General features: G+C 45.9%; 3 protein-coding genes across 3 annotated transcripts; 2 read left to right on the plus strand and 1 right to left on the minus strand.

Annotated features, from left to right (window-relative positions):
* Positions 1-13,377: 13,377 nt before the first annotated feature.
* On the minus strand, positions 13,378-48,086 carry LOC141047187 (uncharacterized). Its single transcript, XM_073542143.1, has 3 exons — positions 48,036-48,086; positions 31,996-32,086; positions 13,378-16,244 (listed from the first exon to the last, which is right to left on the minus strand). Exons 1-3 carry the CDS (start codon positions 48,084-48,086, stop codon positions 14,719-14,721), a joined length of 1,668 nt encoding a protein of 555 aa, XP_073398244.1. The 3' UTR covers positions 13,378-14,718.
* Positions 48,087-49,523: 1,437 nt separating this feature from the next.
* On the plus strand, positions 49,524-90,277 carry LOC141047188 (uncharacterized). Its single transcript, XM_073542144.1, has 6 exons — positions 49,524-49,760; positions 82,002-82,181; positions 82,264-82,387; positions 82,471-82,568; positions 82,767-82,857; positions 89,290-90,277. The coding sequence occupies exons 1-6, from the start codon at positions 49,524-49,526 to the stop codon at positions 90,222-90,224; spliced, it is 1,665 nt and encodes a 554-aa protein (XP_073398245.1). The 3' UTR covers positions 90,225-90,277.
* Positions 90,278-95,585: 5,308 nt separating this feature from the next.
* Positions 95,586-101,112, plus strand: LOC141047189 (oocyte zinc finger protein XlCOF8.4-like). Its single transcript, XM_073542145.1, has 3 exons — positions 95,586-95,600; positions 100,464-100,643; positions 100,727-101,112. The coding sequence occupies exons 1-3, from the start codon at positions 95,586-95,588 to the stop codon at positions 100,991-100,993; spliced, it is 462 nt and encodes a 153-aa protein (XP_073398246.1). The 3' UTR covers positions 100,994-101,112.
* Positions 101,113-144,179: the final 43,067 nt, after the last annotated feature.

Genomic DNA, 144,179 nt, shown 5'->3' on the forward strand with positions numbered 1-144,179 from the left:
AACGGGCAAAATTTTAGCCAACAAAATCACAGCCAAAATGACCAAAGATTGTCCCACGTACAGGGCGACCAAAAAATATATATAACCCTAAATTGCTAAAATCTTCTCAGAATACTATTCCTCCCTCTGTAATCTGCAGGAAAATACCGCAATACCACAACCCACCCCCCAACTAATAAATGAGTTCTTAAAGAGCGTAAAACTTATTAAATACCGGAAGACTTATTACACATGTTGAATCAACCAATATCCCAAACAGAAATACAGCAAACAATTAGAGGAATGAAAAATAATAAGTCCCCTGGCCCCGACGGTCTAACGAGCGCATACTTCAAAATATTCCAAGATATGACATCAATTTTCCAAAATTTTATCCTTATTTAACTCCCCAAAAAAGATCAATTGATGGCGCATCGTATCCATTGACTGACACCTGAGTATAAGGTTTGCATGGAGGTAGTGAACATATTGTGGCATAGGGCAGCACGGTGGCTCAGTGGTTAGCTGGGGTCCTGGGTTCGAATCCCACCAAGGACAACATCTGCAAGGAGTTTGTATGTTCTCCCCGTGTTTGCGTGGGTTTCCTCCGGGTACTCCGGTTTCCTCCCACACTCTAAAGACATACTGATAGGGAATTTAGATTGTGAGCCTCATCGGGGACAGTGATGAAAATGTGTGCAAACTGTAAAGTGCTGCAGAATATGTTAGCGCTATATAAAAATAAAGATTATTTATTAAAGATTATATTGTAAGAACATCGGGCTGAGATTTTCCCTATCCAGGACTCTGTATAGAAGAGGCCATGACACTTTGTCAAAGGCCTTTTTGGCATCGAGACTCATCAGCATTGCAGGTGGCCTCAATTCATCTTGAGCCAGGACCGTGGCTGCGACCGCCATGTGAATATTTGCCACACTGCTCTGTCCCTGGCTAAATCCTGTTTGAGCCTCACATAGGAGGCCAGGTAGCAGCATCTGCAGTCATTTCACCAGGATCCTCACCAAGAGTTTATAGTCGTGGTTGAGGAGTGAGAGTTGGCGATAAGATTGTGGCAATAGTGCGTCTCCTGAAGAAAAATCACATCTGGTCGGAATCATTTTATATGTATTAGAACTGCATTTAAGGGTGGTGTTAAGGCCTGCAACGTTCCACGGCAAGAATCATAAGTGTGGTGAGGTGTAAATGGTGTCAGAATCTGATGTGTGGGGTATACTTATCCTGGGTCCTAGGGTGAGGTCAGCGCGGTGTGTAGTAGTACGGTGTGTCCATCCCTTTCGGTCCCAAGAAGCCGCAGGCATGAACAGGTATTAAAGGAGGTAACAGAGAACAATAAAAAAATAAACATAGTTAACTTTACAAATCGGTGGTGGGAGCTCGCCGGGAATATACCAGGAGAGCCGTGCCACCACCAAAGAGAACACTCTACAACAGAAACAACAGTCCTCCTAGAGTGAGAAATAACATATAGAGCAGGTTTCATACATCATCCCACTGTGACGTCTCCATGGCGTTGGAATCTTCTGTATGCCATTGTAGGGAGATGGGCCGGGCCAGTAACATTCCTAATAATACATCCGGTACTACCCCCCCATGGCCAGCTAGGGTTGGTAAATGTTACAATGACATTTCCCAGTGAATGCATTTGTATTGGTTGAAAGCAATGTTAAAGTTGAAAAACGCATCAAAAACGCTGCGTCTGAACATAGCCCAAGTGGCGGAGGAAGATTTTGGTCTGGGGTTAATTATTTTGCCTTATATAAAAGTCATTAACCTGGAAAGGATGTACCTTAACATATTTCCCAGCAAAATCCACTTTGAATTCGTTTTTGTATTGTTTTTTGTTGCACCGGTAAAAATGGCAAGAAACTCTGACAACATTGTTTACAACTGTGACCTAGGAGTGACAAATGCTTCCAGGGGTCTTCCCCATGATGTTCCCGTGTCATTTGAGCAGTGTTTCTATCATTTTCAGATGTTTTTAGACCTTAAAAAGACCCCCGGGGGGATCGTGGTAAAAATGCTCGGGTCTCCCATAGACTTACATTGGGCTCGTTGTTCTGTCCGAGTACCCGAGTATTCCAATTTGCTCGACCTGAGCAACGAGCTCCCGAGCATTTTAGTGCTCGCCCATCACTAGCCATAACCAATGTGGACATGTCCAGTTCAATAATGTTGCAATGCTTACCCATAGTAAGGGAGGATAGGATGAACCTACCACGCTCCCCCGACGCACGTTTAGCGTATCAGCTTTCTCAAGAGGAATTGCCATTGGAGTCCTGTCCCATTAGCTATTTATATGATAATCTCATCTGCCAATTACAGTGGAGCATGGTTACTGTTGCCCGCGTCATTATGATTTGCTTCTACCCACCACCATCATAGTGGTGTGCGTGTCGGGTAAATCAAACCCAGTGACACCATAGACACGCATGAGTCACATAACAGATGACCTGACAGTGCAGAAAGACACAGGAGCGCAGCACGCATGCACACATTTCGGTCATTTTTAAGAATTCAGCTGGTAACAGCCATGTATAAGGACAATGTTCTGGTATAAAAGGCATGGAATCACATCGTAAGAAAAAACAGACTTGAAGGAATGGGGAGGGAACAGAAAGAAAGCTGCTACCAGGCGCCAATCAATAGGATTATATGTAACAAAAATTGTACAAAGTGCTGAGTGCCAGAGTCGGTGAATAAAAGTTATTAATGTGCACATACATTATGGTAAGGACTTGTGGAAATATTTGCAAATAATATCTAAATGAACAAATACCGACACTGTGTGAAAGGGTGTCAGGACAAAGGGAGAAATAATGAGAAGAAAAAATTAAAGTATGTGAAAAAGCGAAAATGAATGAAAAATAAGAATAAAATAAAAAGTGAAAATACAAGTACAAGTGAGTGTAAGAAGATGAGATACAGTAGGTCTGTCAGTTACTGAGCTCAATTCCCTCAATATCCATGGGTGAATGCCATCTGGGCCGGGGGATTTGCCACTGTTCAGTTTGCTCAGACGCTGGCGACCTTCTCTTGTGTTACACTAGCTACAGTAGTGTCCAATATAACAGCAGTCCAGTATGACTAACCCGATTAATCCCTGTTTTTGGTGTAAATTAAATTACGTGTCACACAATTTACCAGTTGGTGCAGTAGATTCTAAGAAAACCCCCAGCCTCCGCATTCGTGATCTGCGGGTTTTTGAGTCTGTGTATTAGAATAATAGAAAGGCGGTGATCACAATAATAGCGGTGTGGAGGTCAATCAGTGAGGGCAATCATTCTGTGAAGAGACAGGTGGGAATCCGGTGGCCCTTATCTAAGGGTGAGGCCAGGACATGTTGTACATGCATTTCTCCTTGAAACCCTGAGAAATATGGGTCATTCAAGACATTGTTCAGAAGAACAGAGTACTTTGATTAAAAAGTTGATTGCAGAAGATAAAACTTATAAAGAAGAGGAGACAATGATTGGCTGTTCAGCTAAAATGATCTCCAATGCTTTACCATGGAAAGCCAAACCAGAGAGACATGGAAGAAATTGGAAGACGACCATTCAAATGGATGGAAGAATAGCCAGAATGGCAAAGGCTCCGCCAATGATCAGCTCCAGGATGATCACAGACAGTCTCACGCTACCTGTGAGGACTGTGACAGAAGACGCCTGTGTGAAGCTAATCTCTTAGCAAGAAGTCCCCGCAAAATTCCACTGTTAATAAAACACATGTACGGAAGCGGATACAATTTGCCAAAGAAAACATCAACTGGCCTAAAGAGAAATGGAGAAACATTTCATGGACTGATGAAAGTGGAATTGTTCTTTTTGGATCCAAGGGCCGCAGACAGGTAGTCAGACATCTCCAAACTCTGCATTCTAGCCTCGGTACACTCTGAAGACAGTGACGCAAGGTGGTGCCGGCATCATGATATGGGCATGTGTCTCTTACTATGGTGCCGGACCTATTTACCGCACACCAGGGATCATGGACCAGTTTGTATATATTACAATACTTGAAGAGGTCACGTTGCCTAACGCTGAAGAGGATATGTCCTTAAAATGAGTTTCACCAAGACAACGACCCTAAACACACCAGTAAACGAGCAAAATCTTGGATCCCATCCAACAAAATTGAGGTTATGGAGAGGCCAGCCCTAATCCCGGACCTCAGTCCGATAAAACACTTGTGGGGCGACATCAAAAATGCCGTTTCTGAGGCAAAGCCAACAAATGCCAAAAAATTGTGTGGGATGTAGTCCGAGCATCCTGGGCTGGAATAACAGCTGACAGGGGCCAGAAGTTGGTTTACTCTATGCAACATAGATGTGAAGCCGGTCTAAAAATCTGTGGGTAACAACTAGTGATGAGTAAATTTGTCTGAAAAATGATTGCCAAACAGAAATTCGGCACAAATATGGTGCATTCGGATCTGTGATCGGAAACCCAAGAAAAATTAAAAAAAAAAATCAAGAGAAATCGGTAACATTCGGTACAAAGTGCAGGAAAATATTTGCGTTGCCACAAAAATATTTTCAGCACTTTAGTAACGATAATGGTGGTGTATCATGAGCGTTTGGCAGATGTTTGATGAGGGGAGGGGTGTGCAGAGCTCAGAGGCGCGGCGTTCTTGTAAGCACAACAGTCAGCCAATCAGGGTGCAGGAAACACAACGTCCTGACACTACGGCTTGTGTCATTGGCTGCTGAAATCACATGTCGCTCTCCATATAAATAGCGGACATCTTGTTTTAGCGCCATTTGTACATTGTAACAGCGCAGAGAGGCTGTTCCAGACGCTGCCACTGTTTACAGCAAGATTTCAGCTATTTAGTTAGGCGGTTGTATATCAGTCATAGAATCATAGAATCGTAGAGTTGGAAGGGACCTCCTGGGCCATCTGGTCCAACCCCCTGCTCAAAGCAGGATTCGCTAAATCATCCCAGTCAGATGTCTGTCCAGCCTCTGTTTGAAGACTTCCATTGAAGGAGAACTCACCACTTCTCGTGGCAGCTTGTTCCACTCATTGATCACTCTAACTGTCAAAAAGTTTTTTCTAATATCTAATCTGTGTCTCCTCCCATTCAGTTTCATCCCATTGCTTCTAGTCTTTCCTTGTGCAAATGAGAATAAAGTTGATCCTTCTACAATGTGACAGCCCTTTAGATATTTGTAGACAGCTATTAAGTCTCCTCTCAGTCTTCTCTTTTGCAAACTAAACATTCCCAAATCCTGCAACCTTTCCTCATAAGACAGGGTTTGCAGACCGGTCACCATTCTGGTCGCTCTTTTCTGAACTTGCTCCAGTTTGTTGATGTCTTTTTTAAAATGTGGTGCCCAAAACTGGACACAATATTCCAGATGAGGTCTGACCAAAGAGGAGTACAGGGCAATAATGACTTCACGTGATCTAGACTGTATGCTTCTGTTAATACATCCTAGAATTGCATTTGCCTTTTTTGCTGCTGCATCACACTGTTGACTCATATTCAGTCTGTGATCTATTAGTATACCCAAGTCTTTTTCACATGTGCTGTTGCTTAGCCCTATTCCTCCCATTCTGTATATGCTTTTTTCATTTTTATTGCCCAGATGTAGTACTTTGCATTTTTCCCTGTTAAAAACCATTCTGTTAGTTGCTGCCCACTTCTCCAGTTTATTTATATCTTTTTGAATCCTCTCTCTCTCTTCTCTAGTATTAGCTATCCCTCCTAGCTTTGTGTCATCAGCAAATTTAATCAGTTTACCCTCAATTCCTTCATCTAAATCGTTGATATTGATGTTGAACAATACAGCGCCCAGGACAGAGCCCTGTGGTACTCCACTTGAGACATTCTTCCAACTGGATGTGCAGCCATTTACGACCACTCTTTGGGTCCGATCACTAAGCCAGTTATGAATCCACCTAACAGTTGCCTTGTCCATTCCATAATTAGTCATTTTTTCAATAAGGATTGTATGAGATACTTTGTTAAATGCTTTGCTGAATTCATTTAGGTTAGCTAAGTGTTTCCTCACTATCTTTCTGTTTATAGATATCCTGGATTCTTCTATTCCCTTAATAGGACAGTGAAGAACAGTTGATGTTACATTTCCTTTCTGAGAGAAAACAGATGCAAAATAGGAATTTAAAAGTTCGGCCTTCTCAACATCCTGTCTTACCATTTCATCATTTTCATCCTGTAAAAATCCTATAGCATCTTTGACTTTTCTTTTACTTTTGACATATCCCCAAAATCCTTTATTATTGCTTTTGACATCTCTTGCAAGCCTCAATTCATTTTCAGCTTTAGCTAATCTGATTTGTGCCCTGCAGGTTCTGCAGACAGCATTATATTCTTCTTTAGATATGCCTCCCTCTTTCCATTTTATAAACATTTTTTTCTTCCTTTTTAGCATGTGCTTAAGTTCTGTGTTCATCCATCCTGGTTTCCTTAAATGCTTCCTATTCTTCCCTCTTTTCGGAATTGTTAACAATTGTGCTTTGAGAATTTCATTTTTCAAGATTTCCCATCCTTCCTGGACATTTTTGTTTTTAAGGATATCCAGCCATTGGATCTCTCCAATTCTCTTTCTGAATCCCTTAAAATCTGCCTTTCTGAAATCTAACCTTGATGTCTGAGTCTTCACAGGTCTTCCTCCTCTAGTTATCCAAAATTCTAAAATAGCATGGTCGCTACCTCCTAGGGTCCCAGCCACTTTTACCTCCTCAACCATTTCCTCCCTGTTTATAAGGATTAGATCCAAGGTAGCAGTTCCCCTTGTTTTCTCCCCTACCTTTTGGAAGATAAAGTTGTCAGCAAGAGAGGATAAGAATTTCCTTGACCTGTTAGTTTTGCCTGAGAGAGATTCCCAAAAAATGTCTGGATAGTTGAAATCTCCCATGACAACTATGTCATATTTTTTGGAGAACTTGGCCATTTGATGCATAAAGAGTTCATCCATATCTTCAGCTTGCACAGGCGGCCTGTAGTAAATGCCTACAATGGTGTCCTTTCCATTGTTCTGTCCTTGTATTCTTACCCAAACAGTTTCCACAGAACTCCCAGTCTCTGAAGCTTCAATCTCTGTGCAGATATACGCGTTTCTAACATACAATGCGACACCTCCTCCTCGTTTATCAAGTCTGTTTCTTGCAAATAAGTTGTATCCTTCTAGTCTTGTATTCCAATCATGTGTATTGTCCCACCAAGTTTCAGTGATTCCAATGACATCATATTTCTTTTCCTGTGTTAGTAGTTCCAATTCTCCTTGTTTGTTGCCCATGCTTTGTGCATTAGTATAGAAACATTTTAGTTTGTGATTGGTTTCTCCTTCTCCAATATTTTTATTAATTAGATTCTTTTGTCTTTGTTCTTCCTTTCCACTTCTAATAGCAGAGTTCTCAATAGCATTTGTCAGATGTATGGCTTTTTCTGGTCTTTTGCTTCCCTTCCCATGTTGTTTTAGTTTAAAGCTCTCCTTACAAGTGTAGCAAGGCGACTTCCAAATATGTTTTCCAGTCTTCGTAAGGTGCACCCCATCTCAGGCAAGTAGTCCATCGTAAAAGTAATTCACTCCGTGATCCATAAATCCAAATCGTTGCTGACGGCACCATCGACGTAGCCAGTTGTTCACCTGCAGAATCTTATTCCACCTTCTTGTTCCATGGCCATCCACTGGGAGGATGGAAGAGAAGACCACCTGCGCTCCCAGTTCTTTCACTTTCTTGCCTAAGTCTTCAAAGTCTCTGCAGATGGTTTCCAGGTCATTTCTTGCGGTGTCATTTGTCCCCACATGTAGTAGCAGGAATGGGTAGTCATCTGTAGGTCTGAAGAGTCCTGATATCCTGTCAGTCACATCTTTAATTTTTCCACCTGGAAGACAGCACATTTCTCTTGAAGTTATATCCGGTCGGCAGATAGCGGCCTCTGTTCCTCTCAATAGGGAATCCCCCATGACCACCACTCTCCGTTTCTTCTTCACAACATTTTTCTTTCTCCATCCAGGAGGACTCTGAAGGCGTACAAGGTTGCTGTTTGTGGGCAAAGTCTTATCCTGATGTATTTCTTCATCGTTCTCCTGCGTGAGAGCCTGGTACTGGTTCCTGAGCAGTATGGGTGCTGACTGCCTCCTGATCCTCCTGCTTCTTTGGGTCACATGTCTCCATTCCTCTGTTTCTTCAGGTGCACTTCGAATTTCTTCTCTTTCTGTAACATGAAGAGATAATTCTGCTCTGTCCAAGAACTCTTCACCTTCCTTAATGATCTTCAACATAGCTAACCTCTCTTCGAGATTTTGCAACTTTTCCTCCAACAGGGACACAAGCTTGCATTTTTGGCATGTGAAGTTTGACTTTTCCACTTGTAAGTCTGTGAACATGTAGCAAGAAATGCAGCTCACCAAATGGCTCCTGGCCTCTTCCATATTGAAATCGTGTAGCTAGATAGTGTCCAGTGCGGCTGTAAAATTTACATTCCGGAATATTTTATTTTTTGGGGGCCATTACTAGGGTCCACAGACAAAGCCAGGAGCACATGTCCTACAAGTGTGTTGTGCACTGCTTCTATAGTGCTCCATGCACGACTATAGCATTCTAAATAAGATTATATCAGTAGGTAAATGTGATAAAGCCTGCCGTATCCACATTGTAGCTAGTTAGCGAGGTGGTTGTATATCAGTCAGATACTGCAGGTAGCTACTGTCCAGTGCGGCTGTTACATTTACCTTCTCGCATTTCTTTTTCTTTTTTGGACATTACAGAGGTCCACAAACAAATCCAGCCGATCACGTGTTGTGCACGGCTTCTATTGTGCTCCATGCACGAGTATTGTATTCTAATTCACATGTAGCTAGTGACAAAATATTAAACAGCCTGCTGTATCCCACCTTGTCATTCAGTGCTGTGGTGATAAAAAACCTAAGGCACATATAAAAAAAGAAATTTAATTGCAAAAAGTTTGACAGCCCCGCACACATACACACAGCCCCACAGACCACTGCACACAGATACAGCCCCACAGACCACTGCACACAGATACAGCCCCACAGACCACTGCACACAGATACAGCCCCACAGACCACTGCACACAGATACAGCCCCACAGACCGCCGCACACAGATACAGCCCCACAGACCACTGCACACAGACACAGCCCCACAGACCACTGCACACATACACACAGCCCCACAGACCACTGCACACAGATACAGCCCCACAGACCACTGCACACAGATACAGCCCCACAGACCACTGCACACAGATACAGCCCCACAGACCGCCGCACACAGATACAGCCCCACAGACCACTGCACACATACACACAGCCCCACAGACCACTGCACACATACACACAGCCCCACAGACCACTGCACACAGATACAGCCCCACAGACCACTGCACACAGATACAGCCCCACAGACCACTGCACACAGATACAGCCCCACAGACCACTGCACACATACACACAGCCCCACAGACCACTGCACACAGATACAGCCCCACAGACCACTGCACACAGATACAGCCCCACAGACCACTGCACAGAGATACATCCCCACAGACCACTGCACACAGATACAGCCCCACAGACCACTGCACACAGATACAGCCCCACAGACCACTGCACACAGATACAGCCCCACAGACCACTGCACAGAGATACAGCCCCACAGACCACCGCACACAGATACAGCCCCACAGACCACCGCACACAGATACAGCCCCACAGACCACCGCACACAGATACAGCCCCACAGACCACTGCACACAGATACAGCCCCACAGACCACTGCACACAGATACAGCCCCACAGACCACCTCCGTCACACACATTCTCTGCCCATTAGACTTACATTGGACACTACGAGTACCCGAGTATTAGGAGCTACTCACTAATCCCTATCCCTGATCTGTGTGAATACCTCTCTAAGGCTGATGTCTGAATTCCTGGGTGAATGTGGACACCTCTGTCAGCAATGCCTGCATTTATGGGTAAGTAGGGAGCTGCTGTAATTAAAATCACCACCTGGTGGAGGGCGGAGTGCTCGGTCAGTAAGCCAACATACAAAAGACAAAAAAACTGACTGGCACATCCAGACTAGTGTGAATAGGTGTATACCAAGAGGAGCTACCCTCATATACAATATACAAAGAAAGGTTGCACTCTAGCATGCTAAAGCATGTCAATGTGGAATATATGACATTTGACATATTCCACATTGACATGCTTTAGCATGATAGAGTGCAACCTTTCTTTGCATACTTTGCCTGCTCCAGTCAAGGTGACCGAGATGCTGCCTTCAGCTGTAAAGGAACCGGACAAGCCTGCTTTTTTTGACTGATCAGAGAGAACGATCACACCACAAGTTTCTCAATCCACATTAACATCTCTGCCTGCAACTCTCTCATGGTCCAGCAGTTTGTCCGGTTCAACGTACTTCACCCTCTCTCAGCAGTGCAGGCAGCCCATGGTTCCGCAGTTGTGGTCACGTAAAAGATAGCTTTGTCATGCATAGGAGGAAACAAAGAGGTTGAACCCCACCATCTCCAATTTGTTGGCCACGGAAATGCTACCTTTCTGCCTAATAGATACAGACATTTTCTGAAAGCTGATAGTCGTCACAGTCCCCCAGTACCAATTACCCAGTTGCTATTACTTTTCTAAGAAAGCTGTGCCTGTGCTACACCAGCATATCTCAGACATCACCCGTTCCTTGACAAAATCGCTGCCTGCCAGAATGCATTTCACCACAGACACTTGGACGAGTAAGCATGGCCAAGGGCATTACATCTCGCTGACTGGGCACTGGGTGACTCTGGTGGCTGTGGGAACAGGTGCTGCTCCACAAGTCTTGGAATCCCCAAGGCTTGCAGGACAAACCTCTACATTTAACACTTCCTCCACTGCTTCTGCCTCCTCTATCTCCTCTAGGGCCTCCACCTGTGCCCTCAACCTCTGCCTTAACGAGACACGCATTCCAAATGCGGTGAAAACCCCCACCACCTCTGTACAGCTCAGCCAGGGCTCTCTGCAATCAGGCAGTCTTAAAATGGATGTCTTGGAGTTCGCAGTCATACAGCTGAAGAGTTGTGGACAGTTCTCCAGGCTCAGTTTGATCAATTGCTGTCTCCGCTGACCCTGCATGCCGGGAAGGTGATAACGGTGCAAACCTGGTGGTGGCCCTATGGCAAGGCAAGTCCACACATGTGCCTTGCATGGCTCATGTCCTCAACCTGGTGGTACAGTGTTTTCTCAGCCACTATCCTGGCCTGGGTGAGCTGCTCCAGAAAGCACGCAAGTTGTGTGCTCATTTCCGCCATTCGCACCGCTCTCCTCATCGACTTGCATTGATACACGGTGGAATTCCACCCTGCACATGTTGCGGCGACTGTGGCAGCAGCAACAAGCCCTGATGCAGTATGTCATGTCGTATAGCCTGGGCCAACACAGTATGGACATGGCGCATGTCACATTTACAGGGTGCACACAGATTAAGGACCTCTGCACCCTTCTGCACAGTTTTGAAATGGCTACTGAGATGGTTATCACTGATGCCACCATCATCAGCATCACTATTCTGGTCATCTATATGCTGGAGAAGACTTTGAATAGCCAGCGGGAAGAGATGGTGGTCCCAGAAGAGGAGGAAGCAGTGGAGGATGCAGAAGGGATAATATTGTCTTTAAGTTCAAGACTGTCGCCACACAGGTGGGTGCCAAGGGAGGGTGGAGTAGTGTGATCGACGAAGGCTGGTGATAACAGACAAGTTGTTATTGAAGGGGCAAGATCCAAGGAACAAATGGAGGAGAAAGAGGTGATGGGCGAGTAACTGTCAGATGAAGAGGATAATCCTCCCTTCTCTGTTGTTTGTGGTTGGCGGGATGTGATGGAGGAAACGAGCCTCATTGTTACCCAGCCACCAACACAGCATGGGCTTGGACCTCATGGTAGAGCCCGACATATGAGCGCCTTCTTGCAGTATTATCTGCAACATGATCCCCGTATAGTTATGATTAGGAATAATGCTGACTGCTGGGTTGCCACTTTATTAGATCCACATTATAAAAACAAATTTTGCCAGATGATCCCTGCCCTAGAAAGGGAACAGTGAATGCTGGAGTATCAAAACAAGCTTTTACACAACCTTAAGAGAGCTTTTCCCCAAGACAGCAGTGAAGCACACCGTTCACATCGCAGCTGTAGACTTCCAACCTCCGGACCATCAATTCTTCAACGCCAAAACATTAGCAGCAGCAGCAGTGGTGGAAGTAGAAGAAGCAATTTCTGTGAGTCCTTTGACACTTTTTTAGGCCAATGCATGACGTGGGTTACTTGCTTACGTATTTTACCCAAAATATTAACTAATACCTCTCATATTTTTTATATGTTTTTGCACTTTATTTTTTAGGGTGCAGTTGGGCCCATTCAGTCTTGTAAACTGTGGTGTCTGTTCACATTGGATGCATTTGGATGGCGCTAGGCAGCCCGCCTAATCTAATAGTATGGGCGTAACTAATAGGCTGTTAGCCTGGATGCTGTGCATTACCATTGTGTGAACAGCGCCACATACAAGTCTTCATTGTGCATTAATATACCAAGCAACCGCCCCCTCCACACATTGGTAGGTTGTGAGTGGTTGTCTCATCTGTATTCTTGCACCTGTGTTGCCGCCATCCTAACTATATGGGCCCACTCACCCTGAGTGCGTTTGTTTGGAGGTCTGGGCAGGTCGGCATCTCTGCCTCTTTGCTGTGTTTTTGAACATTTGACATTTGCCTGAATTTTTATATCTACACGATTTACACAAATTATATTTTCTTGTCTTAACTCTATACTATTTAACATTAGAAGCTGTGTATTTTTGTAATTATTTGTACGTATACATGATTAATTACATCTGTCTCTGTAAAAACAATCCCCTTTAACCCCTTTCTGACATCGGGTGTAAATGTACGCTGATGTTGGACTCCCTCCTTTTGATGTGGGCCCCGGCGCTGAGCCCACATCTTTTCTCGCACATGATAGGTCATAAACCCCGCACTTCAGTGACCGTCACGTGATCGCGGGTCACCGATGGGTTGACATGACAACCAGAGGTCTCCAGCAGACCTCTATGGTTGTCACTGCTGGATCCTATGAGTGCTGCCCAGTGGTTGGCGCTCATAGCAAGTGAGCAACTCTGCTACATGCAGGTGATCTGAGCATTGCCTGTATGTAGCAGAGCCGATCGGGTTATAGCAGCTTCTAGCCTCCCATTGAAACTATTGAAGCATGCCTGTGGAGACATTGGGTGGTCAGCGCGTACCCCGATCCGCTGGCCGAAACCACATGGATCAGGGATCATCCCACCGAACGCCGGCTCTCCCTTTAACATGGGCATAACGCTACTCAGACAACACACAGTGAGGGTAAAACAGTGTGGCAATGCTTTATTGAAGGCTTTACCACAAAACAGGCAGATAACACATAGAACAGTCACAGCAAAATACCCAACAGAGTGCACATTACAGAGTCTCACCCTTCCGATGATTCACTCCCATTGTCGCTACCCCACCTGTGGCACGCACAGAGAGGAGGTAACGACAAGTGTAGGAAGATGACAATCCATACAGTCCATACAAGGTAAAAGGCCAGTTGATCCGAGGATCACAACCTGGCTTCTCCAAACATATCCATGGTTCAGCGATGGTCAATGGAGCAGATCTGTATTCTTCCAACCGAGGCTGAAAACCCCTAGGTTGTTTCCTGTAGAATGATAGATCCGTGTCCCTCGTGATGTAAAAACTATATGAAGTATATAGTTTGAAGTCTGGGATCTGCCTATATGTGGCTAGTTTTCTGTTTTGGATAACATGATACATGAGTTTAAGTTTTTTTTGTCTAGTCTCGCTTGAATATAGATCAATATTAAATAGTCACCTGATGACGCCTTTGGTGATCACAATGAAACACGTAGAAATAAGAGGCTTGGAGAGTGAGTGTATATGTCACCTCACCCTATATACTGAGATGCGAGGTATATGTTTTTTTCTATTAGTCACCTACTGACTAACATTCAGGGGGTGAACTATGGGTATAGTTTTACATTTGGAATTAATAAAGTTTAGTTTTATCCTTTTGTCAGCAAACATGAGGAATGACAAGAGACAACCCATTTAAGAAGATTCAATTTTGGTTAAAACTATTCCAACACTATGAAAATAGAAAAAGGCTTCTCCCCTATGTGACGTTTCTGATGTTTATTAACAGCTGATTTCCAAGTAAAATATTTCCCACATTAAGAAGATGAAAAAGGCTTCTTTCATGTTTGACTGCTCTGATGTCTAACAAGAAGCGCTTTCCGGTTAAAATATTTCACACATTCTAAACAGCAAAAAGGCTTCTCCCCTGTGTGAGTTCTATGGTGAGATGGCTCAGTGGTTAGCACTGCAGCCTTGCAGCGCTGTAGTCCTGGGTTCAACTCCCACCAAGGACAACATCTGCAAGGAGTTTTTATGTTCTCCTCATGTTTACGTGGGTTTCCTCACACATTCCAAAGACTAGATAGGTAATTTACATTGTAAGCCCTATTGGGAACAGTGATGATAATGTGTGCAAACTGTAAAGGGCTGCGGTATATGTTAGCCCTATATAAAAATAAATATTATTAGTTAGATTCCATTTCTGGTTAAAATATTTCCCATATTATGAACAGCAAAAAGGCTTCTCCCCTGTGTGGGATCTCTGATGGTGATCAAGATTTATTTAACATTTAAGAGGTTTCTCCCCTCTGTGACTTATTTGGTGTGGAACAAGACTCCCTTTGTGGTTAAAACACTTTCCACATTCTGAACATGAAAAAGGCTTCTCCCCTGTGTGGGTTCTCTGGTGGATAACACAATCTGATTTATATGCAAAACGTTTCCCACATTCTAAACAGGAAAAAGGCTTCTCCCCTGTATGAGTTCTCTGGTGCCTAACACAATCTGATTTATATGCAAAACATTTCCCACATTCTGAACAGGAAAAAGGCTTCTCCCCTGTGTGAGTTCTCTGGTGGGTAACAACATTTTTTTTCAGTGCAAAACATTTCCCACATTCTGAACATGAAAAAGGCTTATCCCCTGTGTGTGTTCTCTGGTGAGTAAGAAGCACTGATTTCTGTTTAAAACATTTCCCACATTCTGAACAGGAAAAAGGCTTCTCCCCTGTGTGAGTTCTCTGGTGATTAACAATATATGATTTCTGTGTAAAACATTTCCCACATGCTGAACAGGAAAAAGGCTTCTCCCCTGTGTGAGTTCTCTTGTGGATAACAAAATGTGATTTATGTGCAAAACATTTCCCACATGCTGAACAGGAAAAAGGCTTTTCCCCTGTGTGAGTTCTCTTGTGGGTAACAAAATGTGATTTATGTGCAAAACATTTCCCACATTCTGAACAGGAAAAAGGCTTCTCCCCTGTGTGAGTTCTATTATGTTTAACCAAATATGATTTCTCGCTAAAACATTTCCCACATTCTGAACAAGAAAAAGGCTTCTCTCCTGTGTGAGTTCTATGGTGAGTAACAAAATGTGATTTCTGGTTAAAGCATTTCCCACATTCTGAACAGGAAAAAGGCTTCTCCCCTGTGTGAGTTCTTTGGTGGGTAACAAAATGTGATTTATGTGCAAAACATTTCCCACATTCTGAACAGGAAAAAGGCTTCTCCCCTGTGTGAGTTCTCTGATGCTTAACACAATCTGATTTATTGTTAAAACATTTTCCACATTCTGAACATGAAAAAGGCTTCTCGCCTGTGTGGATTCTCTGGTGCTTAACACAATCTGATTTATTGTTAAAACATTTCCCACATTCTGAACAGGAAAAAGGCTTCTCCCCTGTGTGAGTTCTCTGGTGAGTAGCAAATTCTGATTTCCAGTTAAAACATTTCCCACATTCTGAACAGGAAAAGGGCTTCTCCCTTGTGTGAGCTCTTTGGTGTCTAACAAAATATGATTTCTCATTAAAACATTTCCCACATTCTGAACATGAAAATGACTTCTTTACTTTAGGAGCAGTTTGTTTTTTATTGCCTCTTTTGTGTCTTTGATTTTCCTTAGTAGTCAGTAAAGAATCAGAAGATGGGACCTGTTTCATAGGATCAGATGACAGATCTTTGCTGTGAATGGATGATGATATATCTGGAGTAATAACAATCACTTCAGTTGTGTCTTGTAGGATCTCAAGATCATCAGATTTAAAAATTGAAGATGTCAGCTGTCCCTCTGATCTCCTGGTACAGTCATCTGCTAAGATAGAAAACAATTATTATTTATTAATAAAATATCCTTGAGTTTTATATTTTTGAACATTTCTATTTAAACTGTCCATAAAAATGGCAAGCTATGTAAAAAAACTTTAATTTTTACCAAGACAAAGACTGTTCACAGTCTAATAGAAAACCTTGTTGGATGATCAGTAGTGTGTGGTGTTCAACTGTTGGTTCATTCTGCCTCCCAAATATCAAATAAAAAGAAACCAATCAATGTTATGTAGGTGAAAATAATACTAATTCTCATCTCACAAAAAACAAGTCCCCACTCAGGTCCATCATCTGTCAGTGGAAAAACAGAGGTTCCCGCACTATTAGTGGCTCAAATGCTGTTGAAAAGCAACAAGGTTTCTATAAACCAATCCAGCAAAATCCGCTCTCACTTCGGAGTCTTGCAGTGTGCGCAAACAACATTTAGGATCCCTGTATTCAGCAATATTATAGTGAGAAGAATCCACTTAATTTGCGGTGTGTGTCTCCTGGAGCACAATCTGGGCACTATGTGCTGGGTAATAACATGGCAAATGTGTAATTTTCACTCTCCAACATCCACTGTGTGTTAATTTCTGGAAAGTGGCTGTGGAGTCACAATATTCACTCCTCCTACACACGTGGTTAAAATTGATGTTACCCTTCATTTGATGACAGAAAAACCCACAATGGTGACAGAAATAACTTGAATCTGACAAAAGTAACAATAAATAAAAAATCTATGAAAATTAATAAATGAAAGTCAGACATTGCTTTCAACCAGGCTTCCACACATGAAATAGGCCTGGACAGAAATGATGGTACCCTGAAAATAATGTGACAAAAGGGACATGTTAAATCGCGATGTGTCCACTAATACAGCGCTGTTCTCCTCTGGTTCACTCCTCTGTGCTCAGCTTGCGGCTTGTGTATTTGTTTCCTGCTGTGACCGTGGCCCGTTTACTGACTACTCTTGTGTCTTCTGATTCTGTATTCTGTCCTTCTGGTTCTGACCCAGCTACCTGACTATTCTTCTTGCCATCTAACTCCACAGAATAGCAGGTAACACCATGGTCCAAGCCTAGGGGTCCCAGTGTAAGTCCAGATCCATGTAAGGGTGTTATAGGGCGATGAGCAAGGCAATCCTTGGGATATGGAAAGCAGAGAAGATAGAGCCAAGCATGTTCATGGTGGACATCTTTTGAGCTGCCAGGTGACCATGAACAGTGCTCCCAATACATTGTGTCTGCAAACTATTCCAGCTAGATCTGCATTCAAAACGCTAAATGGCGCTCCTTCCCTTCTGAACACTGCCATGTGCCCAGACAGTAGTGTACAATTGTATGTAGGGTATAGTGCGAAGCTGGAAAATAATTTGTAAGATCCATTTGTTTCCTATTATCCTTCGTGAATAATTTATCACCACATAAAGTGACACACGTCAGATATTAATAATGGGGCCAGATTAAGAACACAAAACTGGCTGCAGGAAGAGGTTAAATCAGAGGATTTTGGACACTACTGTAGTCAAACACTGTGACTATAGACAATAACATCTACTGAAATGATCAAACTCCACAGTCTCCATCAGTAATAAATGAGCAGCTAGTGGTGAAACCTCTCTGGGGTAATTAGAGTATGGGGCTCGGTGACGTCACAATCTAAACTATCGTAAGATCCAATATTTTCTGTCAGATGAGATTCATGAAGAAATATTACACATTTATAGAGAACTGTGTATAATAGTGCAGAGCTGAGATGTCTTAAAGGGAACCTGTCAGCAGGATTGTGCTCAGTAACCTACAGACACTGTCAGGTCAGCGCCGTTATACTGATTACAGTGATACCTGGTGATGAAATCCGTCTTGTGGTTGTTGTGTAATCTGTATTTGTAGTTTTCAGTTAATGAGATTCTCGTGCTCTGGGGCGGGGCTGTGGGTGGGGCTGTGGGCGGGGCTTTATGTGGTGCTCTGATTCCATATTCATCTGTATTGGCTTATGACAGGTTGCTGACTTCTCACTGACCTGCCCCCATTATTACATAATGCATATAATAGCATTGATATTATTGTTGATAATGCCTATAATATTGTGGCTATTGTGAGGCTTAGAAAAAAATTACATCCAGCAAAATGTCACCGTCGATGGCGGCGCCTGCACAGTAGCATCTATAAGTAAGAGATAAAGGCTACTGGACAGGGGCCGCTGGTGACATTTTGCTGGATGTAATTTTTTTTCTAACCTCACAATAGCCACAATATTATATGCCCCCCCGAGGAAGCGGTATTTTCACCGCGAAACACGTGTTGGGGTGCACAGATCAGCGCTCTCTTTGCACCAGGACATGATGGGTATGTCCATACAATGATATTTCTCTTCCCCTTCGTTTGGGCATCTGTGCAATAGATATAATACACAGTGCTGGTCGTTTTCTGCCTGGATTGTACTGCACTCGCTACTGCGGGGACACTGGTGCGGTGGTGATGTCTTACTGCCCCCCTTATGATATGCTGCATTTTCAGATTATATTGCCCACAGCGAATTAGATATCAGTGGGGGTCATACTCATTGCCACAGCACTAGAGATTCATACTGCCAGGGTCTAGTGCCATAGACTTCTGTGGATTAACTCTTTTCAGTGCAGACTCCCCAGCACTTTTTACCTGCACTAATCCATTTCCCTTACAAAGGGCCTGAGTGCTTTTCACATGATAACAAATTTATTTGTTGCTGATTTGTCTGTCTCAGTGGGCTCCGGGCCTTCATTTATTGCCTTCTTATTATACTATCATGATTGTTCGGTTACTCTATATGTGCCTGTTTTTTGTCAATAAAAGTTTGCACTGCTTTAGATCTGGACTCCAGCATTCTCTTGTTTCTTTCCAATTTAGTGGGAGTCATCTCTGCTGATTGAGACTACATGAGGCACAATTCTTGTACTTACAGTAATGGACTAAAAATGCTTCTTTGGAGAATTTTCTTTATATCAATCATAAAAGGGAAGTTTGGCCAGAAAGACTGGACCTGGTCTTGTAGGGACCATGAGACATTCAGCAGCACAGAAGGGAGAGAAGATTCATCCGATAAGATCTCAGGGATCTAGGAAGCCAACAGCATCATTACCCTCCGCTTTCTCTTACAGGCCCAGCATAATACCTTTCTTCAAGTGATTTTCTATATTCTCAGCACATTCTACGTACGCTGTCATTTGGCTTTATAGTTACAGATCTGGGCAGGTAACGGTCAGCATCTTCTAATACCAAGTGGAACCTCCACGTTGTAAGTTCAATAGAAAAGGGCTTTCAATGCCCAAAGTAAGCTAGTAACATAGTTTTGAAGGCTGAAGGAAGACCTTATGTCCATCTAGTTCAGCCTATTTTTAGTGCAGCTGTTCTGCATTGTTGATCCTGGGGAAGGCAAAAACCCCACAGAGTAGAAGCCAATTTTCTCCATAGGGAAAAAAAATTCCTTCCCCTAAGCTGGGTCAACCATCTACCTATAATATTCTGTTATTCGTAACCTTCTATACTGTTACTCACAAGAAAAGCATCCATTCCTTTCTTACATCCATTCAGTGAGTTGGCCATCACCACTTCCTCAGGAAGAGAATTCCAGAGCCTCACTGCTCTTACCGTGAAGAACCCTCTTCTGTGCTGGTGCAGAAATTGTCTTTCCTCCAAACGAACAGAATGCCCCCTTGCTCTTGTCACAGTCCTTGGTACAAACAGTTCATTGGAGAGATCTCTGTATTGCCCTCTGATATACTTGTACATATGTATTAGGTCTCGCCTAAGTCTTCTCTTTTCTAGAGTAAATATGTGGCGCCCCTGAGGGTTCAGTCGCCACAGAGGTACTGCACCTCCTCCTGAGGTGTGGTACCCCACCATCCAGGTAAGGTGGAGACACCTGACCACACTCCAACACCTGCATCCCACACAACATAGTAGTGTAGCAAAGCACCTTTGGTGGCTCCCTGCTTGGAACACGAAGAGTGCTGGGAGGTGGGTGGAGTTTATGCTGCACCAAAGAGCAGGGAAGATAGGATTCAGGAGCAGTTGGTGAGAGGAGATCCCCTGAGTGGCATGGATTGAAGGAAGTGCTGCAGCAGACCTCAGTGACCTGGGTCTGCTGGCACAGGAAAGAGATATTCAGAAAGCCTAATTCTCCATAAGAAAGATTGTTTTGTATGGAGCGTAAGGAGAAGAGAACTAAGGACTAGGGTTAGAGCAGAGCCCTTCCTCAAGTTCTAAGCGCAAGGCCGGGGTAAGGTCCCCGAGGTTGTATGAATACTAATGGTCCTGCAGCAGACACCGGAGGAATAGAAGTTGTCACCACTTTATTCCCACACAAGACTTGGGGGCACAACAGCAACTTGAGTGAGCTGGGACTTAGTAGCAAGGAGTCCCCGAAGCAGGCTACAGCTGTCTGCCGTACAAGTTGAGTTCAAAGAACATCTAAAAGGAGGAACTCCAGTGTAACTCAGTACTGTGAGTACTTCAAATAGGTGCTAGAAGGGCGACGTTCAGGAAAGGCATATGTTGGCGGAGTGTTGGAACGGAGTGCTTCATCTTGCCTGGAAGTTGGCTGAGCTCCTGACCTGGAGGAAATGGCACGGATGCGGGCACCTGTACGCACAACAGACTGTGAATAAAGCTTTGGAACTACATGCCCTGGTGTCCTCCGCTTATTACTGCGCAAACAAACTCAGCACTGCTACATCTCTGTGCTTAACACTGCACCATCTACGTCTCTTCCCTATCTCTTCATCTACTGTGCCCTGGGACTACAGCCCTACCTGTGGAGGGCCACAACATCATTGCTGCACCACACCATCTGTCCCAGAGGATCTGTCTGCAGCGTCGGCTTAACATCTCCATTGCTGAGCACCACAGGTGGCGTCACGAATCATCCACTCATAAACTTTAAACATTATCCGAACGCACTTGCAATCTTCCTTTTACAATGGACGCCCAGGGCCATGGACCGGGTCACAGCTGCCGTGACAACTCCCATTGAGATCAACGGGCCCGGTACCGAGTACCCTACGGCCCTGCCCTGCCAACAACAGGGGGCGATCCAAACAGACCTAATTTTGATAACCTTTCTGGGTATTGTAGTGAACCAACTCCATTTATCATTTTAGTAGCCCGCCTTTGAACCCTTTCAAGTTCAGTAATGTCTTTCTTGAGCACCGGCATCCAAAATTGCACACAATACTCCAAGTGTGGTCTGACGAGTGATTTGTACAGAGGGAGAATTACGTTTTCATCTCGTGTCCCCAGACCTCTTCTTTTTTTTTTTTTAATCAGATAGTTTTTATTAAAAGTTTTAGAAATGACAGGCATGTACAACTTACAACATGTTGTCAAACATTCCCTTCCCCCTTAACACCCCCCTCCCTTTGTCCGATGGCATATATACTGGTGCATAGCGAATAAACCCAATTCCATCATACAACCATATCATAGGAGAGATGACGATTAGCAACCGACAGGAGACCACCTCCAGGGCCCACCCATTAATCTAGGAGATTTGAGGCAGCCAGGCCGGGAACCTTCAACCATCCCTCCCAAATTTTCCCAAAAATATGCGGCACACCCCTCCTGAGGTACACAAATTTTTCCCTATATAATATTTGGTTCAACCTATTAATGTATTCTTTTCTTGAGGGGATTTTGGCAGAAATCCAGTGATAAGCTATCAGCTTTCGGGCCACAAATAGCATTCTGGCCACAGCAATTTTAAGGTATTGATCCCCTCCCACCTCATCAACATAGCCCAAAACACAAACCGTGGGGTCCCTGGGAATATCCTGTCCCGTGACCAAGTGTATAAGGCTGAGGACCACGATCCAGAATATTTGCAGGCAAGAGCATGTCCACATCGTATGTAAAATGTCCGCATTATCCATCGTGCACCTGGGGCACCTCGAATCCAACCATAACCCTCTACTGAACAACCATTCGGGAGACCTGTATGTCCTATAGAGGATATATAGCTGAGACAGGCGGCCAGGCTCATTAAGAGATAATCTGGGAATCATCTGTAGAATCGAGTCCCACTGTTCCGCTGATATCGTACCCAGCTGTTGTTCCCACTTTGTCAGTGCACCAATAGGATGCCTTGACAGGACCTGTCCAAGTAAGCCACCATACACCATCGAAATCAGTCCCCTGGTGGACCCCTGCATACCAAGCCTATGGAAGATGACGTCACGGTGTACGGTTAGGTCAACTTTTTTGCTCTGCACCATATACGCGTGACGCAGCTGCAAATATTGATAAAACATAGAGCGTTGGAGGGGAAATTCCCGTCCCAATTGCTCAAAAGTTTTAAAGACCCCTCCCTCCACCAGCTGCGACACCCACCATATGCCAATCCGCCTCCAGTGAGCAAAGCCTCTGAGCGTTTTCATGCATGGCAAATGCTGATTGTCCCATATGGGGGAGTACTTTGTAAGACCGCGTATTCCTCTCAGCTGCCTCAGCTTATCCCATACCCTAACCATTAGAAGCACCGTAGGGAACCTGAGTGCAAGGGATCGAAATCTACCCGACTCCAGACTCGACACCAGTGATCCCCGCCCCACTAGAAATTGAAGGATCTTCTGACCTCCCACCAGATCCACCAACTCGCCCTCCATTCCTCCCGCTACATGCTGGCATTGGGAAGACAGAAAATAAAGCCATGGGTTGGGCAACGCAAGTCCCCCCTCTTCTTTAGGTTTTTGCAAGTGTTCAAGTTTAATTCTCGCGCCTTGTTTCAGCCAGATGAGCTCTCTAAAAATCATATTAATTTTATGAAACCTGTTCTGGGGAAGCCAGACAGGGGAGTTATGAAGGACATATAATAGTTGCGGCATAACTACCATCTTCAAAAGATTCACTCTTCCCACAACAGAGAGGTGTAACTTTGCCCAGGCCTTAACCTTCTGTTTGATCCTGTCCAACAGCGGAACAAGATTTAGGCTCTCATAGTCTGTCAGCTTATTGGATATTCTTATGCCCAAATATTGGAGGGACGTTGCAACCGGCACACCTACCACACTGCAGGAGCATGAGTCCAGTGGGAGGAGCGCAGACTTCTCCCAGTTAATAACCAGACCCGAGACCTCCCCAAACGCCCCAAGAAGTGTCATCGTGTTTTGTAATGATCTGTCCGCGTCCGCTAAAAATAACAACAGGTCATCCGCATATAATGCTACCTTCTCCTCATGCTCCCCATACCGGAATCCCTCTATGCCAGCATCCGATCTTATCCTCGAGGCCAATGGCTCCACCGCGAGAGCAAACAGCAGCGGGGATAAAGGGCATCCCTGCCTTGTTCCTCTATGAAGTGAAAAAGGGTCAGACAACTGACCATTAGCCCTCAGCCGAGCACTCGGCTCCGAGTACAAGAGCTTGACCCAGCCAATAAAGCCCGGGCCAAAGCCCATACAGTGAAGCGTCGCCCATAAATAGTCCCACTCCACACTATCAAATGCCTTAGCGGCGTCTAGGGACAGAACCACCCTCTTCCCGGCATTATCAGCCCTCACCTGCATATTCAGGTATAATCTCCTAATATTCATAGCCGTCGATTTGTTGGGCATAAACCCCGTCTGATCGGGGTGTATCAACACAGCTACTACTTTTGAGAGTCGAATGGCCAGGACCTTCGTTAAAAGTTTAATGTCTAGCGTCAAGAGGGAGATGGGCCTATACGACGCGGGCAGAGTTGGATCCTTATCCTTCTTCAACAGCACGGCAATGACAGCTTCTCGCATAGACGGTGGGAGAACACCCCGTTCCAAACTATCATTAAACACTGTCAATAGAGCAGGGAGCAACACCGTTCTATACCGTTTGTACACCTCAGCTGGCAACCCATCTACCCCAGGTGCCTTACCATTGGACATGGTTCCCAGAGCCTCCTCCAATTTGTCCAGACTTAGAGGTCTATCTAGAAAGTGTCTGTCCTCAGGAGTCAGCCTTGGGAGATTGGCAGCCTCCAAAAAGGCAACAACATCCTCTGTCGGGGCTCTAGCATGTGAGGAATATAAGTCAGCATAAAAAGTCTCCAGAATTTTTAAAATCCCCGGTGCGTCAGTGAGTAGTCGCCCATTCACATCCTGAAGACCCGCTATAGTCGCAGACCCTCTCTGTGCCGATGTCACGACAGAAAGCAAATGCCCCACACTTTCCGCACTCTCAAAATATTGAGTAGACTGAAACAGCCGTTTTTGCGCCGCCGCCTCTAATGTCTGTTTGGTCACCTTTGACTGCGCCTCCCCCAACCGCTTCCGAGTGGCAGGTGTGCTCTGTGTTGCAAGGGCCCTTTCCGCATCTTCCAGTTCCTTGAATACAAGTTGTGATTTTGCCCTGGAGGCGGTCTTTATTTTAGAAATCTCTCGTATGTACATTCCCCTTAAGTACGCCTTTAAGGCCTCCCAGACGATCCCACTAGAAGTCGAGCCTCTATTAAAACTAAGATATTCCTGCAACTCAGGGATAAAGCCGTTATTCTTATCGATTAGCTGCAGCCAAAACGGGTTGAGGCGCCAGAGAGGTCTATCACTGCTCCTGTTCCTGCCCCCCCCAAGCATGACTGAAACAGGCGAATGATCAGATACCGTTCGCGCCAGATATTTAACCTCTAAAGTTTTTCCCAGCATAAGATCATCACCCAGGGCCAGATCGATGCGAGACAGGGAGGAGTGAGTAGAGGAGAAGCACGAGAATTGACGGACACCAGGGTTACGGCATCTCCACAAGTCGGTCAAAGCTATCTCCCGCACTAGCACCCCAAATGGCGTAAGATTACCTCCCAGCCTCAAAGGTTCATGGCTACCCCTGTCCCAGTGTGAATCCAGAATATTATTAAAATCTCCCACCACCATATGCGGAACCCCCGGAAAATCTCTCAGAATGGCAAGAACTTCATAGATAACTCTACTGCTATATGGCGGAGGTATATATATAGATATCAACACCAGTGAGGTAGAAAAGATTGTACAAGATAGAAGAACAAATTGCCCCTCTGTGTCCACCACCACCCGGTGACACTTAAATTGAGTCCTGGAGTGAATCAATATACTAACCCCCCTAGAGTATTGGGAATGAGTAGAGTGAAAGCCCGCCTGTACCCATCTCTTATCCAGGATTCCCAGCGTCTCCTGTGTGAGATGCGTCTCCTGCAAACAAACAACCACCGGCTTCTGGTCCGTTATGAAGGAGAATATGGCCTGTCGTTTTACCGGCGACTTTAACCCCCTGATATTCCAACTAAGTATCTTAAAGTCAGCCATTATCGTACCATAGCATATTGCCTACCATCTCCCCCCCGGCCGTACCATAGCCAATATTGAAATGTACAAGTATGCCAAAGGACATTTTGAACCTAATCCCTCCCCCCTCCCCCCAAAGAACACCCTCCAACAATTCCTTGGGCTGAACCAAGGGTGCAACAAGTAAGGGTGCTGTCGAACCCTTCCACCCCATTCAGCAGGCGCTTCAGTTCCTTTTCACTACCCGCATTTGACAGGATATAACCCCACAGCACTTTGCATTTTTCCTTATCCGTATTCAGACCAAGGCCCCATAAGGACCACAAATTCTTAAAAAACAGCATATAACAGAGTAATATAAGAATAAACAAAAATATAACTTCTTAGGCAGTCCATTGCCTCAGGACCGCAGACTTCAACCGCAAGGCTCCATAATAACTGAGCGAGCCAAGATACCATCAGCCACATTCCTGCTCCTTCCCCTCCTTCCTCAACTGTCACTCGTTAAGGTCCAACCAGTCCACGGCTTCCCTGGGGTCCAGAAAAAAGTGGGTTTTATTCCAGGCCTCAACACGCAGTTTAGCCGGGAAAAACATGGAGTACTTGACGCCACAGGCTCTCAGACGCTTCTTGATGTCTGTGAACTTCGCTCTCATCTTCTGAACTTCCGGCGAAAAGTCCGGGTAAAAGGAGACTCTGGATCCTTCTATTGTAAGGTCAGGGTGTTCTCTTGAGTATCTAAGGATAACGTCTCTATCTCTATAATGGAGGATTTTAGCCAGCACAGGTCTTGGTGGATGACCGGGGGGGCCCGAGTCGGGACTCTGTGTGCTCTTTCCACTGCATATAGGTGTGTTAGATTGTCCTCACCTACTTTTTCCTTAAGCCATGTTTCAATGAAGGCAGTAGGATTCTTTCCCTCACAGCGCTCTGGCATGCCCACAATACGAACATTATTCCTTCTGGATCTATTTTCAAGGTTGTCAGTTTTAGCCCAGACAGCTGCCATGTCCTTCTTGAGCTCTGTACAATGCTGTCCTGAGTCAGAGGCCGAATTCTCCACAGCACCCATACGTTTTTCCAGCTGGCTTGTTCTGTCTCTAACACTGTGCAGTTCATGTCGCACAGTCTGCATGGACTCCTGCAGAAAGCCCAGTTGTGTCAGGACATGTGAGATCACAGTCCCACAGTGCACCACTGCCAGCATTACATCTTTGTTGGTGGGCTCGTCTGGAACTTGTAGTTGCAAGGCTGTGAGGTGCTGTTTATTTCTTTCCACCAGATCACTCCAGCTAGGCTCAGCTCCCTTCCCCCCCTGCACTCTGGCATGGGTAGCCTCCTCCTCCTCCCCCATTCCCGGGCTCATGTCCTCTGCCACAGTCTCCTGGTCCATATCAGAATCCTGGAGAGACTCCTGCTCTGCCTCGGCCGTGCGGGCAAAGCGCTGCAGCCTGACCGCCACTGCCCTGTTCCTAGCTGCGCTGTCTTCTGCGGCCTCCTCTAAGGCACGCGCTGCGGCGGCGGCGCCATCTTGGCTCCCCGCTCCGGCCTCTCCTGCCACCCTTCTCTGACCTCTTTTCCCCATATCCTGGGGTGAAGCAGCGATATCCGGTGCCCCGCGGTGTCTACCGTCTCCGGTGCAGCCTCCAGGGGTTATACTAGCCGTGCTGTGGGGACAGAACGGCTGAATTAAGCAGGTATATGCGGGAGCTCAGCGGGCACACGTCTTCCTCACATGCCGCTCAGGCCACGCCCCCCCCAGACCTCTTCTAATGCATCCCATGACCCTATTTTTTCCATGTCTGATTTCCCCAGCAGTTTCCCATTTAGTAAGTAATTGTAGCATCTGTTTCTCCTTTCCATGTGCATAACCTTACACTTATCTGTGTTAAACCTCATTTGCCATTTTTCAGCCCGATTCTCCAATTTACTCAAATCTGTCTGTAGTTGCAAACTGTCCTCCTTTGTGTTAACTACCTTACATAGTTTTGCATCATCTGCAAATACTGATATTTTACCGTGTAAGCCATCCACTAGATCATTAATAAATATATTAAATAGTAGGGGGCCCAATACAGACCCCTATGGTACCCCACTAGTGACCCTGGCCCAATCTGAGTATGCCCCATTAATAACCACTCTTTGTTTTCTATCACTAAGCCAGCAACCTACCCATCTACACACATTTTCCCCTAGCCCAAGATTTCTCATCTTACTTACCAATCTTTTATGTGGGACAGTGTCAAATGCTTTAGAGAAGTCAAGATAAATGACATCCAATGATTCTGCTTGGTCCATTTGAGAGCTTACATCCTCATAGAAGCTGATCAGGTTAGTCTGACAGGAGCGATCCTTCATAAATCCATGTTGATATGGAGTTAAACATTTATTAACATTGAGATATTCCATAATGGTATCCCTTAGAAACCCTTCAAAAATTTTACCCACAACAGATGTTAAGCTTACCAGCCTATAGTTTTCAGGTTCCCTTTTACACCCCTTTTTGAATATTGGTACCACATTTGCTTGCCGCCAATCAAAAGGAACAGACCCTGTTTCTATAGAGTCTTTAAATATAAGGAATAGAGGCCTGTCTATCACATTACTTAACTCCCTTAATCCCCGAGGGTGAATGCCATCAGGGCCTGGTGATTTGACAATTTTAATCTTACTAAGGCGGTTCTGCACTTCTTCCTGGGTTAGGCAGGTAATACTTTCTGGGGAGTTTACATTATCACTCTGCATTTCCTCTGGCAAATCCTTTTCCTGTGTGAACACTGTTGAGAAAAATGTATTTAAAACATTTGCTTTTCCCATATCGCTCTCTATGATTTCACCCTCATTGTTCTTTAAAGGGCCGACACCATCAATTTTAATCATTTTACTGTCTATATAATTAAAGAATAGTTTGGGGTTTGTTTTACTTTCCTTAGCAATGAGTCTCTCAGTTTCCACTTTTGCTAAATGTATTTGTTTTTTACACATTTTATTTTTTTCTCTATAACTTTTTAATGCTTCTTCATGGCCTTCTTGTTTTAGCTTCCTAAATGCCTTGTTCTTGTTATTTATTGCCCTTTTAACATCCTTATTTAGCCACATTGGTGTTCTCCTGTTCCTAGCCCTTTTATTTCTGTACGGTATGGCTAGCTCGCAGTGGGTGTGTAAAACTGATTTAAATATTTCCCATTTATTTTCTGTGCTCCTATTTTTGAGGACATTGTCCCAATCAATTCGGCGAAGGTCCTATCTAAGCTCATCAAACTTTGCTTTCCTGAAATCCAGCGTTTTTGTAACCCCCTTCCAGGGCACCTTACTGAAGGACAAGTGGAATTGTATTATATTGTGCTCACTGTTCCCTAGGTGCCCATTGTGATGTACAATGTCTACAAGATATGATGTTTTCGGTTGGAACTTTCCAGAAAAATCCGGCATTCTATGACATTGAAAACTGCCAGCCTGGCAGTGGGGCTGCAGCCCCCTCTCTTCCCCTTCTGAGTTACATGGTACACTGTAGTAGTTTCCCTTCCCCCCAAGTGCTATAAACCAGGACACTTCCTGTCACACCATTTGGCTTCTCTCAGCCTCAACTGAAAGAAAAAAAAAGTTCGGGAAAAGGGTCTTTGTCTGAAATCAAGGTTAGAAGTAAACCTTTAAGAGCCTGCCCTGCGAAAACCGTACAAAGTAGAGATATGAAAATCATCTTTTGGTAATCTGAGCGGTCCCAGCTCTGCTACAGTGTCACTTCCGCAGTTCTAACATGTCCAGACCCTGAGATATGATTTGCTCCCAAATGGACGGTCATATCGCATAGATGTTTGATGTTTTCTTGATGGGCTCATTACGCTGGGAAACATGATACCACTGATGAGTCCATACCAGCTTCTCCCATAAAGTTATAGCTAATCTAAGTTTTGTAGCCAAATTATAACTTGGATGAGAGAGGTGGGATTAACCCAGAATGCACCTCTCCGTGATGTCACATCGCAGAGTCTATAAGGCATTCCCTTGGCAAAACCAGCAGAGGAGGGCTCCAATCCTCGTGCTGACAAGAACTCCAGATGAGTGGAGATGTGTGGCTCCGCCTTCTTTCTCCGCCGCATGGTTTTGCCTAAAGAGCCATGAACAACCGTGAGTGTACTTTCTATGTTCATCCATCTTTTATTTTATATTTGTAACTGTACATAATTAATGTCTCAACTTTATAGCAACTTATCTGTAATCACTGTCCTCTTTCGGAAAATAAATGATTTGATATTTAGTCTGCCTCCATGCTCTAAGAATCGAACTATACGCCTTTGATAGATAATCGCTACTAATTCAAGGGGTTTGCCACGGACCCTCTTAATTTAACACTGTGAATTAAGTAACTGTGACTGGTGGCAGCACGTTGTGTATGGCTATTGCGGCTTGCTGGCAGTACAGAAGGGTCTTATATTGCTGAATGAGGGGCTGCGGCCACAGCATTGATAATTCCCTTACTGCAGAAGCCTAATTGCCGGTTCACAACAGGCAGCCCGTCCGGCGACCAATTATCCTAGGTGCAGTTCCCTGACTGACCTGAGGGTAAGGGGGGCGCCGGAGAGCTGCGAGTTCCGAATTGGAACTGAGGAAGTGGGATGTACATAAATCCCCGCAGTACTTAGAAGATTGATAGCAGTGGTGGGGCACCCAAAATACTCCCCTGCGGCAAATTGTAGAGCGAGATTAGCTTGCTGGATATTTTTGGTCACATGGTGCCAGTGGTGGGATAACTAAGATAAGCCCCCCCACTGTGCCTGTGATAGCCGTGTGCCGGCAGTGTGTCTCGTCCCTCCGTCCGCTGATACACCCGTGTCAGTGGTGGGACTGTGACATAGTGGTGACACAGGGTCCGCTGTCCGTCGCGTTTTGGTGGCAGCGGGACCCCCGTCAGTCGCCGTATCGGACGAGCAGCAGTGGGCTGTTCGTCACATATTGGTGGCAGCGGTGGGATAAGTACCGCTGTTCATCACATATTGGTGGCAGAGCGGTGGGATAATCCTAGAGCATTAGTGATTTGGTTTGAGCAATCATTCCTCTCACTAAAAACCTACATGGTTCCTGCGGGAATCCTGCATCATAGGTTTTGGAGAACAGACTCAGTGGTTACTAGTCCTGAGACATTAGTGTGTACTTGCAAGTATCCCCTCCCGTTTCTTCGTTTTTCTTTTCTATCTTTTATTTGGCAACCATGGCGCAGATGAGAGTGGAGTGGTATCAGCAGCAGAAAAAGGACACACTTACTGGGTTATGCACGTACTGAGGCATAGACGCCGCAGGCGGAACCAAAGATCAAATGATCGCGGGTCTAGTGCAGCTGGACAACGACCAGAATCCAGCGGGCGCAGACGTTGGCCCAAGTGGCAATGGGGCTGCAGCAGAGGCTCCACTCATGAGCGCTGGCCCCACATTCAATCAGAGCATGCTGGACCCCTACCTGCAAGAGGCCTTGGACGCACTCCCTGCCGAAGACAGTGAGGCACGGGGGAGGCTGATCCAGCAATATCGGCAGGAGGCCCAAGCCGAGCGCCAGGCCCAGGCTGAGAGAGCCGAGCGAGAGGCGGAGAGAGCTGAGCGCCAAGCTGAGGCTCAGAGAGCCCATGAGCTGGAGATGCTCCGACAAGGGGGGCATACCCCCACAGGCCGAAGCGGTGAGCCCAGCAGCGTCCAGACTCCTAAACCCCGGCCAGAGAATTTTCCCGTGATGGAAAAGGACGGGGACTTGGACACGTTTCTGCGAGCCTTTGAGAAAGCCTGCAGACAGTACCGACTGCCCGAAGACCAATGGGCCAGGTACTTGACCCCAGGGCTAAAAGGCAAAGCTCTGGAGGCATTTGCTTCTCTTCCGCAAGCGCATGATGATGACTATCGCGCCATAAAGGAGGCGCTGATCGCCAAATATCGGCTGACACCTGAGGTATACCGAAAGAAGTTCCGACACCTCCAACGTGGCCCACATGATAGCTACAGTGATGTAGTGCAAGGACTCAGGACCCACTTTGACCAGTGGATCCATGGACTGTCGGTTGAATCCTTTGAGCAGCTACGGGACCTGATGATCAAAGACCAGTTCCTGCATCTCTGCCCAACAGTGGGCTGTTCGTCACATATTGGTGGCAGCGGTGGGATAACTACCGCTGTTCATCACATCCATCAACTCGTATTTCTGTTATTCTATCTGGCCTGTTGCTTAAAATTAAGTCCAGAAGGGCCGTCCCTCTAGTTGAGCCCTGCACAAGTGGTGACAGATAATTATCCTTGGACACTGACAGAAATTGGTTTCCTTTCTGAGATACGCAGGTTTCAGTTTCCCAGTCTATGTCATTTGAACAGTTTTGGATGGCGGAGAATGTTGTGGTCTAGAGGCAAAATGGTGATCATGGTAATACGACCGGATTACACCACCGATAAAGCAGCCACAGACGGTGACTGAGAGGAATCTGTGGCTTCTCTGCATTCAGTGGTTACTACTCACCTGGGTAGTCATATGTGGGAATTTCCTCTTTACACCACTCATCATCTCTCACATATGTCTCTGCAGTATTAATATGGGTCAGATCTTCACCCTGAAACAAATATTGTAAAAGTCACCGACAGATGGAGAAGTCCCATCTATGATCAGCTCTAATCCTGCCATCTCCACCGTTCTCATTACACAAGTATAAAACATATAATACTGGTGGATAAAACAAGACTGAGCACAAGACCTTCACAGCCGTCTACACATCATAGGGGAGATCTCCTGACACCTTCTCTCCATCTACCTGATGATCCTGAGGAGCACTGGGATCTTCTTGCTTACAGTCCTGTGGAAGAAGAGGACGGGGACATCTTTCTGGTGTTGTCCTCTTACTGGATAGATCTGGAGGAAACACATACAGGGACTGAATTCATTCTCTACATACAGATAATCATAGGCCATGTGTATTTAGTCCTGTCTATTACCTGGAGATGTGAGGGGCTGGGGAACCTCCATTATGACATTCTTGTACAGATCTCTGTGTCCTTCTAAATACTCCCACTCCTCCATGGAGAAATAGACAGCGACATCCTGACACCTTATAGGAACCTGACACATACAATGATATCGTCATCCCACCCGATCCCTTCATAGTGTTACTGTGTAATGTCCCAGCATTCCCAGCAGTGTCACCTCTCCAGTCAGCAGCTCAATCATCTTGTAGAGGAGTTCTAGGATCTTCTGGTCATTGATGTCCTCATGGGTCAGGGGGTGAGGTGGAGGCCCCGTGATTGGGCTCAGGGGTCTTCCCCATCCCTCAGACACAGGGTCCTGACAGCGGTCACTAGAGGTCTTCTTCACCACTGTGTAATCCTGGTTATGGAGAGACACATTAATAAATCTCACTACAGACATTTCCAGAGTCCTCACCTCTCCAGTTCTGTCCATCTGTTATTCCCATAGATAAGAATGATGGAATGTGACGTCATCAGAATCTCTCACCTCTCCAGTGAGACGGAAGAGGATCTCTAGGGTGAGGTGTAACATCCTCTCCGCCATCTTGACTCTGTCCATATCCATCCTTAATGGGTAAATCAGGAAAATTTTCTTTTGTAGAAGATCTTCACTGAGAGGATCCGATATTGTAGAGACCTGAATGAGAAGAAGATGATCCGATGTAACATCATAAGAATCCTGTGTAATAATACAATTACTGGAGATAATAAGGGAAACATATGAGGAGATTTATTATTTTACAGGGTTTAGTTTTCTTCCCTGACATCTACTAATAAAACCTATATATTTAGGCCACAGACAACAAGCAGTTTCCTCCTCGGAGTCGGCAGCTGAACACGTTCCTCATAGACTCATCTTCCATAACGCTAATTCTCGTCTCATTACCGACACTGGAATCGGCATTAGCAATACTGCAGGAGATATTCATTACACGCGACATGAGAAATAACTCCTTCATGGTGAGGACGACATCTTCATCTTCTACTGCGGCTCTAGAAATAGATTTGGCCAGAGTCGGTCACTGCCTCCATCCCCACCGGCCGTCTATATGAAGGTTTCCCGTCTTCCCCGCACTGGAATCTTCTATCACGTTAGATCTCCGCTCTGAGTCACACACAGAAGTTTGAGGCTTTTAGAAAAGATTTTTAGTTTCCACAATCAACGCGGACAGAAATGATCTGATCCCAAAGTCTCCATGTACAGTGATTTATGGGGTTTATTTCTGGCCTTAGGCTTTCCTATATTACAAGAAAAACTCCAGAAAAAGCCAGAAAAAGCCGATATTAACACCTTTCCTACATTAGACGTACTATTCCGTCCATGTGACCTGGGACCTAAGTCCCAAGGACGGGATAGTACGTCTAGCACGATCAGCTGCGCTCACGGGGGGAATGCAGCTGATCGTGGCCGGGTGTCAGCTGATTATCACAGCTGACACCCGACACTATGTGTCAGGGGCGGTCATGGACCGCCCCCGACACGTTAACTCCTGGCACACTGCGATCAAACACGATCGCAGTGTACCGGGGGTTTAGGGAAGCATCGGCAAGGAGGCTCCCTCCGTGCTTCCCTGAGACCCCCACAGCAGCGCGATGTGCAGCACTGCTGCGGGGGTCTCCTTCCCTGCAGGTCCCCGAATCCAAAATGGTGGCGGGGACCTTCGGGGGCCTACAGGGAGGCAGCTTCCTCATGGCTGCAAAGCGCCAGCATGAGGAAGCCTGCAGCACTGCCTGTGACAGATCGCTGATCTCTCACAGCGATCTGTGATGTGACAGATCAGCGATCTGTCACATGACAGTTATGTCCCCCTGGGACAATGTAATAAAGTTTAAAAAAAAAGTGTAAAAATAATTTATAAAAAAAAAAAAAAAAAAAATCGCTAAATAAATTTAAAATATATATATATTCCCTAATAAATTCATTTTTAAAAAAATAAATAAATAAAAGTACACATATTTGGTATCGCTGCATCCGTAACGATCCGCCCTATAAAACTGTCCCACTAATTAACCCCTTTATTGAACCTCTTAAAAAATAAAAAACGAAGCAAAAAATAATGCTTTATCATCATACTGCCGAACAAAAAGTGAAATAACGCGCGATCAAAAAGACGGATATAAATAACCATGGTACCGCTGAAAACGTCATCTTGTCCCGCAAAAAACGAGCTGCCATACAGCGTCATCAGCGAAAAAATAAAAAAGTTATAGCTCACAGAATAATTATTTTTTATATAAAATTGTTTTCAGTGCATAAAAGCGCCAAAACATAAAAAAAGACATAAATGAGGAATCGCTGTAACCGTACTGACACGAAGAATAAAACTGCTTTATCAATTTTCCGCACGCAGAACAGTGTAAACGCACCCCCCAAAAGAAATTCATGAAACGCTGGTTTTTGTTCATTCTGCGTCCCACAAATCGGAATAAAAAGCGATCAAAAAATGTCACAAGCCCGAAAATGGTACCAATAAAAACGTCAACTCGTCCCGCAAAAAATAAGATCTCACATGACTCGGTGGGTCAAAGTATGGAAAAATTATAGCTCTCAATATGTGGTGATGCAAAAACTATTTTTACAATAAAAAGCATCTTTTAGCATGCGACAGTCGCCAAACATAAAAACCTGCCATAAATAGTAAATCAAACCCCCCGATATCAACCCCTTACTTAGGGAAAAATAATAAAATAAAAAATAAAAATATTTCCATTTTCCCATTAGGGCTAGGGTTAGAGTTAGAATTGTGGGGATTCCACTGTTTTGGCACATCAGGGGCTTTCCAAACGCGACATGGCGTCCGATCTCAATTCCAGCCAAAAAGGTCAAATGGCGCTGCTTCCTTTCTGAGCTCTGCCATGCGCCCAAATAGTGGTTTACCCCCACGTATCGTACTCAAGACGAATTGCACAATAACTATTGGGGTCCTGTTGCTCTTGGGAAAATAACAATTGGGGGTAAAAAGATCATTTTTGTCGAAAAAAAACAGGATTTTTGGGTTGCTTACCGTAAAATCTGTTTCTCGGAGCCTTCATTGGGGGACACAGAGACCATGGGTGTATGCTGCTGCCACTAGGAGGCTGACACTATGCAAAAAAGGTTAGCTCCTCCTCCGCAGTGTACACCCCACCGACCGGCAGGGAATTTCCTCAGTTAGTGAGAAAGCAGTAGGAGAAGTAACAGAACAGATTGAGAACAGAACAAACAACTCAAATGTAACCAATCAACCAAAGTAAGAACAGGAGTTGTAGAACATGGGAGGGTGCTGTGTCCCCCAATAAAGGCTCCGAGAAACAGATTTTACGGTAAGCAACCCAAAAATCCTGTTTTCTCATTCGCCTCATTGGGGGACACAGAGACCATGGGACGTCCCAAAGCAGTCCCTGGGGTGGGAAACAAACTTCCATCAGGCCAGTGGACTCACCACCGCTGCCTGCAGAATCCTCCTACCTAGGCTGGCATCCGCCGAAGCGTAGGTGTGGACCTTGTAGAATTTCACAAACGTGTGAACCGATGACCAGGTTGCAGCTTTGCAAAGCTGCAGCGTGGAGGCTCTGTGTCGTACCGCCCAGGAAGCACCCACTGCCCGGGTAGAGTGCGCTCTGATCCCCGGAGGGGCCACTCGATGCTTAACCCGGTAGGCCTCCAAAATTGCCGATCTGATCCAGCGAGCAATAGTAGCCTTGGAGGCCGGGTGACCTTTCTGCGCCCCATCTGGAATGATGAAAAGAGAGTCTGTCTTCCGCAAGGAAGTCGTCCTAGACAGATAGATTCTCATCGCCCTGACCAGATCCAGCTTGTTCAGGGACCGCTCCCGAGGGTGAGTAGGACTTGGACAGAAGGACCGCAGAACAATATCCTCATTGAGGTGAAAGGAGGATACTACCTTCGGAAGAAAAGAGGGCGGAGGCCGTAGAACTACCTTGTCCTGCTGAAGTACCAAGAAAGGAGAGCGGCAAGAAAGAGCCGCTAATTCCGACACGCGCCGGATGGAAGTGATGGCCACCAGGAAAGCTACCTTCCAAGAAAGGAGAGAAAGGGAAACATCCCTGAGAGGTTCAAAAGGAGAACCTTGCAGAACCTCAAGAACCAAATTAAGATCCCATGGATCCACGGGCGCTTGGTACGGAGGAGCCGTGTGAGCCACGCCCTGAAGAAAGGTTTTGACCTGAGGGCGGGAGGCCAACGTCTTCTGAAACAAAATGGACAGCGCCGAAACTTGACCCTTCAAGGAACTGAGAGCAAGCCCCGCATCCAGCCCTGCCTGAAGAAACGCCAGAACGGAAGGGAGCGAAAAGCACAAGGGCGCGATGTTATTGGCCTCACACCAAGTGAAATAGGCCTCCCAAGTACGGTAGTAAATCTTGGAAGACGATGGCTTCCTGGCTCGGATCATGGTATGAATTACTCGACCGGAGAATCCTGCTCGTTTCAAAACCTCGGTCTCAACAGCCACGCCGTTAAATTGAGCAGCCGAGAATTGGGGTGGCAAATCAGGCCTTGAGACAGCAGATCTGCCCTGTCTGGAAGCTTCCAGGGGGCATCCGCAAGAAGGTTGACAATGTCCGCGAACCAAGACCTTCTGGGCCATTTCGGGGCGATGAGAATGACTGGAATTCCTTCTGCTTTGATCTTCTTCAACAGCTTGGGAAGTGTGACGGACTCAGCTCCTGCTGAGCCCATTTTTTGAGTGGACCCTCTGGGTCGTGGCACCCACCCACCGAGGGCGAGCTGACCTTGTGAGAATCCACCCCCTATACAGGGAGTGTCAGGGGCAAGACCAAGGGGGTGAGCCACCACGACTGCTGGGACCAGACGGCCGGCTCAGGGGACACTAGACGAGTGTCTGACGACAAGGATGAGCAGGAAGCAAGACGAGACTAGACGTAGGTGCAAGGTATCTTCATTAGAATAACACAAGATCACATACAGAGAAAACAAGCAAAACGTGCAAGGTGCGCGCGTGGGCACGCCAAGGTCCATAACATGGTACGTGCCAGATGGCACGCCTAGGCACAGGTAATGGCATGATGGCATCGGACTCCGGACTGCTGGCAAACCGACAGGGTCCAGGGATCAGGCTGCGGACGTCAGCTCCGGACATCAGGCCGCAGTCATCTGGTTCCGGACCTCTGGCAACGGTCGGCAGGTTCCGGGCATCCGGCAGGCAAACCAGGGTTCAGGCAAGGAGGCACGACAGATATCCAAGCAGGGTGCGTGTTTAGGGAACACGCCAAGGTCCAAGGCTAGGTGCGTGTGTAGGGGACACGCCAGGGTTCAAGGCTAGGTGCGTGTGTAGGGGACACGTCAGGGTTCAAAGCGAGGTGCGTGTGTAGGGGACACGCCAAGGTTCACAAACGAGACAGGGTGCGTGTGTAGAGCCACGCCAAAGCATAGGATAAGACAGAGTGCGTGTAGAGACACGCCAAGGCACAAGGTACAAACAGAGTGCGTGTAGAGACACGCCAAGGTACAAGGTACAAGACAGAGTGCGTGTAGAGACACGCCAAGGTACAAGGTACAAGACAGAGTGCGTGTAGAGACACGCCAAGGTACAAGACAGAGTGCGTGTAGAGACACGCCAAGGTACAAGACAGAGTGCGTGTAGAGACACGCCAAGGCACAAGACAGGGTGCGTGTAGAGACACGCCAGGGTTCAGAGCAGGGCTGCGTGCTAGGAGCTACGCAGGGACGCACACCTCACTGGCCAATGCACATGGCTGTAACGCCAGCACGAGGCACGACTAAGGCACAGGAGGGGGCAAAGGAACCTTCGTGCTAGGAGCCACGCCAGGTTCAGGGCAGGGTGCGTGCTAGGAGCCACGCCAGGGTTCAAGGCAGGGTGCGTGCTAGGAGCCACGCCAGGGTTCAAGGCAGGGTGCGTGCTAGGAGCCACGCCAGGGCACAAGGAAGGGCTGCGTGCTAGTAGCCACGCAGGGGGCACGCCACACTGGCCAGTACACACGGCTGTACACAAACACGTGGCACTTACCACGGCACAGGAGACGGCCAAGGGGAACCCACGCCGGGGTTCAATGCAAGGACAAGGCAGGGAACAAGGCAAGGAATACAGGCAGAAACAGAGCCAGGTCAGAGAGAGGACAGAGTCTAGCAGCGGAGCGTAGGCAGAAGCCCAGAGCCGGGCCAAGGGAAGACCTTGGGACTAGACAAAGAAACGAGCACTAAGGAGAGGAGAAATGGTGCGTGTGCCAGGGAGCACTACAGAGCACCATAGGAGAGAGCGAGGCAGAGCAAGCAAAGACTGAGACCATAGGGAGGAACACAAAGCAAGGAATAGCAAGGCAGAGAACACAGGGAGGACTACAAGTCAAAGCATAGCGAAAGCAAGACATGGCAAAACAGGCGAGGCAGAGAACACAGGAAGGACTACAAGTCAAAGCAAAGCTAAGGCGAGACATAGCAAAACAGACTAAGACAAAGAACAGCAGAAGGACTACAAGGCAAAGCAAGGCAAAGACAAACATGGCACGAGAGACAACACAAGACATGGCACAAGACAAGAGGCGGAATACGAGCACGGAGCGTGTGCAGAGACGCACTACAGAGCAAAGTGCAAGGGCACAGAATAGAGGGAGCAACCCCACAGACCCAGAGCCTTGCAGGGAAGCAACACAATAATCAGGCCCTGAGCATAGGAAGAGGCGGCCTGATATAGGGCATAGCACCTCCTCCTCAGGTCAGGACCAGGGGAGCACTTCCGAGATTCTAGACATGACGAGATGATAGCAGAACCAGACAGTGCAGGATCTTAGGAAACGTCACATGATCAGGGTTTCAGACATGACGAGATGATCACCGAACCAACCAGTGCAGGATCCTAGGAAGAACACATGATCCGGGATTCTAGACATGACGAGATGATTGCAGAACCAGACAGTGCAGGATCTTAAGAAATGTCACATGATCAAGGACTCCAGACATGACGAGAAGATCACAGAAGGCAGAGCAGAAACGCAGGCATCCTGTAGCTCAGACATGAGGTGAGTGTGCACACTGCTCTAAGGGACATGCAGGACAGCAGACAAAGCATGCGCATGCACATTGCTCCAGGAGTTCTTGAGACAAACAGACATGGCAGACGTGACAGGAAGAAGGGGCAGGGGAGGGAACAGGTAGGGGAGCTCGAACTGCGACCAAGGAATGGCCAGAGCGTCGGCGCCCACTGCGAGAGGATCTCGAGCCCTGGATACAAACTGTGGGACTTTCCTGTTGAGGTGAGAGGCTAGCAGATCTACATCCGGGGTCCCCCAACGACGGCAAAGCTGAAGAAACACCTCCGGATGTAGGGACCACTCTCCTGCCACGAGACCCTCGCGGCTGACAAAATCGGCGGCCCAGTTGTCCACGCCGGGAATGTGTACCGCGGAGATTGTCGGTACCGAAATCTCTGCCCACTGAAGGATCTTGGACACTTCTGCCAGGGCTGAGGCACTCCGTGTTCCTCCTTGGCGGTTGACATATGCCACCGCTGTGGCATTGTCAGTCTGAATGCGGATAGGCAGGCCCCTGAGGAGCCTCTCCCAGTGGACGAGAGCCAGATAAATTGCTCGTATCTCTAGGACGTTGATCGGCAGGGCTGATTCCCGAGTCGACCAACGACCCTGAACAGTGTGATTGCGGAACACTGCCCCCCATCCGAGGAGGCTGGCATCCGTTGTTACAATCTGCCAGTGAATGGGAAGAAAAGACCGCCCCAAGAGGATGAGAGGTGACGTCAACCACCAGTTGAGAGACCGCTTGATCCGGCATGAAAGACGAACAGGGCGATCCAGGGACAGAGCAGACCTGTTCCTCCACGACAGAATGGCGTGTTGGAGAGGTCTGGCGTGAAATTGGGCAAAGGGAACTGCCTCTATCGCCGCCACCATCTTTCCCAGGACCCTCATGGTTGTTCGGAGGGACGGATATCGTGTGGTCTGCAGCGATCGTACATCAAAAAAAAAACCAGGGGAAGAGTCTTGAGGAGATCATTTGCATATTCCCAGTGCCTTCTGGGATAAGTGAAGAGTCTCCACGAGCTCAACGATCACTGGGTTTTGGCCGTTGCAGCTGAAAAGAGGAAATCGGAAAACCAGGGGAAGAGTCTTGAGGAGATCATTTGCATATTCCCAGTGCCTTCTGGGATAAGTGAAGAGTCTCTGCGAGCTCAGCGATCACTGGGTTTTTCCATTGCAGCTGAAAAGAGGAAATCGGAAAACCAGGGGAAGAGTCTTGAGGAGATCATTTGCATATTCCCAGTGCCTTCTGGGATAAGTGAAGAGTCTCCGCGAGCTCAACGATTACTGGGTTTTGGCCATTGCAGCTGAAAAGAGGAAATCGGAAAACCAGGGGAAGAGTCTTGAGGAGATCATTTGCATATTCCCAGTGCCTTCTGGGATAAGTGAAGAGTCTCCGCGAGCTCAACGATCACTGGGTTTTGGCCGTTGCAGCTGAAAAGAGGAAATCGGAAAAACCGAGCACGAATTTTGGCTCATCTTTCATCGTTTTTAAGAAATCTCAAGATGGAAGAGGCCAGGAGTCATTTGGTGAGCTGCATTTCTTGCTACATGTTTACAGATTTACCAGTGGAAAAGCCAAACTTCACATGCCACAAATGCAAGCTTGTGACCCTGTTGGAGGAAAAGTTGCAAAATCTCGAAGAGAGGTTAGCTACGTTGAAGATCATTAAGGAAGGTGAAGAGTTCTTGGACAGAGCAGAATTCTCTCTTCATGTTACAGAAAGAGAAGAAATTCGAAGTGCACCTGAAGAAACAGAGGAATGGAGACATGTGACCCAAAGAAGCAGGAGGATCAGGAGGCAGTCAGCACCCATACTGCTCAGAAACCAGTACCAGGCTCTCACGCAGGAAAACGATGAAGAAATACATCAGGATAAGACTTTGCCAACAAACAGCAACCTTGTACGCCTTCAGAGTCCTCCTGGATAGAGAAAGAAAAATGTTGTGAAGAAGAAACGGAGAGTGGTGGTCATGGGGGATTCCCTGTTGAGAGGAACAGAGGCCGCTATCTGCAGACCGGATATAACTTCAAGAGAAATGTGCTGTCTTCCAGGTGCAAAAATTAAAGATGTGTCTGACAGGATATCAGGACTCTTCAGACCTACAGATGACTACCCATTCCTGCTACTACATGTGGGGACAAATGACACCGCAAGAAACGACCTGGAAACCATCTGCAGAGACTTTGAAGACTTAGGCAAGAAAGTGAAAGAACTGGGAGCGCAGGTGGTCTTCTCTTCCATCCTCCCAGTGGATGGCCATGGAACAAGGAGGTGGAATAAGATTCTGCAGGTGAACAACTGGCTACGTCGATGGTGCCATCAGCAACGATTTGGATTTCTGGATCACGGAGTGAACTACTTATACGATGGACTACTTGCTAGAGATGGGGTGCACCTTACGAAGACTGGAAAGCAGGTATTTGGAAGTCACCTTGCTACACTTGTAAGGAGAGCTTTAAACTAGAACAACATGGGAAGGGAAGCAAAAGACCAGAAAAAGCCATACACCTGACAAATGCTATTGAGAACTCTGCTATTAGAAGTGGAAAGGAAGAACAAAGACGAAAGAATCTAATTAATAAAAATATTGGAGAAAGAGAAACCAATCACAAACTAAAATGTTTCTATACTAATGCACAAAGCATGGGCAACAAACAAGGAGAATTGGAACTACTAACACAGGAAAAGAAATATGATGTCATTGGAATCACTGAAACTTGGTGGGACAATACACATGATTGGAATACAAGACTAGAAGGATACAACTTATTTGCAAGAAACAGACTTGATAAACGAGGAGGGGGTGTCACATTGTATGTTAGAAACGCGTATATCTGCACAGAGATTGAAGCTTCAGAGACTGGGAGTTCTGTGGAAACTGTTTGGGTAAGAATACAAGGACAGAACAATGGAAAGGACACCATTGTAGGCATTTACTACAGGCCGCCTGTGCAAGCCGAAGATATGGATGAACTCTTTATGCATCAAATGGCCAAGTTCTCCAAAAAATATGACATAGTTGTCATGGGAGATTTCAACTATCCAGACATTTGTTGGGAATCTCACGCAGGCAAAACTAACAGGTCAAGGAAATTCTTATCCTCTCTTGCTGACAACTTTATCTTCCAAAAGGTAAGGGAGAAAACAAGGGGAACTGCTACCTTGGATCTAATCCTTATAAACAGGGAGGAAATGGTTGAGGAGGTAAAAGTGGTTGGGACCCTAGGAGGTAGCGACCATGCTATTTTAGAATTTTGTATAACTAGAGGCGGAAGACCTGTGAAGACTCAGACGTCAAGGTTAGATTTCAGAAAGGCAGATTTTAAGGGATTCAGAAAGAGAATTGGAGGGATCCAATGGCTGGATATCCCTAAAGACAAAAATGTCCAGGAAGAATGGGAAATCTTGAAAAATGAAATTCTCAAAGCACAGTTGTTAACAATTCCGAAAAGAGGGAAGAATAGGAAGCATTTAAGGAAACCAGGATGGATGAACACAGAACTTAAGCACATGCTAAAAAGGAAGAAAAAAATGTTTATAAAATGGAAAGAGGGAGGCATATCTAAAGAAGAATATAATGCTGTCTGCAGAACCTGCAGGGCACAAATCAGATTATCTAAAGCTGAAAATGAATTGAGGCTTGCAAGAGATGTCAAAAGCAATAATAAAGGATTTTGGGGATATGTCAAAAGTAAAAGAAAAGTCAAAGATGCTATAGGATTTTTACAGGATGAAAATGATGAAATGGTAAGACAGGATGTTGAGAAGGCTGAACTTTTAAATTCCTATTTTGCATCTGTTTTCTCTCAGAAAGGAAATGTAACATCAACTGTTATTCACTGTCCTATTAAGGGAATAGAAGAATCCAGGATATCTATAAACAGAAAGATAGTGAGGAAACACTTAGCTAACCTAAATGAATTCAAGTCTCCATGTCCAGATGAATTACACCCCAGAGTACTGAAGGAGATAGCAGAAGAAATTTTTGAACCCCTCTCCATAATCTTTGAAAATTCTTGGAGAACAGGAGAAGTGCCAGAAGACTGGAGAAGAGCAAATGTTGTTCCTATCTTCAAAAAGGGGAAGAAGGTGGACCCAGGCAACTATAGGCCGGTGAGTCTGACTTCTATACCAGGAAAGATCTTTGAACAAATTATTAAACAACATGTATGTCAATACCTGGATAAGAATGAAGTGATTATACAGAGTCAGCATGGGTTTGTAGCTAATAAGTCATGTCAGACTAATTTAATTTCCTTCTATGATGGAATCACTGATTGGGTGGATCAAGGAAATGCTGTAGATATAGTATATCTTGACTTCAGCAAAGCATTTGACAAAGTCTCTCATACAATCCTTATTGAAAAAATGACTAAGTATGGAATGGACAAGGCAACTGTTAGGTGGATTCATAACTGGCTTAGTGATCGGACCCAAAGAGTGGTCGTAAATGGCTGCACATCCAGTTGGAAGAATGTCTCAAGTGGGGTACCACAGGGCTCTGTCCTGGGCCCTGTATTGTTCAACATCTTTATCAATGATTTAGATGAAGGAATTGAGGGTAAACTGATTAAATTTGCTGATAACACAAAGCTAGGAGGGATAGCTAATACTAGAGAAGAGAGAGAGAGGATTCAAAAAGATTTAAATAAACTGGAGAAGTGGGCAGCAACTAACAGAATGGTTTTTAACAGGGAGAAATGCAAAGTACTACATCTGGGCAATAAAAATGAAAAACGCATATATAGAATGGGAGGAATAGGGCTAAGTGACAGCACATGTGAAAAAGACTTGGGTATACTAATAGATCACAGACTGAATATGAGTCAACAGTGTGATGCAGCAGCAAAAAAAGCAAATGCAATTCTAGGATGTATTAACTGAAGCATACAGTCTAGATCACGTGAAGTCATTATTTCCCTCTACTCCTCTTTGGTCAGACCTCATCTGGAATATTGTGTCCAGTTTTGGGCACCACATTTTAAAAAAGACATCAACAAACTGGAGCAAGTTCAGAAAAGAGCGACCAGAATGGTGACCAGTCTGCAAACCCTGTCTTATGAGGAAAGGTTGCAGGATTTGGGAATGTTTAGTTTGCAAAAGAGAAGACTGAGAGGAGACTTAATAGCCATCTACAAATATCTAAAGGGCTGTCACATTGTAGAAGGATCAACTTTATTCTCATTTGCACAAGGAAAGACTAGAAGCAATGGGATGAAACTGAATGGGAGGAGACACAGATTAGATATTAGAAAAAACTTTTTGACAGTTAGAGTGATCAATGAGTGGAACAGGCTGACACGAGAAGTAGTGAGTTCTCCTTCATTGGAAGTCTTCAAACAGAGGCTGGACAGACATCTGACTGGGATGATTTAGCGAATCCTGCTTTGAGCAGGGGGTTGGACCAGATGGCCCAGGAGGTCCCTTCCAACTCTACGATTCTATGATTCTATGATTCTATGATCCTGCTGCAGGGAGAGAATCTTCTCTCGTGGGAGAAAGACCCTTGACCGACGAGTGTCGAACAGTAGGCCCAGAAACACAAGGCGTTGAGAAGGAACCAGACAGGACTTTTTCCTGTTGACGATCCACCCGAAATTGGAAAGAGTGTCTAGGACGATCTTCAAACTTAGGCGCGCCTGGTGAAAAGAGGGAGCTTTGATCAGAATATCGTCGAGGTATGGAAAAAGAACGAGACCTCTGATCCTCAACAAGGCCATCAACGCAGCCATGATCTTCGTGAAGACTCTGGGAGCGGTGGCGAGACCGAAGGGCAGCGCAACGAACTGGTAATGTTCCTGGTGAACCGCAAAACGCAGGAACTTCTGATGTCCGGAGAATATGGGAACATGTAGATAGGCATCTTGGATGTCTATTGAACACGTGAATTCCTGCTCCTCCATGGAAACGATTACCGAACGAACCGACTCCATCCAGAAGCGGCGAAGACGGACTCTCTTGTTAAGCCGCTTGAGATCCAAGATGGGTCGAACCGTCCCGTCTTTTTTCGGCACCACGAATAGGTTTGAATAAAACCCTGTGAACCGCTCCGATTCGGGAACGGGCACAATCACCCCGGAACTGAGGAGAGAGGCGATGGCCGTAAAGAACCCCGGGATCAAGGCTGGATCTTTTGGAGGACGGGATTTGAAAACACGATCCCGTGGAAGAGAGACGAACTCTATCTTGTATCCTGACGATACGACCTCCCTGACCGAGGTGTCCTCTACTGAGGCCAGCCAGACGTCCTTGAAGAACAAGAGTCGACCTCCCAATTGGAAGGGACCCTCGGGAGTCAGAGGATAGTCATGCTGAAGTGGACCATCCAGATCTGGATCTGGATGGTCTGCCCTGTGAAGAGTGGGATCGCCAGGAGGGAGTGGGTCTGAATGAAACTTTCTTCCTATCTTGGCGTGCCTGCGGCCTGTCACGCTCGCGCCTTGGCTGAATGGCGCGAGCCGGGGGTTGTGGCCCCACTGTGCCACAGACCAGACTACCCTGGAAGGGGCGTGACTGCGACATCTACCTTGGTCTTCACTGGAGCCTCTGATGGTGAGGTCAGGCTTGTGCGGCAGGTAGCTGCTGGGTGCCACTCCAGGGTGGTGTCTGGCTGTGGCTGCTGATCCCACTCGGGAACAGGACACCTGGACAGGTGCGAGTGACAAGCAGGCTGAGACACTGGGCAAGCAGGCACGGCTTGGTACACTGGCAGGCAGGCACGGCTTGGAGACACGGCTTGGAGACACTGGGCAAGCGGGCACGGCTTGGAGACACTGGACACGGCTTGGAGACACTGGGCAAGCGGACACGGCTTGGAGACACTGGGCAAGCAGACACGGCTTGGAGACACTGGACACGGCTTGGAGACACTGGGCAAGCGGACACGGCTTGGAGACACAGGGCAAGCAGGAGTGGTATATGAGAGAACAGGTTTGGACCTGTTCACACAGGAGATGCAGGTATGGATATAGGCAGGAAGGTGTGGTATATGAGAGAACAGGTTTGGACCTGTTCACACAGGAGATGCAGGTATGGATATAGGCAGGAAGGTGTGGTATATGAGAGAACAGGTTTGGACCTGTTCACACAGGAGATGCAGGTATGGATATAGGCAGGAAGGAGTGGTATATGAGAGAACAGGTTTGGACCTGTTCACACAGGAGATGCAGGTATGGATATAGGCAGGAAGGTGTGGTATATGAGAGAACAGGTTTGGACCTGTTCACACAGGAGATGCAGGTATGGATATAGGCAGGAAGGTGTGGTATATGAGAGAACAGGTTTGGACCTGTTAACACAGGAGATGCAGGTATGGATATAGGCAGGAAGGAGTGGTATATGAGAGAACAGGTTTGGACCTGTTCACACAGGAGATGTAGGTAGGCAGAGCCGCAGGAGTGCGGAGCAGGCAGAGCCGCAGGAGTGCGGAGCAGGCAGAGCCGCAGGAGTGCGGAGCAGGCAGAGCCGCAGGAGTGCGGAGAAGGCAGAGCCGCAGGAGTGCGGAACAGGCAGAGCCGCAGGAGTGTGGAACAGGCAGAGCCGCAGGCATGCGGAACAGGCAGAGCCGCAGACGTGCGGAACAGGCAGAGCCGCAGGAGTGCGGAACAGGCAGAGCCGCAGGAGTGCGGAGCAGGCAGAGCCGCAGAAGTGCGGAACACAGATAAAGCTGCGAGGGTGCAGATGCACACACAGGGAGGACACAAGGAAAGACACGGCAGAGAAGGAACCACAAACAAGGAGACTGACAGACAGAGGTAAGACTGAGTTCAGACAGAGACACAGGGGCAAAGACACAAGGACCAGGATATTCTGAGACAGAGCACGGACAAGGTACAGGGAACAAGACTCAAGGGCCAGGATATTGTGCCTCCTGGCAGGCGGACAAGGGACAAAGCGAGACAGAGTATTCCTACAGAGAAGGAGATACACAGAACAGGGCCTGGCTAGTTCAGGAGCAAGGACCTAACTGAGTTTAGACATTGCACAGGCAATGTTTCAGTGGGAGTGGTGAAACTAAATAGTCAAGGGCTCCAGGTGATTGGTCAGGGACAGATTACCCAGGTGCACCCAGACTGCATAAGAACCAGAGAGTTCAGGCGCCGCCCCCTATACACACAGTCAGGAAACATGGAGAGCAAGCAGAAGAAGAAGAGGCATAGCACATGGAGCTCAGGGCTGGCAACAGACAGATTTCACAGCATGGCTTGAAGCAGAAAGTAAGTTGGTGTGCGGGGGATGGGAGGCCATGCAGTGACGCCAGCAAGGTTGTTACACAGCCTTTGTTGGTTGGAGGATGTCTCCGTCGTATTGAAACAGCGGAAAGCCCGAAAGGGTCGAAACTGACGCCTTAGTGGAGGTCTGCGAGGCTTGGACTGAGGGAGGAGGGAACTCGTGCCTCCGGTGGCGTCCTTAATAATCTGGTCCAATTGGGATCCAAAGAGGCGTACTCCCTGAAAAGGCAGATTAGTAAGAGACTTTTTAGATGACAAGTCCGCCTGCCAAGCTTTGAGCCAAATTGTACGTCGGATTGCCACGACGTTGCTTGAAGCCTGAACTGTGCAGGATGCGGCATCCAAAGAAGCAGAAAGCAGATAATCCCCCGCATGGGAAATCTGATTGGCGGGATCGGCCAATCGATCTGGTTGTGCTTTCTCTAGGATGCCCTGACGAAGATCCTCTGCCCAAGTAGCTATGGCCTTTGCTGCCCAAGATGAAGCAAAGATTGGGCATACCGGCGTCGAAGCCGCTTCGAAGGCAGACTTCGCCAGGGATTCTATAATTCTATCATTAGAATCCTTTAAAGACGTCACACCTGAAAGCAGGAGAACCGTGCTATTAGACAGTCTGGACACGGGCGGGTCCACCGAGGGAGAGGCAGACCAGTTATCCGTGAGCTCTTTAGCAAACGGGTACAGTACGCCGAGACGCTTTCCTCTTTGAAAGCGTCTGGTTGGATCTTCCCTTTCTCTTGCAAAAATCTTTCCAAACTCGGAATGAAAAGGAAATACCCTGGAGGGTGTTTCCTCCAGTCTGAACGAAACCTCCTGATCTGAAGATTTCGCAGGGGAGTCAGAGATTTTGAAGGTGTGGTTAATTGCCGCAATGAGGTTCTGTACTGTAACTTTCATGTCCGCGTCCTAGCCAGATTCCAGCTCTACAATCCCTTCAGAAGACATATCCGAGAACGCTTCACCTGACTCGGGTGAGGAGGCACGGGAGGGCGACTGCTGGGAAGGACTAGGTGCAGATGATGGGCCAGGAGAGGATTCCGGCCGGAGATCCTGCCTGGGCCTTTTGCGGCTTCTGCTAGCTGGCTCAGATGGAGCGTCTTGTGACCTGCTGGACACTGCAAAAGTGTCCAGGGGCAACTTGTCAAGAACGGCCACTAGGGACTGAGACACCCTGGTTAGGTCGGCCACAGATTGTGAAAGAGACGAGGCCCAGCCAGGAATGGGTGGTTCGCTTTCCCGTGGCGCAATAGGTGGTTCCTGGACGGGGTCATGCTGAACGGGATTGCTGCAGTCCAGGCAGATGGGAGTAGGCTGACCTGAGGGAAGTTTGCGATTGCAAGAGGAGCATGCGAAGAACTGGACTAGGGTGCCCGTGGGGACTGGCGGACGGCCACGATCAGGCTTAGAAGTAGACATGGTGAAGGAAGAGAAGATGAAAACCTGCGGAACTGCCGGAAGGTTGGGGGACAGAAAGGCAGAGTAGGGTGTCAGTCTGCAGATGCAGAAGTACTCACGGTCTGGTGACCCCGAAAGAGATGAATTAGGCTCCTGCAACTGGCCAGGGACCGACAGGAAGCGCTGGTCTCTGCTTTGGTCTCCGGCTGTCAGGCTGCAAAGATGGCGACAGCCCGACATGAGGAAGTAAAAGCGCGGTTTCTGTGCAAGAAGAAGGGCGGAGCTAGTCGCCTCCACCAGAGGGAAAACCCGCCCCCCCTTCCCAGCCACAAGCCTGAAGAGGCGGTGGGAGGGCTTAGGAAGGCAACGGCCTAGGAGAGCGGATGGGGGCGTGGCCGCGACGGGCGCGAAGGCCCAAATTGAAGCCGGAGGCTAAAATAGACACGGCGGCCGCCTGTCAGCACTGGGCGGCGCGGAAGAACTGCGGCGCAGCCGCGCCCGCCCCTAAGAAGAATGCCGCACTAGCCCTGCTCCCAGACGCCACCCACCGCGACTGGGAAGCGCCGGCCGCTGATAACCTGCGGCGCTACTTTGGCGTCCTTGTGGAGACTCTGGGAGCGGTGGTGTCTTCTTCCGGTCCAATAAAGGTACCTTCCATATCCCACGCTGTCTGTCCATTCCGTCTTCGCGCCTTGTCCAACCGACAGGCTCTTGTGGGCGAGTGGGTGGGAGGCAGGGGGCAAGGACCATCCGTCGTCGCTGGCACGTCCTGTGCTGAGCCCGTGGTCCGCCCGGAGAACTATGAGGATACGGGGTGATAGTACACGCCGTACTAATAGTCTCTTGTGGGAGTACAGTTGTGACCGTTCACACTGTATCCCGCCTAAGACCTGAAACGACGCACATCAAGGTAGATATGGGTCCAATGAAGGACCCGTGTCCACCTCCTACTGACACTAAGCTAAACTGAGGAAATTCCTGCCGGTCGGTGGGGTGTACACTGCGTAGGAGGAGCTAACCTTTTTTTGCATAGTGTCAGCCTCCTAGTGGCAGCAGCATACACCCATAGTCTCTGTGTCCCCCAATAAGGCGAACGAGAAAAATGATTTTTTAATTGTACGGCTGTACTTTATAAACATCTGTGAAGCCCTTGGGGGTTCAAAGTGCTCACCACATATCTAGATAAGTTCCTTGGGGAGTCTAGTTTCCAAAATGGGGTCACTTGTGGGAGGTTTCCACTGTTTAGGTACATCAGGGGCTATCCAAACGTGACATGGCGTCCGATCTGAATTCCAGCCAATTTTGCATTGAAAAAGTCAAACGGCGGTCCTTCCTTTCTGAGGTCTGCCATGCGCCGAAACAGTGGTTCCTCCCCACATATCAGGTATCAGTGTGCTCAGGACAAATTGCACAATAACTTTTGCAGTCCAATTTCTCCTGTTACCATTGGTAAAATAAAAAAATTGGACCTGAAGTAGTTTTTTTGTGAAAAAAAGTTAAATGTTAATTTTTTTTTAAATATTCAATAAATTCCTGTGAAGCATCTGAAGGGTTAATAAACATCTTGAATGTGGTTTTGAGCACCTTGAGGGGTGCAGTTTTTAGAATGGTGTCACTTTTGGGTATTTTCTATCATATAGACCTATCAAAGTGACTTCAAATGTGATGTGGTCCGTAAAAATAAAATGGTGTTGTAAAAATGAGAAATGGCTGGTCAGCTTTTAACCCTTATAACTTCCTAACAAAAAAAAATTTTGATTCCCAAATAGTGCTGATGTAAAGTAAACATGTGGGAAATGTTACTCATTAAGTATTTTGTGTGCCGTATTTCTGTGATTTAAGGGCATAAAAATTCAAAGTTGGAAAATTGCGAAATTTTCTAAATTTTCGCCAAATTTCCATTTTTTTCACAAATAAACACAAGTTATATGAATGAAATTTTACCACAACCATGAAGTACAATATGTCACAAGAAAACAGTGTCAGAATCACCGGGATCCATGGAAGCTCCAGAGTTATTACCTCATAAAGGTACAGTGGTCAGAATTGTAAAAATTGGTCTGGTCATGAACGTGCAAACCACCCTTGGGGGTTAAGGAGTTAAAATGTTTCTAAAGAAAAATTGTCTCCAACAATTCTTGTAAGAAGAAAAAAATAAGCAAAAATGCAGAAGACACATTTTATAATTGTTAACATGTTAAACATTTATTAAAAAGAAATTAATCTTTTTGGGCCCCAGAACATGGATGTACACCGCAGGGATGGCACAGAGGAGGCTGCAACAAAAACCCTGAAAAGCAAACATGGCAACTAAGAAGGTGTGACAGAGTTTGGCTGAATGCCCCCCCGTCTCCAAGTACTCGATAGTATGGGGCGGCCTAGTTACTCCGATACTTACATGCCTAATAATGGGGTCTGGGCTGCAATGTATGAAGGTCTATTAGGCCGGGCCAGAGGCAGCGTCCAATAAGTTACCTTATAACGCCCCATACACATTAGGCTAAAGTTCCATGAAAGCACTGATTTCGGGGGGTTTGGCCGACCATATAATGTATTTGGGGGCCTCCCGACAGATGATGTCAGGGCAGAGAAGGATCTGACATCCTGAATTTCAGAGGATAATCCGTTTGTTCTTCCTGTAGATAATCCTCCTCTAGAGGAGTCTGGAGGCGACTCTCTCATACAGACCACAGGAAAGCTGGAATATTTGTGTGTATGGGGGAGTCGGGAGAGATCGCCGTCTGCCAAATGACCGTTCAGCCAACTCTGATCTCGTGTATGGGGCTGTTAGTATTACACTGACAGGCAGTGATGATACACGGCACTACTGTAGTACAGGGCATCACCGGAGCCATCAGAGGCTTGTATGTTGTATGATCGCACTGATCAGAGGGGTTTAAAAAAGGTTTAAAGGGGAAAAATATCACAGTTTCAGCAACAAGAAATATCCATCACTATATGGAAAGCAGAGTCACTGCACAATGTTAGTTACGTCACGTCCATAACTACTTTATTATACTCTATCATCCTGTACACAGTGGAGTAGATAGAAATCACAGGTCCCACAGCAATAGCTGGAATTGGACCCTCCAACGCAAATAAAAAAAATCTCTCTATCTATATACACTGTTCAAAAAAATAAAGGGAACACTTAAACAACAGAATATAACTCCAAGTAAATCAAACTTCTGTGAAATCAAACTGTCCACTTAGGAAGCAACACTGATTGACAATCAATTTCACATGCTGCTGTGCAAATGGAATAGACAACAGATGGAAATTATTGGCAATTATCAAGACATCCTCAATAAAGGAGTGGTTCTGCAGGTGGGGACCACAGACCACATCTCAGTACCAATGCTTTCTGGCTGATGTTTTGGTCACTTTTGAATGTTGGTTGTGCTTTCACACTCGTGGTAGCATGAGACGGACTCTACAACCCACACAAGTGGCTCAGGTAGTGCAGCTCATCCAGGATGGCACATCAATGCGAGCTGTGGCAAGAAGGTTTACTGTGTCTGTCAGAGTAGTGTCCAGAGGCTGGAGGTGCTACCTGGCGACAGGCCTGTACAACAGGAGATGTGGAGGGGGCCGTATGAGGCAACAACACCGCAGCAGGATCACTACCTCCACCTTTGTGCAAGGAGGAACAGGAGGAGCACTGCCAGAGACCTGCAAAATGATCTTAAGCAGGCCACAAATATGCATGTCTGCACAAACGGTTAGAAACTGACTCCATGAGGACGGTCTGAGGGCCCGACGTCCACAGATGGGGGTTGCGCTCACAGTCCAACACCGTACAGGACACTGCCACGCGCTGTGGCATTTGCCACAGAACACCAGGATTGGCAAATTCGCCACTGGCGCCCTGTGCTCTTCACAGATGAAAGCAAGTTCACACTGAGCACATGTGACAGCCGTGACAGAGTCTGGAGACGCCGTGGAGAGCGATCTGCTGCCTGCAACATCCTTCAGCATGACCGGTTTGGCAGTGGTCAGTAATGGTGCGGGGTGGCATTTCTTTGGAGGCCGCACGATGTTGGGCTGTGAGCACAACCCCCATGGAGACACAATTGTGCCTTTACCTGGAGATAAATTCCCAGTGGGGGGCAATTTCCAAAATGCAATAACTTAAGTGGGGAATTCAGCTCTTTTCACACTTAAGGGATCTGTATATGGAGTCTACAAACTACAGTGGGAAATAAGGATTTGTTACGCGGCCAATTTTGGGGTAAAGTCACATTTTTGTGAGGAAATAAAGTAAAATTGTCATTTTTTCCTTCCACATTGCTTAAATTCCTGTCACACTATCCGAATTCAGATATTGTCCTGTCAGAAAGGAGAATACAGGGAGCGAAAGGGTTAATAGGACTCACAGGAGGAACCGGCCCAGAAAGCAGAAGTTCAAGGAGTGTCCGCCACATATATGACTGCTCTGTGCACAGGACCTGTGATGAGGTCACAGGAGGGGAGGAGTCAGGGGTCACATGATCAGGGGCCTCAGTGAGTACAGGACTCAGTGTGCTGGAGAGCTCCCGATAATCAGCTGCGTGTGTCGCGCTGTGTGATAGTCACAGCACCTGCATGGAGAGCGACACATGCAGCTGATTATCGGGAGCGCTCCAGGGATCCGGGGTCCCGATGCAGCTATTCGGTAAGTGATATTAGCCAATAACAACTTCTCTGACGATATTCGCTCATCTCTAGTAATAACAGCTCAAAGAAATTCACCAAACTTTTCATTAAGTTTAATAGCAAGACCCTATTAAATATTGAGCACCAGCGGGATGAAGCATTGACATTGGCATGTAAAAGTGTGGGCGCCCCTGGTCAAAATGACTGTTATTGTGAGCAGTAGTAAGATGAAGATGAAATGATCTCTAAAAGGCCGAACCTCTAAGATGGCACATGGCCTTTGTATTTTAGGCAAAAATAATAATAATAAAAAAAAATATATATATATATATATATATATATGGACTTTTTACAATTTCATAATTGCAAAAAGGAAAAAGGGGCGATGCAAAACTTTGGGCACCCTTGGAGATTTGTGTACTGAGATAATTTTGATCAAAGTTTCACACCTTAATTAGTTTGTTAGGGTTATGGTGAGATCACATGGTGACCAGGAGCTACAGACTGAGGAAAGGGCTAACAAGCCTTCACTAGACCCCTGTACAGCTGTATAATGAGGTCCAGGCTTTATAGTGAAGGGACAGGAGTGAGGGCCTGTGCCCAGGAGCTACAGTCTGAGGAAAGGGCTAAAAATCCTTCACTAGACCCCTGTACAGCTGTACAATGAGGCCCAGGCTTTATAGTGAAGGGACAGGAGTGAGGGCCTGTGCCCAGGAGCTACAGTCTGAGGAAAGGGCTAAAAAGCCTTCACTAGACCCCTGTACAGCTGTATAATGAGGCCCAGGCTTTATAGTGAAGGGACAGGAGTGAGGGCCTGTGCCCAGGAGCTACAGTCTGAGGAAAGGGCTAAAAAGCCTTCACTAGACCCCTGTACAGCTGTATAATGAGGCCCGGCTTTATAGTGAAGGGACAGGAGTGAGGGCCTGTTCCCCGGAACTACAGTCTGAGGAAAGGGCTAAAAAGCCTTCACTAGTCCCCTGTACAGCTGTATAATGAGGCCCAGGCTTTATAGTGAAGGGACAGGAGTGAGGGCCTGTTCCCAGGAGCTACAGTCTGAGGAAAGGGCTAAAAAGCCTTCACTAGACCCCTGTACAGCTGTGTAATGAGGCTCAGGCTTTATAGTGAAGGGACAGGAGTGAGGGCCTGATCCCAGGAGCTTCAGTCTGAGGAAAGGGCTTAAAAGCCCTCACTAGACCCCTGTACAGCTGTATAATGAGGCCCAGGCTTTATAGTGAAGGGACAGGAGTGAGGGCCTGATCCCAGGAGCTACAGTCTGAGGAAAGGAGTAAAGAGCCTTCACTAGACCCCTGTACAGCTGTATAATGAGGCCCAGGCTTTATAGTGAAGGGACAGGAGTGAGGGTCTGTTCCCAGGAGCTACAGACTGAGGAAAGGGCTAAAAAGCCTTCACTAGACCCCTGTACAGCTGCATAATGAGGCCAAGGCTTTACAGTGAAGAGACAGGAGTGAGGGCCTGTTCCCCGGAACTACAGTCTGAGGAAAGGACTAAAAAGCCTTCACTAGACCCCTGTACAGCTGTATAATGAGGCCCAGGCTTTATAGTGAAGGGACAGGAGTGAGGGCCTGTGCCCAGGAGCTACAGTCTGAGGAAAGGGCTAAAAAGCCTTCACTAGACCCCTGTACAGCTGTATAATGAGGCCCAGGCTTTATAGTGAAGGGACAGGAGTGAGGGCCTGTGCCCAGGAGCTACAGTCTGAGGAAAGGGCTAAAAAGCCTTCACTAGACCCCTGTACAGCTGTATAATGAGGCCCAGGCTTTATAGTGAAGGGACAGGAGTGAGGGTCTGTGCCTAGGAGCTACAGTCTGAGGAAAGGGCTAAAAAGCCTTCACTAGTCCCCTGTACAGTTGTATAATGAGGTCCAGGCTTTATAGTGAAGGGACAGGAGTGAGGGCCTGTGCCCAGGAGCTACAGTCTGAGGAAAGGGCTAAAAAGCCTTCACTAGACCCCTGTACAGCTGTATAATGAGACTCAGGCTTTATAGTGAAGGGACAGGAGTGAGGGCCTGTGCCCAGGAGCTACAGTCTGAGGAAAGGGCTAAAAAGCCTTCACTAGACCCCTGTACAGCTGTATAATGAGGCCCAGGCTTTATAGTGAAGGGACAGGAGTGAGGGTCTGTGCCTAGGAGCTACAGTCTGAGGAAAGGGCTAAAAAGCCTTCACTAGTCCCCTGTACAGTTGTATAATGAGGTCCAGGCTTTATAGTGAAGGGACAGGAGTGAGGGCCTGTGCCCAGGAGCTACAGTCTGAGGAAAGGGCTAAAAAGCCTTCACTAGACCCCTGTACAGCTGTATAACGAGGCCCAGGCTTTATAGTGAAGGGACAGGAGTGAGGGCCTGTGCCCAGGAGCTACAGTCTGAGGAAAGGGCTAAAAAGCCTTCACTAGACCCCTGTACAGCTGTATAATGAGGCCCAGGCTTTATAGTGAAGGGACAGGAGTGAGGGTCTGTGCCCAGGAGCTACAGTCTGAGGAAAGGGCTAAAAAGCCTTCACTAGTCCCCTGTACAGTTGTATAATGAGGTCCAGGCTTTATAGTGAAGGGACAGGAGTGAGGGCCTGTGCCCAGGAGCTACAGTCTGAGGAAAGGGCTAAAAAGCCTTCACTAGACCCCTGTACAGCTGTATAATGAGACTCAGGCTTTATAGTGAAGGGACAGGAGTGAGGGCCTGTGCCCAGGAGCTACATTCTGAGGAAAGGGCTAAAAAGCTTTCACTAGACCCCTGTACAGCTGTATAATGAGGCCCAGGCTTTATAGTGAAGGGACAGGAGTGAGGGCCTGTGCCAAGGAGCTACAGTCTGAGGAAAGGGCTAAAAAGCCTTCACTAGACCCCTGTACAGCTGTATAATGAGGCCCAGGCTTTATAGTGAAGGGACAGGAGGGAGAAAAGTGGGGAAAGGAGGAAGAAGAGCCGGACTGCCCATCACTAACCTGCAGAGCCGCACTCCACATATATGGCCACTCTGTGCACAGGACCTGTGATGATGTCACAGGAGGGGAGGAGTCAGGGGTCACATGATCTCCGGAGTGCAGACCTCCATGGAGCCTTCTCCTCAGTCAGTGACATTCCCGCCATTATTTGCCCCTCACTACTGGCACAATTACCCCGCGCCGCCTTCTCTACACAGTGTTATGTGTGGAATGTAACGTGTGATTTCTCTGGAGGGAAATAGACCCCACACATGAGGGAATTATCCCTAGTTACCGGCCGTCTACTATATGGCGGCATATGATTGTGCTATCGACTCCACACCAGGAGCTAAAATGCCCAAATCTCTAATGTAACCGCTATAAGAGAAGATATAACAAATTTCCCCTAAACTCACACAGCGGAGGAGGCCTCACTTGGAGCAATGTGACTCGCGCACAGAAAATCTATTCCCGGTTCTGTGATAAGTTATCGGCCGACAGGAAGAAGAAAGGTCTGAATTACTGCCCAGACTGGAGGAGAAACTGCAGGAGTTAGAATTGGCCAATCAGCGCTCTTCACCCCTATACTTATCTACACAAATACAAGATATGAAATGACAATTAGACGCCATTCTCACCACCAGAACGGAGAGGCGCTAACTTGGAGTAAAGCCGCGTTTTATCACCATGCCAATAAGCCTAATAAGATGCCGCTCGTAAGCTCAGAATGAGAGAGTCACTGCATATAATCTCCTCTATAAAAGACCCTAAGGGTCAGACCTCAGCCCACCCCGATGTCATGTATAGCACTTATAATGAATACTCCCAGAGTTTGTATTCGCCCCACAATCACCCCCCTCACTACTGGAGTCATTCCTTCACACACTACATCTACCTAACCTGACTGAGTCCGCGGCACAACAACTCCATTTACACATCTCTGAGGAGGAAATAGTTTCACCAATCAAAAAACTAAAAAGAGGAAAGGCCCCGGGGCCGGATGGTCTTACAGCAATATATGATAAAAAATGCAGCGATGTGCTGACACCACATATAAAAACCTCTGTAATTCACTACTAAATGGCTCACAGCTGCCCCCTGAGTTCTACGTGGCGCATGTAACCGTAATCCCTAATCCTAAGAAAGATCATCTCACAACAAATTATAGACCTATATCCCTCTTATACATTGACTTCAAAATCTTTACATCCATTGTGACTAACAGGATCAATAAAATCCTCCCTCACCTCATCCATCGTGATCAGGTTGGTTTTATACCAGCGCGACAGGCCCCAGATAATATTAGGAGAGTGTTAAATATTATTCATACAACTAACCTACAGCGAAAGCGACTTCTCCTGCTTGCATTAGATACTGAGAGGGCTTTCGATTCGGCGTCCTGGACATATCTCTTTACGGTTCTATCTGAAGTCGGATTCTCCCCTAAACTTATAAAGTGCCTCCAATTGTTATATGATAGCCCTATCGCTTATGTAAAACTCCCGTCACCACATCCCCCTCCAATTAATATTCAGAGGGTACCAGGCAGGGCTGTCCTCTATCTCCGGATCTTTTTGCACTTGCAATGGAACCCATTGTGGAAGCAATAAGGAGAGATCAGAATATCCTGGGCCCTGAGAATATGGGAGACCAATATAAAGTCAGCCTCTTTGCGGATGATCTCCTGCTCTCATGCTGTCTGTCTATGAAGGGCATACAGTGCATCACCCAGCTTTGCACATAGACTTGCCTCTGCACCTAGCATTCACATGGTATGTCCATCCACCCAGCTCTCCTGCTCTCCTGCTGTCTGTCTATGAAGGGCACACAGTGCATCACCCAGCTTTGCACATAGACTTGCCTCTGCACCTAGCATTCACATGGTATGCCTTTCAGCTAACCCCAGCTTACCCCAGTGTTATTTATGACCTTGTTTGCTCTGGCTTGATCATATGCATCTGGTCCACTCTTAATTGTCTGACCAAGAAGAGTAGAGACCACTCCTCTCTGCTTCACACCTGACTGCACTTAGTTGTACATATATTGCAGAGCACAAGTCTGCATAAAGACTTCAGTCTGCAGTGTGATTTCCTATAAGTGTGTTCTAGAAGTGTGAAGATTAATTTAAGAATTAAAACCAGAATTGAACCAGAAGGGAACTGAAGGTAACTGTACACAGTCACTGTAAACAATGTTTCTGCTTGTTTTCACCCCTATAATCCTTCACTTTCTGCTAATTCCCCTAATCCCTACTCCTAGTAAGGAACTGTTCATCTCTTCTTCAATCCTCCCCATCCACCTCACCTCCGCCTCAAAACTGTTCCTTAACATACAATCCTCTGTCTCCAAACACAGACAGCCCCCTCATGCCCTCTCCTGCTCCCACCTGCTAACACTTTCTCTGCTCCTTCTCACTGCTGGTGATATCTCCCCAAATCCTGGTCCTCCTCACCACATTCCCACAGTCATTTCTACCTCCCATCCACGCTCTATCACAACCTTCCGTAACCTCTCCAACCTTATACCCATTCACCCAGCCCCTGCTTCCCCAGTCCCACTAACAGGAGCTCTGTGGAACGCTCGCTCTGTCTGCAACAAGCTTTCCTACATCCATGATCTTTTTGTTACTACCAAACTTTCCTTCCTCGCCATCACCGAAACCTGGCTCACCCCTTCTGACACAGCCTCTCCTGCTGCACTTTCATATGGTGGCTTCCACCTTTCTCACACCCCCCGCCCCAGCAGCAAACATGGTGGAGGAGTTGGTTTTCTCCTGTCAGATACCTGCTCCTTCACCCCAATCCCACTGCCACCCTCTGTTACCCTCCCTTCCTTTGAGGTGCACTCTGTGCGCATCTACTCCCCCTCCAACCTCCAACTGGCTGTCATCTACCGCCCCCCAGGGCCAGCCACCACCTTCTTTGACCACTTCACCACCTGGTTACTTCATTTCCTTTCCACGGACATCCCTACTATCATCATGGGCGACTTCAACATCCCCATTGACACTTCCCTCTCAGCTGCCACTAAACTCCTATCTCTCACTTCCTCCTTCGGCCTCACTCAATGGTCTTCTACAGCCACCCACAAAGATGGCCACACACTGGACCTCATCTTCACCCGCCTCTGCTCCCTATCTAACCTCTCTAACTCACCTCTTCCTCTCTCTGACCACAACCTTCTCACATTCTCTTCCCTCTTCACTCCATGTCTACAATCCCCACCCCACAAACTCTCACACCCTCGCAGAAATCTTAAACACCTTGACCTACACTCATTCTCTGAATCCCTTCTCCCTCTCACAGATATAAGTTCCTTACACAATGCGGATGACGCTGCCGCTCTATATAACACCACAATAGCTGTAGCTTTGGAATCCGCTGCCCCACTTACACATACCAAAGCTCGCAAAATCAACAGACAGCCCTGGCACACCAGCCTGACCAAAGAGCTGAGGCGAGCTTCCAGGGCTGCTGAGCGCAGATGGAAAAGATCCCACTCCAACGAGCACTTCATCGCATTCAAACAGTCCCTCACTACTTTCAAGACCACACTCGCCACAGCTAAACAAACCTACTTCTCATCTCTCATATCCTCCCTGTCTCACAACCCTAAACAGTTATTCAACACCTTCAATTCTCTCTTCCGCCCCCCAGCACCTCCTCCCTCCCCACTCATCTCAGCTGAAGACTTTGCCTCATTTTTCAAGCAGAAGATTGATAACATCAGAGAAAGTTTTGGTCAACAACCCCCAGAACCCTTCCTCCCGACTTCCCAGCCCTCCACCTTCAAAACCAACTTCTTCACCATTACAGAAGATCGACTCTCCACTCTACTCTCAAGATCACATCTCACCACCTGTGCACTCGACCCGATCCCATCCCACTTCATACCAAACCTCACCACAGTCTTCATCCCAACCCTAACCCATCTCTTCAACCTATCACTAACAACTGGTGTTTTCCCCTCAAGCTTTAAACATGCCTCCATCACACCTATCCTCAAAAAGCCCTCTCTTGACCTATCCTCTGTATCTAGCTATCGCCCTATATCACTTCTCCCCTACGCCTCCAAGCTACTGGAACAACACGTCTACCTTGAACTGTCCTCCCATCTCTCTTCTTGCTCCCTCTTCGACCGCTTACAATCTGGCTTCCGGTCACACCACTCCACTGAAACTGCCCTTACTAAGGTCACCAATGACCTCTTAACCGCCAAGAGCAAGCGACACTACTCTGTCCTCCTCCTCCTGGACCTGTCGGCTGCCTTTGACACAGTGGACCATTCCCTATTATTACAGACCCTCTCATCCCTCGGCATCACAGACTTGGCCCTATCCTGGATCTCATCATACCTAACAGACCGGACATTCAGCGTCTCCCACTCACACACCACCTCCTCACCTCGCCCCCTATCTGTCGGAGTCCCACAAGGTTCAGTCCTTGGGCCCCTGCTGTTCTCTATTTACACCTTTGGCCTGGGACAGCTCATAGAATCTCATGGCTTTCAGTATCATCTCTACACTGATGACACACAGATCTACATCTCTGGACCAGATATCACCTCCCTACTAACCAGAATCCCTCAATGTCTGTCCACTATTTCATCCTTCTTCTCCGCTAGATTTCTGAAACTCAACATGGACAAAACAGAATTCATCATCTTTCCACCATCTCACGTGACCCCCCCTACGAACCTATCAATTACAGTAAATGACTGCCCACTCTCCCCAGTCCCACAAGCTTGCTGCCTCGGAGTAATCCTTGATGCTAATCTCTCCTTCAAACCACATATCCAAGCCCTTTCCACTTCCTGCCGACTTCAACTCAAAAATATTTCACGAATCCGTTCATTCCTCACCCAAGAATCTGCAAAAACCCTAGTCCATGCCCTCATCATCTCTCGCCTTGACTACTGCAACCTCCTGCTCTGTGGCCTCCCCTCAAACACTCTCGCACCCCTCCAATCTATTCTAAACTCTGCTGCCTGACTAATCTACCTGTCCCCCCGCTATTCCCCAGCATCTCCCCTCTGTCAATCCCTTCACTGGCTCCCAATTGCCCAGAGACTCCATTACAAAACCCTAACCATGACATACAAAGCCATCCACAACCTGTCTCCTCCATACATCTGTGACCTCGTCTCCCGGTACTTTCCTGCACGCAACCTCCGATCTTCACAAGATCTCCTTCTCTACTCCCCTCTTATCTCCTCTTCCCACAATCGCATACAAGATTTCTCTCGCGCATCACCCCTACTCTGGAACTCTCTACCACAACATATCAGACTCTCACCTACCATCGAAACCTTCAAAAAGAGCCTGAAGACCCACCTCTTCCGACAAGCCTACAACCTGCAGTAACCACTGATCGACCAAACCGCTGCACGACCTGCTCTACCCTCGCCTACTGTATTATCACCCATCCCTTGTAGATTGTGAGCCCTCGCGGGCAGGGTCCTCTCTCCTCCTGTACCAGTTATGACTTGTATTGTTTAAGATTATTGTACTTGTTTTTATGTATACCCCTCCTTACATGTAAAGCGCCATGGAATAAATGGCGCTATAACAATAAATAATAATAATAATAATAATAACACTACACTCCCTCACTTGTTTTCCCTCCTTCACGATTTTGAGAAGATCTCAGGGTTAAAAATTAACATTGATAAACCCGAAGCATTATTTGTAAATTTTCCTAAGACAGAGCAAACTAATATAGCCTCCCATTTTGGGTTTACAGACAAAGAACATTATCTAACATATCTGGGTATCAACTTAACAGCCAACAGGTCACCTCTGTTTAGGTGGAATTACTCTCCACTGATCCAAAACTTCCAGAGGGACCTGGATAGATGGGCTTCCTCAAAGTTACCCTGGCTCGGCAGAATACATGCATTAAAAATGGTGTCACTGCCTCGCTTCTTATATCTATTTAGGTCCCTCCCAATTATGGTACCAGACAGAACGTTCACTCAGTTAAGGTACTGTCACACTTAGCGATGTACCAGCGATCCCGACCAGCAATATGACGCGGTCAGGATCGCTGGTACATCGCTAAGTGGTCGCTAGTGAGCTGCCACACAGGCAGATCTCACTAGCGACATCGCTGGGGACGGGGATCGCTACTTACCTGTCACACCAGGCGATCCTGCGTCCTCCCGCCCGGCTCCACGCGTCGCTTGTCCTCACAGCAGGAAGCGCCACAGGAAGCTGATGACGAGAAACAGTCCTGAATGTTCTCGCGCGATCAGCGATAATCAGCGGGGGAGCGGGTCGTAGGTAAGTATCAGACACAGAGATATCGCTAGCAATATCGCTATAACGTCACTAGTTATAGCGATATTGCTAGCGATATCTCTTAGTGTGACATGCCCTTTACACTCTATGATGTCTAAGTTTCTTTGGCTCGGAAAACAACCCAGAATTGTGCAAAAACTGTTGTTCCATCACAGAAAAGAAGGTGGTTTATCCCTCCCTAATTTTACACTTTATTACAAGTCGGCACAGATTGCTCCATTAATAAGTGTGTGTTCATATCCCAATAGTCCGAGATGGGTTATTCTGGAATCATTTCTCTCCCAACCATTCTCTTTATCAGGCCTAATGTGGACCACAGACCGACTTCCACGGGGGTTAATGAATGTGGCTCCTTTTACAGTCCACTTGTTGCTTCTTTGGAGTAAAGTCCGGTTTAAATATAACTTACAATCAAGCCCTTCTCCCCTGACAGCTATATTACAAAACCCCATGTTCCCGCCAGGCTTTGAGCCACAATTTTTTTCTTGGTGGAAGCTGAAAGGTATTCATGTACTTAAACATTTGTGTTCCCCATTTAATATCTTACTTGACAGAAAGGAATTTGTTCAAACATTTGACCCTCCAGTTAGGGAGGTAATGCGACTGAACCAGATCTTCCACTTTGCAAAGCAGATCCTCCCGAGCGGTACTACTCTCAGGGCAATGAGTTTTGAAAATTAATGTCTAAATGACCCTTTGGGCAGGGGAACGATCTCATTGATCTACTATGCTATACATTCTCCACAAGATGATAAAAAATTGAAGTATATGTTACAGTGGGATGAGGATCTGGGGTTTGAACAGTCAATTGATGAATGGTATCGTAGCTGTGACACCCTATCATGAGGTAGTCACCAGACTTCCCTTGTGGAGACCTCCTTAAAACTATTGCACAGAGTTTATTATGTACCGGAAAAATTCACAGTATTTTTCCTAAAATCTCGGGAGACTGTTTTAGGGGCTGTGGAATATCTGGTGACATGAGACATATTTGGTGGTCTTGTACGGTGGTTTCTGGGCTTTGGGAGAAGGTGAAGCGTCTGATAGCACAGATGTATGGTGGACCGGTTGATCTGGAACCTTCTAACCTTTTACTGGGAACCAGGCCTTACCGGCTTCCAAAAATCTTTCAGAAGCTACTAAACTACTTATGTATGGCCACTAAATCCACATTGCGGCAAAGTGGAAGTCGCCCTCACTGCCAATATCTATGGTGAAAGAGAAGATGAGCGACATTATGTTATTCTCATTTGTGGCCCCAGCGTTTCTTGTAGAATAAATCCCTTTCTCACACAGTCCTGTAGTAATGACTTTGTTCTCACGTTTTGTAGGAGGGTTCATCTGACTCCATCTTATGTTATCAGTATAAGTGCGAGAGATGAGAGACCGACGACCGCAGTTTTACCGTGTGTGTCCGGCGTCAGTTCTACAGTGTGAGAGATGCGGGGTCTGTGACCGAACCTGGGGGTATACGGGTGTATACAGCATACACAGAGGGGTCTGTGACTGAAGCTGGGGGTATACGGGTGTATACAGTGTACACAGGGGTCTGTTATCGAAGCTTGGGATATACGGGTGTATACAGCGTACACAGGGGGGTCCGTGACCAAAGCTGGGGGTAATAGAACAAACTGACGGCACATCTAGAACTAGTCTGAATAGGTGCATACCAAAAAGCAACTTACATATTAAATTAGAAAATGGTAGCACACCAAATATGAAATATGTGAAATACAAATAGCAAAAAAAAGCTGGGGGTATACAGATGTATACAGCGTACACAGGGGTCTGCAACCGAACCTGGTGGTATACGGGTGTATACAGTGTACACAGGGGTCTGCGACCAAAACTGGGGATATATAGGTGTAGAGTGAACACAGGGGGCTGTGACCAAATCTGGGGGTATACGGTGTATACAGCGTACACAGAGGGGTCTGCGACCGAAGCTGGGGGTATACGGGTGTATACAGCATACACAGAGGGGTCTGTGACCGAAGCTGGGGGTATACGGGTGTATACAGCGTACACAGAGGGGTCTGCGACCGAAACTGGGGGTATACGGGTGTGTACAGCATATGCAGGGGGGTCTGTGACTGAGGCTGGGGGTATACGGGTGTATACAGCATACACACAGGGTTCTGAGACTGAAGCTGGGGGTATACAGGTGAATACAGTATACACAGGGGTCTGCGACTGAAGTTGGGGGTATATGGATGTATAGAGTGTACACAGGGGTCTGCGACCAAAACTGGGGATAAACAGGTGTATACAGTGAACACAGAGGTCTGTGACCGAAGCTGGGGGTATACGGGTGTACACAGCGTACACAGAGCAGTCTGCGACCGAAGCTGGGGGTATACGGGTGTATACAGCGTAAAGAGAGGGGTCTGTGATCGAAGCTGGGGATATACTGGTGTACAGTCATATGTTAAAGTTTGGGCACCCCTATTAATGTTAACCTTTTTTCTTTATAACAATTTTGGTTTTTGCAACAGCTATTTCAGTTTCATATATCTAATAACTGATGGACTCAGTTATATTTCTGGATTCAAATGAGGTTTATTGTACTAACAGAAAATGTGCAATCTGCATTTAAACAAAATTTGACCAGTGCAAAAGTATGGGCACCCTTATCATTTTCTTGATTTGAACACTCCTAACTAATTTTTACTGACTTCCTGAAGCACTAAATTGGTTTTGTAACCTCATTGAGCTTTGAACTTCATAGCCAGGTGTATCCAATCATGAGAAAAGTTATTTAAGGTGGCCACTTGCAAGTAGTTCTCCTATTTGATTCTCCTATGAAGAGTGGCATCATGGGCTCCTCAAAACAACTCTCAAATGATCTGAAAACAAAGATTATTCAACATAGCTTTTCAGGAGAAGGATACAAAAAGTTGTCTCAGAGATTTAACCTGTCAGTTTCCACTGTGAGGAACATAGTAAGGAAATGGAAGAACACAGGTACAGTTCTTGTTAAGCCTAGAAGTGGCAGGCCAAGAAAAATATCAGAAAGGCAGAGAAGAAGAATGGTGAGAACAGTCAAGGACAATCCACAGACCACCTCCAAAGACCTGCAGCATCATCTTGCTGCAGATGGTGTCACTGTGCATCGGTCAACAATACAGTGCACTTTGCACAAGGAGAAGTGTTATGATAGAGTCACCGTAGGAGGAAGACACAAAAATAGAAGCTACGTCCAGAAAACCAGAGAAGTTGGCAGACCCCTGAACCTATCAACACAACTAGCAGTAGCCGTGGGGGGTTCCTACGGAGCCCTAGACCCCTCGATCACAGCCGAAGAGATAAATAGCCTAAAGACAGAAAAGGAAATCTAAACTGCCCCAGAGCAGACCCCAAAGCAAAACGCAGCCCCCCACAAATAATGACGGTGAAGCAAGAAGAAAGAACACAACACAGACAGAAAGATAGACTGAGCAAAGACGGGGCCCAAGCTAACTAGATAGGAAAGGACAGGAAGGCTGCTGTCTGCAATCCGTGAAAAACGCTATGAAAATAAGAGCCAACAGACTGACAGTGAAAAAGGCCCTGAAGACTCTAGGCTTCAAAAAGCTATGTCAGTACTCAGGAATATTCTGAAGACAGAGCAACCGGCAAAAGGAGATTCAGCTCACCCCAGCAGGGAGTGGCAGAATCCAGAAAAGCAAGGCAAACAAAAAGAAAACACAAATGCTAAAAGGCAAAGCAGAAAACTTAGCTTTAGAGGAGCAGGAATCAGACTGGTTTCCTAGAAGTCCACAGAAAAATCACCCGCAGGGCAGAAGGGCGTCGGCAGCCTTATATCCAGTCCGTGACTCCACTCAGCCAGTCATCATCATTAGACTCAGGTGCCTGATAATCAGGCTCACTACCTTCCTTCACCAGAATAGGGAGTTCACCAGACCTCAGTGACGAAGGGGAAAATGAACTCACAACAGTACCTCCCCCTTGAGGAGGGGTCACCGAACCCTCAACCACGCCACCAGGGCGATCAGGGTGAGCCCGATGAAAGGCACGCACCAATCTTTTGGCATGAATATCAGAGGCAGAGACCCAGGAATTATCCTCCTGACCATAACCCTTCCACTTAACCAAAAACTGGAGTCTCCGTCTAGCCAGACGGGAATCCAGTATTTTCTCTACCTCATATTCCATGTTACCTTCAACCAATACAGGGTCCGGAGGTGCCACCCCAGGAACAACTGGTTCAACAAACCTCTTCAACAAGGACTTATGGAACACATTATGGATTTTAAATGTGACAGGGAGAGCCAAACGAAAAGAGACCGGATTAATAATCTCCAAAATCTTGTAGGGTCCAATAAATCTAGGCTTAAACTTAGGAGAAGCCACCTTCATAGCAATATTTTTTGATGATAACCACACCATATCACCAATCTTAAACTGGGGACCAATGGTCCTATGTCGATTGGAAAACCGCTGGGCCTTTTCCTGGGAGAGAGATAACTTATCCACCACTTGGTCCCAGATTTGGTGCATTCTCTCCACCACAGTGTCAACACTTGGGCAGGCAGAAGGCTCCACCTGCCCTGAAGAAAATCGAGGATGAAACCCAAAGTAACAAAAAAAAGGTGACATCAAAGTGGCAGAACTAGCTCTATTATTTAAAGAAAATTCGGCCAAGGGCAAAAATGAAACCCAATCATCCTGATCAGCAGAAATAAAACATCTCAAATACGACTCCAAGGTCTGGTTTGTTCTCTCTGTCTGCCCATTGGTCTGAGGGTGAAAAGCAGAGGAGAAGGACAACTGAATTCCCAGTTTGGAACAGAAAGTCCTCCAAAATCTAGACACAAACTGAACTCCTCTGTCAGATACAATGTTCTCAGGAATCCCGTGCAAGCGAACCACCTGTTGCAAAAACAGGGGCACCAACTCAGAGGAAGACGGCAACTTAGGGAGTGGTACAAGATGAACCATCTTAGAGAACCTATCACAAATCACCCAAATAACAGATATTCTTTGAGAGACCGGCATATCAGAGATGAAATCCATTGAAATATGGGTCCATGGCCTCCTGGGGACCGGCAAAGGCATCAACAACCCACTAGAGCGAGAACAAGATTTAGACCAGGAGCAAGTCCCACAGGACTGCACAAAATTCCTGACATCATGAGACAAGGTGGGCCACCAAAAAGAGCGACTCACCAGATCTCTAGTACCAAAAATACCTGGATGACCAGCCAATGCAGAGCAATGAACTTCAGACATCACTCTCTTAGAATCATAGAATCGTAGAGTTGGAAGGGACCTCCTGGGCCATCTGGTCCAACCCCCTGCTCAAAGCAGGATTCGCTAAATCATCCCAGTCAGATGTCTGTCCAGCCTCTGTTTGAAGACTTCCATTGAAGGAGAACTCACCACTTCTCGTGGCAGCCTGTTCCACTCATTGATCACTCTAACTGTCAAAAAGTTTTTTCTAATATCTAATTTGTGTCTCCTCCGCTTCAGTTTCATCCCATTGCTTCTAGTCTTTCCTTGTGCAAATGAGAATAAAGTGGATCCTTCTACAATGTGACAGCCCTTTAGATATTTGTAGACAGCTATTAAGTCTCCTCTCAGTCTTCTCTTTTGCAAACTAAACATTCCCAAATCCTGCAACCTTTCCTCATAAGACAGGGTTTGCAGACCGGTCACCATTCTGGTCGCTCTTTTCTGAACTTGCTCCAGTTTGTTGATGTCTTTTTTAAAATGTGGTGCCCAAAACTGGAGACAATATTCCAGATGAGGTCTGACCAAAGAGGAGTAGAGGGAAATAATGACTTCACGTGATCTAGACTGTATGCTTCTGTTAATACATCCTAGAATTGCATTTGCCTTTTTGCTGCTGCATCACACTGTTACATAGTAACATAGTAACATAGTAACATAGTTATTAAGGTTGAAGGGAGACTTTAAGTCCATCTAGTTCAACCCATATCCTATCCTAACTTGCCCTAACATGTTGATCCAGAGGAAGGCAAAAAAAACCCATGTGGCAACAGTAGGCTTCACATTGGGGAAAAAAATTCCTTCCCGACTCCACATACGGCAATCAGACTATCTCCCTGGATCAACGCAATATTAAGGAGACTAGTGTATATACCCTGTAATATTATACTTTTCAAGAAAGGCATCCAGTCCCTTCTTAAATTTTAGTAGTGAATCACTCATTACAACATCATATGGCAGAGAGTTCCATAGTCTCACTGCTCTTACAGTAAAGAATCCGCGTCTGTGAGTATGCTTAAACCTTCTTTCCTCCAGACATAAAGGATGCCCCCTTGTCCCCGTCACAGGTCTAAGAGTATATGTTGACTCATATTCAGTCTGTGATCTATTAGTATACCCAAGTGTTGTGAGTTCATTTTCCCCTTCACTACTGAGGCCCGAGGAACTCCCTCTTCTGGTAAATAAAGGTAGTGAGCCTGATTATCAAACACCTGAGTCTGATGATGATGACTGGCTGAGTGGAGTCACTGACTGGATATAAGGCTGCCGACGCCCTTCTGCCCTGCGGGTGATTTCTCTGTGGGATCCTTGGAGACCAGTCTGAATTCCTGCTCCTCTAAAGCTAAGTTTTCTGCTCGGCTTTTTGCATTTGTGCTTAGACTTTGTTTTGCTTTGTTTTTCTGGATTTCTGCCATTCCCTGCTGGGGTGTGCTGAATTCCTTTAGCTCTGTCTTCTGAAAATACCTGAGTGCTGATTTAGTTTTTGAAGCCTAGCTGCTTCAGGGTCTTTTTCATATCAGCTTGTTGGCTTATGTCTTTGATAGGGTTTTGGCAGATTGCAGACAGCAACCTTCCTTTCCTGTACTGTTTAGCTAGCTTGGGCCCCATCGTTTGCTCAGCCTATCTTTCTATCTGTGTGAGTGTTTTTTCATCTTGCTTCACCGTCATTATATGGTGGGGGCTGCCTTTTGCTTTGGGGTCTGCTCTGGGGCAGTTTAGATTTCCTTTTCTGTCTTTGAGCTATTTAGCGCTCCGGCTGTGATCGAGGGGTCTGGGGCATCGTGGGAGCTAGTTGTGTTGATAGGTTCAGGGGTCTGCAATCTGATAGTTACCAACTTCTCTGGTTTTCTGGACGTAGCTTCTATTTTTGTGTCTGCCTCCTACGGTGACTCAATCATAACACCCAAGTCTTTTTCACATGTGCTGTCACTTAGCCCTATTCCTCCCATTCTATATATGCTTTTTTCATTTTTATTGCCCAGATATAGTACTTTGCATTTCTCCCTGTTAAAAACCATTCTGTTAGTTGCTGCCCACTTCTCCAGTTTATTTAAATCTTTTTGAATCCTCTCTCTCTCTTCTCTAGTATTAGCTAACCCTCCTAGCTTTATGTCATCAGCAAATTTAATCAGTTTACCCTCAATTCCTTCATCTAAATCATTGATAAAGATGTTGAATAATACAGGGCCCAGGACAGAGCTCTGTGGTACCCCACTTGAGACATTCTTCCAACTGGATGTGCAGCCATTTACGACCACTCTTTGGGTCCGATCACTAAGCCAGTTATGAATCCACCTAACAGTTGCCTTGTCCATTCCATACTTAGTCATTTTTTCAATAAGGATTGTATGAGAGACTTTGTCAAATGCTTTGCTGAAGTCAAGATATACTATATCTACAGCATTTCCCTGATCCACCCAATCAGTGATACCGTCATAGAAGGAAATTAAGTTAGTCTGACATGACTTATTAGTTACAAACCCATGCTGACTCTGTTTAATCACTTCATTCTTATCCAGGTATTGACATACATGTTGTTTAATAATTTGTTCAAAGATCTTTCCTGGTATAGAAGTCAGACTCACCGGCCTATAGTTGCCTGGGTCCACCTTCTTCCCCTTTTTGAAGATAGGAACAACATTTGCTCTTCTCCAGTCTTCTGGCACTTCTCCTGTTCTCCAAGAATTTTCAAAGATTATGGAGAGGGGTTCAAAAATTTCTTCTGCTATCTCCTTAAGTACTCTGGGGTGTAATTCATCTGGACCTGGAGACTTGAATTCATTTAGGTTAGCTAAGTGTTTCCTCACTATCTTTCTGTTTATAGATATCCTGGATTCTTCTATTCCCTAATAGGACAGTGAATAACAGTTGATGTTACATTTCCTTTCTGAGAGAAAACAGATGCAAAATAGGAATTTAAAAGTTCAGCCTTCTCAACATCCTGTCTTACCATTTCATCATTTTCATCCTGTAAAAATCCTATAGCATCTTTGACTTTTCTTTTACTTTTGACATATACCCAAAATCCTTTATTATTGCTTTTGACATCTCTTGCAAGCCTCAATTCATTTTCAGCTTTAGATAATCTGATTTGTGCCCTGCAGGTTCTGCAGACAGCATTATATTCTTCTTTAGATATGCCTCTCTCTTTCCATTTTATAAACATTTTTTTCTTCCTTTTTAGCATGTGCTTAAGTTCTGTGTTCATCCATCCTGGTTTCCTTAAATGCTTCCTATTCTTCCCTCTTTACGGAATTGTTAACAACTGTGCTTTGAGAATTTCATTTTTCAAGATTTCCCATCCTTCCTGGACATTTTTGTCTTTAAGGATATCCAGCCATTGGATCCCTCCAATTCTCTTTCTGAATCCCTTAAAATCTGCCTTTCTGAAATCTAACCTTGACGTCTGAGTCTTCACAGGTCTTCCGCCTCTAGTTATCCAAAATTCTAAAATAGCATGGTCGCTACCTCCTAGGGTCCCAGCCACTTTTACCTCCTCAACCATTTCCTCCCTGTTTATAAGGATTAGATCCAAGGTAGCAGTTCCCCTTGTTTTCTCCCTTACCTTTTGGAAGATAAAGTTGTCAGCAAGAGAGGATAAGAATTTCCTTGACCTGTTAGTTTTGCCTGAGAGAAATTCCCAATAAATGTCTGGATAGTTGAAATCTCCCATGACAACTATGTCATATTTTTTGGAGAACTTGTCCATTTTTTTTTTTTGGAGAACTTGGCCAGTTCTTCTTCCACTCGTCAGGAACATACAACTTTCCACTGGGACAACGCTCAGGTTTGTCCTCCTGGAACTCTTGCAGAGCAAGTCTCAAATCAGGCGAGATGGCAGAAAGAACTACCCCTTCGTCTAAGATGGTAGCAGGCTTGGTCACCACAGGAGAATCAGCAAAGAAGCTCCTAGAGAGGGCGTCTGCCTTGACATTCATAGTTCCAGGAAGAAAAGAGACCACAAAATCAAAACGTGTAAAAAACAAGGTCCACCTAGCCTGTCTAGGGTTCAAGCGTTTAGCCGACTCTAGGTAAATCAAATTCTTGTGGTCAGTGAGGACCACAACTTGATGTTTAGCTCCCTCCAACCAATGTCTCCACTCCTCAAATGCCCATTTCATTGCCAACAGTTCCCGATTCCCCACATCATAGTTACGTTCAGATGGAGAGAACTTTCGGGAAAAGAAAGCACAGGGATTCATTTTAGATGTTACAGGATCCTTTTGGGACAAAACAGCTCCTGCACCAATCTCAGAAGCATCCACCTCTACCTGGAACGGGAGTGAGACATCAGGTTGCCGCCAAACCGGGGCGGAGGTAAATCTTCGCTTCAGCTCCTGAAAGGAAGCAACAGCCTCCGGAGACCAATTCAACACATCAGCACCATTCTTAGTCAGATCAGTCAATGGCTTGGCAATACTAGAAAATTTAGCTATAAATTTCCGATAAAAATTAGCAAAACCCAAAAACTTCTGGAGGGCCTTCTAAGAAGTGGGCTGAACCCAATCATAAATGGCCTGTACCTTGGCCGGGTCCATTTCAATAGTTAATGGAGACAAAATAAATCCCAAAAATGAAATCCTCTGTACTCCAAAATGGCATTTCGATCCTTTGACATACAGGGACTTCTCCCTCAAGATCTGGAACACAGTCCGAATATGTTCCACATGAGAATCCCAATCCTTGGAGAAGATCAAAATATCATCCAGATAGATAATCAAATTTATCGACAAAGTCTCGGAAAATATCGTTCATGAAGCACTGGAAGACAGAAGGGGCATTAGTGAGCCCAAAAGGCATCACCAGGTACTCAAAATGTCCCTCCGGAGTATTAAACGCCGTCTTCCATTCATCCCCCTGCTTAATGCGGATAAGATTATAAGCCCCCCTGAGGTCAAGCTTGGTAAACCAGCAAGCACCTCTAACTCTAGAGAATAGATCCAAAATCAGGGGTAACGGATACTGATATTTAATAGTAATTTTGTTGAGGGCACGATAATCAACACAAGGCCTTAAAGAACCATCCTTTTTGGCTACAAAAAAAAACCCGGCACCTAAGGGTGAAGAGGATGGTCTAATATGACCCTTCTCCAACGCCTCCTTAATATAGGACCGCATAGCCTCGTGCTCGGGTACAGATAAATTGAAGAGCCGACCCTTGGGAAATTTACACCCCGGGCTCAGTTCAATTGCACAGTCATAACTCCTATGAGGAGGCAAGGACGCAGACTCATTCTCACTAAATACATCATAAAAGTCCGCCAAATAGTCAGGAACATCATGCGACTGAGGAGAGGTGGAAAAAACCGGAGCCTCACTACAGGCACACCGACAACCCCAACTCACCACAGACACAGATTTCCAATCCAAGACTGGATTATGAATTTGCAACCAGGGAAACCCCAGAACAACGGCATCATGCAGACCATGTAACACCAAAAATCTGCAATTTTCTTGATGGTCTGGGGCGACCCACATGACCACCTGGGTCCAAAACTGAGGTTTATTTTTCGCCAAAGGAGTAGCATCAGTCCCCCTCAAAGGGATAGGCATCTGCAGAGGTGTCATCGGAAATCCACAACGTTTAGCAAAATCCAAGTCCATTAGGTTTAGCGCTGCTCCCGAATCCACAAAAGCCTTGGTGGAAAATGTGGACAGGGAGCAGATCAGAGTAATTGCCAGAAGAAACTTAGGTTGAACACCACCAACAGAAAACGTGTGTGCAAAGCGTTTCTCTCGTTTAGGACAAACAGAAATAATATGCGAGGCATCTCCACAGAAAAAACACAGCTTATTACGCCTTCTGAACTCCTGACGTTGCGCCTTAGACAAAACTCTATCACATTGCATAGGTTCAGACGTCTGTTCTACCGGTGGCAACACCTCTCGTGCAATCCTGCGTTCGCGTAAACGCCGATCAACCTGAATGGCTAATGACATAGAATCGTCCAGACCAGAGGGAACAGGAAATCCCACCATAGTATCTTTTACGGCTTCTGACAAGCCCTTCCGAAAAAGAGCAGCCAAGGCATTATCATCCCAGGTAGTAAGGACCGCCCACTTTCGGAACTTTTGACAGTACAACTCTGCAGAATCTCGACCCTGGTTCAATGCCAACAGGGTCTTTTCAGCCTGATCAATAGCATTAGGTTCGTCATACAACAACCCCAAGGCTTGAAAGAATGCGTTCACATTAGTCAGAATAGGATCATCTGGTTTCAAAGAAAACGCCCAATCCTGGGGATCGCCACGCAGCGAAGAGATGACAATTTTAACCTGCTGCGTGGAGCACCCTGACGAGTTAGGCTTCAAGGCAAAAAATAATTTACAATTATTTTTGAAATTCAAAAATTTAGACCGATCCCAAAAAATACATCAGGTGTAGGAATCTTTGGTTCAGCAGCATGTGAATGAGCAAGGTAGGCGGAAATTCCCCGCACTTCCGCAGCGAGCTGCTCCACACGATCAGACAATTGCTTTATCTCCATTGAGAGAAAAAAAAAATTCCCCCTACGGCCTCAGAGATATAGAGGAAAAAATATACACCCTTTTTTTTTTTTTTTTACAATTCTTTCCTGCTATTGAGTACCCTAGGATCTGCGGTATGGCGGGTGATTCTGTTATGATAGAGTCACCGTAGGAGGCAGACACAAAAATAGAAGCTATGTCCAGAAAACCAGAGAAGTTGGCAACTATCAGATTGCAGACCCCTGAACCTATCAACACAACTAGCAGTAGCCGTGGGGGGTTCCTACGGAGCCCTAGACCCCTCGATCACAGCCGGAGAGATAAATAGCCTAAAGACAGAAAAGGAAATCTAAACTGCCCCAGAGCAGACGCCAAAGCAAAATGCAGCCCCCCACAAATAATGACGGTGAAGCAAGAAGAAAGAACACAACACAGACAGAAAGATAGACTGAGCAAAGACGGGGCCCAAGCTAACTAGATAGGAAAGGACAGGAAGGCTGCTGTCTGCAATCCGTGAAAAACCCTATGAAAGTAAGAGCCAACAGACTGACAGTGAAAAAGGCCCTGAAGACGCTAGGCTTCAAAAAGCTATGTCAGTACTCAGGAATATTCTGAAGACAGAGAAACCGGCAAAAGGAGATTCAGCTCACTCCAGCAGGAATGGCAGAATCCAGAAAAGCAAGGCAAACAAAAACAAAACACAAATGCTAAAAGGCAAAGCAGAAAACTTAGCTTTAGAGGAGCAGGAATCAGACTGGTTTCCTAGAAGTCCACAGAGAAATCACCCGCAGGGGAGAAGGGCGCCGGCAGCCTTATATCCAGTCCGTGACTCCACTCAGCCAGTCATCATCATTAGACTCAGGTGCCTGATAATCAGGCTCACTACCTTCCTTCACCAGAATAGGGAGTTCACCAGACCTCAGTGACGAAGGGGAAAATGAACTCACAACAGAGAAGCTGTATGGGAGAGTGATGCGAAGGAAGCCGTTTCTGCCAGCACGCCACAAACAGAGTCGCCTGAGGTCTGCTAAAGCACATTGGGACAAGCCAGTTACATTTTGGAAGAAGGTCCTGTGGACTGATGAAACAAAGATTGAGATGTGTGGTCATACAAAAAGGCGTTATGCATGGAGGCTAAAAAACACAGCATTCCAAGAAAAACACTTGCTATCCACAGTAAAATTTGGTGGAGGTTCCATCATGCTTTGGGGCTGTGTGGCCAATGCTGGCACTGGGAATCTTGTTAAAGTTGAGGGTCGCATGGATTCAACTCAGTATCAGCAGATTCTTGACAATAATGTGCAAGAATCAGTGACGAAGTTGAAGTTACGCAGGGGATGGATATTTCAGCAAGACAATGATCCAAAACACCGCTCCAAATCTACTCAGGCATTCATGCAGAGGAACAATTACAATGTTCTGGAATGGCCATCCCAGTCCCCAGACCTGAATATCATTGAACATCTGTGGGATGATTTGAAGCGGGCTGTCCATACTCGGTGACCATCAAACTTAGCTGAACTGGAATTGTTTTGTAAACAGGAATGGTCACAAATACCTTCATCCAGGAACTCATTAATAGATACAGGAAGCGACTAGAGGCTGTTATTTTTGCAAAAGGAGGATCTACGAAATATTAATGTCACTTTTATGTTGAGGTGCCCATACTTTTGCACCAGTCAAATTTTGTTTAAATGCAGATTGCATATTTTCTGTTAGTACAATAAACCTCATTTGAATCCAGAAATATAACTGAGTCCATCAGTTATTAGATATATGAAACTGAAATAACTGTTGCAAAAACCAAAGTTGTTATAAAGAAAAAAGGTTAACATTAACAGGGGTGCCCAAACTTTAACATGACTGTATACAGCAAAATCACAGGGTTCTGAGACTGAAGCTGGGGGTATATAGGTGTATACAGTGTGCACAGGGGTCTGCGACCAAAGCTGGGGGTATACAGTGTACACAGAGGGGTCCACACAAACACAGCTCCGCTCCGTACACCTCGTACACACACGGCTCCGCTCCGCACACCTCGTACACACACGGCTCCGCTCCGCACACCTCGTACACACAGGGCTCCGCTCCGTACACCTCGTACACACACGGCTCCGCTCCGTACACCTCGTACACACAGGGCTCCGCTCCGTACACCTCGTACACACACAGCTCCGCTCCGTACACCTCATACACACACGGCTCTGCTCCGTACACCTCGTACACACAGGGCTCCGCTCCATACACCTCGTACACACAGGGCTCCGCTCCATACACCTCGTACACACAGGGCTCCGCTCCGTACACACACGGCTCCGCTCCGTACACCTCGTACACACAGGGCTCTGCTCCGTACACCTCGTACACACGCGGCTCCGCTCCGTACACCTCGTACACACACGGCTCCTCTCCGTACACCTCGTACACACACGGCTCCTCTCCGTACACCTCGTACACACATGGCTCCGCTCCGTACACCTCGTACACACACGGCTCCGCTCCGTACACCTCGCACACACACGGCTCCTCTCCGTACACCTCGCACACACGCGGCTCCGCTCCGTACATCTCGTACACACGCGGCTCCGCTCCGTACACCTCGTACACACACGGCTCCTCTCCGAACACCTCGTACACGCATGGCTCTGCTCCGTACACCTCGTACACACAGGGCTCCGCTCCGTACACCTCGTACACACAGGGCTCCGCTCCATACACCTCGTACACACAGGGCTCCGCTCCGTACACACACGGCTCCGCTCCGTACACCTCGTACACACAGGGCTCCGCTCCGTACACCTCGTACACACGCGGCTCCGCTCCGTACACCTCGTACACACACGGCTCCTCTCCGTACACCTCGTACACACACGGCTCCTCTCCGTACACCTCGTACACACATGGCTCTGCTCCGTACACCTCGTACACACACGGCTCCGCTCCGTACACCTCGCACACACACGGCTCCTCTCCGTACACCTCGCACACACGCGGCTCCGCTCCGTACATCTCGTACACACGCGGCTCCGTTCCGTACACCTCGTACACACACGGCTCCTCTCCGAACACCTCGTACACACACGGCTCCGCTCCGTACACACACGGCTCCTCTCCGTACACCTCGTACACACACGGCTCTGCTCCGTACACCTCGTACACACACGGCTCCGCTCCGTACACCTCGTACACACAGGGCTCCGCTCCATACACCTCGTACACACAGGGCTCCGCTCCATACACCTCATACACAGGGCTCCGCTCCGTACACCTCGTACACACACGGCTCCGCTCCGTACACCTCGTACACACACGGCTCCGCTCCGTACACCTCGTACACACGCGGCTCCTCTCCGTACACCTCGTACACACACGGCTCCTCTCCGTACACCTTGTACACACAGGGCTCCGCTCCGTACACCTCGTACACACACGGCTCCGCTCTGTACACCTCGTACACACACGGCTCCGCTCCGTACACCTCGTACACACACGGCTCCGCTCCGTGCACCTCGTACACACACGGCTCCGCTCTGTACACCTCGTACACACAGGGCTCCTCTCCGTACACCTCGTACACACAGGGCTCCGCTCCGTACACCTCGTACACACACAGCTCCTCTCCGTACACCTCTTACACACAGGGCTCCGCTCCGCACACCTCGTACACACACGGCTCCGCTCCGTGCACCTCGTACACACGCGGCTCCGCACCGTACACCTCGTACACACACGGCTCCTCTCCGTACACCTCGTACACACACGGCTCCGCTCCGTACACCTCGTACACACACGGCTCCTCTCCGTACACCTCGTACACACGCGGCTCCGCTCCGTACACCTCGCACACACGCGGCTCCTCTCCGTACACCTCGCACACACGCGGCTCCGCTCCGTACACCTCGTACACACGTGGCTCCGCTCCGTACACCTCGTACACACACGGCTCCTCTCCGTACACCTCGTACACACACGGCTCCTCTCCGTACACCTCGTAGACACACGGCTCCGCTCCGTACACCTCGTACACACACGGCTCCGCTCCGTACACCTCGCACACACACGGCTCCTCTCCGTACACCTCGCACACACGCGGCTCCGCTCCGTACATCTCGTACACACGCTGCTCCGCTCCGTACACCTCGTACACACACGGCTCCTCTCCGTACACCTCTTACACACAGGCCTCCGCTCCGTACACCTCGTACACACAGGGCTCCGCTCCGTACACCTCGTACACACAGGGCTCCGCTCCGTACACCTCGTACACACGCGGCTCCGCTCCGTACACCTCGTACACACACGGCTCCTCTCCGTACACCTCGTACACACACGGCTCCTCTCCGTACACCTCGTACACACACGGCTCCGCTCCGTACACCTCGTACACACACGGCTCCGCTCCGTACACCTCGCACACACGCGGCTCCTCTCCGTACACCTCGCACACACGCGGCTCCGCTCCGTACATCTCGTACACACGCGGCTCCGCTCCGTACACCTCGTACACACACGGCTCCTCTCCGAACACCTCGTACACACACGGCTCCTCTCCGTACACCTCGTACACACACGGCTCCGCTCCGTACACCTCGTACACACACGGCTCCTCTCCGTACACCTCGTACACACACGGCTCCTCTCCGTACACCTCGTACACACACGGCTCCGCTCCGTACACCTCGTACACACACGGCTCCTCTCCGTACACCTCGTACACACGCGGCTCCGCTCCGTACACCTCGCACACACGCGGCTCCTCTCCGTACACCTCGCACACACGCGGCTCCGCTCCGTACACCTCGTACACACGTGGCTCCGCTCCGTACACCTCGTACACACACGGCTCCTCTCCGTACACCTCGTACACACACGGCTCCTCTCCGTACACCTCGTAGACACACGGCTCCGCTCCGTACACCTCGTACACACACGGCTCCGCTCCGTACACCTCGCACACACACGGCTCCTCTCCGTACACCTCGCACACACGCGGCTCCGCTCCGTACATCTCGTACACACGCTGCTCCGCTCCGTACACCTCGTACACACACGGCTCCTCTCCGTACACCTCTTACACACAGGCCTCCGCTCCGTACACCTCGTACACACAGGGCTCCGCTCCGTACACCTCGTACACACAGGGCTCCGCTCCGTACACCTCGTACACACGCGGCTCCGCTCCGTACACCTCGTACACACACGGCTCCTCTCCGTACACCTCGTACACACACGGCTCCTCTCCGTACACCTCGTACACACACGGCTCCGCTCCGTACACCTCGTACACACACGGCTCCGCTCCGTACACCTCGCACACACGCGGCTCCTCTCCGTACACCTCGCACACACGCGGCTCCGCTCCGTACATCTCGTACACACGCGGCTCCGCTCCGTACACCTCGTACACACACGGCTCCTCTCCGAACACCTCGTACACACACGGCTCCTCTCCGTACACCTCGTACACACACGGCTCCGCTCCGTACACCTCGTACACACACGGCTCCTCTCCGTACACCTCGTACACACACGGCTCCTCTCCGTACACCTCGTACACACACGGCTCCGCTCCGTACACCTCGTACACACACGGCTCCGCTCCGTACACCTCGCACACACGCGGCTCCTCTCCGTACACCTCGCACACACGCGGCTCCGCTCCGTACATCTCGTACACACGCGGCTCCGCTCCGTACACCTCGTACACACACGGCTCCTCTCCGAACACCTCGTACACACACGGCTCCTCTCCGTACACCTCGTACACACACGGCTCCGCTCCGTACACCTCGTACACACACGGCTCCGCTCCGTACAGCTCGTACACACGCGGCTCCGCTCCGTACACCTCGTACACACACGGCTCCGCTCCGTACACCTCGTACACACACGGCTCCGCTCCGTACACCTCGTACACACACGGCTCCGCTCCGTACACCTCGTACACACACGGCTCCCCTCCGTACACCTCGTACACACACGGCTCCGCTCCGTACACCTCGTACACACACGGCTCCTCTCCGAACACCTCGTACACACACGGCTCCTCTCCGTACACCTCGTACACACACGGCTCCGCTCCGTACACCTCGTACACACACGGCTCCGCTCCGTACAGCTCGTACACACGCGGCTCCGCTCCGTACACCTCGTACACACACGGCTCCGCTCCGTACACCTCGTACACACACGGCTCCGCTCCGTACACCTCGTACACACACGGCTCCTCTCCGTACACCTCGTACACACACGGCTCCGCTCCGTACACCTCGTACACACACGGCTCCGCTCCGTACACCTCGTACACACACGGCTCCGCTCCGTACACCTCATACACACACGGCTCTGCTCCGTACACCTCGTACACACACGGCTCCGCTCCGTACACCTCGTACACACACGGCTCCGCTCCGTACACCTTGTACACACGGGGCTCCGCTCCGTACACCTCGTTCACACATGAGCCTGCTCTGTACATCCCGTACACTCACAGCTCTGCTACATCCACCCTGTAAACCCCTCCTGACCCCACACATAAACTTCCCCTCATCCAGCACCATGACAACCAGCACAGCAGAGTCCTGCACACACTGAGGCCCCTGATCATGTGACCCCTGACTCCTCCCCTCCTGTGACCTCATCACAGGTCCTGTGCACAGAGCAGCTGTAGAAATCTCCGGCCTCGGGGGTCTCACCAGACTTCGCTCTTTTCTTGCAGGGGCCGCAGTGGATTTCATCCCGGATCCATAGAGCTGAATAGAGGAGCGATGTTCCTTCACTCTGATGGGAATTGATGGTGACGTTGATGAGTCTATGAGGAACGTGTTCAGCTGCCGACTCCGAGGAGGAAACTGCTTGTTGTCTGTGGCCTAAATATATAGGTTTTATTAGTAGATGTCAGGGAAGAAAACTAAACCCTGTAAGATAATAAATCTCCTCATATGTTTCCCTTATTATCTCCAGTAATTGTATTATTACACAGGATTCTTATGATGTTACATCGGATCATCTTCTTCTCATTCAGGTCTCTACAATATCGGATCCTCTCAGTGAAGATCTTCTACAGAAGAGAATTTTCCTGATTTACCCATCAAGGATGGATATGGACAGAGACAAGATGGCGGAGAGGATGTTACACCTCACACTAGAGATCCTCTTCCGTCTCACTGGAGGGGTGAGAGATTCTGATGACGTCACATTACATCATTCTTATCTATGGGAATAACAGATGGACAGAACTGGAGAGGTGAGGACTCTGGAAATGTCTGTAGTGAGATTTATTAATGTGTCTCTCCATAACCAGGATTACACAGTGGTGAAGAAGACCTCTAGTGATCGCTGTCAGGACCCTGTGTCTGAGGGATGGGGAAGACCCCTGAGCCCAATCACGGGGCCTCCACCTCACCCCCTGATCCATGAGGACATCAATGACCAGAAGATCCTAGAACTCATCTACAAGATGATTGAGCTGCTGACTGGAGAGGTGACACTGCTGGGAATGCTGGGACATTATACAGTAACGCTATGAAGGGATCGGGGGATGACGGTATCATTGTATGTGTCAGGTTCCTATAAGGTGTCAGGATGTCGCTGTCTATTTCTCCATGGAGGAGAGGGAGTATTTAGAAGGACACAGAGATCAGTACAAGAACGTCATAATGGAGGTTCCCCAGCCCCTCACATCACCAGGTAATAGACAGGACTAAATACACACGGCCTATAGTTATCTGTAAGTAGAGAATGAATTCAGTCCCTGTATGTGTTTCCTCCAGATCTATCCAGTAAGAGGACAACACCAGAGAGATGTCCCTGTCCTCTTCTTCCACAGGACTGTAACCAAGAAGATCCCAGTGCTCCTCAGGATCATCAGGTAGATGGAGAGAAGGTGTCAGGAGATCTCCTCTGTGATGTGTAGACGGCTGTGAAGGTCTTGTGCTCAGTCTTGTTTTATCCACCAGTATTATATGTTTTATACTTGTGTAATGAGAACGGTGGAGATGGCAGGATTAGAGCTGATCATAGATGGGACTTCTCCATCTGTCGGTGACTTTTACAATATTTTTTTCAGGGTGAAGATCTGACCCATATTAATACTACAGAGACATATGTGAGAGAAGATGAGTGGTGTAAAGAGGAGATTCCCACATATGACTACCCAGGTGAGTAGTAACCACTGAATGCAGAGAAGTCACAGATTCCTCTCAGTCACCGGCTGTGGCTGCTTTATCGGTGGTGTAGTCCGGCCGTATTACCATGATCACCATTTTGCCTCTAGACCACAACATTCTCCTCCACCCAAAACTCTTCAAATTTCTTTGGGCATTGAAAGCCCTTTTCTATAGAACTTACAACCTGGAGGATCCACCTACCCCCTGGGATTAGTGTGAGGGTGATCCCTTAAAGCGAGATCTATATGATTGCTTGTACCTGACCCAATATAGGCCAAGTGCGCGCTTAAAGGGTCACACTGAACGCAAAGTTAGGCCGGGATCACACTACTGTTGTGATGCAAGAAACTTGCACGAGTCTCTCGCATCAACACCCGTCACTGCTGCCGCTCATCGAGACTGGAGCTGCGGCTGCATAGAAATCCTAAAGTTTATTCTCCAGACAAAGAGACAGGAATTAGACAGGTAATGGCCAGAGCCTTCTAAACTATAAAGCCAAATGACAGCGTACGTAGAATGTGCTGACAAGATAGAAAATCACTTGAAGAAAAATCTTATGCTGGGCCTGTAAGAGAAAGCGGAGGGTAATGATGCTGTTGGCTTCCTAGATCCCTGAGATCTTATCGGATGAATCTTCTCTCCCTTCTGTGCTGCTGAATGTCTCATGGTTCCTAGGGATGAGCGAGTATACTCATTATACTCGGCGAGTAATGCGGTACTCGAATCCTGGCGAGTATTTCACAACTCTCCTCTCTAAGCTGTGCGTGGCTGATGGCTGTAATATACATTTATTCCCGCCTGCAGGAGATGTGTTGGCTCCAGCCCTGGTGTCATGGATTCCCTCCACATCATAAATTACATTGTTTCTGATCCTAAGGAATTCAGATTACTGCACAATCTCTCCTGAAATGGGGAGCAATATTATTTTCTCTAATCTTCTGCTCAGGATTCATAGTAGCTCCAATGCTCCACCATAAATGAGGGCAACTCTGGTTTACTGTTGTGTAATCTGTATTTGTAGTTTTCAGTAATGAGATTCTCGTGCTCTGAGGCATGTCTGTGGGCGGGGCTTTATGTGTTGCGCTGATTACATATTCATCTGTATTGGCTTATGACAGGTCGCTGACCCCTCACTGACCTGCCCCCATTATTACATAATGCATATAATAGCATTGATATTATTGTTGATAATGCCTATAATATTGTGGCTATTGTGAGGCTTAGAAAAAAAATTACATCCAGCAAAATGACACCAGCGGCGCCTGTCCAGTAGCCTCTGTCTCTTACTTATAGATGCTACTGCGCAGGCGCCGCCATCACCGGTGACATTTTGCTGGTTGGCACTATCTTCTCTGCTTTCCATATCCCAAGGATTGCCTTGCTCATCGCCCTATAACACCCTCACATGGAATCTGGACTTACACAGGGACCCCTAGGCTTGGACCATGGTGTTACCTGCTATTCTGTGGTGTTAGATGGTAAGAAGAATAGTCAGGTAGCTGGGTCAGAACCAAAAGAACAGAATCAGAAGACACAAGAGTAGTCAGTAAACGGACCACGGTCACAGCAGGAAACAAATACACAAGCCGCAAGCTGAGCACAGAGGACTGAACCAGAGGAGAACAACACTGTATCTGGCAGATTCCGGCCATGTGCTTTGCGCTTTAGTAGGGTGTGGTACTTTCCAATTGGTTGAAGTAGGGAGCAGATTACTCCAGCTGGACAGCAGGAACAGATCCCAGATGAGATTGGACACACCATATGCTGAAGCCCTAATATAACTAAATGACAGAAAACCAGAATAGTAGAAATCCCCATAAAGTGATTCCATGTTATTAATTAATTCACTGAGGGTTATAATCTATACACACGGGGTCAAAATTGTTGCTACCCCTCGTTTAATGACAGAAAAACCCACAATGGTCACAGAAATAACTTGAATCTGACAAAAGTAATAATAAATAATAAATCTGTGAAAATGAACAATGAAAGTCAGACATTGCTTTCCAACCATGCTTCCACAGAATTAAAAAATAAATAAAACTCATGAAATAGGCCTGGACAGAAATGATGGAACCCCTGAAAATAATGTAACAAAAGGGACATGTTAAATCGCGATGTGTCCACTAATTATCATCACAGGTGTCTACAATCCTGGAATCAGTGAGTGGCCTGTATAGAGGCTACAGATACTCACTGTACTGTTTGGTGACATAGTGTGAATCACACTCAACAAGGACCAGAGGAAGCGAAGAAGAGAGATGTCCCAGGAGATTAGAAAGAAAGTTATAGACAAACATGTTACAGGTAAAAGTTATAAGACCATCTCCAAGCAGCTTGATGTTCCTGTGACTACAGTTGCACATATTATTCAGGAATGTAAGATCCATAAGACTGTAGCCAACCTCCCTGGACGTGGCCACAGGAGGAAAATTCATGGCAAATCAAAGAGATGGATAATACGAATGGTAACAAAAGAGCCCAGAAAAACTTCTAAACAAAAGGTGAACTTCAAGCTCAAGGAACATCAGTGTCAGATCCCACCATCACAAAAATTTTCCTTTAGACCTAATTTTTTTTTACTTTCGCAAGGGTAATAGGAGAAAATGGACTATACATTTTGTTTTGCAATTTCTCCTGAGCATGCCGATACCCCATATGTGGGGGAAATCTACTGTTTGGGCACACAGCAGGGTTCGGAAGGGAAGGAGCGCCATTTGACTTTTTGAATGTAAAATATGCTGGAATAATTAGCGGTTGCCATGTCACGTTTCGAGAGCCCCTCATCTGCCTAAACAGTGTAAACCACCAACAAGTGACACCATTTTGGAAACTAGACCCCTTAGGGAACTTATCCAGATGTGTATTGAGCACCTTGAACCCACAGATGTTTCACAGAAGTTTATAATGTAGAGCCGTGGAAATAAAAAAAAATACAATTTTTCACAAATCTTTTTAGCTCCATATTTTGCATTTTCATAAGGGTAACAGGAGAGATTGCTCCATGCAATTTCTCCTGAGCTCGCCGATACCCCATATGTGGGAGAATACTACTGTTTGGGCGCATGGCAGAGCTTAGAGGGGAAGGAGCGCCATATTGGAGAGCAGATTTTGCTGGAATTGTTTGTGGCTGACATGTCACATTGTCAGAGACACTGACGTGTCTAAACAGTGGAAATCCGACCCCATTTTGGAAACTAAACCCCTCCCCAAGGAACTTATCTAGACATGAGGTGGGCACTTTGAACCCCCAAGTGCTTCACAGAAGCTAATTACATAGAGCCGTGAAAATAAAAAAACATTTTTTCCACAAAAAAATGAACTTTTCGCCCTCAATTGTTTTTTCCAACGGCTAACAGGAGAAATTGGACCCCAAAAGTTGTTTTGCAATTTGTCCTGAGTATTCTGACACCCCATATGTGGGGGTAATCGACTGTTTGGGCGCATGGCAGAGCTCCAAAGGGAAGGAGTGTCGTATTGGAGAGCAGATTTTGCTGGAATTGTTTGTGGGTGACATGTCACGTTGTCAGAGCCCCTGAGGTGCTAGAACTGCATGAGCTCCAAAAGTGACTGCATTTTACCAAATACTTCCCTGAATGAATTCTTCCAGTGGTGCAGTGAGCATACTGACACCACAGCTGTTCCATAGAAAATTATACCATTAGGCAGTGAAGAAGAAATAATTACATTTTTACCACTAAAATGTTGTTTTATCCCCAGATTTTACATTTACATTGGAAAATAGGTAGATAGGTAAATGGTCCCTACACCCATAGATGAATTCTCAGAGGGGTGTCATTTCCAAAATGGGGTCACTTCAGGGGGGGATTCTGCTGTTGTGGCACTTTGGAGAGCCGCTAAGTGCCAGAACTACAGAATCCCCCCTGAAGTGACCCCATTTTGGAAATGACACCCCTCTGGGAATTCATCTATGGGTATAGTGACCATTTTCACTGCATGGATGATTTCCAGAAACACGTAGTGGAAGTTTTAGAGCAAAAATTGCAAAAATGTCATTGTAATGTCCAATATATTGTGTCCAGCTTGTGTCTCTGGAGACCTCCCCCCACCTACCCCCGGAAATTGTTAAGTCAGCTCTACTCAAATGTGTCTGTCACTAAATAAACCAAATGCTTGAATGTCAAAACAGTTCAAAAACGTGGTTCTGTGTGGAAGATTGTAAAGCAGTCATGGAGGCATAAGGCTGGCAATGATGGGCATTGTGGGTAATAATAGCGGGGATCATGCCTCATTCCTCTCTAGGAACATACACGACATCTTCTCTGGGGGTTCTTTCTTGTTTCAGTTACTGGGATGAGTGCAATAAAATGTCGCTCAGTGAGTCTTCTAACATCTTCACATTATAAAGGATTGGCGGGGACAACATTGTCAAAAACAAGATTTTCAGTGACCTTTTCCTGATAATCAAGGAAAGTATCTGCATTTCCGGCTTTTTTGTATAACACAAAAGAATTATATGTGGCCACCTGAAACAAATACATGACTAACTTTTTATACCAGATATATGATTTTCTTGATACCTGGTATGGCTGTAGAACCTGATCTGCAAGGTCAACCCCCCCATATATTTGTTGTAGTCAATGACTAAAAACAGGTTTTGGAGTAGTGGATCCCTGTTGGTCTGCAGTGGCCCTTGTGGCATCTGGGTGGATTGAGCTCAGGATAAAAATATCTTTTTTATCCTTATACTTAAGGACAAGCAGCTCTCCATTGCGTAAAGCCCCTGACTGCCCCTTTCAGAACTTTTTGCTGACCAATGATTCTGGAAACCCCTGATGTTTTTTTCGAATGGTCCCAGAAGCCCCTATGTTATGTTCAACCAGACTTTTAAATAGAGGTATGCTGGTGTAGTAGTTGTCAACATACAGATTGCAGCCTTTTTGTAAAAATGGAGTTATCGGCTCCCAAACGATTTTTCCAGATGTCCCCAGATAAGTAGGGCATCCTGGTGGGTGTAGTTGGCTATCTTTCCCCTCATAAATGTGTAAAGCTGATGTGTATCTGATTGAACGCTCGCACATTTTATAGAGCTTTATTCCGAACCTTGCCCTCTTAGAAGGAATAAATGGCTTGAGGTGCAGTCTTCCTTTGAATTTTACAAGGGACTCATCAATGGAAATGTTTTCTGTTGGGGTGTAAAGCTTTAAGAACTTTTCTGTCAAGTCTTCGATGATGGGTCTGATTTTGAATAGTCTGTCATGTTCTGGGACATTTCTGGGCAGGCATTGACTATTGTCGTTAAAATGCCAAAATCTCATGAGCATTTCATAACAGGTGCTAGGAAGAACGGCAGAAATCATAGCGGTGGCTTGAACAGGCGGTTGGACCAATAAGACCAAATGCTCATTTTTTTTAACAAGCCTCATAATGAATGTAAGTCCTAAAAATGTTTTCATTTCTAGGACATTAGTTGGTGTCCATAAATTTGACCGAGCATAATAGGATCGTGGATTCTGGCTGATGAATTGGGACGCATATAAATTTGTAGGACAATATGCTCTAGAAAGCTATCTGTCAGAAACAAATTAAAAAAATTAATTGGTGCAAAATTTTCCTCCTCCACATTTATACCAGGAATGGCATTAAAATTAGGGATGAATGGAGTAGTCGAATCCGAAGCCTCCCATCTGGGAAATGCTACATCAAGAGGCAAAGCCCCTTGGACATTGGTGTGCGCCAATTCTCGAGCACTAGGGACAGCGCTAGTACTGGGCATTGTTCCCTGAGTTGGAGACATTTCTCCAGAAGCGCTATTTGTCCTTCTTGTTGTACTGGTCCTTGTGTGTGAGGATGGACCAGAATCACTGCTCATTTCTGAGCTATCACTGTCGCTGCTACTAAAGCCCTCGAAATCCTCATCGCCATCTGACACTGCACTTTCTTCACTGTCAGAACATAAAAGTGCATAAGCCTCCTCTGTACTATAAAACTTAAGGGCCATTTTATTCATTTTTTGTTTTTTTTTCGGAAAAAGAAAACTCTGACGTGACTGACGGGACCCAATTATTGGGGAGACAATTGAGAAAAGCCTAATTCTTTAGCCTAACACTAACCCTAACTATAGCATTAACTGTAACCTGCCTTATCTGTTTTTCCATTGACAGATGATGGACCTGAGTGGGGACTTGTTTTTTGTGAGATGAGAATTGGTATTATTTTCGCCTACATAACATTGATTGGTTTCTTTTTATTCGATATTTGGGAGGCAGAATGAACAAACAGTTGAACACCGCACACTACTGGCTCATCCAACAAGGTTTTCTATTAGACTGTGAACTGTCATTGTCTTGGTAAATAAAGTTTTTTACATAGTTTGCCATTTTTATGGACAGTTTAGAAATGTTCAAAGATATAAAACTCAAGGATATTTTATTAATAAATAATTGTTTTTTATCTTAGCAGATGACCGTACCAGGAGATCAGAGGGACAGCTGACATCTTCAATTTTTAAATCTGATGATCTTGAGATCCTACAAGATACAACAGAAGTGATTGCTATTACTCCAGATATACCATCATCCATTCACAGCAAAGATCTGTCATCTGATTATATGAAACAGGTCCCACCTTCTGATTCATTACTGACTACTAAGGAAAATCAAAGTCACAAAAGAGGCATTATAAAACAAACTGCTCCTAAAGCAAAGAAGTCATTTTCCTGTTCAGAATGTGGGAAATGTTTTAAACAGAAATGGAATCTTGATATACACCAAAGAACTCACACAGGAGTGAAGCCTTTTTCCTGTTCAGAATGTGGGAAATGTTTTAACCAGAAAGGGAATCTTGATATACACCAAAGAACTCACACAGGAAAGAAGTCATTTTCATGTTCAGAATGTGGGAAATGTTTTAACAAGAAATCACATTTTGTAACACACCAGAGAACTCACACAGGAGAGAAGCCTTATTCCTGTTCAGAATGTGGGAAATGTTTTAACCAGAAAGGGTGTCTTAATGAACATCATAGAACTCACACAGGGGAGAAGCCTTTTTCATGTTCAGAATGTGGCAAATGTTTTACTCAGAATTCACATCTTGTTAGACATGAGAGAATTCACCCAGGAGAGAGGCCATATTCATGTTCAAAATGTGGGAAATGTTTTAAATGGAAAATAGATCTTGATCACCATCAAATAACCCACACAGGGAAGCTTTTTTCCTGTTCAGAATGTGGGAAATGTTTTAACCATAAAGGGAATTTTGTTACTCACCAAAGAACGCACACAGGGGAGAAGCCTTTTTCATGTTCAGAATGTGGGAAATGTTTTAACCGGAAAGCGCTTCTTGTTAGACATCAGAGCAGTCACACAGGGGAGAAGCCGTTTTCATTTTCTTAATGTGGGAAATATTTTACTTGGAAATCAACTGTTAATAAACATCAGAGATGTCACATAGTGGGAAGCCTTTTTATGTTCATAGTGTTGGAATAGTTTTAACCAAAACTGAATCTTTTTAAATGGGTTGTCTCTTGTCATTCCTCATGTTTGCTGACAAAAAGATAAAACTAAACTTTATTAATTCCAAATGTAAAACTATACCCATAATTCACCCCTTGAAGGTTAGTCAATAGGTGACTAATAGAAAAAACATGTGCCCCACAGTTCAGTATATAGTGTGAGGTGACGTATAGACAGTCACTGTCCAAGCCTCTTATTTCTGCAGGCTTCATCGTCCTCACCAAAGGCGTCTTCAGGAGACTATATAATATTGACCTATATTCAAGCGAGACTAGACAAATAAACCTAAAATCATGTATCATGTTATCCGAAACAGTCAGAAAACCAGCCACATATTGGCAGATCCCAGACCTCAGACTATATACTGTGTAAGTTTATAAGCCCCTCCAGTGTCAGGAATAGATAGAATGTGACAATACAGTATAATTCTTGTGTTTTCCTCCTATAGGGAGTGCCCTAGTTTGGTAATGTAACTGCTGTTAATTAGTAGTGCAGACAAATTGTCCTAGACTAAACTCAGTCTTCAGACGGCCCAATATGTACCACTCAGGGAAAACTTACCTGCTCCAAAGATCATTAGCAGCTTCTAACTAATGGCCATGCTGCGGTCTGTCAGGGAATGAGTGCAATATCGGTATAAAGACTAGGGATATGTGCAGTCATAATGTCTGGGAGATCTGTGCCATTAATTAGTATGAATATGGAAATTATCTCTGAAAGGTAAGTGTTCCCTGAGCGGTATATACGGTATTATCACATACTATCTATTCCTGACACTGGAGTGGCTTATAAACTTACACAGTATATAGTCTGAGGTCTGGGATCTGCCAATATGTGGCTAGTTTTCTGACTGTTTCGGATAACATGATTCATGATTTTAGGGTTTTCTTCGTCTAGTCCCGCTTGAATATAGACAAACTAATCAAGGATACTAGATGTGGTACCGAGGACCAAAGACGGGGTACTCAGAAGGAAGCTAAGAAAAAGGAAGGAAAACTTCTTTCCTGCATGCTGACCAACGCAAGAAGCCTGACCAATAAGATTGAAGATCGGGAGTTGGTAATGTATGAGGAAAAATACGACATAGTAGGAATAACTGAGACATGGTTAGACGACAGCTATGACTGGGCGGCTAACTTGCAAGGATATGATTTGTTTAGGAGGGATCGTAAAAAAAGGAAAGGGGGCGGAGTCTGTCTATATATAAAGTCCACTTTAAAGCCCACACTAAGAGAAGATATACAAGAGGGAAATGAAGAGGTGGAGTCTCTATGGGTGGAGATACAAGGAGAGAAAAGTTATAAAATCCTCATAGGGGTTTGTTATAAGCCACCAAATATAACAGAAACCACTGAAAATGTATTATTGAAACAAAGAGACAAAGCAGCAAATCCCAATGAGGTGATTATTATGGGGGACTTCAACTACCCCGACATAGACTGGGAAACGGAAACCTGCGGATCTCAGAAAGGAAACCAATGTCTGTCAGTGACCAAGGATAATTATCTGTCCCCACTTGTGCAGGGCCCAACTAGAGGGACGGCCCTTCTGGACTAAATGTTAAGCCACAGGCCAGATAGAATAACAGAAGTCCGAGTCGATGGGCACCGAGGGAACAGTGACCACAATATAACACAATTCCACTTGTCCTTCAGTAAGGAGCCCTGGAAGGGGGTTACCAAAACGCTGAATTTCAGGAAAGCAAAGTTTGATCAGCTTAGATAGGACCTTCGCCGAATTGATTGGGACAATGTCCTCAAAAATAGGAGCACAGAAAATAAATGGGAAATATTTAAATCAGTTTTACACCCCCACTGCGAGCTAGCCATACCGTACAGAAATAAAAGGGCTAGGAACAGGAGAACACCAATGTGGCTAAATAAGGATGTAAAAAGGGCAATAAAGAACAAGAACAAGGCATTTAGGAAGCTAAAACAAGAAGGCAATGAAGAAGCATTAAAAAGTTATAGAGAAAAAAATAAAATGTGCAAAAAACAAATACATTTAGCAAAAGTGGAAACTGAGAGACTCATTGCTAAGGAAAGTAAAACAAACCCCAAACTATTCTTTAATTATATAAACAGTAAAAAGATTAAAATTGATGGTGTCGGCCCTTTAAAGAACAATGAGGGTGAAATCATAGAGAGCGATATGGGAAAAGCAAATGTTTTAACCCCTTAACCCCCAAAGGTGGTTTGTACGTTCATGCCCGGGCCAATTTTTACAATTCTGACCACTGTCCCTTTATGAGGTAATAACTCTGAAACGCTTCCATGGATCCCGGTGATTCTGACATTGTTTTCTCGTGACATATTGTACTTCATGCTAGTGTTAAAATTTCATTCATATAACTTGCGTTTATTTGTGAAAAAAATGGAAATTTGGCGAAAATTTTGAAAATTTCGCAATTTTCCAACTTTGAATTTTTATGCCCTTAAATCACAGAGATACGGCACACAAAAAACTTAATAAGTAACATTTCCCACATGTTTACATCAGCACAATTTTGGAACCAAATTTTTTTTTGTTAGGAAGTTATAAGGGTTAAAAGTTGACCAGCGATTTCTTATTTTTACACCATTTTATTTTTACGGACCACATCACATTTGAAGTCACTTTGAGGGGTCTATATGATAGAAAATACCCAAAAGTGACACCATATCTAAAGAGCTGTCACATTGTAGAAGGATCAACTTTATTCTCATTTGCACAAGGAAAGACTAGAAGCAATGGGATGAAACTGAAGCGGAGGAGACACAGATTAGATATTAGAAAAAACTTTTTGACAGTTAGAGTGATCAATGAGTGGAACAGGCTGCCACGAGAAGTGGTGAGTTCTCCTTCAATGGAAGTCTTCAAACAGAGGCTGGACAGACATCTGACTGGAATGATTTAGCGAATCCTGCTTTGAGCAGGGGGTTGGACCAGATGGCCCAGGAGGTCCCTTCCAACTCTACGATTCTATGATTCCATTCTAAAAACTGCACCCATTAAGGTGCTCAAAACCACATTCAATAAGTTTATTAACCCTTCAGGTGCTTCACAGGAACTTTTTGAATATTTAAAAAAAATGAACATTTAACTTTTTCACAAAAAAAACCTTCAGGTTCAATTTTTTTTATTTTACCAAGTGTGAAAGGAGAAATTAGACTGCAAAAGTTATTGTGCTATTTGTCCTGAGTACGCTGATACCTGATATGTGGGGGGAACCACTGTTTCGACTCATGGCAGAGCTCAGAAGGGAAGAAGTGCCGTTTGACTATTTCAATGCAAAATTGGCTGGAATTCAGATTGGACGCCATGTCACGTTTGGAGAGCCCCTGATGTACCTAAACAGTGGAAACCCCCTACAAGTGACCTCATTTTGGAAACTAGACCCCCCAAGGAACTTGTGGCCAAAAGTATTGACACCCCTGCAATTCTGTCAGATAATACTCCGTTTCTTCCTAAAAATGATTGCAAACACAAATTCTTTGGTATTATTATCTTCATTTAATTTGTCTTAAATGAAAAAACACAAAAAGAATTGTCCTAAAGCCAAATTGGATATAATTCCACACCAAACATAAAAAAGAGGGTGGACAAAAGTATTGGCACTGTTTGAAAAATCATGTGATGCTTCTCTAATTTGTGTAATTAACAGCACCTGTAACTTACCTGTGGCACCTAACAGGTGTTGGCAATAACTAAATCACACTTGCAGCCAGTTGGCATGGATTAAAGTTGACTCAACCTCTGTCCTGTGTCCTTGTGTGTACCACATTGAGCATGGAGAAAAAAAAGACCAAAGAACTGTCTGAGGACTTGAGAAACCAAATTGTGAGGAAGCATGAGCAATCTCAAGGCTACAAGTCCATCTCCAAAGACCTGAATGTTCCTGTGTCTACCGTGCACAGTGTCATCAAGAAGTTTAAAGCCCATGGCACTGTGGCTAACCTCCCTAGATGTGGACGGAAAAGAAAAATTGACAAGAGATTTCAACGCAAGATTGTGCGGATGTTGGATAAAGAACCTCGACTAACATCCAAACAAGTTCAAGCTGCCCTGCAGTCCGAGGGTACAACAGTGTCAACCCGTACTATCCATCGGTGTCTGAATGAAAAGTTACTGTATGGTAGGAGACCCAGGAAGACCCCACTTCTTACCCCGAGACATAAAAAAGCCAGGCTGGAGTTTGCAAAAACTTACCTGAAAAAGCCTAAAACGTTTTGGAAGAATGTTCTCTGGTCAGATGAGTCAAAAGTAGAGCTTTTTGGGCAAAGGCATCAACATAGACTTTACAGGAGAAAAAAAAGGCATTCAAAGAAAAGAACACGGTCCCTACAGTCAAACATGGCAGAGGTTCCCTGATGCTTTGGGGTTGCTTTGCTGCCTCTGGCACTGGACTGCTTGACCGTGTGCATGGCATTATGAAGTCAGAAGACTACCAACAAATTTTGCAGCATAATGTAGGGCCCAGTGTGAGAAAGCTGGGTCTCCCTCAGAGGTCATGGGTCTTCCAGCAGGACAATGACCCAAAACACACTTCAAAAAGCACTAGAAAATGGTTTGAGAGAAAGCACTGGAGACTTCTAAGGTGGCCAGCAATGAGTCCAGACCTGAATCCCATAGAACACCTGTGGAGAGATCTAAAAATGGCAGTTTGGAGAAGGCACCCTTCAAATATCAGGGACCTGGAGTAGTTTGCCAAAGAAGAATGGTCTAAAATTCCAGCAGAGCATTGTAAGAAACTCATTGATGGTTACCAGAAGCGGTTGGTCGCAGTTATTTTGGCTAAAGGTTGTGCAACCAAGTATTAGGCTGAGGGTGCCAATACTTTTGTCTGGCCCATTTTTGGAGTTTTGTGTGAAATGATCAATGTTTTGCTTTTTGCTTCATTCTCTTTTGTGTTTTTTCATTTAAGACAAATTAAATGAAGATAATACCAAAGAATTTGTGTTTGCAATCATTTTCAGGAAGAAACTGAGTATTATCTGACAGAATTGCAGGGGTGTCAATATTTTTGGCCACAACTGTAGATGTGTGGTGAGAACTTTGAACCCCCATGGGCTTCACAGAAGTTTATAACGTACAGTCGTACAATTAAAAAATGAAATTTTTTCCTCAAAAATGATCTTTTCACCCTCAATTCTTATTTTTCCAACCATCATCCACAGAGCCAGAGGGGATTTAGCAGAGTAGTTTGGGGGACATGTAGGACTTGTTATTTATCACTTTTTATTCTGCTGTTTGTGAGGTAGGATGTACAAAAAGATGGTAATTCTGCTAATGTTTTCTATTATGTGATTGTACGGCACCTTCACACGACCTGTCATGTTTTTCACAGATGCCACGTGTCCCCTATTTGACCTATGGTGCTGCTCTCATGTCCATGTTTTCCCAGCAGCACAGATGACAAAGGGCCAATACAAGTCTATGAGTCCGTGTAAACGTGCCGTCTGTGTGCTGTACATGTGTCGTCCGTGTGCTGTACATGTGCCGTACGTGTGCTGTACATGAGCCGTCCGTGTGCTGTAGATGTGCCATTCGTGTTTAACACGGAAATTATATGAGAAGCTTTGTAATTCCATTATCCATATGGATGACCAAGATCAGAGTCTCATTATCCCTAGTAGAGAAGCTCCAGAGACAAAGACCCCGTCTGGTCCTAACACGCTGGGGGCCCGGAGTATCCAGCCACGGGGCCCGGATTCTCTCATTTGTGGCCCCAGCATTTCTTGTAGAATAAATCCCTTTCTCACACAGTCCTGTAGTAATGACTTTGTTCTCAAGTTTTGTAGGAGGGTTCGTCTGACTCCATCTTATGTTATCGGGATAAGTGCGAGAGACCAACGACCGCAGTTTTACCGTGTGTGTCCGGGTTCAGTTCTACAGTGTGAGAGATGCAGGGTCTGTGACCGAAGCTGGGGATATACAGGTGTAAACAGTGTACACTGTGGGGTCTGCTACCGAAGCTGGGGGTATACGGGTGTATACAGCGTACACAGGTGTCTGCGTCCAAAGCTGGGGGTATACAGGTGTATACAGCATACACAGAGGGGTCTATGACCGAAGCTGGGGGTTTACAGGTGTATACAGTGTACACCGGGGTTTGCAACCAAAGCTAGGGGTCTACATGTGTATACAGTGTACACAGGAGTCTGCGACTGAAGCTGGGGATATACGGGTGTGTACAGCCTACACACAGGGGTCTGTGACCGAAGCTGGGGGTATATGGGTGTATACAGTGTACACAGGGGTCTGCGACAGAAGCTGTGGGTATACGTGTGTATACAGTGTACACAGGGGTCTGCGACCGAAGCTGGGGGCATACAGATGTATACAGCATACACACAGGGGTCTGCAACCAAACCTGGGGGTATATGGTTGTATACAGCATACTGTTATGATTGGGTCACCAAGGAGGAGAGCAAGCCCAAGCTAAGCCACAGAAAACCAGAGAAGTTGGTAACTAGACAGATTGCAGACCTCTGATCCTATCCACACAACTATCAGTAGCCGTGGAGGGTGCCTGCGATGATCCTAGACGCCTTGGCACAGCCGGAGAGCTAACTAAGCCTAAAGGAAGAAAGGGGAAATCTAAACTGCCCCGAAGTAGACCCCAAAGGAAGATAGCCCCCAAACATATTGTCAGTGAGACAAGATGAAAACGCAAACATAGGCAGGAAAATAGACTGACCAAATGATGGGGCCCACACTAACTAGACAGGAGAGGAAAGGAAAGACACTGTCTGCAATCACGCAAAAAACCCTGCCAAAAAGTCCAACACGTCTGATGCAAAAAATACTGAAGTTGCATGACTTCACCCACTATATCAGCACTCTGGTATATTCTGAAAGCAGAGCAAAAAGAGGCCAATCTAATAAGGGATGAAAACAAACTGGCACAAGCAGTAACATATGGATGGAGATTCAGCACAGCCCCAGCCGGAGCTGGCTGACCCGCACAAAACTGAAATACTGAAATAGACAAAACCAGATCAAATGTGAACAGAATAGCAAAAGAACACTTAGCTGAACATGCAGGGACTGAGCTGGAAACTAAGACCTCAGGAGGCAGGAAAAAATCACCAGCAGGGATAGAGGGAGTTGGCTGTCTTAAATTCAGTCTGAAACCCCAGATCTCCAATCGTCGTCCTCATTATCAGGTGGCAAGCCTCTGTTAATCAGATCAGCTCCATTACCTCCAGTAACCACCAGAGGGAGCCCAGAAAGAGAACTCACAACCCCTCTGTCAATTTGACCAGCTCCACTATGTTCAGTAGTAACCAGAGGTAGGCCAGAAAGCGAATTCACAACAGCTTACACACAGGGGTCTGGAACCGAACCTGGGGGTATGCGGGTGTATACAGAGTACACAGAGGGGTCTGCAACTGAAGCTGGGGGAATACAGGTGTATACAGCATACACAGAAGGGTCTCCAACTGAAGCTGGGGATATACGGGTGTATACAGCGTACACAGGGGGGTCCTCAACCAAAGCTGGGGTATTTGGGTGTATACAGCATACACAGAGGGGTCTGTGACCAAAGCTTGGGGTATACGGGTGTATACAGCATACACAGATGGGTCTGTGACTGAAGATGGGGTATACAGAGTACACAGATGGGTCGGCACAAATGCGGCTCCGCTCCAAACACCCTGTACACAGGGCTCCGCTCCGTACACTTCGTACAGATGAGGCTCCGCTCTGTACATCTCACACACATGCGGCTCCGCACCGTACACCTCCTACACACGCGGCTCCGCTCCGTACACCTCGTACACACGGGTCTGCTCCATATACCCTGTATAAACAGGACTCCGCTCTGTACACCTCGTACACACGGCTCCGCTCCATACACCTTGTACGCACGGCCCTGCTCCGCACACCTCATACACACGGTTCTGCTCCGTACACCTCGTACACAAGCGATTCTGCTCTGTACACCTCATACACACAGGGCTCCGCTCCGTATACCTCGTACACACGCAGCTCCGCTCTGTACACCTCGCACACACACTTCTCCACTCCGTACACCTCATACACACTGTTCTGCTCCGTACACCTCGTACACAAGCGATTCTGCTCTGTACACCTCGTAAACACAGGGCTCCACTCCGTACACCTCGTACACACACAGCTCCGCTCCGTACACCTCGTACACACAGGGCTCTGCTCCGTACACCTCGTACACACACTTCTCCACTCCGTACACCTCGTACACATGTGGCTCTGCTCCGTACACCTCGTAAACACAGGGCTCCGCTCCGTACACCTCGTACACACACAGCTCTGCTCCGTACACCTCGTACAAACACGGCTCCGCTCCGTACACCTCGTACACACGCGGCTCCACTCCGTACACCTCGTACACATGCGGCTCTGCTCCGTACACGTGGCCCCACTCCGTACACCTCGTACACGTGGCTCCGCTCTGTACACCTTGTACACACACGGCTCCGTTCCGTACACCTCATACACACACGGCTCCGCTCCGTACACCTCGTACACACACGGCTCCGCTCCGTACACCTCGTACACACACGGCTCCGCTCTGTACACCTTGTAAACACACGGCCCCGCTCTGTACACCCCGTACACCTCGTACACATGCGGCTCTGCTCCGTACACATGTGGCCCCGCTCCGTACACCTCGTACACACACGGCTCCGCTCCGTACACCTTGTACACACACGGCTCCGCTCCGTACACCTTGTACACACGCGGCTCTGCTCCGTACACCTCGTACACACACGGCCCCGCTCCGTATACCCCGTACACACATGGCTCCGCTCCGTACACCTCACACACACGGCTCCGCTCCGTACACCTCGTACATACACGGCTCCGCTCCGTACACCTCGTACACACGCGCCTCTGCTACATCCACCCTATAAACCCCTCCTGACTCCACACAGAAACTTCCCCTCATCCAGCACCATGACAACCAGCACAGCAGAGTCCTGCACACACTGAGGCCCCTGATCATGTGACTCCTGACTCCTCCCCTCCTGTGACCTCATCACAGGTCCTGTGCGCACAGAGCAGCTGTAGAAATCTCCGGCCTCGGGGGTCTCACCAGACTTCGCTCTTTTCTTGCAGGGGCCGCAGTGGATTTCATCCTGGATCCATAGAGCTGAATAGAGGAGCGATGTTCCTTCACTCTGATGGGAATTGATGGTGACGATTGTCCAACGTCCACGTTACCGAGGAAATCCCCCCAGGACTGCAGCCGGTAAAGACCCCGATATCCACAGGTGTCCCCTCTAATTGGGGGAAAGGGATAGAAAAGCCTCTTATCCCGAGGGGAAACCCTGTACATGGAGACATCGGCCTCAGATCTCTCCTGTCCTGTTCTTCCAGAAAAGCCTCAAACTTCTGTGTGTGACTCAGAGCTGAGATCTAACGTGAGAGAAGATTCCAGTGCGGGGAAGACGGGAAACCTTCATATAGACGGCCGGTGGGGATGGAGGCAGTGACCGACTCTGGCCACATCTGTCTCTAGAGCCGCAGTAGAAGATGAAGATGTCGTCACCATCATGAAGGAGTTATTTCTCATGTCGCGTGTAATGAATATCTCCTGCAGTATTGCTAATTCCGATTCCAGTGTCGGTAATGAGAGGAGAATTAGCGTTATGGAAGATGAGTCTATGAGGAACGTGTTCAGCTGCCGACTCCGAGGAGGAAACTGCTTGTTGTCTGGGGCCTAAATATATAGGTTTTATTAGTAGATGTCAGGGGAGAAAACTAAACCCTGTAAGATAATAAATCTCCTCCTATGTTTCCCTTATTATCTCCAGTAATTGTATTATTACACAGGATTCTTATGATGTTACATCGGATCATCTTCTCATTCAGGTCTCTACAATATTGGATCCTCTCAGTGAAGATCTTCTACAAAAGAGAGTTTTCCTAATTTACCCATCAAGGATGGATATGGACAGAGACAAGATGGCGGAGAGGATGTTACACCTCACCCTAGAGATCCTCTTCCGTCTCACTGGAGAGGTGAGAGATTCTGATGACGTCACATTACATCATTCTTATCTATGGGAATAACAGATGGACAGAACTGGAGAGGTGAGGACTCTGGAAATGTCTGTAGTGAGATTTATTAATGTGTCTCTCCATAACCAGGATTACACCGTGGTGAAGAAGACCTCTAGTGATCGCTGTCAGGACCCTGTGTCTGAGGGATGGGGAAGACCCCTGAGCCCAATCACGGGGCCTCCACCTCACCCCCTGATCCATGAGGACATGAATGACCAGAAGGTCTTAGAACTCATCCACAAGATGATTGAGCTGCTGACTGGAGAGGTGACACTGCTGGGAATGCTGGGACATTATACAGTAACGCTATGAAGAGATCGGGGGGATGATGGTATCATTGTATGTGTCAGGTTCCTATAAGGTGTCAGGATGTCGCTGTCTATTTCTCCATGGAGGAGTGGGAGTATTTAGAAGGACACAGAGATCTGTACAAGAATGTCATAATGGAGGTTCCCCAGCCCCTCACATCTCCAGGTAATAGGACTAAGACTGGGTTCACACGTAGCGGAACTCTCGCGGAAATTCCCGCGAAAATTTCGGAATTCCATTCCGCGGGAAAATTGCATTTTAAATTCTCGCGATTTTCCCACGGAAAAACTAGCATTTTGCAAGCGTAATTAGCTTGCAGAATTGCTAGCGTTATCCAAGTGATCTGGAGCATCGCTTGGAGAACTGATTGACAGGTTGGTCACACACATCAAACATAGAGTTTGACGAGTGTGACCAACTTTTTACTATTGAGGCCACCTATGCGCCATCAATAGTAAAAGATGGAATGTAAAAAATAGTAATAAAAAAAAAAATATTGTTATTCTCACCTTCCGATGTCCCGCGCAGCCTTCTCGCCTCTCTCCACGCTCCCGGTCCCAGTAATCCTTTGCGACAATTACCGCGATGACGTCTGTTCTCGTGGGATCGCGACATCTCGCGGTCCTTTGCGATGACGTCACGCGAATGACCGCGAGACTTCGCGATCCCGCGAGAACGGACATCATCGCTCGCAAAGGCTTACTGGGACCGGGAGCGTGGAGAGAGGCGGGAAGGCTGCGCGGGATGTCGGAAGGTGAGAATAACAATATTTTTTATTTTAAATTCTATTTTTTACAGTGATGTGGTGCCCAAAGCCCGGAGGACAGTCTCCTCTCCTCCGGACCGTGGGTACCATCCGCAAATGTTCATTTCGCATGGTGTGCACAGCCACATGCAGAAAGTAAGCAGAACAATGCATCCCTATGGGTGCGGGATCGCCGCGATTCCGCGAAATTAATGAGCATGCTGCGTTTTTTACCGTGAAGCGATTCCGCCGCGGTGAAAACCACAGCATTGCGGAATGCATGGGATGCTTATTTTTCGCGGCAAAATCGCGCGGTTAAAACCGCTGCGGAAACGCGAAAAAAAGCCACATGTGAACTCAGCCTAAATACACACGGCCTATAGTTATCTGTATGTAGAGAATGAATTCAGTCCCTGTATGTGTTTCCTCCAGATCTATCCAGTAAGAGGACAACACCAGAGAGATGTCCCCGTCCTCTTCTTCCACAGGACTGTAACCAAGAAGATCCCAATGTCCCTCAGGATCATCAGGTAGGTGGAGATAAGGTGTCAGGAGATCCCCCCCTATGATGTGTAGACGGCTGTGAAGGTCTTGTGCTCAGTCTTGTTTTATCTCACCATCCTGGTAGCTCTTCTCTGAACTTGATCTCGCTTTTCAATGCTTTTTTAAAATGTGGTGCCCAGAACTGGACACAGTGTTTCAGAAGAGATCTGACCAAGAAGGAGTAGACGAGAATAATTATTTGACGTGATTTAGACTCTATACTTCTCTAAATACGTCACAGAACTTATGTTGGCAGCGGATTACTCATGATTCTCTCCAAGAGTGTGACAACAGAACTTGTTTATTCGAGAACAATCAGGAACAATGTATGATCAGCTTAATAGATCAGGAATAAATCATTTCTGTGTCTCTATCTATGCAGCATCTACAGAAGGTTGCTTCTCTCATACACAGACAGGAAAACAAGAAATACAATCACATGCTTTCCCTGTGTGAGCCTCTGGGAGGTTTTTTTTAACTTTTAAAACATCATACAAAACTGTCAACTAAACACTCATACACCCCACTCAACAACGACTTACCCTGTTAGTCCCATTGCGGTTCTGAAGTCCACAAACTTGGCTCTTGATAATGGCTTTGTCATACCATCAGCTATCATCTTGTCAGACTCGCAATAAACAAACTCGAGTAAACCACGTTCTACTAAGTCACGTAAGTGGTGATGTTTTACATCAATGTGCTTAGTCCTTGCACTAATCTTACTGCTGGCAAGGTAACTGTTGGTTGAGCTAATGGCTTGCCAAAATCTTCCAAAAGTTGTTTCAACCAAATTATTTCTTGACTTGCATAAGCAGCAGACATATATTCTGCTTCTGTAGAAGATAATGCGACTGGCACTTGTTTTCTGTTGGACCAAGAAATTAAATTTTCTCCTAATTAGAACAAGTAACCACTTGTTGATTTCCGATCGCTTGAATCTCCAGCCCAATCTGCATCCACATAACCTCTGAGAGTGAGATCTCCTGATGCAGAAATCCTAAGATTTAGCCTTAGAGTTTCTCAAAGAATTCTCCTAATTGCATTCCACTCTCTTTGGCGTGGCTTGCTTACACGACGACAGTCTGTGGTTGTGATATCCGAACGAGTTGCGGTTGCTATGTACAGAAGCGCCCCCACTGCTTGTCTTTAACTCTCATTGCTGGGTAGCAGATCTCCTTCTAACTTTAAGTAGGATGGATCCATTGGTGTTGACGCACCTTTGCTTTCTGACATTCCAAACTGGTTTAGGATTGCGGAAATTTTAGAACTTTGGTCAAGAAGAAAACTCCCATCTTCATCTCTATGGATTTGCATTCCCAAATAATACGTCATATTTCTAAGGTCCTTAGTCTCAAAAGTGCTGGTTGAGAATTTCTCCTAGCTTTGCAATTTCTTTTTCATCTTGATGAGACATGATTACATCGTCTACATATAGGAGAACATACATCCACTCCTTCGCCGCTACATTTTTCGTGTACAAACATGGATCAGCTTGAGATCTCTTAAATCCTTCATCCCTCAAATCCTTGTTCATTTTCGAGTTCCAAGCTCTTGCCGACTGCTTAAGTCCATAGAGAGATTTTTGCATTTTACAAACAAGGTGCTCTTAAACATAATAACATAGTTAGCAAGGCCGAAAAAAGCCATGTGTCCATCCAGTTCAGCCTATATTCCGTCAGAATAAATCCCCAGATCTATGTCCTTCTACATCCAGCAGGTAAACAGGAAATACAGTCACATGCTCTTCCCGTGTGAGCCTCTGGGAGTTTTTTTTTTATACTTTATAGACAGCATACAAATCTAGAAACAAAACACTCATTGACAGGAATGGAGTTGTTGCACTAAACATATTTCAACAACTTGTGTAATGAGAACGGTGGAGATGGCAGGATTAGAGCTGATCATAGATGGGACTTCTCCATCTGTCGGTGACTTTTACAATATTTGTTTCAGGGTGAAGATCTGAGCCATATTAATACTACAGAGACATATGTGAGAGATGATGAGTGGTGTAAAGAGGAGATTCCCACATATGACTACCCAGGTGAGTAGTAACCACTGAATGCAGAGAAGTCACAGATTCCTCTCAGTCACCGGCTGTGGCTGTTTTATCGGTGGTGTAGTCCGGCCGTATTACCATGGTCACCATTTTGCCTCTAGACCACAACATTCTCCTCCACCCAAAACTGTTCAAATGACTTTGGGCATTGAAAGCCCTTTTCTATAGAACTTAGAACCTGGAGGATCCATCCACCTCAAAATGCTGACCGTTACCTGCCCAGTTCTGTAACTATAAAGCCAAATGACAGCGTACGTAGAATGTGCTGACAAGATAGAAAATCACTTGAAGAAAAATATTATGATGGGCCTCTAAGAGAAAGCGGAGGGTAATGATGCTGTTGTCTTCCTAGAATCCCAAGATCTAATTTCAGAGCTGAAATCTCATCTCCCGAGATCTTGATACCGAGATCTCCATCTGCGCATGCGTCGCCCCCAGGCTGCCATGTTCACGGAGTCTTCCGCACAGGAGGAAACCACGGATATGCGGGGGGCTCTGGCCTTTCACAAAATGTCAGCAGAGCCCCCAGCAGCGGCGGACACACCAGGCAGCAGCAGCGGACACCCTGGGCAGCAGTGCCAGGCACTCCAGCAGCACCAAACTCTCTCAGTGGCGCACTACTCATCGGACACCCCCTCATCCCACCCTGTGGCCTGCAGCATCACCCCACTCCTGCCTCCTCCAGCAGCAACTATGGGACCCCACTTCACCACAGCAATAAGACGCATGGATTATAAGAAGCACCACCGTGTTATTAAAAATAATTTTTCCTATTTTTCTCCTCACAATTTGGGGTGTGTCTTATAATTCGGAGCGTCTTATAATCCAAAAAATACGGTAACATGTTTTTTTATTCTAGTTCTTTTTGTACAGGTTCATTTTGTATGGTAGTCTGATGATGGTGGGATCGGCCTGCCTCACTTATGTGAGTCTGCAACTACCTGGTAGCCTTTAAAATAAGGTCTCCATTACCTCTGCCAAATGCCTGAGATCTAAATTTAAGACACATCAGCTCTGCACTATTATAAGAAGTTATCCGTAAATGTCTAATATTTCTTGAAACTCATCTGACAGAAAATATTGGCCCTTACGATGGTTTAGATTGCCAAGAGCCACCGAGCCCCATACTCTAATTACCCAGAGAGTTTTCACCAGGATAATAGGAAACAAATGGACCTTACAAATGATTTCCCAATGTCTCTTGAATCCAACAATCCCCTATATATGTTTGTACACTACTCTCTGGGCACATGGTAGGGTAAGAAAGGAAGGAGCGCCATTTAGCTATTCGTACCCAGATCTTGATGGAATACTTTGCAGACACAATGTATTGGGAGCACTGTTAGTGATCACCTGGCAGATGAAAAGATGGCCACCACGAGAAGGCTTGGCTCTATCGACTCTATTTTCCAGATCCCAGTGATTGCCTTGCTCATCATCCTTTAACCCCTCTTCATGGATCTGGACTTACACAGAGACCCCTAGGCTTGGGCCATGGTGTTACCTGCTATTCTGTGGAGTGAGATGGCAAGAAGAATAGTCAGGTAGCTGGTCATAACCAGGAGGGCAGAGAAAGTACAAAATCAGAAGACACAAGTGTAGTCAGTAAGCGGGCTGGGATTACACCAGGAAACAAATACACCAGCTGAGCACAGAGGACTGAACCAGAGGAGAACAAGGCTGTATCTGGCAGATTCCGGGAATATGCTTCAAGCTTTAGTAGGGTTTGGTGCTTTCTATTTGGCTTAAGCAGGTAGCAGATTGCTACCAGATTGCTGGACAGCACACAAACCCATACTGCCAGGCTGGATGAAACTACTGGTCTCAGGCACCCTAATCTTATTGGCTGGACAGAGCCAGCGCCACCCAGAGCTTCTGGTTTCGACGTCTCTTCTATTACCAGCAACGCCTGCACAATAAATAAGGCGCTGCTTGGTGATGGAATCAAACATCGCAGGAGCAGATTCCAGTGGAGAGGGGACACACCATCTGCAGATGCCCTAATATAGCAAAATTACAGGGAATTGAAGCAGTAGAAATCCCCATAAAGTGGCTCCATTATGGAAATTATAACCCTCAGTGAATTATTCTATGGGAGTAGTGACACTTTACGGAAATTAGCTCGCACTGGATGTTGCAACATGAAAATTGCACATTTGCCATTTTATTATCCAACACATAATGCCCGGATTGTGCTCCAGGAAACACACACCGTAAATTCAGTGGGTTCTTCTCACTATAGTAATGCCAAATATACGGATGCTAAATATGGTTTGGGCGCACTACAAGGCTCAGAAGAGAGTGGATATTTGACTTTGGGAGAGCAGATATTGCTGGATTGGTTTATGGAAGCCATGTTGCTTTTCAAGAGCTTTTGAGCCACAAATATTGTGGAAACCTTTTGGTTTTCCTCTGACAGATGATGGACCTTAGTGGTGTCTTGTGTTTCCGTGAGATGAGTAGATGTGTTATTGGTATAATTTTTGCCTATATAATATTGTTTTTTGGCTTTTTATTCCATGTTTGGGAGGCAGAATGAACAAACCACTGAACACCATGATGCACTGGTCATGCTATGAGGCTTTCGATTAGACTGTGAACTGTCATTGTCTTGGAGAATAATTCAATATTTATAAAAAGCTTCTATTTTTTATGGACAGCTTAAGTAGAAATGTTCAAAAGTATAAAATGTGAAGATATTTTATTCAAAATTATTAATTGGTTTTATTTTTAGCAGATGACTGTACCAGGAGATCAGAGGGAACGCTGACATCTTCAATTTTTATATCTGATGATCTTGAGATCTCACAGGACCCAATTGAAGTTAATGACATTACTCCAGATATACCATCATCCCTTCATAGCAAAGATCTGTCATCTGATCCTATGAAACAGGTCCCATCTTTTGGTTCATTACCAACTACTAAGGAAAATCAAAGTCACAATATAGGCATTAAAAAATTAATTGATTCTAAAGGAAAGGAGACATTTTCATACTCAGAATATGGAAATAGTTTTCTTGAAAAGACTGTTCTTAAACATGAAAAAATTCATATAACAGAGAATAGATTTTCATGCTCAGAATGTGGGAAATATTTTACTCAGAATTCACATCTTGTTGCACATGAGAGAATTCACACAGGGGAGAAGCCATATTCATGTTCAGAATGTGGGAAATGTTTTAGCCAGAAATCAGATTTGGTTAAGCACCATAGAACTCACACTGGGGAGAAGCCTTTTTCCTGTTCACAATGTGGGAAATGTTTTAGCAAAAAATCAAATTGTGTTAAGCACCAGAGAACTCACAGAGGGGAGAAGCCTTTTTCCTGTTCAGAATGTGGGAAATGTTTTAGCAATAAATCAGATTGTGTTAAGCACCAGAGAATCCACACAGGGGAGAAGCTTTTTTCCTGTTCAGAATGTGGGAAATGTTTTATGAAGAAATCAGATTTGGTTAAGCACCAACGAACTCACACAGGGGAGAACCCTTTTTCCTGTTCAGAATGTGGGAAATGTTTTAACTGGAAATCACAATTGGTTTATCACCATAGAACTCACACGGGGGAGAAGCCTTTTTCCTGTTCAGAATGTGGGAAAAGTTTTAACTGGAAATCAGATTTGTTTAAGCACCAAAGAACTCACACGGGGGAGAAGCCTTTTTCCTGTTCAGAATGTGGGAACTGTTTTGCACATAAATCACATTTTGTTACTCACCATAGAACTCACACAGGGGAGAAGCCTTTTTCCTGTTCAGAATGTGGGAAATGTTTTACAAAGAAGTCAGATTTGGTTAGGCACCAAAAAATTCATACAGGGGAGAAGCCTTTTTCCTGTTCAGAATGTGGGAAATGCTTTGCAGATAAATCACATTTCGTTACTCACCATAAAACTCACACAGGGGAGAAGCCTTTTTCCTGTTCAGAATGTGGGAAATGTTTTACAAAGAAATCAGATATGGTTAAGCACCAAACAACTCACACAGGGGAGAAGCCTTTTTCCTGTTCAGAATGTGGGAAATGTTTTACCCAGAAATCATATTTGATTAAGCACCTAAGAACTCACACATGGAAGAAGCCTTTTTCCTGTTCAGAATGTGGGAAATGTTTTGTGAGGAAATCATCTCTTCTTAGTCACCAAAAAACTCACACAGGGGAGAAACCTTTTTCATGTCCTTAATGTGGGAAATGTTTTCTATCTAAATCAACTCTTAATAAACGTCAGGGAAGTCATACGGGGAGAAGTTTTTTTCATGTTCAAAATGTTGGAAATATTTTAACTCAAAATTGTATCTTCTTAAATGTGTTGACCACTACTCGGACAACCCCTTGTCATTACTCATGTTTGGCAATGTTAAAATAAAAACACTCATTGTGCGAGAATGATCAGTACTAAATATATTGAACAGCCATGTCAGACTGAGCTGCCATGTTAGAAAAACTTTTGCCAACTAAACATTGCAGCTAATGAGATGACCTTATGGGAGCTCTAGCCAGAATTTAGACATAAAATGACATCAGAGCCATTAGCAGCAGAGTTGAGCAAAACAGGTCGACCAGATTCATAAGTCGCCGACTTATGCAAAAGTTGGCCATGCGGTCGTCAACCCAAGCGCCAAAGTCGGTTTTCCCAGAATGCCAGCATGTGACTTTTTTCAGCCAATGAGCAAGGACGTAAACTGTGGGCAATGAGATGACATGTGCAGCATCCGGGGGGAGAGAGAGAGATTTCACCGCCTCTAGGGTTAAAATTCATGCCGGCGAAAATCTTCCGGGCATGCGCACTTTAAAAAAGCGGTTCGGCATGTAGGTGTGTTTACTGTCCTCCACTCACTGCTGACTTTTATTCCCCATTGAGTTGCATTGGGTTTCGTGTTTCACGATAGTCGGCCAATTTAGTTCGACTCGACTTTTGAGAATGTCGGGTTTCATGAAACCTGACTCGACCCTAAAAAAGGCAAAGTCGCTCATCCCTAATTATCAGGTATGGTTGGCATACACAAAGGTTAATAGGAGTAGCTGCAGGGCATTGTGAGAGTAAATAATGGTGTCACATGGTAGTAAGTAGTGTCTGTGATGAGGACAATACAGTAGTCAATATGTGAAGAGTTATGTGAGTAATGACATTAGATAAAAGGGACATGGAGATTTATGGACTGTAATGGAGTTTGGTGAAATACTCCTAAATATTGTCATTTTGTATTATCACTTTCTTTTGTATTCTAGAATACATGTCTTTCCCTGCAGTATGAGGTTATCATGTATACACCTTTTACCGCTCTATGTAGTTCGTTTGTCTAACCATATATATAAAAAGCCCAAATGAGGTCCTCCATATATTCAGAAGTAGAAATCAACAACACGGCCTACAAACATTACTCCCATAAACAACATTTCAGTATGAAATAAATATTTATTTCAACAAAACACATAAAAAAATGTAAAGACAAGAGATTATGTAGAGAGAAATCATCAGGTATGTATATAAAACATATCTAAATCTGTCCCAAAATATAGTTTAGAAAAATCCTTTACATACAGTATATACAGTATATATATATACTGTATATAAGTTGAAAGACCATATGGAAGAAGTATAACAATTACAGGGCCTCACGAAAGTATTCAGCTCCCTGGAACTTTTCAACCTTTTCCCACATATCATGCTTCAAACATAAAGATACCAAATGTAAATTTTTGGTGAAGAATCAACAACAAGTAGGAGACAATTGTGAAGTTGAACGAAATTTACTAAAAAGTGAGACATACAATATTATTTGGCCCCTTTACTTTCAGTGCAGCAAACTCACTCCAGAAGTTCATTGAGGATCTCTGAATGATCCAATGTTGTCCCAAATGACTAATGATGATAAATATAATCCACCTGTGTGTAATGCAGTCTCCGTATAAATGCACCTGCTCTGTGATAGTCTCAGGGTTCTGTTTGAAGCACAGAGAGCATCATGAAGACCAAGGAACATAACAGGCAGGTCTGTGATACTGTTGTGGAGAAGTTTAAAGCCGGATTTGGATACAAAATGATTTCCAAAACTTTAAAGGGAACCTGTCACCTCCCAGGCATTTTTAAGTAAAGGAGCCACCTTGTGCAGCACTAATGCTGCATTCTGTCAAGGTGGCGCTTTTATTTAGCGTCCCTTCCACCGCCGAAATAATCGTTTTTAAAATTGGTCAGACATACCTGATATTTGACAGGGGAGCAGGTCTTTCCCCCCTGGACACAGACGCCTCACATACGTCAGTCATGTCCAGCTTTTGAATTTGGCGCAGCCTCCTCAGCATTCATTTCTTTTTTTCAAGCCTACGCTGTAATATTCTTTCAGTGGTGCAGCAGGACCTGTGATGACATCAGCACCATGTGACCAGTAGGAGCGGAGCTCACCAGAGCAGTGGTGCAGCAGGACCTGTGATGACATCAGCACCATGTGACCAGTAGGGGCGGAGCTCACCAGAGCAGTGGTGCAGCAGGACCTGTGATGACGTCAGCCCCATGTGACCAATAGGGGCGGAGCTCAGCAAAGCAGTGGTGCAGCAGGACCTGTGATGATGTCAGCACCATGTGACCTGTAGGGGCAGAGCTGAGCAGGGCAGCAGTGCAGCAAGATGTGTGGTGACGTCAGAATACGCTGAGGAGTTGGCGCCAAATTCAAAAGCATGACATGACTGACTTATGTGAGGCAAAAAAGCAGCCGACTGCACAGCAGGGACTAAGTGGATGCAAGCTCAAAGTTCATGAACCCAGATGAATAAGAAGGCCACAATATGGCCAAAACATTGTATTTTATACTGGCAGAATAAACCTTTGATACGGCTATCACCTGGATTGGATGCTGTTCCTTTTTTCTCTTATGACTTATGTGAGGCGCCTGTGTCCAGAGGGGAAAGACCTGCCCCTCTGTCAAATATCAGGTATGTCTGACCAATTTTTAAAACAATTATTTCTGCGGTGGAAGGGACGTTAAATAAAAGAGCCACCTTGACAGAATGCAGCATTAGTGCTGCACAAGGTGGCTCTTTTACTTAAAAACGCCTGGGGGGTGACAGGTTCCCTTTAAACATCCCAAGGAGCACTGTGCAAGCAATCATATTGAAATAGAAGGAGTATCATACCACTGCAAATCTACCAAGACCCGGCCGTCTCTCTAAACTTTCATCTCAAGCAAAGAGAAGACTGATCAGAGATGCAGCCAAGATGCCCATGATCACTCTGGATGAACTGCAGAGATCTACAGCTGAGGTGGGATAGTCTGTCCATTGGACAACAATCAGTCGTACCCTGCACAAATCTGGCCTTTATGGAAGAGTGGCAAGAAGAAAGCCATTTCTCAAAGTTATCCATAAAATGTGTCGTTTAAAGTTTGCAACAAGCCACCTGGGAGACACACCAAACATGTGGAAGAAGGTGCTCTGGTCATATAAAACCAAAATCGAACTTTTTGGCAATAATGCCAAACGATATGTTTGGCGTAAAGGCAACACAACTCATCACCATGAACACACGATCCCCACTGTCAAACATGGTGGTGGCAGCATCATGGTTTGGGCCTGCTTTTCTTCAGCAGGGACAGGGAAGATGGTTAAAATTGATGGGACGATGGATGGAGTCAAATATGGGACCATTCTTGAAGAAAACCTGTTGAAGTTTGCAAAAGACCTGAGACTGGGATGGAGATTAGTCTTCCAACAAGACAATGATCCCAAACATAAAGAAAAATCTACAATGGAATGGTTCACAAATAAATGTATCCAGGTGTTAGAATGGCCAAGTCAAAGTCCAGATCTGAATCCAATCGAGAATCTGTGGAAAGAGATGAAAACTGCTATTCACAAACGATCTCCATCCAACCTCACTGAGCTCGAGCTGTTTGCCAAGGAAGAATGGGCAAGAATTTCAGTCTCTCAATGAGCAAAACTGATAGAGACATACCCCAAGCCACTTGCAGAGTAATCGCAGCAAAAGGTGGCGCAACAAGGTATTAAGTTAAAGGGGCTGAATAACATTGCACGTCCCACTTTTCAGTTTTTGTATTTCCACAAAAATTTAAAATAACCAATAAATTTCGTTCAGCTTCACAATTGTGTCCCACTTGTTGTTGATTCTTCACCAAAAATTAACATTTGGTATCTTTATGTTTGAAGCATGATATGTGGGAAAAGGTTGAAAAGTTCCAGGGAGCTGAATACTTTTGCAAGGCACTGTATATAGCATATCATCCTATATCGTTACATATCTCAGGTGTAAGGTCTCTGCCGTATGGTAAATAGCTGTAACAAATGGAAGCGGAGGCAGAGATTTATTTTTAAAGTGGAATCTCGGGACCACAGACCGGGGGGCTCCAAAGGGGGCGTAACTAGTGAGCCCCGGGTACCTGTAGTAAAGCCCCTCAGACAGGACCAGAATGGAATACCAGGAGGACACAGGTGCTACCTCCAGTTAGACCCCGGACACGTGGCAGCTCTCCCAGCGGGACCAAAAGGGATAACAAGTGACAGCAGAGTCCATAATGAGACGGGTCCTGGATCCGGGTAGTTGGTGAATAGCTGGCTCCGCTAACCTTGACACAGTCCTTGGACTCGGATGGCTGTTGGAGGAACGGGATGGCTTTCGCTCAGATGGTTGCAGATATAACCAGGGTTATCAGGATACGGATATTTCTGTGGAGACAGATAGCATGAGAAAATGCACAGAGACTGCTAACGCAGCACAGACAGGTTAGCAACAGAACCGGATGTAGAAATGACTGATACTCGTTGCGCTGGCGCTCTCCCTATGAAGGAGAGGCCAGAAATAGCAGCCAGTGCATTGCCATTGGATAATTACAAATTTTGAAAAATGCACGCTGTCCCTTTAAGAAGCCAGGGGGGCGTGTGCGCTTGCCCTAATAGCTCTGGCTGAAGATCTGCCGACGGGACGCCAGGAGGTGGGGGAAGGGGAGAGAACTGAACGCTGAGAAGCAGGATGGGACATACAGGGAGTTGGCTGCTGCACAGGGACAGCGTGGAAGGCACGAGGTGAGTGCCCTGAATGGGGAGCAGCGGCAGACCGGGGAGCAGAGCCAGGACAGGGACCGGGTGTAACAGTATCCCCCTCTTTACGCCTCCTCTTTTTCAAGCCTGTGTGAAATCTTTTAAGAAGAGGAGCCTGGATGTTCTCCCTAGACTCCCAAGATCTCTCCTCAGGACCAAAGCCCTTCCAGTCCACCAGGTAATATATCTTACCCCTTACTTTCTTAATGGCCAGAATATGTTTTACCTCAAAAACATTATCCTCCGAGACAGGGTCAGGAGTGGTACCCGGATCCTTAAAGAAGGGGCTCAAAACTACTGGTTTGAGGAGAGAAACATGAATGGAGTTAGGCACACGTAAAGAAGAAGGCAACTTCAGCTTATAAGAGACTGGATTGATTTGTTTCAAGACTTCAAATGGTCCAATCAACGGGGGACCCAATTTGTAGGATGGCAACTTCGGACGGATATACTTGGAGGAGAGCCATACCTCATCTCCGGGACAAAAGATAGGCGCATCCAAACGTCTCTTGTCCGCATGCCTCTTCATGCACAGGGAGGTTTTCTCCAGAGCAGTTTTGGTGTCATTCCAAACCTTAGAAAAGTCTTCAGAGAAAGGATTGGCAGCCGGAACGCCAGATGATCCGGAGATGGGAAGAGGTATTCCGGGTTGCAGTCCAAAGACAATCTGAAAGGGAGACTTTCCAGAAGATTCACTTACTTGGTTGTTGTAGGAAAATTCAGCCCAGGACAGTAAGTCTACACAGTCGTCGTGAAGCTCATTGACGAAATGACGCAGGAATCCAGCCAGGATCTGATTAGTCCTCTCCACTTGACCATTGGATTTGGGATAGTATGCCGAGGAAAAATCCCGTTCAATTCTTACCAGTTTACAAACTGCTCTCCAGAATTTTGAGGTGAAATGGACTCCTCTGTCGGACACAATGTGGAAAGGGAAACCATGGAGACCGAAGATGTGTCGGATGAACAGATCTGCCAGTTCAGAAGCAGTAGGAAGACCGGGTAGCGGAATGAAGTGAGCCATCTTAGAAAAGCGGTCCACCACTACCCACACCACAGAACAGCCAGATGAGATTGGAAGATCTGGGATGGTGATGAAGTCCATTGCGATGTGCTGCCAGGGGGCGGATGGAATTGGTAGAGGCTGAAGCCTACCAGCAGGTAGACGTTTGACAGTCTTGTTACGGGCACAGGAAGGACAGGCTACGACGTACTCCTGGATATCCTTAGCCATAGCAGGCCACCAGTAGTATCGGGTGATTAGTTGCAGAGTCTTCCTCTGACCGGCATGATCAGCCGACTTGGAAGCGTGACCCCACCGAAAGACACGAGTACGTTCAGGAGCAGACACGAAAGTTTTCCCAGGGGGTAGCCGGGTAAGATCAGCAGAAGCGACAGCAACTAACCTTGAGAGTTCAGTGATGTGCTGAGGTTCTTCCTCTTGATCAGGAGGCAAAAAGGCTCTGGAAAGTGTGTCTGCCTTGACATTTTTGTCAGCTGGACGAAAATGAAGAACAAAATTAAATCAAGCAAAAAACAAAGCCAAGCGGGCTTGATGTAGTTTCAGCCTCTGTGCAGTTTGAAGGTAAGCAAGGCTTTTGTCATCGGTGTATATGACTACCTGATGAAGAGCTCCTTCAAGAAGATGCCTCCACTCCTGCAGAGCCAATTTGATAGCCAGCAATTCCCGATCTCCAACGGAATAATTCCTCTCTGCGGAAGAAAAAACCTTGGAAAAAAAACACATGAGTTCATTCGACCAGTGGACGATTTCAGGGTAAGTACTGCTCCCGCACCTACAGAGGAAGCATCATCCTCAAGAAAAAATTGCTCATTAGATTTAGGACGATGGAGGACAGGTGCGACAGCAAAGGCCTTCTTGAGAGAAACAAAAGCCTCCTCTGCATCAGGAGGCCAATCCTTGGGAATTTTACCTTTCCGGGTCAGGGCTGAGATGGGCGCCACTCAGGTGGAAAAGTTAGGAATGAATTGTCTGTAGTAGTTGGTAGTGTTGAGCGATACCTTCCGATATCGTGAAATATCGGATCGGATTAGATCGGACCGATACCCAAAAAGTATCGTATATCGCCGATTCCGATACAGGAAACCAATGCAAGTCAATGGGACAGAAATATCGGAATTAAAATAAACCCTTTCCTTCCTTGTAGGTTAATTCTACATAAAGAAAAACAACTAAGAATAATGTAGAATGTATTGGGGGAGGTGGAGGAGACATTAAAGGCATAGAGGTTTAGCCCAATCAAATGGAATAGCAGAAATAATTTTTTTTTTTAAGACGTTCGGAGTTACAAAGATATTGACTATGTTAACCTTTTTTATATTTTGTCAGATATGTATGTTTCACTACTTCCATGCTCTTCACCTTCTTTTTTACTCTCCCACACTTTCTCCTTCATGATCCTCAGCAGCAGCAGCATCGTTTTCATCATATTTGGAAAATTAGGAAGGGGAAAGGGAAATTTGTGCTCACCAAAATAGTCCTGTAAGCCGGTCGTGCCTAGGGATCAAATGGCTGACCACCATGTGTTGCAAACATGAAGAGAGAAGGAAGATCCGGCACTGGAGACTTGATAAAATCCACGATAAGTTTTATTCTTCCTCAGAGACATGTCTCTGAGGAAGAACCTGGTGTAAGGTTCGAAACGCATCAGGCGTGGGGGGTCTGTTTTCCCCTTTATGGTTTTATCATGAAATTATGTGAATAAAACTTATCGTGGATTTTATCAAGTCTCCAGTGCCGGATCTTCCTTCTCTCTTCATCGTTTTCATCAACTTCTTCTTCACCTTATTCATCTTCTTCTTCTTCACCTTTTTCCAATTATTCTTTTTTTTACATTCTTCATATTCTTCTTATTCAACTATTATTCTTCTTCATTTTCTATTTCTTCATCTTCTTCCTATTTTTCTTCTTCATCATATTCTTATTTGTGACAGGCATTCCTGTAGTTGTTATCTATAAAAGTTTGAAGATTACACCTTCCATTCTGCCTGTCACAAAAGATTTACAACAGGATTTGTCCGCGTTCAATTTGGCCTGCAGCAGCATGCATTTTCCAGGGGCACCACGAGGAAGAATGGACTCACCCCCATACACTGTTTAGTCTTCTTCTGCTTATAATTTAGATAATATCTTTTGCTCTGATTTTTAGTCTTATGCTTAATGTTCTTCTGCTTTTTTTTCTTCTGCTTCTTGGTCTTCTGTCTCTTGTTGTTCTGTATCTTGGTGGTTGTCTTCATGTTCTTTGTCCTCTTGGTCATCTTCTTCAGGGTCATCTTTTTGGTCTTCTTTGGGGTGGTCTTCAGGGTCGTCGTCAGGGAGATCCAGAGTGATTACCAAAAACCATTTCAAAAAGCTTGAACTTGGAAATGTAGCAGAAGGTACAAGAAGGCTGAGAACCAGCTGACGGTACTGGAACCCGGATGGGCAGCAGAAGGAACAAGAGCCAATGGCACTACCGAGGATCAGCTGGCGGTACTGGAACCTGGTTACTAAGCAGGAGGTACCTGTGCTAGAAAGCACTACCAAGGACCAGCAGACGTTGCTGGAACTCGGATACCGAGATGGAGACACCTAAGCCAAAGGCACTGCCGAGAACCAGCTGACGGGACGGTGCTGGAACCCGGAAGGGCAGCAGAAGGAACAAGAGCCAACGGCACTACCGAGGACCAGCTGACGGTACTGGAACCCGGTTACTAAGCAGGAGGTACCTGTGCTAGAAAGCACTACCAAGGACCAGCAGACGTTGCTGGAACTCATATACCGAGATGGAAGCACCTAAGCCAAAGGCACTGCCAAGAACCAGCTGACGGTGCAGGAACCCGGAGGGGCAGCAGAAGGAACAAGAGAGGACCAGCTGACGGTACTGGACCCCAGTTACTAAGCAGGAGGTACCTGTGCTAGAAAGCACTACCAAGGACCAGCAGACGTTGCTGGAACTCGGATACCGAGATGGAGGCACCTAAGCCAAAGGCACTGCCGAGAACCAGCTGATGGTGCTGGAACCCGGAGGGGCAGCAGAAAGAACAAGAGCCAATGGCACTACCAAGGACCAGCTGACGGTACTGGAACCCAGTTACTAATCAGGAGGTACCTGTGCTAGAAAACACTACCAAGGACCAGCAGACGTTGCTGGAACTCGGATACCGAGATGGAGGCACCTAAGCCAAAGGCACTGCCGAGAACCAGCTGACGGTGCTGGAACCCGGAGGGGCAGCAGAAAGAACAAGAGCCAATGGCACTACCAAGGACCAGCTGACGGTACTGGAACCCAGTTACTAATCAGGAGGTACCTGTGCTAGAAAGCACTACCAAGGACCAGCAGACGTTGCTGGAACTCGGATACCGAGATGGAAGCACCTAAGCCAAAGGCACTGCCGAGAACCTGCTGACGGTGCTGGAACCTGGAGGGGCAGTAGAAGGAACAAGAGCCAATGGCACTACCGAGGACCAGCTGACGGTACTGGAACCCAGTTACTAAGCAGGAGGTACCTGTGCTAGAAAGCACTACCAAGGACCAGCAGACGTTGCTGGAACTCGGATACCGAGATGGAAGCACCTAAGCCAAAGGCACTGCCGAGAACCAGCTGACGGTGCTGGAACCCGAAGGGGCAGCAGAAGGTACCCCTGAAAAACAACGTTGCAAGGCTGCGAGCCGGCCGCAGTTACCGAAACCCACAGTCCTACAGGGGGTGCATGTCCTATTGGCATTACGGAACCAGCCTTTATTGCCAGATCCCGCAGCCCACATAGGAAGCACCTAAACTGCAGGCACCATAGATTCGGCTAACCCGACCGCAACATGACAGGACAATGTATTGGTGCCAAAGTGACGTTGACACTTCCCGGAAACAGCTGGCGTGCTGGAACCAGGCTGGGCAGGAGGGAGTACCCGTGCCAAAGACACTGCTGAGAACCAGCTGACGGTGCTGGAACCCGGAGGGGCAGCAGAAGGAACAAGAGCCAATGGCACTACCGAGGACCAGCTGAGGGTACTGGAACACCGTTACTAAGCAGGAGGTACCTGTGCTAGAAAGCACTACCAAGGACCAGCAGATGTTGCTGGACCTCAGATACCGAGATGGAGGTACCTAAGCCAAAGGCACTGCCGAGAACCAGCTGATGGTGCTGGAACCCGGAGGGGCAGCAGAAGGAACAAGAGCCAATGGCACTGCCAAGAACCTGCTGACAATGCTGGAACCCAGATGGGGAGCAGAAAGTACCCCTGAAAAACAACGTTGCAAGGCCGCGAGCCGGCCGCAGTTACCGAAACCCACAGTCCTACAGGGGGTGCTTGTCCTATTGGCACTACGGAACCAGCCTTTATTGCCAGATCCCGTAGCCCACATAGGAAGCACCTAAACTGCAGGCACCATAGACTCTATGGTGGTAAAAGCTTGAACTTGGAAATGTAGCAGAAGGTACAAGAAGGCTGAGAACCAGCTGACGGTACTGGAACCCGGATGGGCAGCAGAAGGAACAAGAGCCAATGGCACTACCGAGGACCAGCTGGCGGTACTGGAACCTGGTTACTAAGCAGGAGGTACCTGTGCTAGAAAGCATTACCAAGGACCAGCAGACGTTGCTGGAACTCGGATACCGAGATGGAGACACCTAAGCCAAAGGCACTGCCGAGAACCAGCTGACGGGACGGTGCTGGAACCCGGAAGGGCAGCAGAAGGAACAAGAGCCAACGGCACTACCGAGGACCAGCTGACGGTACTGGAACCCGGTTACTAAGCAGGAGGTACCTGTGCTAGAAAGCACTACCAAGGACCAGCAGACGTTGCTGGAACTCATATACCGAGATGGAGGCACCTAAGCCAAAGGCACTGCCGAGAACCAGCTGACGGTGCAGGAACCCGGAGGGGCAGCAGAAGGAACAAGAGAGGACCAGCTGACGGTACTGGACCCCAGTTACTAAGCAGGAGGTACCTGTGCTAGAAAGCACTACCAAGGACCAGCAGACGTTGCTGGAATTCGGATACCGAGATGGAGGCACCTAAGCCAAAGGCACTGCCGAGAACCAGCTGATGGTGCTGGAACCCGGAGGGGCAGCAGAAAGAACAAGAGCCAATGGCACTACCAAGGACCAGCTGACGGTACTGGAACCCAGTTACTAATCAGGAGGTACCTGTGCTAGAAAGCACTACCAAGGACCAGCAGACGTTGCTGGAACTCGGATACCGAGATGGAGGCACCTAAGCCAAAGGCACTGCCGAGAACCAGCTGACGGTGCTGGAACCCGGAGGGGCAGCAGAAAGAACAAGAGCCAATGGCACTACCAAGGACCAGCTGACGGTACTGGAACCCAGTTACTAATCAGGAGGTACCTGTGCTAGAAAGCACTACCAAGGACCAGCAGACGTTGCTGGAACTCGGATACCGAGATGGAAGCACCTAAGCCAAAGGCACTGCGGAGAACCTGCTGACGGTGCTGGAACCCGGAGGGGCAGTAGAAGGAACAAGAGCCAATGGCACTACCGAGGACCAGCTGACGGTACTGGAACCCAGTTACTAAGCAGGAGGTACCTGTGCTAGAAAGCACTACCAAGGACCAGCAGACGTTGCTGTAACTTGGATACCGAGATGGAAGCACCTAAGCCAAAGGCACTGCCGAGAACCTGCTGACGGTGCTGGAACCCGGAGGGGCAGCAGAAGGTACCCCTGAAAAACAACGTTGCAAGGCTGCGAGCCGGCCGCAGTTACCGAAACCCACAGTCCTACAGGGGGTGCATGTCCTATTGGCATTACGGAACCAGCCTTTATTGCCAGATCCCGCAGCCCACATAGGAAGCACCTAAACTGCAGGCACCATAGATTCGGCTAACCCGACCGCAACATGACAGGACAATGTATTGGTGCCAAAGTGACGTTGACACTTCCCGGAAACAGCTGGCGTGCTGGAACCAGGCTGGGCAGGAGGGAGTACCCGTGCCAAAGACACTGCTGAGAACCAGCTGACGGTGCTGGAACCCGGAGGGGCAGCAGAAGGAACAAGAGCCAATGGCACTACCGAGGACCAGCTGAGGGTACTGGAACACCGTTACTAAGCAGGAGGTACCTGTGCTAGAAAGCACTACCAAGGACCAGCAGATGTTGCTGGACCTCAGATACCGAGATGGAGGTACCTAAGCCAAAGGCACTGCCGAGAACCAGCTGATGGTGCTGGAACCCGGAGGGGCAGCAGAAGGAACAAGAGCCAATGGCACTGCCAAGAACCTGCTGACAATGCTGGAACCCGGATGGGGAGCAGAAAGTACCCCTGAAAAACAATGTTGCAAGGCCGCGAGCCGGCCGCAGTTACCGAAACCCACAGTCCTAAAGGGGGTGCTTGTCCTATTGGCACTACGGAACCAGCCTTTATTGCCAGATCCCGTAGCCCACATAGGAAGCACCTAAACTGCAGGCACCATAGACTCTATGTGAAGCAGTGACCGGGTCACAGTACTATTTTGTCCTCACACTCAATCCCTGTGATTGTGTGATGTGTCTGGCCTAAGAGAGACAATCAGCAAGTGGGTTATAAATTAGGTATAAATATAACATATATGATCAAATATATGTTCGTTCCCCCTTCTTTCTCTCCCATAAGAAGATTCTTGCCGGTAGAATCAGCGCGGATGAGCACCTACTGTGCTCTCTCCCTGGCCACAATTCCCCATCTTACTTCCATCCTCCCCCTTTCCCCCCCAGCCATCTTTTCCCATCTAGATATATATCTACCATCCGACTATAGTGATAAACTCTCTGCAGATTAATGATATACTATATCGGTCTGTGTTCCTGGAGGATAGCTTCTGCTCCACTAGATACCATTGATAAGATACATGGTGCTTCACGTCCAGTATTTATGGTGAATAGCATATATTATTATGGGCAGTTGTTCTTTGAGATCGGTAGATTTAACATATGTCAAACTAAAAAGCGGGTCTGTAATATCCCAAAATTTCCAAGGTTCAGGTTACAATCGATAACTTCCTTGTCAATTCCTGAACCTGGTGGGAAAATTATATTTCCACCTTATTAAAACCAAGCCAAGTATATATTGAGCCTAATATGAAAAACTTACCCATCAACATTTTTTCTTTTCTTCTTTTTTCCATAAATTCCTTGATATTCCGGATTTCCAGTTTTTTAACAGGACATCGGGGGCCGATATGTCCTGGAACCCATGTTTCTCTCTGTGCCCTAGTACACTGTGCTTCTGGTCTCCGGTCCATACTGCTATTAGTGAGCAGAACGGATTCCCAAAATATTGAACTCCGTTCACTCACTTTCTGAAGTGATGCAGCGTTCGGCTCATTCTGGTGATTTACTGCCCTCTGTGCCTGCTCCTCACTCTGTGAAGTTTGAGCTTAGAATTATTTTCTTTTAAACAATTAGAATAAAATCTACATAAAATTAACATGGTTAAAATATTTATACATTTAAATAGCCACAAAAATACTCATCAGTACATAAGAAATGATTCAGGCATTTATTCTGGACCTCATAATTTTGAGCATGGTATCTTACCTCTCTGGTTTCCTGTCCATGACCCTGGTATCTTACCTCTCTGGTTTCCTGTCCATGACCCTGGTATATTACCTCTCTGGTTTTCTGTCCATGACCCTGGTATCTTACCTCTGGTTTTCTGTCCATGACCCTGGTATATTACCTTTCTGGTTTCCTGTCCATGACCCTGGCATATTACCTCTCTGGTTTCCTGTCCATGACCCTGGTATATTACCTCTCTGGTTTTCTGTCCATGACCCTGGTATCTTACCTCTCTGGTTTTCTGTCCATGACCCTGGTATCTTACCCCTCTGGTTTCCAGTCCATGACCCTGGTATATTACCTCTCTGGTTTCCTGTCCATGACCCTGGTATATTACCTCTCTGGTTTTCTGTTCATGACCCTGATATATTACGTTTCTAGGCTTCTGTCCATGAACCTGGTATATTACGTCTCTGGTTTCCTGTCCATGACACTGGCATCTTACCTATCTGGTTTCCTGTCCATAACCCTGGTATATTACCTCTCTGGTTTCTTGTCCATGACCCTGGTATACAGTATTACCTTTCTGGTTTACTGTCCATGATCCTGGTATATTTCCTCTCTGAATTCCTGTCCATGACCCTGGTATATTACCTCTCTGGATTCCTGTCCATGACCCTGGTATATTACCTCTCTGGTTTCGTGTCCATGACCCTGGTATATTACGTCTCTAGTGTCCTGTCCATGACACTGGCATCTTACCTCTCTGGTTTCCTGTCCATGACCCTGGTATAGTACCTCTCTGATTTCCTGTCCATGACCCAGGTATATTACCTCTCTGGTTTCGTGTCCATGACCCTGGTATATTACGTCTCTGGTTTCCTGTCCATGACACTGGCATCTTACCTCTCTGGTTTCCTGTCCATGACCCTGGTATAGTACCTCTCTGATTTCCTGTCCATGACCCTGGTATATTACCTCTCTGGTTTCCTGTCCATGACCCTGGTATATTACGTCTCTGGTTTCCTGTCCATGACACTGGCATCTTACCTATCTGGTTTCCTGACCATAACCCTGGTATATTACCTCTCTGGTTTTCTGTTCATGACCCTGATATATTACGTTTCTAGGCTCCTGTCCATGACCCTGGTATGTTACGTCTCTGGTTTCCTGTCCATGACGCTGGCATCTTACCTATCTGGTTTCCTGTCCATAACCCTGGTATATTACCTCTCTGGTTTCTTGTCCATGACCCTGGTATACAGTATTACCTTTCTGGTTTACTGTCCATGATCCTGGTATATTACCTATCTCTTTTCCTGTCCATAACCCTGGTATATTACCTCTCTGGTTTCAAAATATATTTATTATCCTTACCAAGTAGAAAACACTTGTAATTGCATATCTTCAGGTGGCCCATTATTAGACATGTGACTGTAATAAGACGTGATTGTAATAGACATGTGACTGTAATAAGATGTGATTGTAATAGGTATGTGACTGTAATAGACATGTGACTATAATAAACATGTAACTGTAATAAGACGTGATTGTAATAAACATGTGACTGTAATAGACATTTCACTGTAAAAGGCATGTGACTGTAATAAGATGTGACTGTAATAGACATGTGAATGTAATAAAACATGTGACTAATAAGACATGACTGTAATAGACATGTGAATGCAATAAGACATGTGACTGTAATAGACATTTCACTGTAAAAGGCATGTAACTGTAATAAGACATGACTGTAATAAACATGTGACTGTAAAAGGCATGTGACTGTAATAAGATGTGACTGTAATAGACATGTTACTGTAATAAGACATGTGACTAATAAGACATGACTGTAATAGACATGTGACTATAATAGACATGTGACTGTAATAGACATTTGACTATAACAGACTTTTGACTGTAATAGACATGTGACTGTAATAAGACATGGGACTGTAATAGACATGGGACTGTAATAGACATATGACTAATATAAAAAGAGCAAGCAGGCACTATCACAACAGTAATAATTAGAGTCTATAGTCACTGGGGGATGTCTTGCATGACGAGTATGGAAACCAGAAAAAAAGAGAAAAAGAATCATGCAAAAAAATAGGATCACCACTCAGTATCAATAGGTACAAACTATGAGCAAATTTTATTAGTGACAAGCCAAAAAAAAAGCACACATTTAAAAACATTTAAAACATCCAAAAGATCATAAATGGAATTTCCAAAAGATGACAGAATATAACATAATAGACTTTAATGTATCAATAGACCGCAAATGCTGAAAGTGCACAGAGAAAAATAACTCTGAATAAATGCTGCTAGCATATAACCAACAGTCTTAGATTATAAACCAGTGTAGCCCCCATATATGGAGCATGCAGTGCAAAAGTTAAACCCTGATTATTACCAAAAGCCAAACGGCTGAATGCCACAAGAAAGGGGTTAATAGTGAATACACAATGATGCCAAATGCATCCTGCATGCTGGGCTACAGAAGCTGAAAACGTCACCCTATATGATAGTGATTGGGGGAACCAGTCAGTCGTCCAGTCATCTGAATAGCAGCGGTGCGGTCAGTGGTGATGTTAAGAGTCCATGAGAGCATGATTCTTTTCCTCTTTTTTTTTGATAGACATATGACTAATAAGACATGTGACTGTAATAGACATGTGACTGTAATAGACATGTGACTGTAATAAGACATGTGTATTATGAATGGGTCACCTAGGAGGAAAACAAGACCAAGCCAAGTCACAGAAAACCAGAGAGGTTGGTAACTATGTGGATTGCAGACCCCTGAGCCTAACCACACAACTAACAGCAGCCGTGGAGCGTACCTACAATGATTCTAGACGCCTCATCACAGCCGGAGGAATAAATAAGCCTAAAGCAAGAAAAGGGGAAATCTAAAACTGCCCCAGAGCAGACCCCAAAGGAATAGACAGCCCCCACACATGTATTGACGGTGAGACAAGATGAAAACACGAACACAGGTATTAAAATAGCCTGAGCAAACAATGGGGCCCACACTAGCTAGAAAGGACTGGAAAGGAAAAATACTGTCTGCAATCACGCCAAAAACCCTGCAAAAATGTCCAACATTTCTGATAGCAAAAAATACCCTGAAATCACTAGACTTCTACCACTATATCAGCACTCTGGCATAAACCATCTCTCGACCAAAACTGTGCTGCTAACTATAGACCTGTCTGTAATCTTCCCTTCATCTCTAAACTCCTGGAACGCCTGGCCCACTCCCGTCTTATCCGCTACCTCTTTGATAACTCTCTTCTCGACCCTCTCCCATCCGGTTCCGCTCTTTACACTCTACTGAAACTGCCATCACTAAAGTCTCTAATTATCTACTAACAGCTAAATCAAATGGTCATTACTCCATTCTAATTCTCTTGGATCTCTCTGCAGCAATCGACACTGTGGATCATCAGCTCCTCCTCACTATGCTCCGTTCCATTGGCCTCAAGGACACCGTTCTCTCCTGGTTCTCCTCCTATCTCTCTAACCGCTCCTTTACTGTATCTTTTGCCGGTTCCTCCTCCTCTCACCTTCCCCTTACTGTTGTGGTTCCTCAAGGATCGGTTCTAGGCCCCCTCCTCTTCTCCTTGTACACTGCCCTATTGGTCAAACAATCAGCAGATTTGGTTTCCAGTACCATTTCTATGCTGATGACACCCAATTATACGCTTCTTCTCCTGACATCACTCAAGCCTTTCTAGAAAACACCGGCGATTGTCTAAACGATGTGTCTAACATCATGTCCTCACTATATCTGAAACCGAACCTGTCAAAGACTGAAATCCTTGTGTTTCCTCCCTCTACAAATGTACCTATACCCGACATTGCCATTTCTGTGTGTGGTTCCACTATTACTCCCCAGCAACATGCCCGCTGTCTTGGGGTCATACTTGACTCCGAGCTTTCCTTTGCCCCCCACATTCGATCACTGGCTCGCTCTTGTCATCTGCACCTCAAAAACATTTCTAGAATTCGACCTTTTCTTACTTTTGACTCTGCAAAAACTCTTACTGTTTCTCTTATTCATTCTCGTCTCGACTATTGTAACTCTCTTCTAATCAGTCTCCCTCTTACCAAACTCTCCCCTCTCCAATCTGTATTGAATGCTGCAGCCAGGATCATATTCCTCACCAATCGTTACACCGATGCCTCTACCTTGTGCCAGTCATTACACTGGCTACCCATCCACTCCAGAATTCAGTATAAACTTATTACCCTCACCCACAAAGCCCTCCATGGCTCAGCACCACCCTACATCTCCTCCCTTGTTTCAGTATACCACCCTACCCGCGCCCTCCGTTCTGCTGATGACCTGAGGTTAGCATCCTCAATGATCAGAACCTCCCACTCCCGTCTCCAAGACTTTACACGTGCTGTGCCAATTCTTTGAAATGCACTTCCCAGGTCAATACGATTAGTCCCCAATCCCCACACTTTTAAGCGTCCGAAAAAGCATTTATTCAGACTGGCCTATCGCCTCACCACATTAACCTAATCTATTCCTGTGTGGCACAGCCAAAAGTTTTACCATAACCAGGTTCCCCGCATCATGTTCCCACATGCTTTATGCATCCATTAGCCCTCTGTGTCTGTACTGTTACACACTTAACATGGCTGGTCCATACAATCAGGGCAACCGTTACCACCCACCTTTCATGTCTGCCTCTTTCCTCATAGACTGTAAGCTTGCGAGCAGGGCCCTCATTCCTCATGGAATTTGTTATAATCTATGTGATTATTGTTATGCTGTAATGTCTATTTTCTGTACAAATCCCCTCTGAAATGTAAAGTGCTGCGGAATATGTCGGCGCTATAGAAATAAAATGTATTATTTATTATTATTATATTATGAGAACAAAGCAAAAAGAGGCCAATCTAATAAGGGACAAAAAGCAAACTGGCACATACAGTGACATAAGAGTGGAAATTCAGCACAGCCCCAGCCGGGGCTGGCTGACCACACAAAAAACTGAATAGACCAAACCAAATCAAATGTGAACATTGGCAAAGACAACTTAGCTTGAGAAGGCAGGAACTGAGCTGGGAACTAAGACCTCAGGAGGCAGGAAAAAATCACCAGCATGGGAATAGGGAGTCGGCTGTCTTAAATCCAGTCTGAGACTCCAGATGTCCAATCCTCTTCCTCATTATCAGGTGGCAGGTCTCTGTTAATTAGATCAGCTTCACTACCTCCTGCCACCACCAGAGGGATCCCGGAAAGAGAACTCACAACTCCTCTGTCAGCACAACCAGCTCCCTCACCAGAAACTAGAGGCAGACCAGAAAATGAGTTCACAACAGTACCCCCCTTTAGGAGGGGTCACCAAACCCTCATCCACGCCACCAGGCCGATCAGATGGGTCCGGTGAAAAGCACAAACCAATCTATTGGCATGAATGTCAGAGGCAGAGACCCAAGAATTATCCTCCTGGCCATAACCCTTCCATTTGACCAAATACTGGAGTCTCCGTCTAGCCAAACGAGAATCCAATATTTTATCTACCTCATATTCCACATTGCCTTCAACCAATACAGGGTCAGGAGGCACCACCGCAGGAACTACTGGCTCAACAAACCTCTTCAACAGAGATTTGTGAAATACGTTATGGATCTTAAACGTAACTGGAAGAGCCAATCGAAAAGAAACAGGATTAAGAATCTCCAAGATCTTATAAAGTCCAATAAATCTTGGCTTGAACTTTGGAGACGCAACCTTCATAGAGATATTCTTTGACAACAACCAAACCATATCACCCACTTTAAACCATGGACCATTGGTCCTATGCTGGTTGAAAAACCGCTGGGCCTTTTCCTGAGAGAGTGACAACTTATCCACCACTTGGTCCCAAATCTGCTGCATTCTCTCTACCACAGTGTCCCCACCTGGGCAGGCTGAAGATTCCACCTGCCCTGAAGAAAATCGAGGATGAAACCCAAAGTTACAGAAAAAGGGCGACATCAAAGTGACAGAACTAGCTCTATTGTTTAGCGCGAATTCGGCCAAGATAAAAATGAGACCCAGTCATCCTGGTCAGCAGATATAAAACATCTCAAATAGGACTCCAAAGTCTGGTTTGTTCTCTCAGTCTGCCCATTGGTCTGAGGATGAAACACAGAGGAGAAAGATAACTGAATTCCCAGATTGGAACAAAAGGCTTTCCAGAATCTGGAAACAAACTGGACTCCTCTGTCCGACACAATGTTCTCAGGAATCCCATGCAACCGAACCACCTGTTGTAAAAACAAGGGCACCAACTCTGAGGAAGATGGCAACTTTGAGAGTGGTACAAGATGGACTATCTTAGAAAATCTATCACAAATCACCCAGATAACAGTCATTCTCTGAAAGACAGGAAGATCAGAAATAAAATCCATTGAGATATTGGTCCATGGCCTCTTGGGCACCGGCAGGGACATCAACAACCTACTAGAATGAGAACAGGGTTTAGACCGAGAACAAGTCCCACAGGACAAAATTCTTGACATCACGAGATAAGGCAGGCCACCAAAAAGAACGACTCACCAAATCTCTGGTACCAAAAATACCTGGATGACCAGCCAATGCGGAGCAATGAACTTCAGACATCACTCTCTTCCTCCACTGGTCAGGAACATACAATTTTCCCATAGGACAACGCTCAGGTTTATCCTCCTGAAATTCCTCCAGGGTGTGTCTCAAATCGGGTGAAATGGTAGAAAGAACTACCCCCTCACCTAGGATGGTAGTAGGCTCGGCTACAATAAGAGAATCATCAAAGAAACTCCAAGAAAGGGCGTCTGCCTTAACATTCTTAGTGCCAGGAAAAAAAGAGACCACAAAATTAAAACGCATGAAAAACAAGGCCCACCTAGCCTGTCTAGGATTCAAGCATTTGGCCGACTCCAGATAATTCAAATTCTTGTGGTCGGTGAGGACCACAACTTGATGTCTAGCTCCCTCCAACCAATGTCTCCACTCTTCAAATGCCCATTTCATGGCCAACAATTCCCGATTCCCCATGTCATAGTTTCGTTCAGATGGGGAGAACTTTCAAGAAAAGAAGGCACAGGGATTCATTTTAGAAGTCACAGGATCTTTATGGGACAAAACAGCTCCCGCACCAATCTCAGAAGCATCTACCTCCACCTGAAATGGAAGTGAGACATCAGGTTGCCGTAAAACCGGAGCAGAAGTGAATCTCCGCTTAAGCTCCTGAAATGCCGAGACAGCCCCTGGAGACCAATTCAGCACATCAGCGCCCTTCTTGGTCAGATCAGTCAGGGGTTTGACAATGCCAGAAAAAATTACCTATAAATTTACGATAGAAATTAGCAAAACCCAAAAACTTCTGGAGAGCCTTCAAAGAAGTGGGCTGAACCTAATCATAAATGGCCTGTACCTTGGCCGGGTCCATTTCATTAGTCGACGGAGACAAAATAAATCCCAAAAATAAAATCCTCTGTACACCAAAGAGGCATTTCGATCCCTTAACAAACAGGGAATTCTCCCTCAAAATCCAGAAAACAGTCCGGACATTTTCTACATGAGAAGCCCAATCACTGGAAAAGATCAAAATATCATCCAGATAGATGATCAAAAACGTATCCACAAAGTCCTTGAAAATATTATTCATAAAGGATTGGAAGACAGAAGGGGCATTAGTGGGCCCAAAATGCATCACCAGGTACTCAAAATGTCCCTCCGGAGTATTAAACGCCGTCTTCCATTCATCCCCGTGCTTGATGCGAATAAGATTATACGCACCCCTGAGGCAGCTTAGTAAGCCAGCAGGCACTTTTAACTCTGGAGAATAAATCAGACATCAGGGGTAACGGGTACTGATATTTAACCGTCATCTTGTTTAGGGAACGATAGTCAATACAAGGTCTTAATGAACCATCTTTCTTGGCCACAAAAAAAACACAGCACCTAAGGGTGAAGAGGATGGTCTAATATGACCCTTCTCCAACGACTCCTTAATATAGGATCGCATAGCATAATGTTCGGGTAATGATAAGTTGAAAAGCCGACCCTTGGGAAATTTACACCCAGGCATCAACTCAATTGCACAGTCAAAACTCCTATGAGGAGGCAAAGACGCAGACTTACTCTCACTAAATACATCAGAAAAATCAGCCAAATAAACAGGAATATCATGAGACTGAGGAGAGGTGGAGAAAACAGGAATGTCCCTAAGAACACACTGACAACCCCAACTCACCACAGACACAGATTTCCAATCCAAAACTGGATTATGAGTTTGCAACCAGGGAAACCCAGAACAATAGTATCATGCAAATTGGGCAGCACCAAAAATTTACAATTTTCTTGGTGGTCTGGGGCAACTCGCATAATCACCTGGGTCCAAAACTGAGGTTTATTCTCCACCAAAGGAGTAGCATCAATGCCCCTCAAAGGAATAGGCGTCCGCAGAGGTATCATAGGAAAACCACAATGTTTAGCAAAGTCCAAATCCATCAGATTCAAAGCTGCTCCTGAATCTACAAAAGCCTTAGCGGAAAATGTGGATAAGGAGCAGATCAGAGTAATTGCCAAAAGAAACTTAGGTTATACACTGCCCACAGCAAATGTGTGTGCAAATAGTTTCTATCGGTTAGGGCAGATAGAAATAGTATGAGAGGCGTCTCCACAGAAAAACCACAGCTTATTACGCCTTCTAAACTCCTGACGTTGCGCCCTAGACAAAACCCTATCACATTGCATAGGTTCAGATGTTTGTTCAAAAGATGGCAACGCCTCTCGTGTAGTTTTAAGTTTACGTAAACACTTGAATGGCTAATGACATAGAATCATCAAGACCAGAGGGAACAGGAAATCCCACCATCATGTCTTTTACAGTCTCTGATAAACCCTTCCGAAAGAGAGCTGCCAATGCACCATCATTCCATGTAGTAAGGACCACCCACTTTCAGAATTTTTGACAGTATAACTCTGTAGAATCCTGACCCTGGTTTAATGCCAACAGGGTTTTGTCAGCTTGATCAATAGCATTAGGTTCATTAAACAACAACCCCAAGGCTTGAAAAAATGCGTCCACATTAGTCAGAATAGTTTTTTCAGGTGTCAGAGAAAAAGCCCAATCCTGAGGATTGCCGCGCAGCAAGGAGATGACAATTTTAACCTGCTGCACAGAGCTCCCCGATAAGTTAGGCTTCCAGGCACAAAATAATTTACAATTATTCTTAAAATTCAAAAATTTAGCGAGATAGGCGGAAATTCCCCGCACTTCAGCAGCGAGCTTGCTCCACACGATCAGACAATTGCTTAATCTCCATTAGAGAAAAAAATCCTCCTACGGCCCCAAGAGAAAAAAAGGAAAAAATACATATAAAAAAAATTATGACACTTTTTTTAACAATTTTTTCCTGCTATGGAATACCCTAGAATCTGCGGTTTAGGCTGGTGATTCTGTTATGAATGGGTCACGGAGGAGGAAAACAAGACCAAGCCAAGTCACAGAAAACCAGAGAGGTTGGTAACTACGCAGATTGCAGACCCATGAGCCTACCCACACAACTAACAGCAGCCGTGGAGCGTACCTACGATGATTCTAGACACCTCGTCACAGCCGGAGGACTAAATAAGCCTAAAGCAAGAAAAGGGGAAATCTAAAACTGCCCCAGAGCAGACCCCAAAGGAATAGACAGCCCCTACACATGTATTGACGGTAAGACAAGATGAAAACACAAACACAGGTAGGAAAATAGGCTGAGCAAACTATGGGGCCCACACTAGCTAGAAAGGACAGGAAAGGAAAGATACTGTCTGCAATCACGCCAAAAACCCTGCAAAAATATCCAACACTTCTGGTAGCCAAAAATACCCTGAAGTCACTAGACTTCTCCCACTATATCAGCACTCTGGCATATTCTGAGAACAGAGCAAAAATAGGCCAATCTAATAAGGGACAAAAAGCAAACTGGCACATACAATGACAAAAGAGTGGAAATTTAGCACAGCCCCAGCCGGGGCTGGCTGACCACACAAAAAACTGAATAAACCAAACCAAATCAAATGTGAACATTAGCAAAGACAACTTAGCTTGAGAAGGCAGGAACTGAGCTGGAAACTAAGACCTCAGGAGGCAGGAAAAAATCACCAGCATGAAAATAGGGAGTCGGCTGTCTTAAATCCAGTCTGAGACTCCAGATGTCAAATCCTCTTCCTCATTATCAGGTGGCAGGTCTCTGTTAATTAGATCAGCTTCACTACCTCCTGCCACCACCAGAGGGTTCACGGAAAGAGATCTCACAACTCCTCTGTCAGCACAACCAGCTCCCTCACCAGAAACCAGAGGCAGACCAGAAAATGAGTTCACAACACATGTGACTGATAGACATATGACTGTAATAGACATGGGACTGTAATAGACATGGGACTGTAATGAGACATGTGACTGTAATAGACATGGGACTGTAATAGACTTGTGACTGTAGTGACATACAGTCATATGTTAAAGTTTGGGCACCCCTATTAACGTTAACCTTTTTTCTTTATAACAATTTTGTTTTTTGCAACAGCTATTTCAGTTTCATATATCTAATAACTGATGGACTCAGTTATATTTCTGGATTCAAATGAGATTTATTGTACTAACAGAAAATGTGCAATCTGCATTTTAACAAAATTTGACCGGTGCAAAAGTATGGGCACCTCAACATAAAAGTGACATTAATATTTTGTAGATCCTCCTTTTGCAAAAATAACAGCCTCTAGTCGCTTCCTGTAGCTATTAGTGAGTTCCTGGATTCTGGATGAAGGTATTTGTGACTATTCCTGTTTACAAAACAATTCCAGTTCAGTTAAGTTTGATGGTCGCCGAGCATGGACAGCCCGCTTCAAATCATCCCACAGATGTTCAATGATATTCAGGTCTGGGGACTGGGATGGCCATTCCAGAACATTGTAATTGTTCCTCTGCATGAATGCCTGAGTAGATTTGGAGCGGTGTTTTGGATCATTGCCTTGCTGAAATATTCATCTCCTGCATAACTTCAGCTTCGTCACTGATTCTTGCACATTATTGTCAAGAATCTGCTGATACAGAGTTGAATCCATGCGACCCTCAACTTTAACAAGATTCCTGATGCCGGCATTGGCCACACAGCCTTAAATCATGATGGAACCTCCACCAAATTTTACTGTGGGTAGCAAGTGTTTTTCTTGGAATGCTGTGTTTTTTAGCCTCCATGCATAACGCCTTTTTGTATGACCAAACAACTCAATCTTTGTTTCATCAGTCCACAGGACCTTCTTCCAAAATGTAACTGGCTTGTCCAAATGTGCTTTTGCAGACCTCAGGCGACTCTGTTTGTGGCGTGCTTGCAGAAACGGCTTCTTTCGCATCACTCTCCCATGCAGCTTCTCCTTGTGCAAAGTGCGCTGTATTGCAGACCGATGCACAGTGACACCATTTGCAGCAAGATGAGGCTGCAGGTCTTTGGAGGTGGTCTGTGGATTGTCCTTGACTGTTCTCACCATTCTTCTTCTCTGCCTTTCTGATATTTTTCTTGGCCTGCCACTTCTGGGCTTAACAAGAACTGTACCTGTGTTCTTCCATTTCCTTACTATGTTCCTCACAGTGGAAACTGACAGGTTAAATCTCTGAGACAACTTTTTGTATCCTTCCCCTGAAAAGCTATGTTGAATAATCTTTGTTTTCAGATCATTTGAGAGTTGTTTTGAGGAGCCCTTGATGCCACTCTTCATAGGAAATCAAATAGGAGAACTACTTGCAAGTGGCCACCTGAAATACCTTTCCTCATGATTTGATACACCTGGCTATGAAGTTCAAAGCTCAATGAGGTTACAAAACCAATTTAGTGCTTCAGGAAGTCAGTAAAAAGTAGTTAGGAGTGTTCAAATCAAGAAAATGATAAGGGTGCCCATACTTTTGCATCGGTCAAATTTTGTTTAAATGCAGATTGCACATTTTCTGTTAGTACAATAAACCTCATTTGAATCCAGAAATATAACTGAGTCCATCAGTTATTAGATATATGAAACTGAAATAGCTGTTGCAAAAACCAAAATTGTTATAAAGAAAAAAGGTTAACATTAATAGGGGTGCCCAAACTTTAACATATGACTGTATGTGACTGTAATAGACATGTGACTGTAATAGGCATGTGACTTTAATGAGACATGTGACTGTAATAGACATGTGACTGTAATAGGCATGTGACTGTAATGAGACATGTGACTGTAATAGACATGTGACTGTAATAAGACATGTGACTGATAGACATGTGACTGTAATAGACATGGGACTGTAATGAGACATGTGACTGTAATAGACATGTGACTGTAATGAGACGTGACTGTAATAGACATGGGACTGTAATGAGACATGGGGCTGTAATAGACATGTGACTGTAATGAGACATGTGACTGTAATAGACATGTGACTGTAATAAGACATGTGACTGATAGACATGGGACTGTACTAGACATGGGACTGTAATGAGACATGTGACTGTAATAGACATGGGACTGTAATGAGACATGGGGCTGTAAAAGACATGTGACTGTAATGAGACGTGACTGTAATAGACATGGGACTGTAATGAGACATGGGGCTGTAATAGACATGTGACTGTAATGAGACATGTGACTGTAATAGACATGTGACTGTAATAAGACATGTGACTGATAGACATGGGACTGTACTAGACATGGGACTGTAATGAGACATGTGACTGTAATAGACATGGGACTGTAATGAGACATGGGGCTGTAAAAGACATGTGAATGTAATGAGACGTGACTGTAATAGACATGCGACTGTAATAGGCATGTGACTGTAATAGGCATGTGACTGTTATGAGACATGTGACTCTAATAGACAAGTGACTGTAATGAGATATGTGACTATAATAGACACGAGACTGTAATAGGCATGTGACTGAAATAGAAATGCGACTGTAATGAGACGTGACTATAATAGACATGTGACTGTAATAGACACGTGACTGTATACACCCCTCCCTCTGTTCCTTTTCCTAGAGTTTTATATTGATACCATGTATGTTGATTATCTCATTGTTATGTATGGTCGTCCTGTGGAAGGAGTTGGTGAAACACGTAGACAAATAAACCTATATTTTTATCCTCACTACTGGCTTGTGGTGACTCCAGAGAGCGCAGAACAACTTCCTTTCCCGGCATCTATTTCTAACATCCCCAGGAAGCCGCAGCATCTGGATTCAGAGCTTTCTATGTGTTGTGTCTCACACATCCCTATTAGGTGAGCAGTCCTAACACTTCTGTACTAATTATTTACATTAGATAAGGCTCTCTTCTCCCACTCAGGGAAGAGGGGGCGCTACTGTGCACCGTAGTACACCAACCCGACAAACAAGGCAGCACAAACAAGGGTAAATGGAATACTCCAGGCATATAAGATATTCACTCACATATAACAGAGGAATGAACCAGGGCGTGGAGGTAGGGGAATAAACCAAAATAGAGAAGGATAGGGAACTACCACACATACCAACCAAGCGACAGTCACAGATAACTCTTCCAAATCTCCTTCTCATATGAACTCCTCTCCATGCAGCAAATGGTAGTTCACACAAGGATTTGCAACAGGACCCAGATTATAAAGGGGAAGGGAGTGGCTAACGGAGCACAACTGTGAGCACAGGGATTTCCAACAAGGCCGATTAACCCCTGTTCTGCCAGAAGGAATAAACACATTTAAAATGAAGCAGGAGTTCTTTTTCTCAGCGCCGGAGAAGGAGCAATCAGACACTGCAGTCTTCTGGCTCCGCACTGTTGCGGTAACCCCGTGACAGTATGTCCGGCTGTTATGGGGTTTGGCTCCACTTGAATTATACCTGATTTTTTTTACTTTTAAAATATCTGGTTTTCTTGGATACACAAAAGGCGTTGATGGAAGGTGCAGAAAAGTCACTTCTACTTCTTCATTAATCTTTGGAGAGTCCGTCAGCTGCCAGTGGTGTCGATCATATTCACAAATCACATCACCAGTTACGTCATGCATTGCCAATCTTGTGCCACCTTCAATCCCTTCATGGACGTCACTGTTGAATGATAAATTCATTGTTATTTTTTCTTTTTCACTTACCTGCGATGACAGTCCAGTATTGCTGAGTCTCTCTGATGGGCTCTGCTTACAGAAATCAATGTTTTACAAACTCTCCTCGTCTTCACAGTCCTGGTTTGTACACTACATGATCTGGATGTTAGGAATAATTTTCTCCCTCCGGTTGAAAAGTTGCAGAGGAGATAAGATTTGGTCTGAATATGTCCTCTGGAGGCTAGCCCGAGCTACAAAATGTTTCACGGGGCATCCTAAATCATCACATCCACATTTGTCATGACCTGTGGCGAAAAAGGCCATTCAGCTTCCACTCCAAAATCTTTCTTGTGATGCCGGCATTTATAAAGTTTTTCTTATGTTTGTACTGTGCAGAAGAGGCATTCGGGAGGTAGTAGACCTTGCTCAAACTTGGCAGGATGTCAGTTTTTATCACTGAAATCATTTTTGGGGTGTCAGCGTCGGGATTTTTTTCTAGTCACCAACCTCGGGTAAAGCTCACTTAGAGCTTCTGTTACCTAGGATCCTAGGAGTGGAGAAATAAAAAGAGAAAAAGAGAGACACAGGTTGCTTGTCTTTCAAGTTAATCTCCTTTATTGGGAGGGTCAGGGTAGATCTTTTATAGTGAGCCAGAAAGAGGAAATGAACAAATATGGACAATTCCGTATTATTGTGTAACAATTAACAAAATGGAGGATATCTTGGCAAAGAAAGTTAGTTATATAACGGCATGTCAACTATATGATGAGCTATGAGATATCACTAAATTGGATGACAGGGATATGGAGGGGTTTTGGCATTTCCCTTGTATTAATTTAACAATTCGTGGAACAGTATCCTGTTGATGTGCTTTGCCAGGAAATAGATTTGGCCTCAACATATTTAGACATTTATTTGGAACTGACCATTGGCAGAATTATCTAACCACGTAGACAGATGATAGCAATTAAAATGGTGTCATGGGTTACAAGTTGTTTTTCAGTTATTTTTCTAGAGTTTAGAGAACTAGGATTAACCCTTTCTTTGACAACTCCCCTCTTTTATTATCGGTCTACCTGTCTCTGTCTGTCCTTGCCTTCATCCGAGGCCTGCAAGATAACCCTACTTCACAAAATACACAGCTTGTCCTATGTATATCAAACTTGGCAGGATGTCAGTTTTTATCACTGAAATCATTTGTTGGGGGAACTGATGAACAGCTATGAATCATAAAGTAAGCACTCAGATACTATAAGTGCACTGTTGTATTTTATTTCTGACTGTAAGCAGAGCCGGCTTATTAGTATTCAGCTAAGCAGACAACAGCCTGGACGCTGCTCTCATCACACAGGACGCTGGGGGAGACATTACACAAGAGAGACATTCCAGGGACCAGCCCATGAAAGGAGCGTGACTGATAATGCTTCGTTTCAGGGGGGAAAACTAAGTAAGCGGAGTGTTGGGATGTCCCAGCCCCCTTCAATGATGCTACATTTCAGGGTAGAAAGGGGAGTGACAGCAGTGTCAGCCAGCAGATGATGAATTGGTTGAATATCCCATCATGCACTGAGGATTCTCATATGAATCATCACAGGAGGCGGGTAATATAAGCAGAACCCGAAGTTCAGTACAGAGTGAATGGTGTGGAATCAAGAAATGACTTGAATTACAAAAGTTATTAGTTTTGAAAGATTTATTAATTGAAGTATACTTTTTGGTTTTGGACTAACCTTTTAAGGACTAACAGCTGGTCACAAATACGTTCTACAGAGGCGTGATCTGGCTCTTGTTGTGTGGGGAAGTAGGGGTCTGGAGCTCCCACAGGACTTCCCTGAAGGGCAACAAAAAAGCAGACTTTGAGGTTCCACTTCATCTTCTTTCACTGAGGGATTATTGCCACTTATCCCATGATCATTTTGAGACCTTAATCAGACCTGTGGGATCAAGCAACACAGAGATACCCACGACAGAATCTAATCGGACTGCACTGCTGCTTCCCTGCCCGGCATATCTGCCGGGATGTCTTCATACAGCTAAAGCCAGGAAGAGCATTCTCCCCTCTCCTCATATGAGGGACTGTACTTGCTCTTATACAACACAGAACTGAGCTTTACCTCTCTGTAATCACCGAACTTTCCAAGGCTGATGTTACGAAGTTGATCTTAAGTACACACTGCTGGCTGAGGTGAGACACTTATCCTTTGGATAGCTGAGCTATAAGGGGAAAGAGCGATCATTATAAGGGAGGGAAATCCTAATCTGGGGTGATAATGTCAGCTACCCTCCCTGGGAAGGGTTTTGTCCCCCTCTCCCTGGACAGCAGAGGAAAGTGTCCTGTTTTGAAGAGCCTGCATCTTCCTGCTGCCATAAAATTGTACAATACTTCGCTGCTCTACTGCAAATGTCTACCCCCTCTTGTGATCCACGAGGTCACTCACAGCCTGACAAATGTGAATCTTGCTGCAGTTTGTTTTCCACCTAACAGAAACAGACCACTTTGATTATGTGGCTTCCGAGTCGTGCGTCGGTCATGTGAGAGTTGTGTAGTTGGTGTCCCTTGCCCTCCGTTAACCCTGTGGAAACATCTGCATCTTGCTTTCCTTGCAAATACGACCTGGTGACCTGCTTAGAATTAAAGACGTGCAATAATCTGCATTTACAACATATCTTTATATGGACCGATACCTTTTGCACAGCAGGCAGAAACAGCGCCAGCCTTCTGGGGAGTCCGCTAACATGACTTCTTCCAATATGACCTCTGTCAGGGAAGCTGTGATGCCCATTTCCACCTCTTTGCCATCACCTGGTAACTCAGACTTGCAAATAAATATCCCCTCTATAGTTGATAACATTATGGCTAAAATTCTGCCGGAAATCAAATCTACTATTGAAGATTCATTAAATTCCACCTTAAAGGGAATGCAAGACAGACAGGACGAACAAGCCGAAAGTATCTCTGAAATAGGAAAAAGACTGTCAAATCTTGAAGATGACACCTATAGTGACCATAATAAGCTCTTGGCGCTTGCAAAAGAAAACACCTTACTATGGGATAGAATTGATGACCTGGAAAAACGTTCCCAATGTAATAATTTGCGCTTGGTGGGCCTGCCAGAATCTTTTCTACCTAAGGATCTAAAGCCAATCTGTGAAATTGATCTTCCCAAGGCCTTGCATCTTTCCACGGGACAAAAAGTGGAGAGGGCCCACAGAGTAGCGCCTATGGCACCCTCGACTACATCTGAGGGAAGGGCCCCGAAGTGCCCACGCCGGACGATCATGCGCTTTTTGGATTACAATGACAAAATTGATATATTGCAAGCATACCAGAGATGCAACCAACCTTTGATGATCTGTGGCCACAAAACTCTCATCTTTGATGATTTCTCAGCTGAAGTTATAAGGAGGCGCAAGGCTTTTAGCCCTATCTGTACGAAATTGTACAAGGAAGGCATCCGATATCAACTTGAATACCCTGCAACGTTGTTGGGCAGAGAGAGATTGGGATTATCTCACACTTTTGTCTCCCCTGACAAAGCAGAAGCTTTTACTAGAGAGCTGTTCAAATTAAAAAAACCTCCCCAAGAACAACCACTCCCTGAGAAGCTCTGAAGCTCGCCAGTCACCGAGGAATTCTGAGGACCATAGAGGAAGTGAGATCCCGTGAAAATGGATGATTCATCCCTGACTGATGTGGATCTTTTGATTTTAGTTAAGCCTATTTTGATATGACGGAGGGTTAGAGGGACCCTTGTCTCACCGGGTCGGGTAGAAGTGTAGTCCATTTGTTAAATGTTTTCCATTTCTCCAGTTGGTGAATGCTATTTTATTCATTGACGCTTGGATGAAATGTTTGTGGTGAGACTGCGATCTTATCTCATAGAACAGTTTGCTGTAATTCCTTGTTTAGTGTCTTTTCCACTGCAGCTAATGTTGTTTCCTATTGAATTTCACTCTGATGTTCGTTTTTTCCCCACTGTCCTTCCCCTTCTCCTGCCTCTACCCCCACCTGCCTCAATCTGTTTAAGTTACAAGCTTAATTCACAGACCTACATATTATACATTTAACATGAGAATAATTTGCTGGAATGTTAAAGGCCTGCGCTCCCCACAAAAATGAATGATGGTCCTTAGACATCTAAAATGACTTAAACCTGATGTAGCTCTCCTTCAGGAGACTCATTTGCGTGAGGCTGACTATCAGAATGCGAAGGCTCTGGGTGGGGAGTGTATATGGGTCTCCATCGCTGCAGGGCTGGTGCGCTGACTCATATTAGCAAACACTTTACCCACCACCTGATCTCTCACCAAACTGATGAAGAGGGAAGACTATCGCACTTAACTTTGTCGACGCAACGAGGTGACATCTTCATTTTTAATGTGTATGGCCCAAATGAGAGCAATAAGCCTTTCTTTAAATATTTGGAGAATACAATTAATGCAGACCAGAATCTTAACCAAATAGTAGGGGGTGATTTCAATTCGGTGATATCTACCTTGGAAGATAGAAAGCATGAGACTCCATCCAGTAGCTCTGAGTCTTCAAGAGGCAGGGTAATGGCCCCTCTCTTGACACAGTGTTCTCTAAAAGATGCTTTTAGATTCTTACATCCTGATGGCACGGAATACACATTCTTTTCTCACGCTAAAAACTCATGATCCCGGATTGATTACTTCCTGACTTCCCTCCCCCTGATTCCCAAACTAATAGATGCAACAATTGGAGATTTGATCCTCTCGGACCACTCCCCTATGCTGTTAGACCTGAGGGAGACCTATCAGAAGGGTACTGATTTCCTCTGGAGATTCCCTAACTTTTTGTACGCAGATGACTCCTTTACCTTCTCCCTCAGGATGTGGTGGCAGGAATTTTTAACCGACAAGGAGCTACATCAAAATGAGCCTTCACTCCTGTGGGAGAGAGCGAAGGCTGTACTCAGAAGGAAAATTATGGCACCTACATGTGCACCTTGAAAAAGCGTACATTACAGAGGTACGGGGAGTTAACAGAGGAGCTCAGAAAGGCGTACACTAACTTCCTCGCAGATTCATCCCCTGCTAACAGAGAGCACTGGCTACAAAAACAGGCAGACTTTAATCTTCAAGCAGAAAGGAGAGAAAAGCTGTTTTTGACACAAAGGGAGATATATTTTTATAGATATGGGAACAAAGCCGGCAGAATCCTGTCTAATCTGGGCAGGGGTATCAGACCCCAACAGGGGATTTACCAGCTCAAGGACCCCTCGTGATTAATTCAATCTAACCCCCAGGCGATAAACCAAATTTTGGGAGCATACTATGGAGAACTATATAGTGAACCTATCACGCCAAACATGACCCACCCGGCCTTACTAAACAAGGTGACCATGAGGGCAGATGTTTGCCTGTTTTTTGAGATCATTTTGGTTGATTTTTGCTCTTGTTCTGCCAGACCCATAGAGCAACCTATGATATGTTACACATTTTACAAGGGCCTATCCTTTTCATTTCTTTCCTTCACTATATTGTTTTCCCACCTATATTGATAGGGTTACATCAGGGGAGAGAGGGACAGTCCACGTTGAGTGGGGGCGCCAAACTATTGTTTCTTGGGGTGCCTACCTCCACAGCAAGGAAGGAGTAAGACTAGGCTTATTGTAGGGTTTTGGCAGGCAGGTGTTTCGGTCATTTATGGCTTTTGCATCTTTTGGTGTATGTGCCTTTCTACACTGCGTTAGGTGTTTTTTAAAGGAAAAATTAAAATATTTGTTTTTAAAGGAGAGTACTGGTGTGAGGTTGATACTGGTTGGAGGGGAGGCGAGATAGGCCGCTGGGTTGGCTGAGTGAGGCGGCTTGGGGGAGGTTCCCCCCTTTCCTTCCCGATCCCTTTCTGTTTTTGTTGTTTGTTTATGATACTGTTGTTAGTGCTGTTAACACTGTTACATGGGAAGCAACGTATTACAAGGTCATCTCTTCTACTTCTAGAGAGAGACATTCTTAATCTAGGCCTTCAGCCTATAAATACTGTGACAGTAGTAAATGTAATACATGGTCGTCATGAATAATGCTTTCTATGTTACCACCCTTTGTTGTTACCGAAAAGGTTTCAATAAAAATTAATATTAAAAAAACGCTCATCTGCTCGGCTTTGTTTTATTGTTTTATTGAAGCAATGTTTAAATTTTGGAATATTGGGTATATTTTGATATTCCAATTTATTGATCCACTACATGTGTTTGCATATAATTAATTCTAGTGATGTCACTGCGGGGGGAGTGTGTTAATGTTTGTAACATGCGAGGAACAGGTTACTATTGGGATTTGAGCTTCCTGGGTCGTCTTGCATGCACTGATATTTTGAGGTCTAACCACAGATTTACAATGATGTTCACATCAGGGGACTGTGAGGCTGAGTTCACACGTGGCGTTTTTTTCACGTATTCGCGGCGGTTTTAAACGCGTGATTTTGCCGCGAAAACGCGAAAAATAAGCATCCCATGCATTCCTATGGGATTCCGCAATGCTGTGCTAATGCTGCGGTTTTTACCGCGGCGGAATCGCTTTGCGGTAAAAGACGCAGCATGCTCATTAATTTAGCGGATTTGCGGCGATCCCGCACCCATAGGAATGCATTGTTCTGCTTACTTCCCGCATGCGGCTGTGCACACCATGCGAAAAGTAAGCAGAACATTTGCGGATGGTACCCACGGTCCAGAGAAGAGGAGACTGTCCTCCAGGCTCTGGGTACCATATCCCTGTAAAAAATAGAATTAAAATAAAAAATATTGTTATTCTCACCTTCCGGCGTCCCGCGCAGCCTTCCCGCCCCTCTCCATGCTCCCGGTCCCAGTAATCCTTTGCGAGAATGACCGCGATGGCGTCCGTTCTCGCGGGATCGCGACAGGTCGCTTGGAAAATGCTAGCATTCTGCAAGCTAATTACGCTTGCAAAATTCCCGCAGAATGGAATCCGGAATTCTCGCGGTAATTTCCGCGAGAGTTCCGCTACGTGAACATAGCCTGAGGGCCATTGTAAAACCTTCAGAGGCGTCCGACCGCTGTCTCCTATACCCAGGACTGCCATATTTGAGGACAGAAAGTGGTAAACTGGCAGCGCCCAGTGGCTGCACTAAAACAGTAAAAAAAATAAATGAACATAACAGAGTCAAGCTTAGGTGAAAACATCTTTTTACATATTTTCATTTTTACAATAAATTATCAAAAATCACGGCACCTTCCATTTAATCTCATCTCTGCCTTGACAGTGACACTCTCTTAGGATACATTTTACTCTATGATGGCACTTTTGCACATAGCCACTAGATGGCGCTACATTTGACATTTGCCTGAATTTTTATATCTACACGTGATTTACACAAATTATATTTTCTTGTGGTAACTCTATACTATTTACCATTAGAAGCTGTGTATTCTTGTAATTATTTGTACGTATACATGATTGATTACCACTTCTGTCTCTGTAAAAACAATCCCCTTTAAACCCTTTCTGACATCAGGTGTAAATGTATGCCGATGTCAGACTCTCTCCCTTTGATGTGGGCTCCAACGCTGAGCCCACTTCTTTTCTGGCGGATGTCCGCAAGTGTGCCGTAAATCCCGCCCATCAGTGACCCTGTCACATGATTATGGGTCACTGATGGGCCACTAGCCCACTAGCCGAAAATGCATGGACCAGGGATTGCACCACTGAACTCCCGCTCTCCTTTTTACATGGGCAAAATGCTACTCAGACAACACAGGGTGAGGGTAAAACAGTGTGGGCAATGCTTTATTGTACCACAAAACAGGCAGATAACACATAGAACAGTCCCAGCACAGTACCCAAGATGGGGCACATCAGAGTCTCTTTTCTACTGACTCACCAGGATAATAGCTGCTGTGACTACAGATCTTCCAGTGTCACTACCTCACCGATGGCACGCACACAGAGAGGAGGTAACAACAAGTGTAGGAAGATGACAGTCCATACAAGGCCAGTTGATCTGAGGATGACAACCTGGCTTCTCCAAACATATCCATGGTTCAGTGATGGTCAATGGAGCAGATCTGTATTCTTCCAACCGAGGCTGAAAACCCCTAGGTTGTTTCCTATAGAATGATAGATCCGTGTCCCTTGTGATGATGTTGTGGCTGCTGTCCTGTCTCTTGTCCTTTTGGGATGTATGGATGTCTTGGCAGAATCTCTCTGGCTGTTTCTCTCTCTCTGTCTCTTTATACAGAGGCATTTAACCTATTTTTAGACTTAGCAAGTGTCTCTCATTCAGTACTTACATAAAGGGTAAGAATGGAGATGAAATCAAGTAGTTTTACTTGATTATTTAACCTGTTTGCATAGTTTTTCCCTCTCTGCTTTAGAAATCAACAAACTGGCTCCATAGCACAATGCATAATTAGCATATCAGTAAACATCACCAGTGATCAAGGATAAGTGCGCAATAAAAGTCAATATTACCGGCTTACACAAATAAAAGTCTGTTTCCTTGACCAACCAGAAATCAACACTTAAAATTTGAAAGCCAA

This window comes from Dendrobates tinctorius, unplaced genomic scaffold (genome assembly GCF_039654945.1).
Source record: "Dendrobates tinctorius isolate UK_male_01 unplaced genomic scaffold, ASM3965494v1 ptg000126l, whole genome shotgun sequence".
Lineage (NCBI taxonomy): Eukaryota > Metazoa > Chordata > Amphibia > Anura > Dendrobatidae > Dendrobates > Dendrobates tinctorius.

Bases quoted from the DNA above. Each gene is read 5' to 3' on its own strand.
- LOC141047187 (XM_073542143.1), bottom strand. From the start codon at position 48,086: ATGCCGCATCCTGCACAGTTCAGGCTTCAAGCAACGTCGTGGCAATCC. The intron at 32,087-48,035 runs GTACAATTTGGC...TATTTGTTTCAG, and splicing joins CAACGTCGTGGCAATCCGAC to GGTGAAGATCTGACCCATAT. The intron at 16,245-31,995 runs GTGAGTAGTAAC...TTTCTATCTTAG, and splicing joins TCCCACATATGACTACCCAG to CAGATGACTGTACCAGGAGA.
- LOC141047188 (XM_073542144.1), top strand. From the start codon at position 49,524: ATGGGGGCGTGGCCGCGACGGGCGCGAAGGCCCAAATTGAAGCCGGAG. The intron at 49,761-82,001 runs GTGGTGTCTTCT...CTCCATAACCAG, and splicing joins TTGTGGAGACTCTGGGAGCG to GATTACACAGTGGTGAAGAA. The intron at 82,858-89,289 runs GTGAGTAGTAAC...TTATCTTAGCAG, and splicing joins TCCCACATATGACTACCCAG to ATGACCGTACCAGGAGATCA.
- LOC141047189 (XM_073542145.1), top strand. The intron at 100,644-100,726 runs GTGACACTGCTG...TGTATGTGTCAG, and splicing joins TTGAGCTGCTGACTGGAGAG to GTTCCTATAAGGTGTCAGGA.